Raw genomic sequence first — 142,693 nt, forward strand, 5'->3', positions numbered from 1 at the left:
ATACCAGTTACATGAATGAATGCTTATATCTGAGTGAGGTAACTAGAGGAAGAATCTGGTCAGGGGAGTTCATCTGTCTGGGAAGATGGGGTCTTTGAGAGGAAGAAATAGGAGGATCTGCTCTGGCCTGTTATCCTAAGACTGGTCCTTAAGGAGCTGATATTGAGGAGAGAATTACTCATTCAGGGTCCTGGGGCTTGATGAGTGAGATCTTCTAGGTGTTTTTATATTTGTTTGTTTCTCAAAAACCATCCTCCTGCTCAACCCCCAGACTCTTCTCTTTTATTGTTTCTACTTCCTCATACTAACTTCCCAACACTGAGGAAGGAGCCACCCAAATGCACAACCCAGAGAGCTCAGGGTCTGGGGGGAGGTGGGGAGGGGGGAGACTGAGGTTGTTGGTGAGACAGCTGAACTTGGATGACCCCAATACAAGGACTAACTAAAACACCTGGACTTCACAGAGTTTGGAAGTCTAGAATCTTGGGTGTTGGAGGTCATCTAATCCCATACACCCCACCAAAATTATGAATCCCTCCTGAGGCATCCCTGTTATTGAACTCCATTAGGAGACCCTTGATTTGGCAGTATTACAGTTAGAGAAATCCACTTGTGTCTAAGGTCTAATGATGCCCCTGTCAGTAAACAAAGGAAAGGAAAGAGGAGTAAGAACCCATGTGTGTCGGCCCCAAGCCCAGAAGCCAAACAAAGAGCCCAGAATGTCCTTAGGGACACTGACCCACAAATTATCTCAAGACAGCATTAAAATTTAGCCCTTGGGGCTTGCCTGGTGGCGCAGTGGTTGAGAATCTGCCTGCCAATGCAGGGGACACGGGTTCGAGCCCTGGTCTGGGAAGATCCCACGTGCCATGGAGCAACTAGGCCTGTGCGCCACAACTCCTGAGCCTGCGCGTCTGGAGCCTGTGCTCCGCAACAAGAGAGGCCGTGACAGTGAGAGGCCCGCGCACCGCGATGAAGAGTGGCCCCCGCTCACCGCAACTAGAGAAAGCCCTCGCACAGAAACGAAGACCCAACACAGCCAAAAATAAATAAATTAATTTTAAAGAATTAGCCCTAATGGAGGGTCTGGAGAGTTTTGTTAAAATCTTTGTCCTTTTCCTAAAGGCTCCAGGAGCAGACCCTGCATCCCAGGCTACATCAGCTACCCTAGGGCTCACCTGCCTGGCCCAGGAGGGGTCCAGCAGGACAGAGGCATTCTGGAACCAATGTCTTCAGAAGATGGATTACACTGGGATTTGGTACCCCTAAGTGGACTACTGTAAGCAGAGAGAGCAGGAGAGACCTGCAGGAATGCCCTGGGCTGGGCTTGGGAGAATGGACCCTCAAAGCAGACCATAAGCTGTTGGAGCACACAGTCAGGAGTGAAGATGTGTCATTGTCCTGTGCCCTCAAAGCTTCTGACCTACTACAATAAGAAAGCAGAACCACCATCTGTCACCTGTTCTGGAAGGAGGCAAATACCATAGATCATTTGTGTAAGCATATGCTTCTCTGGGTGTGTCTGTCACTTCCTCTGTGAGTGGACTGGAGGTGTCAGAAATATCCTTGACATATCTGTTTACCTGTTTCCCAGTTCTCCTTCTTTACCCTTAAATGTCATGACCCCCAGGGCTTGGTCTGGTCCCTCTTCTCTACTCCCTCAAGACCTCCCTGGATAACTGCATCCATATAGCCTTCAGAATGGCTACGGCTTCCAAATCTATACCCTCTCTTCACCTTGGTCCTGAGCTCCAGATGTGTATCCAGCTCCTCCCAAACGCCTCCACTTGGCACACACATTCAGCTCACTTCTAATGACTCACCAACTCACTCCCCCTGCATTGCTATCAGAACATCTAAACCTGTCACACCCTCCTTAGTATTTATTCACCATTGTCTGATTTTCCTCCCCAGATCTCCAAGTGGGGCAGGGGTGGGATGGGGTGGTGTGGCCCTGAGGGCTGGTTAGAAGTGTTCTGGGGATCTGGAACAGACATGTAGAAATTAGCTGAGATTCAGCAGCAGGTCAGGAATCAGGTAAACAACGGATTACGATGCCAAGTGGGGCAAACCAAGTGAGCAGAATATATCCCAGGGCAAAATCACAGCGGTCAGAGGAAGCAGGCTACTGGTGAGAAAAAGCCCCACAAGAGGAAGCAAGGCAAGCCCAGAATGATGGTTGGTCACCATTTCTGTGTATCCTCCATGTGTCTGGTGTGTAAGAACTGAAAACAATCAGAGAAACTGCTTTTTTTTTTTTTAAGGAACAGAAGGCAACTGGCTTCCAGTCATCTACTATGTTAAGTCCAAACTCCCTAGCAGAACATTCAGATCCTTTCTGACCTGGCACATTCTTACGTCTCCAGGTTCACCTTTTTCACCCCCCAGGTCACTCCAGTACTACAGGCATTTCCCTGTATTCAGTGTGTCTCTTGTGCTTCTATGTACATACGCAATTCCCTCCGGCCTATGCTGACTGAAAAAAAAAGCACAATGTGAGAGTTGTGAGCTGAGTTATATGTGGGGAAAATGAGGAATATAGCCTGGGAGACAGCGTCTCAGATAGCTCTGAGGAACTGCTCCGAAGATATTGGGGGGGGGGTCAGTATTATATATGATTTTAGTGAAGGGACATACGTGGATTCAAGCACACGTTTGGGCAGAGGGTGTCTGCGAGTCACGAGAAAGTTGTTGCTAGTCACAAGGAGTAGATGTCTCTGTTAATGATTCTAGTGCTTTTCTAGATATGAGGGATGCAAGAAATTGGGCTCATAAAATCTTCTGAAAATATCTAACTATCTGAAGGCCTGTTCTGCCAGTTTTTCCCAGAGCACAGAGGGCCTCATTCCTGATCTCCACCCTGACCTCCTTTCACGGTGTGTTGAAGGTCAGTGACTGCAGTGGCTAGTGACTTTGTAGAGGCAGAAGGCAAGTGACAATTTTTAGTTGGCACCTAGAACATCATTTTCATTAGTGTCTACTCAGTGAAGATGAACTCATCTTTGTAGATTTAGCCCCAGCTTTCTCAGCTCCTCCAGGCATGCTGAATGATTCTGACATCTTTTTGATGTCACAGGAGACATATCTTCATGCCTCAATTATTTCAATTGCCACACTCCATAATTACTGTTTACTTGCCTGCCTGAACTGAACTCTGTGAGGACAGAACCTACGTATATTTTTTTCTTTTGGCTGCACCACGCGGCCTGTGGGATCTTAGTTCCCTGAGCTAAGCCTGAACTTGGCCACTGTCTGAGAAGTATCTCTTAGGTGACATTAAAGGGTTTGGCTAGAAAACGGACACATTTGCACATATCTTCTTGCCCAATTCCTCCATCTTACTGATGAAAAAACTGAGGCTCCGAAAATGGAGTGATGTGCGCAGTTATATATAGCTAGTAAGTCACAGAGGAGGAAGGACTAGTACTAAATACAGTATTTTAACTTTTAATCCAGTGTTCTTTCCAGGCAGCACACTTTGTAGGAGTGTGTGTGTGTGTGTGTGTGTGTGTGTGTGACAAAGCACTTGGGGCAGCAATTCTAGTCTCCCATTCTGGTAAGGTGAATCTCCCCACAGTAGAACACGCATAGTTCAACCTTGGCCACTGGGACTCTGTGTAGGAAGAGCCTGGAGGGGATGAGGGAAGGCTGGGGGTGAGCCTCAGTCCCAAGCCTTGGCTCTCACCCTTATTGCTCCTGGCTCTGAATCTCTGTTTTTCAATTCTGTCACTAGAAGAGGGCTGCTCCCTCTTCTGAGAGGGTGTCAGGTGGACAACACAGGCTTTAGGGAAAGTAGGCAGGGTCCAAAAGAAAAAAGAAGAGGCCCATTGTGGGAGGGCCTCACAGGGGATCTCAGTCTGCGGGCTTCTCCCCAGCCAGCACAAGGAGGGGTCCAGCACTAGGGTCTCAGTGCCATCATGGTGCTAAAATTCCTTTATGGCTGCTAATTAGAACTAAGTAGGGCTGGTTACTCCACCCCAATTCCCAAAGCCTGACACACAGCTACTTCCCTCCTATGGCAGATCAAAGGCCACCGGGCCATCCTTTAAGATGTATCTGAAATCTCCATCTCCAGGAAGACCCCTCTAGACTTAAATTCCCTGAAAGCAGCAGCCCTTGCCCTTTCCAATCCTACACATGTTGGGCTTGGGAGGAACCTTGGAAAACATCCACTCATCTTATATATGAAGAAATCAAGGCCAGAGAGGGGAAGCATGGAAGTGGCAAACCTGGGACGAAGTCCCAGTCTATTGGACTGCCTACCATTTCTCTCATGTAATTCCCATGATTCTGAACATGCTTGGTTCCAAATGTGCCTGTGTACTCTTAGTCTGTGTGACATCAACATTAATCTGCTGAAGTTGCATTTTTGGTGGAGTTAGTTCACACTCCTTTGGGTCCTTGAGTATGCTCGGGTCTGCCTGTCTATCATTCCTGGTGTGTTCTTGTGTGTGTTACAGCTGTCTCTGAGTTGTGAGAAGTGTGTGCCTAAAGGCAATTGAGTAACTGGGTTTATCGTGGGTCTATAGGATGCTGCATGCCTATATATGTGTCTCTTTTTCCCTTGAAGGATGTGTGTCCATCTGTGGTTGTTCGTTTTGTGTCCATGTGCTTGTTTGATGCCTAAGAGTAATTGTGATCCTGTGTGTGTTTGTGCATATGTATGGGTCTATGGGCTGCTACATGTCTCTTTTCATGTTGAAAGTTGTACGTCTGCTGACCATCGTGGGTCCATTTGAATGTGGGTTTGTACACAGTGAAGGCTGTGGGTCTAATTGTAACTGTCCGTGCGGAGTGCATGTTTAAAGGCTGAAGGGAACCTGTCTTTGCCTTTTATCCCCGGGTTATGAGAAAAATGTGTGTAGCCGTGTGACCAGAGCAAGAATGTGTTTGTCTCTCGGCCAATCTCCGTCGTCACCCAGGGCCTGCGGTCACGGTTACTTTCCAGGATGCCTTGGCACTGATTCCCAGACGGGCGGGACCTGCAGGGCCCCGCCTCCAGCCACCAGGGATAGGCAAGCCTCTCTACTCTGGGCAGTAGCGGCCGGGTGTGTGGCTGTGAGGGTGTGGGAGTGTGGGTGGGTGGTGGGCGGGGTCTAGCCCGCAGCACCAGCCACCCTCACTCCTCCCGCCCCCCACCCCCGCAGCCGACTCCAGCCTGCTCATTGGCCGTGTCTGCAGTGACGTCGTGGGGATCGCAGACAGAACCCTCAGCGCCCGGCGCGCGGGAGGTGTTGGCCATCACTGGGGCTTTGTTACGTCGTCGCCTCCTCACCTGGCTGCGGGCGCGTCCTGGCAGCTGCAGCCTGGAGCCGGGTGCCAGCTGCTGCGGCCGCCGCCTCCGCCATGGTGTCCCCGGTCACTGTGGTGAGTGTGTGAGCGAGCGAGCCAGTGTCCGGCGCGGCCACAGCCCACCGGCCTGGGGACTGGGCTGCGGGAGGCCAAGCAGCCGGGGGCTGAGGAAGGGCAGGGATCCCGCGGCGGCCCGCGTCCCCAGGCGGGAGTCGGCGCTGTCACGGTCCGCCGCATCCCAAACCTCTGCACCCTTCCTCCGCGCGCCCCCCGCCGGTCGGAGGGAGGGAGGAAAACAGTGGGCACGTGACTCGGAAGCGTGACTTTGTTGATCGCTGTGTGTCTGGCGCGGGTCGGCTGGGTCGCTGCCTGGGAGAGGAAGGGGACGGTAGCGGACCGCAGGCTTCTGCGTGGGCAGACCAGAGCGAGGCGTGGGAGAGGGCGGGGGAGAGCAGGAGGGTGACTGGGACCTCCTGGGAATCCTGTTCCAAATTTGTTTCCTCCCTTTCCTCATCTTATAGAGAAGTCTGGGGCGGTGCAGGGCACGCCTCTGAGTTTGATAACGCGCTGGAGGAAAAGAGGTCGTTCTCTATTGACACCCCTTGTTCAGACTTTCTCACCTGAACCTTTGTCTCTCCCCCGCCCCCCTCCTCCTTCTAGTGCTGGGTTCTCTGTGACTATCAACACCTCCCCAGCTGCTACTGCTGTTTCCTCCTTCTAGGAAACATGGGGCTGGGGGAGGGGTGTGGAGTAGATGCTTCCAAGGGCTGGCAGGTGGAGGCTGGGGAGATCTGGGGACTGTGAAGATAAGCCGTCCCCTCCTCTGCCCATGTCCCTGCCCTGACCAGCCTGCATGGGGGAATCTCCATAGGAAGGAACTTAGTCATCTCTTCTCACTGCTCTCACCCCTGGCAGAGCCAGGGCAGCCTTAGACCCTGGACCCACCATCTGCCTCTTCCCAACCTCCTTCATCACAGCCTGTTCAGTCCCAGGTAACCAGGGACTGAAGGTCTGAGAGTCTGAGTGTGTACCCAGAGCCCTGGGCTAGGCGGTTCACCCAGCCAGAGGCCTGTCACTTTGGGCAGAGCATGAGTATACCGGAAACCTCAGCTGCTCTGAATCACTCTCAGAGCCCCAGTATCAGAGGCCCAAGAAAAGGAGCTTCAGGGGATCACAGATTCAGAATATCTGCAGCAGCCCCCTGGTGCCTGCATGGCCTTAGACACAACCTTTCTTTAGCTGCCCTCCCCCCTAATCCGGCTGAGACCAAGTCAGCTGCTCTAACTTCCCCCTCTCAGTTCCTCATCTCCTCCCAGCCTGACTGCTGGCTTCTGATCAAAAGCTGGGAAGAGAACCTCTCCTTCCCCTTCCTAACCCTCTTTCTGATGGGCCTTGAGTTGCTGTTATTCTCTGGGAAATGAGGCTGACTGACACCCTCTCCAACCCCCCAATTCCTGAGATTGCTGGTATTTCAGGGACAGTTTTCTTGCTCCTAACTCATGGGTGCATTTATCTAGGCAGCATCCCTGTCTCCTCTCCTTGCCCTTGATGGTACCTTGAGGCTGGGGCAGCTGGAGTGGAGGCTGAGTTTGCAGACTGGCCAGGGAGAGAGCCTGTGGGGGCTGAGATGGTTGACGGTGCCCACCCTCACACATTCCTGGCGCTCACCTGGTGTCGCTGGGCCTGTGTCCTGGCCCTACTGCTGAGGATCACGAGTTGGCCAGTTGTGGCGTCTCTGTGATTTCCTGCTGACTCCACTTTATTCCAGACAGCTGGGGGCTGATGCTGGCAGAGAGAGGCCAAAGGGGCTTTGGGGAAGGAGAGGGAGGGGGCGGGAAGGGAGAAGCATTGGACTGCAGGACGGGACACTATTGCCAAGTCTGTTTTCTGCGCAGTGAGTGACTATTCTGGTCCTGCCTGGGGGGCCAAGAATGGATGCAACTAGCAGAGACAGGGGAGCCCTTTCTCTTCCTAATCAATTAAGCCTCGGGGTAATTATGGGCTTGTTCACATTCTGCTGGCTGCTTGGGGCAGAGGCCAAACTGGGATTCTGTGTGTCAATCCTCTCTGCTTGGGCTGTGGGCCTGTCTTTGGGGTGGATGCCTGGGCTGAGGGTGCTGGCTCTGAGCCCCGCTTTGGGCTTCTGAGCTCCCACGCTCTGAGTGCTGCCCTTGTCCTATGTCCTCCAGGTGAAGAGTGAGGGACCCAAGCTAGTGCCCTTCTTCAAAGCCACTTGTGTGTATTTTGTGCTCTGGCTGCCCTCGTCCAGCCCGTCGTGGGTCAGCGCCCTCGTCAAGTGCCTGCCCATCTTCTGCCTCTGGCTCTTCCTTCTGGCCCACGGCCTGGGATTCCTGCTGGCCCACCCCAGTGCCACCCGCATCTTTGTGGGGCTCATCTTCTCTGCTCTAGGTGATGCCTTCCTCATCTGGCAGGACCAGGGCTACTTTGTGCACGGTCAGTCATCACAGTAGCTACCTGGGTGGAATCCTGGGGTTGGGGGCTAGAGGACCCTGGGGGGCCAAGGATTTGGGAAAGGGAGGTTTTTTTTAAAACAAGAATATGGGGGATTTGAGGGGTTCTGTGGCCAAAGACTGTTGGGTTCCCTGTCGGAGGATGACCCTGCCGGTGATATGGTGATCGGTTCTGGAGTGCCACAGGAGAGTCGGGGAGGGTATCTTTGCCTTCATGGATTTCTTCCCACCCCTGTTACTCTCAGAAGAAAGCTCCTGGGTTATCCCAAGCACTCTACTCCTACCCCCGCCTCCCGTCACTCATTATTCACCTGAGCTTGCCTTCAACATCCCATCATCCCCTCTCACTTTTAGGTCTGCTGATGTTTGCTGTGACCCACATGTTCTATGCCTCGGCCTTTGGCATGCGGCCACTGGCTCTTCGGACAGGTCTGGTGATGGCAGTACTGTCGGGCCTGTGCTATGCCCTCCTCTACCCATGCCTCACAGGTGCCTTCACCTACCTGGTGGGGGTCTATATGGCCCTTATCAGCTTCATGGGCTGGCGAGCTGTGGCAGGGCTACAGCTGGTTGGGACTGCCTGGCGCTGGACTGAGCTGGCGGCGGGCAGCGGTGCACTGCTCTTTATCGTCTCAGACCTGACCATCGCCCTCAACAAGTTCTGCTTTCCTGTGCCCTACTCGCGGGCCCTCATCATGTCCACCTACTACGCCGCCCAGATGCTCATCGCCCTGTCAGCTGTCGAGAGCCGGGAGCCAGTGGAAGACTACAGACTGAGCAAGGCCAAATGAGGGGCCAGGTTCTCGTCACCCTTCCTCTCTTCTCCTGGCGCTGGGGTCCAGAACCTGGGAACCTGCAAGAGCTGGATCAGGATGGCTGAAGTACCAGCCTGGGGCAGCAGGTACCATCTGTGAAATGCACAAGTTTGAGGGGATAAGCAGCAAAAGGATCTTTCTAGCAAAGCTAGTGGTCCAGGACAATGCTGAGAACTAAAAAGAGCCAGCTTGATGCTCCTTGCTGGAGCCAGAAGAAGATATCTCCCCACCTGTACCCCATCCAGACTGTCAGAGCCCCTCTGGAGGGCCATGGTGCTCATCCTTTCAACCTCCCCTACTTCTACTAGGTGGAAGAGTCTAACTCACCCACTTCCAGTCTTTCTGATTTGCACAGAGTTGAGGGAGGAGGGGAGGAGTCTGTGCTGAGATGACCCACGTTCAGGGCTTGAAGCCCCTTTCACAGGCCGCTAGTTGGGAAGATGGGATGGGGTGGAGTCTCCCTTTCCCACATCTATCCTTGTTACTTGAACAATCTTAATCTCTAAGTGTTGGGTGGGAAGGTGAAGGGGTGTCTATCCAGGTAGACAAGACTGGGGACTACTTTAGCCTGGGAGTTTGGGGTACCAAGGGTTCAAGTTGGTCCCATCTCTCAAAGGCCGTCCCAGAACTCAGGCCCCACACCACCACTCTCAGACCCTATCCCCAGGGCTAGGGTGAACCACGCCAAAGGAAGGGGCCAGCCTGTGTGTGCGTCTGTATGTGAGTGTTTTGTGTGTAGTCTGTCTCCCAGCCTATCTATATTTTACTCTGCCAGCTGTCTCTGACCTGCTGTGTGTCAAAGTCTTTTAGGGAGAGGGACTCAGGGAGCTGCTGAGGGGTTGCTGAGCCTGGCTCAGAGAGCTGGGACGCCCCCCACATACACACCCACTCTCAGGTCTTTCCTCCTTGCCCCTTCTGCACTGGGAGTGAGAGGAGGGGGCTCCAGTGACACTCTAGGGTCATAAGACCCGAGGCACATTCAATGCAAGGGGAACAAGGATGGGACAACTCCATCCTATTGCTTGTGTGAAAAAAAATAAAAAATACCCAAGGGCCATTGGCTGCTCTGCTTGTCTGCCTGTGTGGCACGTGCCTGTCTTGCAGAGGTGGGGGTGTGGGGCATGGCGCCAGGGGCCCTGGATGTCCTCACAGCCTGGGTCACAGTCCTGGCCGGTGCATCTTGGCGCCAGGCTGGCTCCCTGGCTCTGTTGACACTGCTGGTTGGAGCTTGTCTCACTTGCTGGTCACGTGTGTGGGTGAGGATGTAGATCAAGAGGATGGGGGTTGGGTAGTATTTGCCACTGTCCAAACTTGACCTTGATGCACTCCCCTGTGCACAGGTGCCCAGCACCTTTGGTGACTCCTAGTTACCCAGTGTCCTCTACTGCTACCCAACTCCTCCCCTCCCCACCCCAGACCTGCCAGCTGCTCCAAAATGATCCAGATTCCCTTCAAGCATCTCCTTTCTTCCTGGACTCTGGGCTCGGTTGAACAGCTGGGAGGAATGAGATTAGATCGTCTGGTTCATACTTTAGATGTGAAGCCCTGCCAGAATAATGTGTAACCCCACTCCAGGGGCATTTGCATCTTAATGGGCAGTGCCCTGACCCAGAAGTAAGAAGGGAAGCCTTGGGTGGTGGTGAATACGCCATCAGTAGAGGCGTTGTACAGTTGTGGGGACGTGATAAAGAGACTCAAGCCCCATATAGGTGTTGAATGAATCAGTGATTTTCAAACTAGGGTTTTTACAGAGATCCCTGCTAGCGGGAGCTAGCAAAAGAATAAAGTAGAGGAGGGAGGCTCAAAGACCCCCTATCCTTGTTTCAAGTCCAGTAGGTTCTTAAGAATTTTTTTTTTAAAGGAAGGGTTTTCTGCTGCAAAACATAAGTTTGAAAGCCGGCAAGCAGGATGACCAATCCGTTCTAGCTTTCAGATGCTCTAATTCTCAAATAGTGGGAACCCCAGGCACTAAAGAGGCAAGGTCCTGATCCCTTCCAACCCCTGAACTCTGAAGACACACCTACCTGGAGTGAAGAAATGGGAAGGGCAGGATGGGGAGAAAGATGCAGACTTTGCCCTCTATGCCCAGAGGGAGGGCAGGGTGCAGTGTGGCTGTGGAGGAGGGGAAGGCAAGGCGAGGCCCAGTCAGAAGGGGGCTGGTCGTTCCCCATGTGGGTGGGTTTGGACCGAGCTCTCAGGGGTCGCAGTTCTATGTATCCCCATCCTACGCCCACGTCTATCTCCTTGGTCCCTGCTGCACACCATGGTTAGGAACAGGCACAGGCGCACTCACTCAGTTTATTGTCCCATGCCTTCACTGAATGTTTACATTGACAAGCACCACAGAGGGAACCAGGTCTCTCGCTGGGACCACACAGAGGATGGGCCAAGAAGCCCCACCCACATCACAGCATCCTCCTGATGCCTGGTCTGGGCTGGAGCTCACATAAGGTACTTTGATTTCTTCTGCAGACTCTCAGTGACGGAGGCTAGAATTGCCTTGTCATCTTTGTCTGAAAGAGCAAAGCAAGTATTTGTTAGTATGAATGATGCTGGGGTAAGGGAAACTCCAAATTGCCGGACTTGCAGTCGCTATGCAGGAACCAGGGGCTGGACCCTGCCCGGGATCCTCAGTCCTTGCCAGCTCCAGTCTCCCAAGGTCAGCTGGGTGTGTGGGGCCAAGAGCTGCCAGTTATTTGGCATTTCGTATTTGCCACGCATTGTGCCAGGCACTTCTGTGCACTATCTCATTTAATCCTCATGACAGCCCTAAGCAGTACATGGGGAAACAAGCTCAGAGTGGCTTGCCAAGGTCACATGGCTGGTGAGTGTTGGAGCCAGGGCCCTGTGCCCATGTGCTTACAACCAGAATTAAGTTGTCAGGGATCTCTCTAGCTGTGGAATGAGAGCTGGATGACTCCCACAGGGCCTTCCCTGGCCTAGTTCTGTTACACAGTTCAGCAGCCACTGTGGAGGCGTCATCTCAATGCCAGACACTTAGCTGAGTACTTGAGAGACAGAGCAACAGGACCAGGTCCTTTCCCCAGAGAAAGGCATCTATAACAGGATGGAAAAAAAGGCATCTGTAACCATGGAAACCATGGACACCAATAGTGTGCCATGGGGACTTCAGAGAGTGGCAGAGGATGAGGCTGTAGAGGTAGATGGTGGCGGGGGGGCTTGTTGATTGTGATTTTTATCTAAAGGATCATGGGAAAGCTAGGAGGGAGTTTAAACAAAGAGGAGCAAAACAGGTCATCTTTGCATTTAGACAGTTCATGCAACTGGCTGTTTAGCTGTGAAGACAGTAGAGTGTGTAGGAAGAAACAGAATATTTCCCCTATATGTGCACCCATGAGCAGAAACATAGCACACGTATGTGCAGAGGGAGGGCCTCCCTCCACTAGGTTCCCTTCAGTGCCTCCCATCTATCCTTATCTCAGACCAGTAGTCTTCAATTTTGGTTGCGCATCAGAATGACTTGCAAAATTTGTAAACATAAAGATTCCTTCCAGAACCCTGCCAGGGAGATTGTGATTGGTAAGTCTGGTTTAGGCCTGATCACTGGCGTCTTTTTCAAATGCAAGTCTAGGCCCACCAAGGGTTGCAAACTACAGACTACTGAGGGATTGCAGACTCCCAAGTCTGCAGGGGCCAGGCACATAACATGACATCGAGAAGATGGGACAGTGGTACGAACTATGGCCAGTTGGAGAATGTTTACACCACCCCATGTCAGATTAAATAAAACCCTGCGCCAGCCATAGGAAAAGAGCTGATCAACGGCTCAGGAGGCCGCCATTTTGCGCCTCCGCCCCACGTGGGACACAGCCAGGCACCCTCACCGTCCCGGGCCGGCCGGCGCTGCACCCTCACCGTAGACGGCGAGCGTGCAGCTGCTGCGGTCCTTGCCCAGCTCGTTCTCCACCACTACGCTGTACTCTCCGCTGTCCATGAGTGTGCAGGTGGGGATGACGATGGTGCACACGCCGCTGGTGGAGTTGTACCAGAACTTGGAGTTGGCCGTGATGTTGACGTCGCCCTTGTAGAGGGTCACGGTGGGCCGTGGGTTCCCAAGGAAGGCGCAGGTCATGGTGCAGTCCTGGCCGCGCAGCACGGTGTGCGGCTTGAGCGGGGTCAGGAAGCGCGGCGCGTGGCGCCAGTCTTTCTGCTGGTACGGCTTCAGCTTGGCGCTCCGGTCCTCGACTGCGCGGATGGGACACGAAGGGCGGTGAGCGCACCCCAAGGCCCCCATCCATCGCGCGCCGGCTTAGTGCTCCTAAGACGCCCTGGAGACCCAGCTCACGGAACCCCGAGGACCTGGGTTAGATTCCCACGCGCTATCAACTCTGGGGCCCCGACTTTATACTGGTTCCTAAGGTTCCCCTTCCGCCACCCCCCCCCACACCCCCATGGGTTCCAAGACCTAAACCAGGTCCGCGGGGTTTTACGCTTTTCCAGACCCGGGTGTCCTAGACTTCTTTCCAGCCGCCAGCCTGCGGACCCGAGCTGTTATCTGGCCTTAAACTCCCCATCCAAGCTTTCCCCAATGCCCACGCAGCCTCCACGGTCTCTGCTTTCTCCAATTTAGGCCCTCATTTCAAGATTCCCGCAGCTATCCTTACCCTTAATGCCCTCCCTCGAGGGTTTCTGGATGTCATCCCTGCTCCTTGGACTCTCCCTGAGTCCTCAGTCAGGACCTCAGTCAGCCTCTCAGCTCCACAAGCCCTCCTCACCCTCCGGCCCCCAACTGTCATCCCCGCCCCCAAGGTGACCTCCCCACCCCACCTCCGCGTTAGTCCCACCCCTCAGTGTACCCCGAAGGAATCTCCTCCCCTAGGCTTCCAGACCTCTGCTTTTCTCCCCAGGGTCCCTGATGTTAATTAACCCTTTCACCTCAGTGCTCCTCAGATTTTACCTCAAATCTTGGGTACCCCTTGCAACCCTTATTTCATCCCCACCATCAGGGATTCCAGACGTTACCTGAACCCCCAAGTCCCCAGACTCACTCTTGTCCTTGTTGACGAGCCAGGTATCCCTGGAGTCCAGCGGGTCGCTGTCACCGATTTCGTTCCGGGCCAGCACCCGGAAGTAGTACTTCCTGCCGGGGAGCAGCCCGGTCACCGTGTACTTGTTGCTGAAGACGTGCTCGGCCACAGTGAACCAGGTGGCGGTGCTGGCATCCCGCTTCATGATGACGTAGTGGGCCTCGCTGTCCTCCTGCACGTCGGGGCTGTGGTTCCAGGTCAGAGTCACCGTGTTGGGGACCTCCTCGAACAGCTGCAGGTTTGTGGGTGGCTGCGGAAAATCTGGAAGGGCCCGAAGGTCCATCAGCCACCCTGGGGGGCTGAAATATCGTGCCCCCACCCCTGATGCCTGCCAAGCCCTAAGGAGGATGGGATGGGGCACCTTACCTTCTTCTAACTCTCAGGCAGCTGGGGGTCTTGGAGTCAGAAAGAACTATTTATGAAGTGTAGCTCTGCCATTTATTAGCCCTGTGAACTTTGGCAAGTTACTTATCTTTTCTGAGACCCATTTCCTCATTTGCAAAATGAGGCTAACGATAACTATCATGGAAATGTTGTGTAAAGTGCCTGGCATGTAGGATCTGTTCAATAAAAGTTCACCCGTTCTTCTCTTGGGGGTTTAGGGCTTTATTATAAAGCTTCCAGCCGTCTCTAAGAGGCCACCCAATTTGGGGGGGCTGTTATGATTTTAATGGAGAGAGGTACAAAATGCATCAATGCAAAAGAACGTGTCACATACTCTTTGGCATAGTGATTGATGTAAATTTAATAATACACAATGTGTTAAACCTCAAAACCTACAAAGTTTCCTGCAACCTAAGATAATGAAAAGGCTCTTTCCAAAGTTTTTACTCACCACCTTTATTATTAAAGTTCTAAATATCTGGGGGGACTGAAAAATAATAGAAGGCTCATTTCAGCTGTGGTTCAAGAATTCTAATGAAGCCGTATGGCAATGACGCTGTGGGACTGTGAAGCTTCCCCCAAAAGGCTTTCTCGGTGACCACATCACAAACTTTAAAAGTATTTCCAATAACATATAGGCAAATTACCCCAAGTTTTAATGGATTCCTCTCTATCTGTCCCTCCTGCCTCTTACCCATTCTCTGCTCTCTCTATGCTCACAGACCCTACTCTGCATACGCCCCGAAGCTCTCCACATATGACTAAGACTGAAACAAGGGCTGGGTCCTAGTTCAATGCCCCTGGGGCTTCAAGACACTGAGAAAAAGTGAAAACAACCCTCCGCATTAAGGCAAAGGCTGATAAAGTCTTGCTCTATGGTGCCAAAGAAGACTTGACTACCCTAAGGCGTGACTTTACAGTGGTAGGGACTCAAGCAGCACTAGGGAGTGTGTGCAGCGATGCCTCCCCAGGCCTCTACCTGTCGTCATACCTGCCACACGCACGTGGATGTCATGGTATGCCTCTCCAAACTCATTCTGGAGCAAGATACGGTACACCCCTGAGTCGGAGCGCTTGGTGCCGCTGATGAGGAACTGGGAGTGGTTTTTGCTCTTGGTGATGGCTTCCCTGCCCTTGGTGGGCACGCCATCCTTCAGCCAGATCACGTTGGGTGGTGGTGAGCCCTGGGTGGTGACAGGAGATGGCACCAGGGGTCACCTGGGTGGAATTTGGGGGCAGGCCCTATCCCACCGTCCAGGAGTCTCCTGCCAGGCTCTGAGGCCAGGGGTCTGGCGAGGGGCAGAGGCAGAGGCAGAGACTATGATAGCTGTAGCAGCCAACTTGGTTAAGTGGTGGGCGTCTGGGGGCCAGGGTAGGACTCACAGAGAAGGCGGCCTGGATGCAGAGGGCTGTCCCAGCGCGAACCACCATGCGACTTTTCAGCCGGGCACTGAGGTCAAACTTGGGAGCAGCTGAGATGGAGGAGACAGAGATAGGAGCATGGAACACTCTTTCCAGAAGACTTAGCTTTAAGCCTCCCCTCCAAAGCTTTTCCCAACCTCTTCTCCTTCATGCTCTCACTACAGGCCATACAGACACCTAGCAACCCTGCAATGCTGTGAAACATTTATTTATTTTTTCCTCATCTGTCTCCCTCTATTATTATATAAGACTCTTTAGGGCAGGTCCTGTGTTTTATTTTTTTCTAAATCCCTAACACCTCCCTTGGCACACAGTAGATACTATTCGGCACACAATGAGTGGGGTTTTTGGTTTTTGTTATGTTTGTTTGTTTGTTTGTTTTTGGCAGGGAAGGCCCTGGGGTTATCCCTAGCTCTGTCCAGGCACAAGCCTGGACGACTCTTTCCTGATCACAGCATTGCCCAGTTTTCTCCTGTGGGATGAGGTCCCAGAGAGGAAGGTGTGGAGCTAGGATGTTGGGGCCTACACTCCAGCCCTGTCTGCATCCCTCACCTGGTGGTGGCATGGCACGGACCCCATTGTCCAGCTCCACAGGCTCCCCACACCCAGCCTCGTTCACAGCCCGAATTCGGAAGAAGTATTTCTGCCTCTCGGTGAGGCCTCCTACTGTGTAGCAGGTGCCCGAGATGGGGATCTTTGTGCACTTGGACCACTCCTTGGTGTCTTCAGCCCGCATCTCAAGGATGTAGCCAGAGGGTGGGTCTCCCTCGGCAGGCTCCAGCCAGGCCAGGGAGATGCTGGAGTTGGAGGAATCCGACACATGCAGGCCCTGCACCAGGCCCGGGGGTTCTGCGTGACACAGACAGCTAGTCAGCCCCCAGATTCTTCTCCACGCAACGCCATGCCCAATTCCTGCACTCAGTACCCCTGAAACGTAACTTTCAACACCTCTACCTTCAACACTCACAGTTAAAACGCTCAATACCCAGGCTTTCACCTTCAACAACCTCTAAATTTAATTCTCTCAGTCTCAATACTTTCACCCTTGAAGTAAAAACCCTCCATATTCAATACACACTATACACTCAACCCCTCTGTATTCAAAACTCCAGCCTTTAGCTCAGCCCTCTGCACCACACCCATTCATGCGTGATATCCCCATCTCACCCACCCAACCACTTCCCCAACACCCTTGCTCAATCCTCAGACATGCTTCTACTACCTCACCTAACCAGACATACTCAACATTTGATAAAAACTTTTTTCCACCCACCTCCTCGCTGTCCCTGACTCTCAATCTTTATTTGCTGGCTTTCTCTTGTGTGTGAATCTTGTCCCTCTATCAGGCTGGCAGCTCCCAGAGAGTGGAGACTGTGTGATCCCCTCCTGTTAGACTTTCCCGGGAAGAAATCCTCTTTCTACCTCCAGTGGCTAATTCCACTGTGTGTTGGGAACTGGCAGCACCATACTCACTGACAGGGTCCTTGGCTACCACTGAGCTGGATGGCATACTAGGCTGTCCGGGGCCTGCCTTATTCACAGCTACAACTCGGAATTCATATTCTGTGTCCTCCAGGAGACCATCCACAGTGTACTTGGTGCCTGAAATGGGAAGTTGAGGGGTAATGAGGCCAGGGGTGGTCCACGTGGTAGGAGACCATAGAGTGAGTAGATGTGGAAGAGGGGGTCATGAGATGCTATGAAAACCCACAAAGGAGTTGGAGGAGGGAGTATGTTCAGAGCAGCACGGGTACGTGGGTCCACCCAACAAAGTCTCCCTTGGTCCCTCCTGGGCCTTTGTCCCTCGACCTCACCCTGGATGGGGTCCTTGTTGACTGGCACCCACAGGTTACTGCCTTTCTTCCTCCGCTCCACAATGTAGCCGAGCACTGGGGCTCCCCCATCTTGGGCGGGGGCGTTCCATGTGATGGTCACAGCCTCTTTGGTCACGTCAGTCACTTGGGGCTGGGAGGTAAGACCAGGGGGCTCTGTGGGAGAGAGAGAGAGGGCAGAGATTAGGTGGGGGAGCATGTAGACAGTTGCCTACCCCATGCTGAGCTCTGGTTCCTTCCTTAAAAAACTTAAGCCAATGATTAACTCTGGTTGCACATTAATGTCATGTGGAAAGTAAAAAAAAAACCCCAAAACACCACCAAAAACTAGTGTCTGGGTCCTGTGTCCTGATATTCTAATTCAGCTGGCCTAGGGTGGAGACCAGGAATCAGCATTTTTTAAGAGACCTCAAGTGATTCTAATGTGTAGCCAAGATAGAGAGCCGCCAACTTGAATTTTCCAACCTGTGGCATCCCCAGTGGCACAGTTTTTAATGTACTGTCTTGACACACAGAAACATGGAGATCAGTTGGGAGGAGTGTAGCAAGTAATTAACTAGTGATCATAATTAAAATGCCAATGTTGTCAAGGGTTTTCTTTGGAAAAAAAATTAGAGTGGCTTCAAGGCTATCCCTAAAGTAACATTACTCTCCCTTGGATATGGGATGATTTCTGGAATGGAGAAACAAGTGGAGTTATCTCCCTGGAATTGTGCACAGTTCTGGATGTACACATGCGAGCGTGCTGTGCATGTGATCTGACTGGAAAAAGTTGACAATTCCCGTCCAAAAGGATCTTCTGCTCTTACTCTAGAAGCCATCTGTCTCGTGGGGCAGCTAGAGATGACCCTGCGGAATCGCCCACAAACCAGCACTCCTCACCGGCTGAAGGTCCCCACGGTGGCCCCTGAGGTCCCCACTGAGCACGGGGCTATCTCACTGACCAATAGGATTTCCTGCAAACACTTCCTCTGTCTCCAGCGGGTCGCTCACTCCTTCCGAATTGACGGCCAGGATACGAAACTGGTAGGCCTTCCCTTCTTCCACCTTGTTGGTGGAGAATTTGGTGACTTTGCTGTCCACCTCACCAATCTTAATCCAGGACTTCTTGCCGACTGCCTTCCGTTCCACTATGAACTGTGTTATAGGCCGCCCGCCGTTGTCCTTCGGGGCCTTCCACTTCATGTGCACACAATTACCCGAGAGCTCCAGGAACTCCACCCGGCCTTGGGGAGGCTTGGGACGGTCTAAGGACAGAAGAGAGCATCAGAATGTGTCTTTGGAGCAGAGGGCCAGAAGGGCTTCATCCCACTGGTTGGAGGTCCACCAGACTGAGACATAGCTAGATTCTGAGCTTTTTTTTTTTTTTTGGCAGTATGCGGGCCTCTCACTGTTGTGGCCTCTCCCATTGCAGGGCACAGGCTCCGGAAGCACAGGCTCAGCAGCCATGGCTCACGGGCCCAACCGCTCCATGGCATGTGGGATCTTCCCGGACTGGGGCACGAACCCGTGTCCCCTGCACCGGCAGGCGGACTCTCAACCACTGCGCCACCAGGGAAGCCCAGATTCTGAGCTTTGTGGATCCCTTGTCCTTCCCTCTGTCACTGTTTTCCTAAGACTTGCCCAAATGTCTTGATCCCTGCCCCCCCCCGAGATTCCTGTCCGCCTAGGAATGAGTGAACTGGAGACCTGAGGGACCCCCGCCTCAGCTAATTCCCACTTACCTCTTCCAGACAAGGTCTCCCCTCCTCTCAGCTTCCAGAACTCCAGTACTTTCTTTTATTACAGTTTATTTTATAATTACATGTCTGCCGGTTTTTATCCCTTTTGGGTTGAGGGACTGCAGGGGATAACTCATCCCTGTGTCCTCAGTACTGAGAACACAGAGGAGGTGCTCAGTCATACTGCCGAACTGAATTGAAACCCAATCCATCCAAACCCACAGCTTGATGGAGATGGAGGTGGAGGAGGTGATGCTGGTGTGTGTGTGTGTGGGTGTGTGTGTTGCATGTTGAATATGAGTTCACTAAGGCCAGCTCCTCATGTCTTTCCTTAACTTTATGTTCAGACCCATCCCAAATACCATTTCCACCCCCATTCCATCTTTCTCTCCAATTTCATTCTATCCTCAACCCTATGTCACCTCCCCTCACTCCATTTCACTTCCAACTCCAATATTCTTCGCAATGAACCTCACTTTCATCCTAAATTCCACCTTACTTCCAACCACAGCCTCATCTCCAAGTCAGTTACAATACTTCAGCAACATTGGAAGGTCAAGTACGTGCTCTGCACTCTACTATAGTCTTATATTCACTTGAAATAGGCACTTTAAAAAACCACCCTGTCGCAGATGAGAAGCTGAGGCTCAGGAAAGTTAATGGACTTGCCCAAGGAAGGCCACCTAGTTAGGAAGTTAGGAAATGGGCTTCTTCTGGCTGCAAAGCCAGCACTACATTCCCATTCTCAACCCGAACTCCAGCTCTCTCCTCAGCCTGCGTGGTGCCCCCAGCCCAGCCAAGCCAGGGTCTTGGCCTCACCCAGCACGCTGAGGTGCAGAGTGGCTGCGGCGGAGCCATGGTCATTCTTGAGCTTGAGCGTAATGATGCCACTGTCCTCCCGCGCGCAGTTTGAAATGGTGAGCAGCGCCTGGTCTTCGCCACGCTCCATCGACACGCGTTCCTCCTCCGTCACCTCCATGCCGTCCTTGTACCACATCACTTTGGGCAGCGGCTTTGCCCGGAAGGGCACCTTGATGTTCGCGGTGTGGCCCACCTTCACGGTCACCGGGTGTGCGGCCAGTGCCTCCAGTACCGATGGGTGGATGGTTGGAGGATCTGTAGGGAGGGGCGGCAGGGAAGGCTCGAAGAGCAGGGATGCGGGAGGAGCCGAGGGGTGGAGGAGGAGCCCATGGGGGATGGGGGAGGAGCTAGGAGTAGGTGGGCGGGCCAGGCGTGGTCTAGCTTTGTCCATAGTGGGCGGCGACCTTACCTGCAATAAATACCGAGGCTTCGCTCTCTGCACCCTTGGCCCTGAATGTGTACTTGCCCTCGTGCTCTGGCCCCATATTGGGGAAGATGAGCTTGTGTACCGCACCCTGTTTCACGATCTGCGCGCCGGTCAAGTCCGTGATCTGCGGGGCGAGGGGCGGTCATGAGTGCGAGTGTATGCCCGGTCGACCCCTTCGTCCTTCATTCCCTTCCCTGGCCCCTGCCTCGGACCTCCTCGGCATCCTTCAGCCACACGCCATCCACCTTTTCGTCGTTCAGCACTACGCACAGCTCAGCCGGGCTCCCGGTGGCCGCGTGCACGTCGGACATCCCGCTCTTCACGGTGGCCAGCCGCTCTCGAGAGAAAGGGGGCAGGGGTTGGGTTAGGGTATCGGGGTGGAAGGGACTTACGGGAAAAGGGCTGGTGGCGTCTATCAAAATCATTTATGATGAGCAAGGTGTTTGGAAATGGGCAAGTGGGTGATGGTCGGTGGGGGCATTAGAGCAGGTAGGTGGGGGGCAGTTGGGGAAAAGTCAGTGGCATTGGGAAATGGCAACTGGGAATTCTGGGAGATGGCTAATGGGGGGCTGATCATCGGAGGATGGTCAGTGGGGACTTAGGATGCTCAGGTTAAGAAGGGGACTAGATGGTGGGATGCAGGTGGTTAGTGGAGTTGGGATATTTAGCAGGTTATGCTGGTCTGTGGGATGCCCAGCGTTTATTGTGAGTTGAGAGTGGTCAATCAGTGGGGAGTGGTCAGCGATAGTGAGTAGGGGCTGGTCAGGGTCTAGGGGTGTGGGGTGACCAGGTTTGCTGGGGATGGTCAGAGTCTGCAAGTAAAGGATGGATGAAGTCAAGGGATTTGGGATAGAGTTCAAAAGATGAGGGATGGTCAGCATCTAGGAGGTAGAGATGGTCAGAATTTGGGAGATGGGGGTGGTCAGAGTGGGGAGGTAGAATTAGATCATGGTCTGGAGGAGGATTGAAGTCAGTCAGGGGACTGATAGGTGTCCACAGTAGGAAACTGTTAGGGCTGGGGGGTTGGTCAGTGGGGACTGACAGGGTGGGCGTATACCTTCCACAGTGACTACAGCAGTACTGCAGTATTCCGCGGGGTCCCCATCCTGCATGGCCACCACAGTGTACTCGCCACTGTCACTGAGCTGTGCATCCTCGATGACCAGCTCCGCTCGCTTGCCCTCATGGTTCATGCTGTATTTGGAGCTACGCGCCAGCAGCTGTCCATCCTTCTTCCAGCGCAGGGTCACGTTCTTGGATGTCAGCTCACACTCAAGGCATGCACAGCTCCTCTCTTTCACACGCACGTTCTTGAGGGTGCTCACAAACTTTATAGGGATGCCTATGGACAGACAAACAAACACTTGGTCCTGCTCCCAACCTCGTTCTCTGCAGCTAGATGCTGCCCTGCTCCTCTTTTTGACCCTAGAAACCACAGGGCCTTGTGACATGAAGTGTGTACCCAACTCACAGAGGGACCCGGCAGGGAGGGTCCCAGCTCTGCCTCTTCCTTGCCAGCTGACTGTATGCAGTGCATTCACTCCCTAAGTCTCATTTTCCTCATATGTAGAACGGGACAACAGCTTTTACCTCCTCACGGCACTGCAGGCAATATCTCTAATGTCCCCTTGGAGCTCCAGCCATAATTGCATTGTCTCTCTGGTGTCTGGGCCTTTACACATGCTATTCCCTCTCCTGAGAATGTCCTCTTCTCTTGCCCCTTTTCTGAAAACTGAATTCCTTTTTGTTTTACTTGGTAAAGCTTTGCCGTCATCTCATCATATCCTTTTTGACATTGCCAGGTGGTACCTCTTCTTTGGGTTCTCACAGCCTCCATGTCTCCCTCAATCACAGCAATGATTGTTCCATGTCACTTGTGTCAAGAGTGGTTCACATGTATGACCCACCATCATGTGCAACTCTCCAAACTAGGTATAAGAATGTAAGAAGTCAAGAGTGATATGCTGTAATATATGATATTAGAGCCATAAAGGCTAATAATTTCTTGGCCCATGATCTCCCAGCCGATAGTAAGATCCTAGAGTATCTTGACTCCTTGCTTAAGAACTTTTGTTATAATTCCATTTCCACACCTGCTTCTCCCACTAGACTAGGAATTAGCAGAGAGAACTCTCTATCTTTCTAGTAGCCATCAAAGGGCCTTGCAAGGAGGAGATGGACAGATACGTGGATGGATGGATGGATGGATGGATGGATAGATGCTCACATGGAGGTTGCTGTGGCATGAAGCCCACCCCTCAAGCTCTGGCCCAAACACTCACGGTCAATAGTGAGCTGGGCCTTCTGAACCAGGTCCCCCACCTCGGCGGAGAACTCGCCACTGTCACTGAGTCTGGCATCCTTAATCTTAAGCGTGTGGGTCAAACCATCCTCAGACACAGTGATTTCATACTTTTCATCCCTCTTCAGCTCCTTTCCATTGAACTTCCACACAAAGTTGGGCACTTTCTTGGAGAGGTGGATCTCAAGTACAGCTGTCTGGCGCTCCATCACCTTCACTGGCTTCATCTCTCCCAAGAACTTCAGAGGCTCATCTGCAGCGAAGAGCAGGAGGGGCATTCATTGGGCTGTATCCCTGGTCCCTCCTGAGGGGTAGGATGGTGAAGGGGGGGCATAAAGACTCAGGTGTCATTGGCGTCCTGTAGCCCACAGTTGGGGAAAGCATCCTTCTTTCCTTCTGCTTGTGAATCCTAGAGTCTCCTCCCATGATGTTCATATGGTCTCCTCCCCAGTAATGTTAACAGCAATTTTAGAAAGAATATTTCTCTCTGTGATTTTAGATATGCACCAGGCACTATTCTAGCCATTTTGCACATATTAAAGCATTCAGGTAGACTCTACCATTATTTCCCATTTTACAGATGGGAAAACTGAGGCAAAGAGAAGTTAAATCGCTCGCCCCAAATACACAGCTCATAAGTGACAGAAGCTGGGATTTGAACTCCAGTAGTTCAACTCCAGAAGCTGTACTCTTAACCACTATGCTACACTGCCCCACAGCACTTTATCTCATAGTCCTCTCCCTTATACCCCATGTCCCTCTCCGCCATTAACTCCCATTCCCGTGCAATCTGTGCACAGCCCCATGGTCCTTCCTCCCATGTCCCCATGGACCCCATCCTTGGATATTCCTCTGCCCTGACCCTGACTGTGTCCTCCTTGTGCTGCCTGGTGCCCACACTCTTACCCAGCACTGTAAGCTTTGCACTTATCCTCTTGTTGTCCACGGACAGGCTGTAGGTGCCTGCATCGTTCATGTTCACGTTGGTAATGACCAGCATGTACTTGGTGCCCACCTGCTTCACGTCATACTTGCCCAGGGAGTACTGGATCCTCAGTGGCTCATTATCCTGCCTCATGGAATAGGTAGAAAAGCTGATGAAGGGGTTTAGGAGGAGATTTCTGGAGGTCTCCATTCCCCAAAGCCAGCCTGAGCTGGAAGGTGCCATATCTACCTCTCTAAGATCCTCAAACACACTCAGAGGCCCCTAAGATCTCTCTAGCCTCATCATCTGGCTCGGTGGGATCCAGGGTCTCTGCCTCTCCCAAGGCCCGAACTCTTAATATGCATGAGTTCACTAGATACTTTCTCTTAGAGGCCCATCTTCAGTGACCTGCAGGACTATCTAATCCAGCCTTTTCAGATGGGTAGACTGAGGTATAGAGAAAGGGAAACTGTCTCAAATCAAACAGCAAACTGGTGGAACATCTAAGAATAAAGCCCAGCTCTCATTCAGTTTCAACCATCCCGGATGGCATCCTTTTGATGGGATGGAGGAGAGGAAAGGGCTTATGGGTAATGAGAGGGTCTTGGAAGGAAAGGGGTGCAGAGAAAAAATGATATTCCAGGGTGGGCCCTTCCTAGGTGCTCTCCCCACCTTGATCCATGTCATTTTGACATTGGGGTCCTTCAGCTCCATTATGCAGTCAAAGACCACCGTGGTATCCACCTTGGTCTCTCTGTCTTCCAGGGGCTTCAGAATCTGGATGGTCTGAGAGATTGTGGTAACAAAAAGGCAGGTGTCAGAGGCATCTGGAATCTGGAATCTGCCCAGACTGTGTCTCCAGTGCTGGAGAAGCCCCCTGAAGGTCTGGGGAGAAATGACTAGACTGATTAGATAACTGTGCTCCCCGCCACCCCCCTCCCCCTACAACGAACAACTTGAAGATTTAGGGGGAAACGGGTACGATAAGGGAAGAGAAAGGAACCACCATTTGCGGAATAGTCACTATGTACCTGTACATAGGCCTTCTAATTCCAGTGTAGATGCTTAACAGTTATGAGTTGTTGAGTGACTAAATGAGAACACCACCACAAAAACAAATGAAAAAGGAAAGCATAATTTTGATTTTGCAGATGAAGACCCCCAAGTTCACTCAGTTAATAAGGCAGTAGAACTGGACTTTGAACCCAGGTCTGTCTGACTCCAAAGTCCATGCAAATACATTAGGGAGCAGTGAAGAGAAAAGAGGTAGAAGGAGGGTGACCTGAGTTCCTTGCCTGTCCTTGCAGTAGAGAATGCCCTTGAGTACGCACGTGCATGGTGGGGAGAGGCCTGCAGCTCCCTGCTCCCTGATGGGCACTGACCTCTACCTCCACTTTCTTCATCCCTTTGAGCTTCTTGAGCAGCCCCCTGAAGTCTGTGAAACCATACTCCATGCAGGCCTTCTCAAAGTCCTTCTTGGGCACCTGGGACAAAATCTCCAGCATCTCTTTCTCATCCGTCACCTTCTTCTGCTGCTTCTTGGGAGGAGGGGGTCCCCTGGAAGGAAGTGCCAAGCTTGGACTTAGTGCCTTTCTCTGAAGACAGAGGGGGCCTCTCCCAACCATGAGATGCTCCTCCCTACTCCATGGATTCTTGGAGAGGGCTGTTGAAAGGCCTTCCAGAAGCTCTAGCCTGGAGGGTGGGGGGACCACACCCTAGGCAGAGGAGCCTCCCAGCCTCACCTCTTCCTCAACATCTTTTTGAAATCCAATTTTTCTTCACCTGAGGACAGAGAGAGGGACAGGGTCAGACAGAGGGAGTTTGGTCCCTAAGAGGAAAGGCCAGGAGAACGGGGCTGGCTCACCCTCGGTCACAAGCAAAGACACGGTGTAGATGGCGTCTGCATGGTCATTGCTTGCAATGCACTTGTAGTTGTCAGAGTCATCCGAGGTCAGTGGCTCCAGCTGGATCAGAGTCAGGCCATTAGCAGGGGAGGTGGGGAGGGAACCACAGGGGGACTCTCTGTGAGATGGGAAAGGAGGGTGTTTCTTTGGGGCTGGGGGAGGGGCTGAGTGCTGGATGTGTGTGTGGAGGACTGACCAGCCTCTGTGATTAGGAGGTGCCAGGTAGCGGTCAGCGTGCGTGCGTGTGTCTGTTTGGAGCCTGATTCGGCATTGGATTCTCCGCCTTGGCTCTGAGCTCCTGGATGACAGGGACTTCCTCTGATTTGCAGCTTTATCTGCAGTTTCTGACGCTGGGCTGAGTACGCCTTTATTTAACACGGATTTACTCCTCTGTACCAGGTATTGGCCTGAGCCCCTGAGGAAATGGGGGTGAACAAGGCTGCCCTGGCACCTGTAGAAAGACACTTAGGTACCAGTGGGTTCCTGGAAAGTGCTTGCCGAATGAATGACCTTGTGTAAGGAGTGGCCAGTTGGTGGGGGCGGGGGGGCTCTGGGGCAGCTTGTGTGTGCTGTAGGGGCTAAGGGTCCTAGAATGCGCCTTCGGGAGGAGAAGGAAGCAACCAGCGTCTGTGGGGAGAAGAGAGGCTCTTTGCCTTTCACAGTGGGAAATCTGGGCAGGATGAGGAACAGGAGTAATTATAGGTCTAGGTCTCCCAGGGACCCATCCCTCCCTCTCCTCAGAGGGTCTGGAGCCAGAGGCTGCATGCAGAAGACAGCTAGACCCTAGGATGATCGGCCCTTGGCATTGCTCTTCTGGAAGGTTCCCCTGAAGAGCCCAGGAACCCTCACCCTCACCTACACTCTAGGACCAGCCCCTCCCTCCGTGCCGGTCCCGCTCCAGCTCAGCCTGGCTCCGCCCACCGTGGTCTTAGCCCCTTCTAGCCACGCCCATAGCTTTGGTTTCACGTTCCTTCTGGGCTCACTCACATTCTGGAACCTCTCTTTCTCTTGCATTTGGTCTTGCCCCCTCCTTGTTCTAGCATTGTCCTAGCTCTGCCTTACCCCGCCCCTAATTTTGGTCCCCTGCTCACTCTGGCAACCCCCCAGCTCCTGACACGGTTTCTCTTATCCTGCCCCTCCTCTAGGGCAATGACAGCCCCTTTTCCCATCTCCCAGTTCTTGGGTCTCCATTGTGGATCTCTTGTTTGCGACAGGACCTGCAGCCCATGCCAGGGGTCCCCGCCTCCGACCTTATGGGTAACTGGACCTCGCACCTTCAGCACGTGCTCCTTGTTAACGCTGTCGTAGAATATCTTGGCGGACTCCTTGATGGGGGTGCCGCTTTCTCTCTTCCAGGAGATGTTGGGTTTGGGGTTCCCCTGCACCCGGACTCGGAACATGGCTTTATCCCCTGCAGTGGGCACAGGACCTATTTTTTTCCTCTGAGCCTCCAAGGTGCACCTTCTACCTGCTCCCAGCCCTGGGCAGGGCAGGGACCCTCGGCCCGACCCAGCCAGTGATTGTGTATTGAGAGGACAATGGTGGTGGTGGTGGCGGCTGGGGCACTGGGGAGGAAAGGGAAGCACCCAGGGGCCTGGGGAGACGCGGGGAGGGACGCACCCTCGGGCGCGGTGACCGGCTGAGGCTTATCCACGAACTCCGGGATGCTCTCGCCAGCAGGGATGTTGGAACTCCGGGTCACCAAGCTGAAGAACTCTGTGGTGCTGGAGGACTTCCTCGTCACGATTTCCTCTGTGGCGGCGGGCGAGAGGTCAGAATGGGCCACAGGCGGAGCTTAGCCTGGGATTGGAGGGCTGACCTTTTCTTGAGGGGACGGTGGAGCATTTTAGGTTAGCGGGGGGGCAGGACCAGCACTGGCCGAGAAACAAGGACCTTAAAGAGTCGGTGGGTCATTGTGTTATGGCAAATGTCAACCACTAGGGGAGCCAACGCCTCATCCATCCCCTGGTCAATCTTTATTGGGTCAAAGCCTTGAGTTCTACTTTTTTCTCTCTTAGACGGAAACTTGTCTTTGGGATTTTATGGGTCTCTTGGGCTTCTCTTCTGGAAGTTCTGGTCCCCCAGTAGCATTAAATAGTGACCAGAGTTCTAAAGGCTGCACCTGGTCTACACATGGTTTTTTATTTGACCTTTACAATGTTTAAACAAAAAATAGCCCTACATCTAAAAACTGAGATTTCACATAAAAATGCAGATTTCTGGATCCTCAGCACTGGACTCACATTCCCATATGGTAACAGAACAGTCAGTGGGAGGGAGGTGAAGAGTGACTGTCCCTTTAGATGGACTACATCCTGTCCAGTTCACCTCAGTCTTTTTTCTGCATTTATGTTCCCTGCCTGGACACTATGGGCCAGTGGTTTTCAACACTGGCTGCACGTCAGAATCCCCGGAGATCTTAAAAAAACAAAAAACAAAAACCCACCAGATTTAACCCTCTGACTCACATATCGCTGTTTTTTTTCACTCCCCTCTCCCCCCACTCCTACACTAAGGTGACCCTGGTGCGCAGTCAGGGCTGAGAATCGCTACTATAGTCAATTGAGTTTGCAACTTCTGGTCTTGAGTCCCGGCTGTTCCACTAGCTCTGCCTCACTGGCCAGGAGGAATTGGTGTAAAGTGTTTATCTGGTCTTCACCTCTGTGCACAGAGGACTCTGAAGGAGGGGGCAATGACTGGGAGGACAGGAATTCAATATCCTGGTCCCTGGCCATCTTTTAATCACTTTCCTCTAGAGACATGACTAAAACAGTCTGTTCTGCTCTGAGACTGTTTCTCAGCTTTCCCTTGGATCTGCCCTCCCCCAAGTCTGGTCCCCAAGGGCTGAGTGCCTGGAAGCTCAAGTCAGTTGTTTTTGTGTTCATCTTCTCTCCACTGGCAGCTCCAGGTCTTCTCGAGGCAGGGCCAGCATTATTATTCATAGGTAGATAAGGTTGCTACCTCCCTAACTTCCTCCATGCCTGGAATTCTACCATCAGAGATGGTATTTGCCTATGGCTCTGACCTTAAGCAACTGAGAGTTCATCAATCACTCACACACATCCATGTGACTTTTTTTCTGGAGGTTGGATCTGTGGGTGAGCAACTGGCTGGCTAAGCTTTATCAAAGCACAGATTAGAAACACAGGTTGGGAAGGGTTGCTGGTGGTATCTTGGGCTCTCGAGGGGCCCAGCAGTCGCAAATACTGGAGGAAGAAGAAAGGCTGCCCCTACCTGATTACTGACCCCCTCCTCCAGCCATCCCATTCTACTTGCCTCCCACGATCTTGGTTGTCTGGGAGAAGGTCTGCATGTGGGTGGTGGAACTGGAGAACTCCATGGACACGTGCTCCTGAAGCATCTCCTTGTGGTGAATGGTCGTCATGGTGACAGCAGGCGTGGGCACTCACCTGGGAGGACCAGGGAGAGGATGAGGCCATGAAGGACAAGGAAGGGAGCAAGAGGGAGATTCAGAGATGTTCTTATGTGTGTGTGTGGGGGGGGGAAGGGATGGGACAGGTGGACACAGGGGGAAATGGCTGTGCACAGGAGAAGGTGAGGAGAGGTTGGGCAGCAAGGCTCTTCTCTCTGGCCTCTCTTCTCTTCCCTTAGTGTCTCCCTTTCCCTGGTTGGCTACAAGGACCAATGGGCCTGTCCCCCACTGACTAGTGCCAAACTATTCCAAGTACTTGGAGGGAGAGGAGGTAGGATTTAGACTTACCCAGCACACCCAGTAAGGCCCAGAGGGAGTTGAGGATAACTACTGATAGCTACATGGAACTAGGGGGGCACTGCTGGAGGTTTTATCAGGAGAGAATGAAGTCAGACCTGAGAAGGAACTTCCTGACTAAGCCACACTGGAGCAGGCCTTGAAAGGAAACTGCGGATCTTCTTGCTGGGCCCTGGGGAGCCCTGGCATTGGGGGAATGCTAAGACAGATGACAAAGCATTGCTACAGCTCTGCTTTCGTCTGCGACATGGTAAGGACACAGATTGAGTTTTATTTCTTATACTTTTTTTTTTGAATTGGTAATTCAATCATATAGTTAAAATTAAAACAATATAAACATCTATGTGAAGAGGCTCCCTCCGGCTCCCAAGCCCCTCCGTCTCCCAGCCCTCCCCAGCAGGTAACCACTTGTGGTCTCTGGGCTCCTTCTGGAGCTCCTTCATGCAAATACGCAAATATGAATATGTTTTTGTCTCTACCCTTTTTTAACACATAAGGTAGCCTATTCAGCCCTCTTTTCACTTTCTACATCTTTCAGATCTTTCCATCCCAGTTCGTAAAGTTTCCCCATCCTCGTTAACAGCTACACAGTATTCCAACGAATGGGTATACTTACCATCTTTTATTTAACCAGAGTGGTGGTTTTTAAACCTCTATTTTGTTTATGAGAAACTGATGTCAGAGAAATAACCTGTCCAAGGTCACCCGGACTAGAATCCTGGCCTCTTGACTCCCAGTCCAGTGTCCTTCCAGGGGACCCCAAAGCCTTCTTCCAAATTAGAAGGTTTGGGGCTAAAGTTAACCCCCTCATCCCATGATCTCTCTCTGCCTGGCCTGCTTCTCCCTCCGGGTTCTGAGACCACTCCCCTGTCCCAGCTCCTGCTGTCCCCCTCTGGGCTCAGAAGTTAGCAGATTCTGCCCCTTCCCTGAGGGAAGATGCCAGCCTTACCTTCGTGTCACCAATCCCTTGTAACCCTCGAATGCTGTGTCCACCCGCAGCTTTGGAGGTGCAGCTGGTGCCTGGGCTGTAGACTGACCAGTCTCCTTCTTCCTTTGCCGCAGCAATGGGGCCACCAGGAGTCACTGGTTCCTTAAGTATCTGGCCCCCTGGGGGCGATCCCTTACTCAGGCTCTGCAGCTGTCCCAGCGAGCTGGCACACTGCTTTGGGGGGTGGGGGGACTGAGGCCAGGGCTGGAGGAAATGTGGGGCATGGGGCAGGCAGGTGGCTGAGGGTGGTGGTCCCGGGGTACTTTTTCTGTTCCCTTGTGCAGAGCTTTTTGTTCTCACTGCTGCCGGGTGGGACCTTCTGAGCTGCATGGCAGTGTGTGTGTGTGTGTGTGTGTGTGTGTGTGTGTGTGTGGCCAACAGGGCTTGGGGAACAAAGCGACAGGTCTGTGTTTTCCAGGGACCAGGAGGGGGTGAGTTAGGGAGAGTCTGGCAGGTCTGTCATTTTGCACAAATCCAGGGGGCACCGTTCATGTTGTGCTCTACATGTGGTGCCTGCAGAGGCCGAGTGGCCTCACAGGGCCACCCCAGGAGAAGAGGGGGAATTGTTAGCTCTTTTCCCCGCTCCCGTTTCTACCGCCCAACCCCCCTATTCTGGGCAGAAGGGTAGGAGAGCCCACCCTCTTGTTGCAGGGTGGCTGGAGAGCAGGCCCCCCTACTCTGGGCCCTCCGTCCCAGCTGCCCAAGCACTCCCTGTTCTTTCCTCATTGTCTGTAGTATACCCTCAACCAGCCCACTCAAGGCTACCTTGTAAGGACCTGCTGGTTAGCAGCCCTGCCCTGGACTCCCTCCTGCCCTGGGTTGACCCACACCTGTCATCAAGGGCGTGACAACTACTTTTGCTGCATCCCTGGGGGCTGGGATAAGAATAGAGCAGGAATGTCTAGGAGGCACAGCGTCTTTGCCTAGGGGCAGATTCCCCAGGCTCCTTGGGTGGGGCTTCCTCTCAGCCCAGGCCTTACAGGGGAAATTGCTGGCTTGCAGCTGCTCTTGGGACCTGCCGGGCTAACAAGGGATAAGTGGGCTGGCCAACAGGGAGGGGCCTGAGTGAGCTGAAGGTCTCCCTGCTCCAGCCTTGGCCCATCTGTCGAAGCTGGTGGCCTGCCAGACACTTTTCCTTCTCTGGAAACCTCCAACACCTGTCCCTGTGGCTCCCCATGGCCCCTGGCTCCTGGCTGGGTGAGACGGTGGGGGTATGTGAGGATCCTGCTCGATGGACTTTGGCTTTTCAAATCTGGATTCAAGCCACACTCCCAGCATCCACAAGGGGGTCCCATGGATCTTGAGGGCCAGGGTGTGTGTGTGTGTGTGTGTGTGTGTGTGTGTGTGTGTGTGTGTATACAAAGACGGAGATACAGGGAGTGGAGGGGAGAGGCAATCACACAGACCCAGTTTTGCTCAAAATGCTCCATTTATTGCTCTATTCAATGACCATGAGCAAATTATAAAAAGACACCAAATGTCTCTGTCTGCCGTGGAATAAGTACTTAAAGTCAGCAATAAAAACACGTGGCTCCAAGATAACACATGTTGCCAAAGAGTCATGCATGCCCTGCTGACGGGCTCTCAACACACGCATGGACATGGGACACACGCAGAGCTACACGCGGTGAGACTTCTGGGAGGGATTTCCCACAGTGACACCGAAAAATGTTTCACACATATCTGGGGCCGAGTCCCCACCCCACGCTCGGAGCTCCCCCTCTCCCATCGTGGCCCAGGTCCTCTAGGTTCACTGTCCCCATCTGTCCCCTTCCTCCCTGATGCCTTGCGGGTTGCTCACTGCCTCCTGCGGGCATCTGACACCCAGAGGCCACCCTGGCTGCGATACTCCTCCCACCACCACCACCCAGAGACCTCTCCCCCAGCTGAGATCTTTCTGCCACCCCCTCAGGAGCTCCCTGTGCCTGACCTCCAGGTCCTCAGGCCCCCCGTCCTTATCCTGGTCCCAGTAACTAGGGGCAAAGTGCAATCTGCCTGTTGGGAGAAGTGGGGCTGGGGGCTGGGGGCCGGGGGCAGGCACCTCTGCCGGGGCCACTTGGGGGCTGGAGCTCATTACCCTTCTCCCGGGCTGAGGAGACACAGTGTCCGGTACAGACGGCAGAGATGGATGGACAGACAGAACACGCTGCAGCAGGACACATGGAGTGCGGCACGGAAATGTTTTGGATCAAGTAGCAATGGAACCATCATTAAAAACTGAGGCCCCAGGTCGCGCAGCGGGTCAGGCCCTGGGGCCCCGGGCCTGGCCTGGCACACCCCTCCCCCCCCCACTCCCCAATATGTACAGTAGGAAGAGCTACATTGTGGGGGGAGGCAGGGGCCAGGCCCAGGCTGGGGAGCAGACTGAGGAGAAGGAAGCGGGAGGGACAGGGGGCAGGCTGGACCCGAGGCAGGGCTCTGGGTGTGGCCGGGATGAGGGCCCAGACTCAGGCTGGGTGGTACCCAGAGGACCTCGGGGAGGAGTGTGGTCACTCGGGGGACTGGCGGGACAGCTGCTTCTCGTAGAGGCTCATGACGTGGTGCACGAACTGGTACTGCTCACACGTCTGGATCATGCCGCCCCTGCCCGGCAGACGCACAGTGGGGACGGGGTCACGGAGGGACCTGCCCCCAGATCCACAGCGTGCCAGTCATCTGAGGCACATCGGGGACTCTGTGCAGCTTAGAGAAGCCAACCCTGGCCAGCCACTCCCCCTGCCCTTTCCTGTCCCTCCCAGCTCTGGCACAGACAGCAGGGACACAGGTGACATGTCCCCCCCCACACTCAGCCCCTGCCCCTCTGTCCACCAGCTCTGTTTCTCTCCCCTCTTCATCCAGCCACCAACTGCCTGGATCCGGTTCCTTCACCCATCTGTCCTCCCTACTTCCTGTCTGCTGGTCAGTCGCCACGGAGTGTGTCCCCCTAACCCTCACCCTATGCACACGTCAGCCTCTCTCTGCTGCCCCCAGGGCTCTAGCTCACCACGTGCTCAGACCCTGCCCACGGGCTGACCTGTCCTGACGGAGCTGGCACGTGGTCTTCAGGATGTCCACCACGCCCTGGTGCCGCAGCTGCCGACAGCAGATGCTAGTGGCGATGAAGCAGCCCGTCCTCCCAATCCCTGCACTGAGGGCCGAGGGCGTGGGTGGGTGAGGGGCAGGGCAGCCTAGGGCTGGGGGAAGCCGCCCTGCCCTCGTGGGTGTCTGGGAGGACCCACCTGCAGTGGACGACGATGGGGGCGCAGCGGGGCCCCTCCTGCTGGGCTGCCTCCTCCACCTCCTGCACCAGGTGCAGGAGTGGGGGGGCCCGGTCTGGGGTCTTCTGGTCAGGCCAGGATGTGAACCAGTAATGCTTCAGGCCTCGCTCTTCTGTGCCACTCTGTCCAGGACACAGAGGCCCACCCCAGATACACGTGAACTCTATGAGCCCACAGATCAGCCCAGAGATGGAGATGGAGGGAAGGAGGAAACACACAGGAGGGAGGCCACAGGGAGTGGGGCCTCGGGCCTCTGCCAGCTATACCACATCACCCAGCGGCACCAGACAGAGACCCGAAGCCAGGCGGGCAGCAGGGGCTGGTCAGCAGCGTCAGCACTGGTCTTCACGTGGGTTCTGCCCCAGCAACTCCAAGATCATCCAAGAGAGGCAAAAAGTCCCTTCTCCAATTCACTCCTGTCTCCTGGTCACCCCTTAACAGCCCAGTCACCCCGCAAGAGCCCTGGGACCCTTCCTCTTGCCTCAGTATACTTCCGTGCCCACCTCCAACCCCAGCAAGTGTTCCCCCCTCCGTGCTATCCTCTCCACCACCACCGCCTCCACTTCGGTCTTTATCATCTCTCGACTGTGTGAGACCCTCCCATCTCCTCCCTGACAGCCTCAGCTCCACCGTGGTCAAAACGGTCTGTCTACAGCACAGGCTGCTCTGCTGCTCAGAACTCTTTGATGGCTGTCATCGCTCTTAGAATCAAACCCACCGTCCCCAGTCTTCAGCCAGGCAGTTAAGACACATGGTTCAGTATCTACCCTCCAGGCCCAACTCCTGCTCCTGTGAGCCTGCGCTTGATTCTCTTGCACTCCAAATGGCTTGCAGATCAAACCTCTGTCTGCTTCCCCCACCTCCTCCACGTATACACACATAGAGCTCTTCTATCTTCCACGCCCTTACTTTTACTTTCTCTCTGCCTGGAATGCTCTCTCCACTTCTTTGCTCCCTAGCCAACTCTTACTCATCCTTCAGAACCCCATTCAGCACCACCATTTCCAGGAAGCCCTCCCTAAGCACCCTAGCTGACAAAGGGTCCTTCTTCTGTGCTCTTACCTATTTCTATGTCAGTACTTACCATTTTATAGGTGCTCCTTGAGGAGAGAGTCCAGGCTTTGGACAGCTCTGTGTTCCCAGTACCCAACCCAGAACCAGGCTCAGAGCAGGTGCTTGTAAAGGTTTATGGACAGAAGTAAATACCCGCAAGCCCCAAGTTGTCCCAATTCTTCCCTAACCAGTCCGGCAGCACTGAGAAGATGAGACAGCCCCAGCATATCTTTTGGGGGGAAAAAGGAAGCTGGTTCCTTGCACCCCTGTGTTATCAGGCTGTGGCAGCTACCATGGCCTCTGCCCTCTACCTCCTGGCCCTTTCCGCCCACAAGCAAGCCTGTATCTTGGAGATGCTTAATTGGCACCAGTCCTCCAGGGGCTGAGCTCTCCTTGACACCCCCTCTTTCACCTGCTCCAGTGGGAGGGGGCAGCTCAGAGGAACAAGTCTCAGGCCCTTGACATCCTATCCAGGCCCTGTGGCTGCCAGCATCAGTGGACCTCCTAGGCTGTTTCTGGATAGGATGTCAGCTTACCGGCATCCAGCTCACCTTCCAGACTTTGGGTTATTACAGTGGCACCACTTCCCCCAAACATGGGTCATAAGATTTCTCTAAAACAGAACGCACTGGTTCTCCTGACTCCAAAGGAACAATCTCCTCTTATGCTGAGCCTGGAAGAGGCACAACCTCAGGGCGGGAGGATGCCTCCCCCCACTCTTTTGGGCTGTTCTGTAATTGTTCATTTTTCGTATGTCTTCTTCTCTCTTTTTTTTTTTTTCTTCCTTTTTCTGTGCAACCACAACCTCCCTGTGCAGCCCAAATGCAGCAAGGAGTGCCTGCCCTCTGGTGGACGGTGTCATACTACAGGCTGGAAGCTCAGCTAAAGGGATGTTTCTAGGCAGGATCTCAAAGCTCAGTTACAAGGACAGTGCCGGAAGCTGCTGAAGCCCCCTTTTCCAGACAGTCCTGGCCTTGGGTACATTTCAAGCAGAGCTGGAAGACATTATGAATGACAGTGTGGATGGAGAGAACCTAACGATATGAAATGCACTGAGGGTTTGGTCCTTCTTCTGGCCTCCAAGTCTATTCACCACACTCTCCCTCGTCCCTGCTTATCAGTAAATCCTGGGAGTGACACACGCCTTAATTTCAGCTATCATGGCCTCTGGGACCCTGTTGGCTGTGGAGTCCCCCATCTGCCCAGCCCAGTCCAACCCCAGGCCTCACCCTGAGAGCAATGAGTCGGAGCCGGTAATCCTCAGTGTGGATGACTTTCTGCACAGTGATCTCCACGCCGTCGTACACCACCTGCTCCTCCGGCCAATACTCAGTGCACTTCTGCAGGGGCCCAGATAAGGCTGTGATACTCCCAGCACCCCAGACATACTCTCCCCAATACCACCCCCCCCAGGCCAGCGGGAAGAGAGGTAACAGGGCAGTAGGTTTGCAGTTAGAGAGTTCAAATCTCAGCTTCATAACCTGTAAGTTACTTCCCTTTTCTGAGCCTGAGTTTCCTTATCTGGAACATGGACATAATACCCATTTTGAAGGACTTCTATGGGAGTTCAATTAAATGGGCCGTGACGAGTACAGAAGTAGCCAGCATCAGCCCTGGCAGGCTGAGTGGCAGCAGAGCATCGTGTTTAAGATCCTGAGCCCTGGAGGTGGAGAGGCCACAGCTCCAGGCTCTGCCTCTGACTCTGTGCGGCTCTGAGCAACTGACTTAACTTCGCTGAGCCTCACGTTTCCTCCCCTTGGCAGGCAGTGAGGTGAACATACCAACCTCACAAAACTGCTGTAAGGATTAATACAGAAACAAGACGCTTAGCTCAGGGCACAAAGCAGCAGACACCTGGTAAGGTACAGGGGTGCCTACCTCGTTCATCTCCTCGATGTTGGTGATCATGACAATGATGGGCGTGTGCTCCTGCCACACCATGCGCCAGAAGTCGCCAACTGTGCTGACGATGGGTCCCTGAGTGGCGATATACACCTTCTCTTCCCCACCATAGCCCTGCGGCCAGCCAAGGCCAGGCCATCAGGGTCAGAGGCCGTGCTCCTGGGGCCCAGTCCCCACACTCAGGCTCTTCTGGGGGGCTGGCAGGAGCCACCTGGGCTTAGGGACGAGCCTAGAGGATGGATCCCATTGACTCGGGCCTCCCTTTCAGGGAGAGGCCATCGGGATGGGGCTACATACCCGGATGTAGTTGGCGTTGATGTAGGAACTCAGAGGGTCGTCAGGGTCTGGTGAGGTCAGACACACTCTGCTGTGAGGGTCTGGGGTGAGGGAGACAGGTGAGGTTGGGATTTAACATATGCAGTCCCCCTGGTGCAGAGCCCACTTTGCCCCATTTCAGGGCACCCACATTTCTTCTGGAACTTAAAGTTCCTTCTTCCCTTGCCCAGAAGCAAAACACTGACCCATCCCTGTGGCCCGCTCAGGCAGGTGAGGCCCAGGTCGAAGAGGACAGTACAGAGAGAGGCCTTAGGTCTCTCCCTCTGTAGGATCCATGCCGCCCCTTGCCATGTGTCCCTTAAGCTTCCCTGTCCTCACTGTGCCTCACGTTCTGGGGAGGAGAAAGCTAAATCAGTAAGGAATTCCCTAGAGGATGAATCCTGGACAGCAGGGCTGAGTTCGAGTATACACTGTCCCCAACGTGCCGTGTAAGCTTGTAAAGCACATGGCCTTTCTAAGCCTCAGTTTTCTGATCTGTAATATGGGGGTAAAGATGCCTACTTCCTAGGATTGTCGGGAAGATAAATAAGAAAACAGACGGGAAAGTGCAATGTTAAACTGTAAAGCACTTTATAGCTAAGATTTGGGTAGGACGCTGAGGGAGAATATTACTATGAAAGGAGTAAAGTCTTCCACGTCTGAGATGAGATGGCACACACGTGCACAAGGGTTCCTCCCTACCCCCATCTATTCACACGTCAAATCCCACAGCAGCAGATTCTCACAACGTCCTGCTCTTCTTCCTGGGTTTGTTTTGTTCCAGCTACAGCCTCCCTGTATTGACTAGTCTGCCCTGTGAGCCTGCAGAAGCTGGGCTTGAGCTGGCAGATTGTGGGGTGGGCAGGAAGCTGGGGCCTGGGGCCCGGGGCTCTGGTCTGGCTTTGTCACCAATTGGCTGTCTTCTCCCTTCTCTGGCCCCAGGGTCTCTTCTGTGGAGGGAGGGCTGGACTAAAGGCCCTGCCAGTGTGCCCCATACGGGGCTCTCAAAGGCCGTGTGAGGAGCGGTCAGGAGCCTACACCACTGACCAGTAAGGCTGGTTCAAGTCCTGGCAGTGTCAGTGTAGGCCATTTACTTAGTCCCCCTGTGCCTTCTCTGTAAACTAGGGACATTCCTTCCATCACAACCTCACTCATCTTGTAAACGTTCAAGAGTAGATGTTAATGAGTCCTCAGACCCGTAACTTGGCCCAGCATATGGTGAACACTATAGGGCACGTATCTGCTGTTATTACTGCCATCATTACCAGTTCCACTATAAGCTAACAGGTTAAAAGAAGGATCCCACGAAGTGAGAGAGCGGCATGGACATATATACACTACCAAATGTAAAATAGCTAGCTAGTGGGAAGCAGCCGCATAGCACGGGGAGATCAGCTCAGTGCTCTGTGACCACCTAGAGGGGTGGGATAGGGAGGGTGCGAGGGAGACGCAAGAGGAAGGGGATATGGGGACATATGTATACGTATAGCTGATTCACTTTGTTATACAGCAGAAACTAACACACCATTGTAAAGCAATTATACTCCAATAAAGACATTAAAAAAAAAAAAAAGAAGGATCCCAAACCCAGTAGATGAAATGGGACATGACACCCACAAAGCCTCCCCTCTCTGGCCCTTTCATACCCTGGCCCCAGTGCTTGAGGTTTGGGCAGGTGATGGGGGCGGGGGGGAGGTGGGGACAGGGCAGCTCCTGTGGAGGGAGTGGAGGGGCGTCAGGTATGGGGAAGAGCGAGGGTAAATGGAAGGAGGCTTGGGGTGACCAGCGGGAGAGAGGAGAGGCAGCACTGTGTGGGCCACCTCCCTCCTCCTCGTGGTGCCTGCCCAGATTACGACTCAGAAGTGGGCACTAGACCCCCTGGCTAGACACCAGGGCCTTTGATATTAAAGAACCACCGTGAGAATGGTGATGGTTCTACTGACCCTACCGAGCGTGGACTCTGAGCCTGACACTGCCTGAGCACGGGGGCTCCTAGATCATCCAGGCCCGGTGTCTGTCCCCTACTGCTGGGCAGGCGGTCGAGCAGTGTATGGCCTGTGAGCACTGGGGACGAGGGAACAGAGGGGACTTGACTTGGCTCAGATGGAAGAGGGGGCACCTGGGTTGGGTTTGAAGGACCAGTAGAAAGCAGAGTAGGGAGCACTGCTCTGTCCAATTTAAGTGTACAGGGCCAGGTGGGAGTTGGGGAGAGATGAGGCTGGAGAGGAACCAGCTGACAAAGGGTCCAATAAACCATGCTCATAAGGCTGGACCTCAACCCAAGGATTACGGGGTAACAGTGACAGTGTTTAAAGAGGAGAATGACATGATTAGTTTTCTGTTTTGTGTCATTTTGGTGACAATGGTAGGAGATGGACAGAAGGAGAGAATGTGGGACTCAGGAGACTAGTTAGATTACTGTAATGATCCACATAAGAAGTGTCAGGGTCAGAGGGCTGCCCTGCCCTGCACAACTCCAGGGGGCACTATGTCAATGCAGTCCATGTAAATGGCACCCCTGGAATTGTGCAACATGCAAGTCCGACCCCCCAAAATCACTGGGCAACATGGAAGCCCTCACCCCAAAAAAAGTAATTTGGCAGTGAAGTTGGAGAGGGGGAGCTAGATTTGAGGGGTATTCATTCATTCATTCATATAGGTGCAGCTCCCCTGTATCTTGTCCTCAATGCTGCCTGCTGGGTCACTCTGTACTGGAACTGTCCATGGATCTCTCTCTCACTAGACTGCGAGCTCCCTGTGCACAGAGTCTGTGTCTCATTCATGTCTGAATTCTCAGGCCCTGGGCATGGTGTAGAATGAATGAGAAAGCAAACCTTTGGGTGTCCCGGATCTGAGAGGGGGCTTTGCCATACACCCTAGCCTGGTCTCTGAAGGCACAGGGTCAATTCTTGTTGGCCACAGAGAAGGTCTCTGTTGGGCTCGGGGACCTGGAGGCTCAGGGCATGGCTGGAGGCTGGAGTCTTCTCAGGAATCCAGTGGGGACCAAATGGAGTGATGGCCTGGCTCCCATATTCCCCCAGTGGCTATTCTGAGTGGCCAGCAAAGCCCTAGGTTGTGGGGTACCCGAACCCCTCCCTCCAGGTTGGGCTGGGTGGGTGGAGGGCGGCAAGAGGAGGGAAGAGGTGAGCAGCCCTGAATATTGCATCCTGGCCTTAAATGGTGCTTTGTTTAACCGGAACTACCTAGACACTGTGTAACCATAGCAACCACAAGTCGATATTTTAAAAGTTAAAAATAAGTCATGACATCTTACATGTTGTTGGAGTTGCTAATGGCAAAACTGCTTTTTTAAAGCCTCGTTACTCCATAAACTGAGTGGAGTAGGTTTGTGGATTTGCTTTCAATATATCACCCTCTAAGCTAGCCCTGGGGCCAGGGGCCAGAACTTGGCAGGGGTGACAGGCAGATAGGGACTTGATGAAAATTACCTGAAAATGACACTCCGGGGCTAAAAGAGGAATATCAGGTCGCCTGGTCTAACTGCCTCCAAAGGGGGAAAATCCCTATCAGACCTTCCAGGGGACTGCTCACGCAGTCTAGCTTGAATACCCTGACTGATGGGGAGCTTACTACTGGACAGGCAGCTCGTTCCCTTATGGGGTGGCTCTGCCTGTTAGAGGACTCACAATCTGGCCAAACTGAACTCAAGGTGGACAAAAGAGCCCAATTCTGGGGTCACAGGCCCGGTTTGAAACTCAGTTCTGTATGTCTTAGCTGTGTGACAGTCGATGAGCCACTTATCCTCTCTGAGCCTTAATGTCCTCTCTTTAAAATCTGCCCATTCTGAAGAGACCAAGGATGTGATAAGACTTTTCAGCCACCACGAACTGTCTAGGAGCTGCTGTTATTGTTCCTCTTTCTCTCTGGGCTTCCACAGGGCAAGGGTCTGGAAAGTGCTGTGTGAAGGAACAAGGAGCCCTCTACCCTCTAAAGGGGGTGTTTCCCTTCACTGGGTACCTGCACCCTCCGTCCCCTCTCCTCGTGACTGTGGAGGCCCACTCTGGGGTTAAGGCCTTCCTCAGGGTGAAGTGGCACCCAGGTGAGGGGGAGCCTGCCCCCACCCCCTGGGGCAGTGAGTACTCACTGGGAAGGATGGTTTTGTACCGGTTCTTCCGCACCAGCCCAGGGATGTTATACTCTTTCGGATCCACAAAGTTCATGGGAATTTCCTGCAGGAGGAGGATGTGGGGGTGTGAGGAGAGGTGGGTTGACTTAAGTGCATGCATTCATTCAACAAACACTGACTATTAAATGAGTTAGTGCACATAAAAAGTATCTAGAACAGACCTGGCACACGCTGAGTGCATAATAAATGTTATTATCACCATTGTTTATTGGGGGCCAGCCTGGCACATAGTAGACACTCAAAGAAGAACAGAAGAAAAAGTGACCTGGCAAATCACTGCCTTCTTCTGCACCCTGTCCTGCAGCCACACTGAGTGGTTTTACTGACCCGTGTTCCTACCCTGGGTGTCTCTACCTCAGGACCCTGGATAGTGCTGCTGACTCTGTAGTAACATCCACCCCATCCTCATCTTCTCATGTCCTCCTGTCCATCATAAAGCCACCTCCTCCAAGAAGCCTTCCCTGATTCTCCAGCAGGAAAGGAGCCTCCTTCTGGGCCTCCCAGAGTTGTGTTTGCACCTCCCAATCACTCTCTATGTCAAGAGTTCCAAGTTGGAACTTCTCTGCCTGGAATGTGAGGTCTTTTCCGATCTGGCCTTTCTTCACCACCAGCTGCTCTGAAGAGACCCACCCTCCAGTTGTGCCCATCTCTTCCTGTGGCTAATTTGTCAGTATCCAGCTAGCCTCCAGGTCTGAGCTCACGGCACACAGCTTGTGGGGAGCACCGGTCCCACCCCTCTTCATCACCCCAAATCCTTCCCAGCCTTTAAGGTTCACCTCTTCCCCCCGACCTATGTTCTCTGGGATGACTCCTCAGTGTCTGTCTTCTCTTCACGCCCCTTCCCTCTGTCCACACGCTTTAGCACCTGACTTCACATGGTTTACAGTGTTCATTGTTTGTGGACACACTAAGTATGTGCTTTGTACGATGAGGATCATAATACTTACCTTCTAGGGTGGTTGTGAGACTCAAAATAAAAAGCGTGTGCAGAGCGCCCATGGAGTGGATGTGTGGGCACCCCCTCTTTCTTACTCTCTGAGCAGAACTGACAATGATCTACTGAACTGGAGATGACAAGGGGATGCAAGCCCTTTCCTCAAGGGGAGGTGTGGCTGTGGGAATGGCAGCTGAGGCTGAGTGGTCGAGGAAGGCTTCCTAGGGGACTCCAGGGTGGGGGATGATGACAGGGAAGGCACCGGGGTGGGGGCGTGGTGCGGGGCCCAGTTTGAAGTGGACAGTCCCTGCAGGGATGGGGATATAAGTCCGGAAAAGGAGTCTGGTGCTCGTTGAACTCAGGTAAGGCAGGCTGTGCCACATTCTAGAGAATCTGGAGCAACGGGTCAGAGGGTGATGAAGGGCTTCTCAGAGGGGAAAGCCATCGGGTCCAGGTAGGGAGCAGGGTGGCCTAGGGCGAGGGGAGCTGTGAGGGAGGCACACGGGTTCTCCATCCCTCTGGCTTCTCCCAAGAGGGACTCTCCCCAAATGCTCATGGCCTCTTGCCCGTTCCTACCCACAGAGGTGGGCAAGTTACCCAATGAGTGTGTTTGATTAAGGAACCGGGCTTTTGGGCCCCAGCCCCTTCCTTCCTCCTTCTTTCCCGGCCCTCCTGCCAAGAAAGAATTATAGGGCTCCCCTATGAGGTGCCAGCACCGCCCGGGGTGGGTGGAAAGTTTGTTCACTCTGGTGGTTGGTATTAGGAAGTTCCCTACTGCTACATACCTAATCCTCATGTTAAACCTAGCCTTTATCAGCAAAAATAAAGGTGGTTTTGTGATTTTCCATGTGTTGGCTCCTAACTGGTTGAGTGCTCAGGCAGGTAAAACAGGGGTGTCATTTATGGGCCCCTCAAAGTCCAACAGGAGGCAGCTGTTGGAGGACAAACAATGTTAGGTGATGTCGGGCAGGGGGAGGGTGGGAAAACGGGAGAGTCAGAAGAGAAGGCTTTCAGGAATTCCCTGGCAGTCCAGTGGTTAGGAGTCAGTGCTTTCACTGCTGGGGCCCAGGTTCAATACCTGGTGCCTCGCGGCGCGGCCAAAGAAGAAAAAAAGAAGAGAAAGCTTTCTAAGTCTTTCTCAGGCTTTCAGAGCACAGTCCTGGATGATAAAGACTTGGGAATGCCACAAACACCAATCACCCCATGGGTGCTTTGCACACGTTCTGCACCTCTTGAATCCTTGCAATACCCCTGTTATTTTTACTCCCATTTTCCGGATGAGAAACTGAGGCCCAGAGAGAAAACAAGACAGTAGGAGAGGTGAGAATGAAATGATGTTCATCTATCAGATGCTGAGTTTGGGGTACCCCGCTCCAAAGCCTTGCTGGGGGGATGAACATGTGCAGAACGGGCTGCCCCCTGCTGGGGAGCCGGCTCAAGGGGACTCACAAAGAATTCTGCCTGAAGCAGGAAGGGGTCCAGGGCCTTCTCGTGAAGCTCTTTGGCCTGGAGGACACGGGAGGCGCTGAGCAGGTACTCGCGGGCCGACTCCTCGCGTGGGGACATGAGATAGCCGAACCCCTCCTCATTGCAGCCCGGGGTGCACATGTCCAGGGTCAGGGAGACGTTGGAGCCCCTCCTGGAAGGACCGGGTAAGGAGGGGTGAGTATCAGGGTCAGGGACGGCCATCAGCTGGGGGCCTTGGAGCAGGACAATGAGGGAGGGAGAGATGGGGGTGGGAACCAGCTGGGCTCCAGAGAGAGGAGTGGGTGTGACATCACCCCTGACACAGGGAGCGTACGGCTCAGCCCCGAGGCTTAGGCTGCCTGTGGTGGAGTAGCCGAGTGTGGCCTCAGCCCGGTTCCCAAGGTTCAATGCAAGGGCCCTGAGCGCTCTCCTCTGCCAGTGCTGGAGGTAGTTCCCAGCCCTGTGGCCCCAGGAAGCTCACAGAGAGGGTGCCTGCCTGGAGCAGAGAAGCAGGGCTCGACCTTCTATATACCAGCCCCGGACTGGCAGTCTGCAAGGACGCAGAATCCAGGAGAGGCCTGGGAAAGATGGGGTCCCAGGGGCAGCACAGCGGCAGCGAGGATGAGCAGATGCAACAACCCTACTGTGTTCAGGGCACAGAACGGGAAAGCCCTCGTTACACGGAAAGGGGATCTGAGTGCCACAGCGGGGACAAGAATGGCCCAAGCACACAGCGAGGGGGTGGCAGAGCTGAAACAAAAAGCTAGGCTTTCCGAGTCCTCGTCCAGTGCTCTTTCCATGACATCATGTGGGCAACTCAACCTTGGTGTGATCTGGCTTACCCAGCCAGGCCCCCAAAAGAGAGTGCTGACACCTCCCAACGTGTGCTCTGTGGAACACTATGAGACACTATAAGAGAGAGCTAGTGGGAACCTGTATAGCACAGGGAGCTCAGCTCAGTGCTCTGTGAGGACCAAGATGGGTGGGATGGGGGTGGGGGTGGGGGTGGGAGGGAGGTCCAAGAGGGAGGGGATAGATGTATACATATAGCTGATTCACTTCACTGTACAGTAGAAACTAACACAACATTGTAAAGCAACTATACTCCAATAAAAAATAAAAATAAAATTGAGTTCAAACCAAAAAAAAAAAGTAGGGTTCTGTGGTCAGATGGCTTTGAGGAATGCCACACACTCCCCTTAGTCAGTCTACAATGACTACAAGCACGTTAAAGGTCCTGACAAGTCCTGCAGTAAAGAAACCTATCCAAACCACAAGTGTATGTGCGAGCGTGCACGTATGTACACTTGTGTATGCCCATGTGTTTGTGTGTAGTAACAGCATTTCTTAGCATTCACCTTGGGGCATCCTGATCTATGTGAATCAGACCTGAAGAGGATGTGTCTCCACTGGTGGGCTTACGAGCTCAGCTCTTCCCTGGGCACTGGGAGGCAGAGTCAGGCATCTGCCCTTCCGATCGGGAGCTGAGAGCTCCAGGGCCCACAGGGCCCACCTCTCCACTGAACCCACCTCTCCTGCAGACCCATGGCCTTGACAGTCAGTGAGGCAGGGTCGGCTTCAAGCTTGATGTCCATCACGCAGTCAAACACAGGTGTCTCAGGGACAGGGTCCAGGTCCAGGAAGTCATCCTCGACCTTCTCCTCCATCCACTCAGAGTAGGTGAAAGAGGGCTGACGGCTCACCGACTGGCGCCTGTCCTCGGGGGGCAGCGGGCTGGGTGGCTCTGCGGGAGTTCTCAGGAGGTGCCACACCTAGTTCGGGGCATATGGCATCATGGACCGAGGGCCATTCTGGCAGCCCCCCTGGGTGAGGGGGTGCCCATGGAGCTGAGCCCCCTGCTCCTCCATGTGTCTGGAGCAGCCCTACTCTCCTGGGAGCTGTCTGCATTGCACCATCCCTCACCTAGATGGGAGGCTCCACCCCTGTCATGTCCTCCCAGCCCCCTCCATCTCCAACCCTCAGGTTCTTGTGGATTGAAGCCTTCTTCGTGGGGTGGGGGTAGGGTTCCTTCTCCAGTCTTCTCCCTGCCTCAGCCCCTTTCCCCAGCCAAGAACGCTGCAAACCAATTTTGAGAAAGACGGCACCTCTCCCCCCAGGCTGGGCGCATTGGTGGAAGGAGACGGGTACCCCATCCTCAGCCCTACCCAGAAGGTCTAGTCTGTAGGTCAAATGGGAGAAGGTGGGGATCGGGCCTCAGGGTCACGGAAGAGGAGCACGGAGGCTGGTTCAGGAGGAGTCTTACCAAGGTGGTGACGAGGACCACGGACAGAGAGACCAGCAGCAGATTAGGGACGTCCCAGGTCCCAACAGCCAGCCAGGCCTGGAGAACATCAGACAAACAGGTCAGGGTGATGGGGGGGCGGGGCAGAGTTCTCATGTTTCAACAGGGATAAAATCAAGGCTCTGAAAACTTTGGACCCGGTCCGGGTGGGGGACAGGGAGAAACACTTCAGGGGCCAGTAAATATCTCCTGAACTCAGAGAAGCCCTAGGCAGGGGTTGGTGGGACTGGAGGTCCCCGAGCATTCCCTCCTACCCTGGGGCTCCCTGGAGCGTACTCACCGAGGGTCCCAGCTGCTCCAGGAGCGTGAGCACGGAGGAAATGAGGTCTGTGGCATTTTGCGACCAGATGGGGCCGTAGCCGCTGAGCCAGAGCATCCCGCAGGCGAGCTGGGGCGGCCGGGGGCAGCACGCTGAGCCCGGAGCCTGGGCTCCTTGCTCCCATATACTCCCATCTCCCCACCCTCGAGAGCTCCCCTTCAGCCTCAACCTGGCCCCCCAAGGCCCAGACTGCGCAGCTGGGGCAAGGGCCTGGGACCTCTCCCTGGAGAAGAGCTGACTCAAGGGAGCAAGAGAAAGCCCTTCCCAGAGGGGACCCTCCCCCCCCACCAGGTACACATAACAAGGAGAGTCTCCCAGAGATGCCTCCAGAGACAGGAAGTCCTCAGAAGAACCGCTGCGGGGCCAGGGGGTTGGGAGTGGGCCTGTGTTCCTACTTCTGAGGTCAGGGCGTGAGGGGTTTATCCATCAAGGCTGTGGCTCAGAACTCCAGCCTTCTCCTCACACCAGCCCGAGGGCTGGAGTCACGAGGGACGCCACGGAGGCCCCTCATCCTTCTGTGTCCCCAGGCGGCCATCTCGGGGAGGAAGTGGAGGCCGTCCCTCAACCCGCCCTCCCTCCAGGCCCCACAAGGCCTGTGATGTCCTTACCAGGAACTGGGAGGCAGCCAGCAGGCACAGGCTGCTCCTGACACCGAGGGAGGGGCTCCTGGCGTCTCGAGGTGGTGGCTTCTGAGCTGTCTCTGAAGGCGGTGAAGGAGGCGGGGGCAGTGGCATCTCTCTCTGCAAGGCCGTGGGCCCCTCGGCCTGGTCCAGCGCGTGCATCCCTACCGGCTGGGGGACACCTGCGGAAGGCAGACACACGGCCGGTGATCCGGGCCCTGCCGACCCCGGCGGACCGCTCCTTCTGGGACTGCCGTGGCTTCCTCTCAATCCGGGATCAGTCAGCCTGGCTCCGCTTCCAGCAGTCACCCTCGATTAGCAAAGCAATACTCACCTACCTTCGTCAGAAAGAGCTAAGTGTGGGTGGACAAATTATTTTTCTTTGATTTCTCCAGTAACAGAGTTAAAATGGCAGGAGGTTTTTCAGGGAGTTAACATCGTGGTGTTTACACAGCTTCATTCTTTTCCCATTCCTTAAGGAAACGAAAAACCACCACCTCAAACTCAACTAAAAGAGAGGGAAAAAAAGGTACGGTACGGCATGACCAGGCTGTGACCCTGAACAGCCCACCCATGCCTGCCCTCTGGGTTTTCGTCTCTCATGCTCTGCGCCCTGACTCAGTATGTGTGCCGGGGGGGAGACGCTGGACACTTGACAAGGTCACAGCCCCGTGCCCCTTCCCCACCTCAAGACCCCACACTGAGGGGGGATGGGGGTGGTCAGGATGGTGTGGAGGAAAATCTCGGTGCAGCAGAATTGATGTCAAACTGCTAAGATCCAGTTCTGGGTCTATCCCTGGTTGTGTGACCTTGGGAAAGTCACCCCCTCCTTTCTGGACCTCAATTTCCACACCTCGAAAATGGGGGTTGGGGGTCCTCCCTTGGTTTTCTTTTTTAAAGTTGTTGTTTTTGATGTGGACCATTTTAAAAATCTTTATTGAATTTTTTACAATATTGTTTCTGTTTTACGTTTTGGTTTTTTGGGCACAAGGCATGTGGGATCTTGCTTCCCGACTAGGGATCGAACCCACGGCCCCTGCATTGGAAGGCGAAGTCTTAACCACTGGACAGCCAGGGAAGTCCTCTGGTTTTCTAACTGTGCTTTAAGGAGCCCTGGTGTTTTCTCAGGTGCACCAGCTACGACCAAGTGTTCTGGGTCCCTGTGCCTGGGCCTCAGCCGTGGGAGCTGTTCCGTTCCATATACTGGGTTTCCTCTAAGATGATTTCAACACAAGGTTCCACTACTAAACAAGTCTGAACAGCACTGGCTTGGATCTGATGCCCTGGTGGAGTGTGGAGATTCCAGCAGCACCACCACAGTGAGCCCCAGAGGTTGGGGCTCCCCATTTAAACCCACACCATCCAATCTATTGCCAAGAAGAAAGGCACCAGCAAGACGGACGTGTACGGCTTGATGGTGGGGATGGGACGGTCCACATATCACTGTGTATATATATGGGACAATGGACTCCTTTTCTGGTTGGGAGACAACAGAACACCCACAGCCAAGACCACGTGAGGCCAACATAGTTGTCTGCATGCTCGCTTGGTTACGTGACAAGTATTTGCTGAGCATCTCGCATGGCCTGGATCAACAATGTGGTGATCCTGGGGATACCTGTATTTCTCTCCCAGGCTCCTCCTACCCAGACCTGACCCTGTATAGCTCCCTACCTGCTGTGGTCCAGCCACACTCTTTGGCAGTTCCTCGGGTGAGCCCACACCCCATGTTTTGCATATCCTGTCCCCTTTGCCAGGAACATTCCCCCAACATCCTGCTCCCCTCAACTGTCCCCAAAACACTTTGCCAAGTTGACTCCTAATCATCTTGTAGAACTCAATCAGCTGCCTCCTAAAGTAGGGGCTCCCCTACCACACACACCCAGCAACCCACACCTCTCCTTCATACGACCAGCAGCAACAATACACCTGGCGAGCACACAGCCCTGCTTTGAGTGCTCTGCACATGTTAATCTATTCACTCTTCATGGTACCCTATGAAGTTGGCACTACTATTATCCTCATTTTACAGAAGAGAAAGATGAGGTGCAGAGAGGCTAATAAGTGGTTGAGGTGGGTTTGAAGTGAGGCACTTGGACAGGCTCTGAGCTACAGTACACTCACTCCAGTCTGTCAAAATTATTTGTTGAATATAATCTCCCCCAGTCTCTGTAAGTTCCACGAGGGCAAGAGCAGTATTGGTTTTGCTCATCCTGACTGTCCACAACATGTAGCGCTAGTCCTGGCACATAAGTCTACAATCAATATTTCCTAAATGAGTGAACGATGATGGGTAAGTGATAAACAAGGATGATAATACATTCTTTGAAAAGCTGCGATGAAGACGGTAGATCCTATAGATGAAACATCCAACTTGGCACCTGGCATCTAGTAGTTGCTCAAGAAACATCAGATTATAATAATGACAACACGTAACTCCTGCCTTCAAAAGGCTCAAGTCAGCTGGGTAAAACAGACCCGCGGATGAGTGTTTACAATACAGTGCATTACGTGAAAAATCGAAGTGCTGGTAGAGCCTGAGGGCCTCTACCTTTGCCAGGGAGGCTACAGTTACTAACCACAGGAGCAGATATCTCAGATCCAGCCGCTGCTAAGAGATGGATCACGTGGGAAGCCAGGAGTTTCCACTATTGATAAGCAGAGGGTTGATTACCCGAGTGGCAAGTTCTCCACCCACACCTTCAGAAAGAGCAGTCGATGTGTGACGGCAAATACGGACAGGTAGGAGGGGTACAGCTCAGGGGCCACCTGGCTTGGCTCGTAACACACACTGTGGACTTTGGGCAATCCTTCCTCCCCCCTGGGTCTCAGTTTCCTTATCTGTAAGAAGAGGGAGAACACAGTGCTTCTTAGATGTTTCTCCCATCCTTAGAGCAGAGGGGACATGGGTCTTTGGGGAAAAACAGCAAGTCACATGATCCTGGATTTTGCTGCCTTGTTTGAAAATTCATGGGTGTTCTTTGTTCTATTCTATGGCATATCTGTGCTTGTTTTGATCTTAAAATAATGTTTTCTTTTTTCCTCCCAAAGCTTGGAATCAAATTTGTGCTTCAGGAAAATGTTCTACATTTATCCTGTAGCTTTGCCCTCAGGGGTACATGCACCCCGGTCTGAGAAGCCTGGAACCCGCCTGCAATAAAGCGTCATCACGCTGCCGTTCGTAATGACTCTGTAGATAAATATTTAATAATGGGGAAAGAAATTTCGATGGTGTGGAGCGAGAAAGGCAAGGTTACAAAACAGTCTGCTCTCCTTGGCCTTAAAAATTAAGAAAGCATATAAAAAGGTGGAGAATCCCCGATGAAAGACGAGAGGCTAACTCAAGTGGTGCTTGGAAAGCATGTGGCACACTGGACGCCGGGCACACAGGCAGTGTTTAATGAACATCATACACGGTAAATGGGAAGAACAGAAGACAGGTAGTAGTAACAATAGTTCTTTGGAGGAGGGTGAGAGTAGAGTGATTTTTTTCATTGTTTACATATTCTTTATTTTTATTTTTGGCTGTGTTAGGTCTTCATTGCTGTGCACAGGCTTTATCTAGTTGAGGCGAGCGGGGCTACTCTTTGTTGCCATGCACGGGCTTCTCATTGCAGTGGCTTCTCTTGTTGAGAAGCACGGGCTCTAGGCACGCGGGCTTCAGTAGTTGTGGTGCGCAGGCTCAGTAGTTGTGGCTCGCAGGCTCTAGAGCGCAGGTGCAGTAGTTGGGGCGCACGGGCTTAGCTGCTCCACGGCATGTGGGATCTTCCCGGACCAGGGATCGAACCTATGTCCCCTGCATTGGCAGGCGGATTCTTAACCACTGCACCACCAGAGAAGTCCCTGTTTATAGATTCTAAATTTCCTCCAATAAGTAAATAGGCACATACGTATAGAGATAAATATATATGTATATACATATATTTATCTGTAGTGAGGAAAAATATTTTTAAAAAGAGGGCACTGTTCTGAGTTCAGATATTACGAGGCCTGCTTAATATTCCCAGGTTCAGGACCCCGACTTTCACCTGTCCCACCTAAATGGCATGTGGGGGAACTGGGAGAGATTGAGAGTGAGTGCAAGTCTCTGTGAGACCCACCCAGCCAGAGAGCAGCCACTCAGAAGACAGGCCCCCTGACATCACTTTTGCATATGAAAGATGGCAGGTTAACAGCCTGGCACCTTAAGGGGGCAGAAGAAAAACTGCAGGCTGGCGGGGCCCTGTATGCACCTCTCAGAGACAAGGGTGGAAGCTGTTTTTTGTTTTTAAACCCACAGGGTGTCCGGCAGCCCTGGAGGCTGGATGAGTCCAACTGAGTGCCTGGTAGATGCCTACCTTTCAGAGCAGGGTTTATTTAAAAGCTTTTCTGGGCAGAAATCTAACATTTCTTTACTCAGGAAGATCCTTCTTCTCACACACACTATATTCTGCCTGTAATTCTGGAGGGGATCCACGGACCTCAGGTTAAGAACCCGTGATCTCAGGGGTGGGGAGCAGAGGTCTGTGATCAGGTGGTAGAAGTGGGGAGGTGGAGAACTGGGCTGATTTTAGTCTCTGCTCATTCATGTGTGAGCCCGACACATTTATTGAGCACCGATTATATATCAATACTTTGCCAAGCACCAGGCTAGGCTCTGTGGATACAGCAGTGAACAACACAGTGCCCGCCCTCACGGACCACAGAGGTCCTGGGCTCCTTTGTCCTTTGTCCTCTAGGTCCTGCTCCTAGAGATCACGCCAGCCCTTCTCCTCACCCTGCCCACCCTTCCACTCACTGTCTTGCTCCAGAATGAGAATGCCAGATCTCTTGGGTAGGCCCTGTGCAGCTCCCAAAGCGCTTGTGCGCACGCAGTTCCTTTTGCTTCTCTGTGAGGTAGACATTGGCATCATCAGCCCCGTTTTGCCGGTGAGAGGCGGCTGCTTGTGTCAAGGACTGGCTTTTCAATAGTTCACAGCAAGGTAGCTGCTTTGCCGTGCACGAAGCCCTGACTCAGAGGCAGCTTGCTGACAGTGACAGAACACTGGGCTCCTCTCAGGCCTGCTTCCTGCATGGGGTGAAAGGGATTTTCCAGGCATGGAAATCGGGCTGAGCGAGGTTCAGTGGCTTGCCCAAGTACGTGCAGACCCGAGATGCAAACCCAGGCCTTCCTGACGCCAAGTGGTCTTTCCGCTTTGCCAAACTGCTTCTCAGGAGAGGTCACTGCAGCAAAGGCAGGGAGATGATGAGAACCTGGGAGGGAGGGAGTCCCTGTGTCTGGGGATCCTTGAACCCTAACCAGCTGCATGGGGGTGGCGGTGCAGCTTTTGTGCCAGATCCCGGCTCCTCAAAGGCCGTATCTTATGAAAGGAAGGAACACTGGAAGGCAGGAGCTCTGCATCCTGGGCCAGAGCTCTAGGGGCCCTGGGTAAGGTGCGCAGGCAAGTGGCCTTGAGGGTTTACCTTGGGCATGTGGAAACACCACGATCCCTCTCCCGTCACCTGGCACCCAAATCCCACCATTAAACTCTGCAGCCATGGTGTGCCCCGGGGCCGGCCCCGCCTGAGCCCGAGAACATGGCTGTTCCTGTTGGTGACTCATCCTTGGAGCTGCCAGCCGCGGAACTGGAACCGCAAGGCTGGCCCGCTTCTCTTTACATGAGGAGGGAGCTCTTGTCCCATTCAGCTTTTCTTCTCTTCCCAAATGTGGCCAGGAGGGACCTCCCCACCATGCCCACGTAGCCATGGGGGCGCTGACCAACAGAACATCACACTCAGCCCTGCCTGGGCTTCTAGAACCACTGATGGGCAGAGTCAGACCAGCCTTGAGGGGCATCTGGTCTAGTCTGCTGGTTTCTCAGATGGGGAAACTGAGGCCGAGAGGGAAAGTGGCTTGCTGTAGGTCAACAGTCAATCAAACGTAGAGCCAGGACCACTGAGGGCTAACACGTACTGAGCACTCACTAAGTGCTTCACGTATATTAACCCATTTAATCCTGACAACAATGCTAGAAGGTACTGCTCTTACTCCCATTTTACAGATGAAGTAACTGAGGCACACGGGCGTTAAGTCACTTGGCCAAGTCAGCTAACAATAGGCGGAAGCTAAGACTAGAACCCGGGAAGCCTGCGGCCAGAGCCCATACCATTAACCAACCCACCAGATGAGACTAGCTCAGGTGATCAGCTCTCCACACCACAGCATCTTGAAGAAATCTCCAACACTCCTGACCCTCCATGTGTTCACAAGTACAGCGTCATCTCTGTGGGAGATGGTGCTGGGCTCCACAGCCCATCACTGTGTCTGAAACCCCACCCTTAGACACGGACACTTGTTTATAGGATTACTGCTCTTACCTCACTGTGGGGATGGAGGGGAGTGGAGGCGGTGGGGGGCCTGTCTGCAGACACCTGAGGGGGCTGTGCTAGGGAAGGGGGCACGTCAAGAGCTGAGAATGGGACCAGTGTGTGGATGCTCGTGGGTGGCAGATTTCCAAGTACATCAGAGACACTACTGGTTTGGTTCCAGGCCGCTGCAATAAAGCAAATACCGCAATAAAGCAAGTCACACGAAATTTTCGGTTTCCCAGTCCATACAAAAGTTACGTCTGTACTCTACTGTAGTCTATTAAGTATGCAGTAGCATTATGTCTAAAAGAACAATGTACACACCTGCATTTAAAAAAACACTATTGGGGCTTCCCTGGTGGCGCAGTGGTTGGGAATCTGCCTGCCAATGCAGGGGATGCGAGTTCGAGCCCTGGTCTGGGAAGATCCCACATGCCGCGGAGCAACTGGGCCCGTGAGCCACAATTACTGAGCCTGCGCGTCTGGAGCCTGTGCTCCGCAACAAGAGAGGCTGCGATAGTGAGACGTCCGCGCACCGCGATGAAGAGTGGCCCCCACTTGCCACAACTAGAGAAAGCCCTCGCACAGAAACAAAGACCCAACACAGCCATAAATAAATTAATTAATTAATTAAAAAAAAAACACTATTGGAAAAATGGTGCCGACAGACTTGCTCAACGCAGGGTTGCCACAAACCTTCAGTTTATGAAAACCGCAGTACCTGTGAAGCGCAATCAAGCGAAGCGCAATAAAAGGAGGTACATCTGTGACAAGAACGATCTCCAGGACCTGGCCCTATCCAGTCAGCACTGCAGCTCTTGCTGTCCCTACAAGTGCCTTGTTTCTGGGGAGGAAGCTCCGTGGGGGGGCTCCTAGCCAAAGCTCTGGAGTCACCCAGACTTAGCTTTGAAGCCCGACTGTGCCATTTACTACCTGTGTGACTCAATCTCTCCTCTGGACAACAGATCCACTAAGCCTCGCTGGCTGGGGTCTGAGGATGCCATAAGGTAAAAAATGCCCACTGCTTAGCCTGGTGCCTGGCGCACGGTGAACGCTCAGTAAGCAGCAGCAGAATTGAGAGAGGAGGGGGAAGAGGGGAGGGGAGGGGAGCATGAGGGACAGGCAACGGGACCAGGTCCCTTTCATCTGCCAGGTGAGCCCCTCAGGAGGACAGTGGGTGCCCTGCCCCCACGTGGGCGAGGGCTTTGAGGCTGCCGACTGGCACCTGGGGTCAGTGGATGGAGTGGGCATGGGCCGGGGGTGGAGGAAGTGGGGCAGCTTTGCTCTCTCAGTTAATTAAATCTGAAATGCTAACAAGCTTTCAAAACAAAAGGCAACTCAAGTACTCTTTGGATGGGATATAATAAAATGGTTCTATCTGAAATTGCAAACAGCTTTGTTGCTGCAAACAAAGGCTCAGTTCTTTGTGCCTCTCTGGAGCGGAGGCCCAGAAGTACAAGGGTGAAAAGGGTCAATGAAACTCTGAGGGTGCAGCTACCCCCTCCCCCCAGCCCACGGTGAGAACTAAAATAACCAACGGAGAGGCCCTGGGCAGTGGGTACCAGAGGTCCCTAGTGCCTGAGACTTAAGCCCAAACATGTGGGGAGGGAGGGACAGAATTGGGAGAGCCTCTTGCTCCACCCTCCCATTTTACAGATGAGGAAACTGAGGTCCAGAGAGCAAGAGGCAGAATCAGGATTGGCACACATGTCTTTAACCCTCTGGTTCAGTTTTCACTCATTAAGCCAGCATGGGATGTTTCACAGGGGCTGCCTGTGGGTATCTGAACGTCTGAGGCCTCCCTCCCTGACAGCAGAAGGCTGGGTCCTGGTTTGGGGTTGCTTGGTGGGTCCTGGTAAATGCTCTCAGAGGTCTAGGAAAGTCCAGGGGATAGGAGGTGAGCAAGAGCCAACCAAGACCCCCCAGGACAGATGTGCTGACAAATTCCAACCCTGCAGGGGCTGTTGCCCTCAGTAACTGGGGAGGCTCACAACACTGGCAGCGTCAAGAGGCCTGGGTAGCAGTTCTAGCTCTGTGAGGAGTGGGCTGTGTGACCCTGGGCATCTCACTGCCTTTATGGGCCTCAGAGGCCTTCTGTAAATTCAGAGTGTGCCTAGGGGTCTTTAAGGGCCCTTCTAAGGCTAAAGATCCACAGTTGCCTTTTTTAAAAAAACAAATCTGAGCCCCTGCTTTAGTTTCGTTCAATGGCTTCCCCTTGTTCTTAGAATAAAGGCCAAAATCCCTGCCATGGCCATCAATAAAGGCCCAGCATGCTCTGTCCCCTGTGTATCTCCCTACCACCCACACCATTTCCTCCTGGTTCTCTGTGTTCCAGATCCTCTGTTGGAACGAATCTGGGACGTAGAAAACTCTGGAAATGCGTGCTTCTGCTCCAAAACATTCTTACCTAGTCCTAGGAAACACATAAGCTGTAAGCCGAAGCTCCCTCCTGTGCTATCTGCGGTGGGGTGGGAGGAGTGGGGCACCTACATTCCCATCACTTGGGGAAGCTGGTAGGCCGTGTCCAGGGACATACTGGGGAATACTTTGCAGCCCTTAGAAGCAAAGGATCAGAGGACATATGGCACCATGGAAGGACCTCAGAAACACGGCTGAGCGAAAAGAATGAGACCGAACACAACACAATAGACACAAATTTTAAAAATATATACACACGACATATTGCCACTCATTCTGCAAGAGCACACAGAAACGCACAAAATACGCCTTAAACACGTTAGAACACACTAACTGTGGAGAGAAGGGACCTGGCGGTGGGAGACAAAAGAGAAAAAATCAGTGAATGAAACCAGAGAGGGGCACTGCGGGGACCCGTGAAGAAAGCAAGGCCACAGAGGAGTATGACTGACAGCTCTGAACCTACCACCAGTCACTACCCCCTCCTCCCCCAGGTAAAAACAAAACCAGTTGAGTTGGAGGGGGGGCCAAGGTCCAATGGGGAAAGAATGAACGAAAGCAGAGGGCCCTCCATCCCGTCTGTGTCCTGGAACTGGGAGAATTACAGAGCGAGAACTTGTTCCTCCTGCCCTGGGAACGGACACCCACTGAAGGACTCATGGACTTAGTGAAACAGAGCTGCCTGTCAAGGACCCCTGAGTCTCCCCTTCTCTGAACTGGTTCACCAACATGACATGACATGAGTCATTTCGTTGGCTTTCTATGGGGTGGGGGGAGGGATTCCATGCCTTGGTGACTGTCTCCACCGATGCCCCCAAAGGATTAACCAGCCCCCATTAAGATCCCTGGGGTTGGGTCAGCCCCCGACTCTGTGCCTGCGCTGCTGAGCAACCCAACCTGGAGGGAGGTGACTCACCCCAGGGGGCCCCCATGATCCCCAGCTACCACTCTTGCCTGGCGAGGATTAATAAATATTGGCCACGCCGCGCAGCATGCAGGATCTTAGTTCCCCGACCAGGGATCGAACCCACACCCCTGCAGTGGAGGTGCGGGGTCTTAACCACCAGATCGCCAGGGAAGTCCCAGATGGCCAATCTTTTAAAAATGATTTTGGAAAATATGAGGGAAAAAACCCCATAAAAGCATAAATGAACCCCAAGTCATCCATGATCCTACCACACTGAGAAAGGCACTGGTTTCCTTTAGGTATATTTTCTGGTGTTTTTTTCTCTCTCTGTGGGTGGATTTTTCCCCCCACCATTCTGTATACAGTTGGCTCTCTGTATCTGCGGCTTCCACAGCTGTGGATACGGAGGGACAACTGTACAGGCATATCCTGAGAATATGCCTTTTCGAATTTCAAGGATGTAACTCTTAAGCAGTATGGTAGACAGCCTCCAGGGTGCCCTAGTGATCCCCCTTTCCTGGTATTCACACCAAGGTGCCAGACATGTAAGAAAAGCTTTCTTGGACCTTCTATTCCAGCCCAGCACCAGGTGAATACAGCTGAGTGAATGACCTCAGTTGAAGCCATAGGGAACAGAAGAACCCCCCAGCTGAGCCCCTCATGGCCCTCTGAATCATAAACAAATAAAATGGTGGTTGTTTTAAGTCAGTAAGTTTTGAGACGGTTAGGCAGCAATAGATAAACAAAGCACATGCTGAGACTTGAAAAGAAGAAATGAGCTTAAATGGAAGGAAAGAGGTTGTTGTTTTTGTTTGTTTGTTTTTAAGGTATAAAGAAGTTCCTGGGAGTTGGGGTATTTAGTCCCCGGGCCAGGTCAAGGAGAAAGGTGACAGCATCTGTCACTGCATATCTTATACAATGATGCCCATTTGTCTGAAAGGGCTTGGGCATCAACCTGGGTGGAGGCACGGGACTGAACCAGATGGCCTCTTTTTCCAGTTGCACACTCTCTTTGTAGTTTCATCATACATCCAGGCAACTCCCAGGAATGTCAGAACTGTTTCTATACAGGAAAATGGATGATTGGCCTCTCCAGCAAGTCTGGCTCCTCTTCCCACCTGACTTTGCAAGTAAACAACACTCCTCTATGTGTCTGTGGCGGCATGTGGTGGGGAGTCATGGAAGATCCACAGACCCATATTATCCACTCCACGTCTGAAGGTCTGGCCTGGGACTTGATGCCTGGGCCCTTGATGCCTGGGAACATGCACAGGTTTTTTTGGTTGTTGTTTATACTCCACATCCTGGCAAAATCATCACCATCATTATTAGCTACCATTTATGGAGCACTGTGTAGTAAGCATTTCACACACATCAGCTTATTTAAACCTCCCAAAATGTCTGTGAAGATCCTATTATCACCCTCATTTTGCAGTGAAGAATTTGGAGCTCAAAGTGATCAGACTATTTACCCGAGATCAAGCTGCTGGTCAGCAGCAGAGCTGAGATTGGAACCCAGGTCTGACTGCCCCTCCAGGACCCCAAGACCCAGCTAGATGGGCTCCTGCCTCCATATCTGTCCTGGTGTCTGAGGACAGTTAACCGCTACCATCGCTGATCAGTGAGTACCTGAGTTGGTACATTTCTTCTCAATACAGTGGTATCGTTACGAACTACTCTCTAAATTAGGGTTCTCAGCACATCTGGATGATGTTGTTTGCCTTTCTTTAATTTCTATCCGAAAGTCTCAAAGACAATTCATAGTGCCATTGGCCACATAAACACCCCTCAATGCATTAAAAGTCCCGAATGAAAACAGAGCCATCAATTAAAGAACAAAAAGTCAACAGCACCTAAGCTGCTGAGTGTTGAGGGGCACAAGTGACATCTCAGTAATGATACTGTTTCCAAGTCTGTCTTCTCTACGTTTGTCCATCTGGGCTCCTGCACCTGGTCCCAGACCATCTGAACCAGTACCAGGCGCCAGATCAGGGGGCTCTGTGAGAACAAGCATTAGCAGGTGGGGGATAAGGCCCATTCTGAGGTTAACCTGTTCCTTAAGATGCTTTGATAGCTGGTTCCTCAAGACATGAGCCAGGACCCTACTCATCCTTCACAGTTTAAAGGCCACTTCTTCCAGGAAGCCTTCCCTGACTGCGCCCCCCCAGCCGAACCCGCCCAAGATAACGTAATGTTATTGTTGCACACTTCCATGGTACCCTGTCCTCCTGAGAGCAGGGACCAGGTCTCTCCTGCTATTCGCTGTATCATCAGTAGCTGGTACAGCACTGGGCACAAAGTGGATGTTCAATAAACGCCTGCTGAATCAATAACAGTGTCAGGCTGCCTTTTCAATCAGCCTTCGTTGGCTTCTGGCGAAGACCTCATCCATGTCATGGTGGGATGGCTGTGAAAGTTATGGCCTGACTCTCCCTGATGACCAGGGGTAGTCACTGCATGATTAGGATAACAAAGGTTTCCTCAATACAGGCCTTCCCTTTACTTTATAAAAGACCACCCCGGATGGACAGTGGTCTCTTGCTGAGACCTAGACTTTGACCTCCTCAGAGGAGGGTCCATCTGATATCCATGATGGTACAGAGCCTAGGGCCGGGCTGGGGGTAGCCTTCAAAGCACCAGGACTTAAGGTGTGGAGAAGTCAGCTGTTCCCACCAAAGGGGCAATGACCTACTCAGGCCTTCAGTGGCTACTCACAGCCTTGCATAGACCCAGCTGATCGTAACACACTTAAATCTCAGGGTGGCGGGGACTGCCATGGCTCCAACCAGCTGCCGGCTGTAGGAGGCCTTTGGGAGCACCTTATTCCCCAAAGCAGTGTGGTCCTTAGATCTGGCCCCTGGGCTCCCTCTCCTCTGGCCATGCCACTCCCCATGGAGCAAGAGGCCCCCAGGGCGCAGGAGGTGTGCCCACGCCCCGCTTTCCAGGCCATGCTCTGGTTACGAGGACTCCAGAACTCTCTGCCCGAATGGCCTGAAGCCTTCATGAATGCACGTACACGCTTCTGAGCAGGGACATGGTCTTCCCCGGGGGTATATTTAGGTCTGAGGGGTGGCCAAGTGTCAGCTAGCAGGGTGGAGTGTGAACCATACTTGCACGCACAGACTGACGTGCCCCCACGCATTCAGACGAGGGCCCTCCCAGTGCAGGACTGAGCAGGGGGTGGTGCCCCACGAGGGGCCCCAACGGCAGTCTGACCTTGGTCCCTGCAAACATTAGGAGCAGGCCTGCTCATGAACCTGCCCGCTGGAGACGCTGTGAGCAACGTGGTGACATCATGCCATCACCAGCACCTACTGCTGCCTTATTCACCTCCTTCCCCTGCCCTGTATCCCTGAGGAAGCTGCTGGTCCCAGGCTAGGCCTGCACTGGTGCTATTCGGGCAGGAGCAGAGGTCCCAGCATCAGCAGGGTTGCCTGCTTTCTCGCAAATGTGAACACCTACACACAGAAGGGGAGAGAGTGTGAGTTTGAATGTTTAAATGTGTTTGGGTGACTGTGAGCAAGAAAATGAGGGAGGAAGCGAGCAAGTGAGGGGGAGTGCAAGAGCAAAGGAGGGTGAGCACGTGAAAAAGCGCGTGCGCACGCGAGAGGAGAAACCTGTGTATGCCCGTGCACGGACCTGGAGATACACCGTGCCCACCACAGTACCTAGGAACTGCGTGCAGTGAGGGAGGGCAGGAATGTGCCTGCTTATCTGCATGTGCAGGAGAAGGGGGCGTCGTTGCAGGAAAGAATGAGACCTAAAGAGGAAACAGAGAACAAGCGTGTCCATCTCTAAGAAGCATCTCTAGTGGAAAGGGGTGGATGACAGGGTGATGGAGTTAAGAGGTCCTGGGTGTGCAAGAGGAAGAAGACTCATAGGTGCGGGAGCTGCACGTGCTCAGGGGACTGCGTGTGGGTGTGTGCACATGCATACGTGAGCACGAGGCCGTGACAAGTGACAGCACACATGAGTGTGTGTGCGCCTGTGTGGAACGCCTCCGGGCGTGCGAGTGAGCATGCCTGCCCCGGGGGCAGCTGTGGGCTGCCTGATGCCTGAGGATGTTTTCACCCAGAAATCTCAGTCTGGGAGGACTGGATGACGCTGGCTAGGGTCTGGGTGACCGTGGCCCCGGGAGTGTTGGCCATGTCGCCCCCCGCCTGGCAGCTCCTGTGGGAATGAGTGAGTCACCCAGGCATGGCTGGTCCTCACTCTGCCTTGCCTCTTAGTCTCGCCCAGTGGGGAAGACAGCTGGGAGGGGGAGAGATTACTCGAGGGCTGTATTTTTACATCATCATTATGCAACTGCTTGCAGTGTCCACGGGCTCATTCTAAAGGCCCAACGCCCCAGGTCTCTGGGCCTGTATGCCTCCATCTCCTTTTATGTCCAAGGTGCAGCTTAGGTTGGTGGTTTTGGCTGATGAGCACCGTGGAAGTCTACTCCTTACCAGGTTCCAGGACCACCCTATTTACAATGCCAACCATCCCCCTGCCCCCCGCCCCCGGCCACCCAGTCCTGGTCCTTTCCCACCTCCCCCTTTTTGGCTTTAATTTTCTCCACAGCACTTATCACCATCTGCTATACTATATATTTTACTTATTTATTGCCTATCTTTCCCTTAATAGCAAATGCCTATGTCACTTGCCACATTCCAGGCATTGTTCTGAGCTCCATTTAATCCTCCAACAACTGTACATGGTAGTGAATGTTATTCTTGCCATTTTGTAAATGGAAGGCAGAGAGGTTAAGCAGCTTGCCCAGGATCACCCCAACGGTAAATGGTGGAGCTACGCCTGGGTCCAGGATGCCTGCTCTTAACTAGGGCACAATACTGTCCTGTAAGGGTGGGAAATTTTCTCAGGTTGCTTCATTGTTGAAACTCCAGTGCTTACAGAGTGCCCAACACATGGAAGTGGTCAGTGAATACTGAGTAAATGGATGAAGAAATGAGTGAATGAATGTTGCCATGGAGGATGGAATAGAGAGGTAGTTGCCTTCAAAGAGCTCACGGTCCCATGGAGGAAACAGACAAAAAGTTATTTCAGTATCATATGAAGACAGCGTCATGGGTGCCTAGAAGGGCATATAACTTGCCTGGCCCCTGGCAGGCGGGCTTTCCAGAGGAAGGACACAGATAGGGACAGGCACAGTGACATCGGCCAGCTCCTCCAAACTCCTCCCTGGGGACAGACATACCTTAGTTCTTCCTGCCTCAGTCCACAGGGTGCCAGAAGATCATAATGGCTCAATGGCGACAAGGAAGGCAGAATGGGGTAGCGGCCAGGAGCCTGGGCTCTGGAAGGAAACTGCCTGGAGGGACTCCTCACTCTGCTGAACACTGGATGAACCCGGACAGACCCTCCAACCTCCCTGGACCTTGGTCCTTTCTTCTATGAGATGGTGATAGCAAATAATACCGACTTCCTAGGGTAGCAGAGAGGACTGCATGAGATATAGGTTGTGATATTATGATTTATCAGAAATATATAATTCATCATTCAGATGACCAAAATATATATCTCTCATATATATTTGGTCTTCAGCCACAGTTCCTAACTCACAGCTCCCAAAGTCTTTGGAATTTCCTGAGCTACTAGAGCAGTGGGATCATATTTGGTCTCTTGTCCTTAGTTCCTGAAAATGTTTCAGGGAAGGTGACTTTTGGATCCCACCCAAGGGTGGGGGCTGGTTGCCAGGAGAACCAACCATGTGATTAGAGCACTGGAACTCTCCAGTCCCAGATCCGACCTCCAGGGAGAGGGGCTGGGGGTTGAATCATTCGCCAATGGCCAATGATTTAATCCACGATGTTTATGTAATAAAGCCTCCAGAAACATCCCAAAGGACGGGACCTGGAGAGCTTCCGGGTGAGCGCATGGAGAGGTGGGGAGAGTGGTGCTGGGAGAGGGTATGGGGGCTCTGCGCCCCTTGCCTTGCCTTATGCATCTCTTCCAACTGGATGGTCATCTATATCCTTTAATAGCCTTTTAAAATAAACCAGTAATCTAGTAACTAAAATGTTTCTCTGAGTTTTGTGAGCCTTTCTAGCACATTAATTGAACCTGAGGAGAGGGTTGTGGGAACCTCTGATATATAGCCAGTCGGTCAGAACTGCAGGTAACAACCTGGGCTTGCAACTGGCGTCTGAAGTAGAGGGCAGACTTGTGGGATTGAGCCCTTTACCTGTGGAATCTGATGCTATCTCCTGGGAGACAGTATCAGAAATGAGCTGAATTCTCAGATAACCTGCTGGTGCTACTGCACCTTTGCATACATGTGAAAGCATTTAGCACAGTGCCTGGCACAAGGTAGGCAATGTGCCAGGTCCAGCGGAGATGACCAATACTCCTCTTTGATTCTATTCTGGTTGTTGGCTTTTGGGGAGGAATGGGAGAGAAGGTTGGAATTAAACAAATCACGCTTATTACTGTAGCCTCTCTGCGGTGGCTTCATCCCATTTTCCAGAAGCAGCTCAAAGCAGGGCAGGGACCTTGTCTGTCATACTCACCACTATATCCCTAGCACCTAGTACAGCACCTGACACATAGTACATGCTCAATAAGCATTTGTTGAATGAATGCTTGTGTGATTACATTTATTTTCCTTGTGAGGATAAATGTTCATACTGTTGCTGTTTCCATTTGCAAATAAAGGACTGCAGGACCAGCGGGTTACATGACTTGTCCATAAACACACAGCCTGTGTGCAGAACAGCCAGACTCCAAGACCAGACCCCATGCTCTTTCCTCCACACCATGCTACTCTCTGGACTCCTATACACGGTGTCCTATTTTCTGTGGATTTTTTTCTAGCCACTGGGGCCATCCCTGGTTGTAGAATCATCTCTGAATTCTATGACTCATATCTGAATCACAGAACTGTTTAATAGCTGAAAGGGACTTGCGCTGTCACCTCGACCTCCCACCCACTGTGGAAATTTCCTCTCCAGTGTCTATCCAGACAATACTTGAATACCTCCAGTGATGGAACACTCATTTTCTCCTGCATTATCAAGTTCAATGACTGGACTATTTTTAGAGTCAAAAAGAAAGTTCTGCATCCCGTGGGCCAACAGGCCTCTTTTAAATTTCTATGTATTGGATTTATGCCCTCTTCATAAGACACACACAGAATGAATATGCCGTCCCCTTCACAAGACAGCCTTTCAGATGTTTGCAGACAGCTCTTACATCCCTTTGGAGAAGCCTAGTCCTCAAGCTAGCTGTTTTGGGTCCCACAACGACACTGGTGCAGTGGCATCCATCCTAGCCCATCTCAACAGGCCGTCCTAAGTGTTTTGAGCAATGGCACCCCCTACTGGATAAGGTGAGAATTATACTGAAGGGCTCAATGCTCAGTGGGAGACTGGAGGAACTTCATCCGTAGCTGGGGCAACTGCTCATGGGGTGAAAATACAACCACTTATTAAAGAGTCATGGCTTTAGAGTCACACCGAGTTGTTTTCCATGTCTGTCTTAAAGAGGGTCACTGAAGACTCGACACTCTAAGGTTCCTTGCCAATCATGAGGTTTCTGACAAGCTACAGGTTTGAGAGTTCAAAATTAGAATTCAGAATTGGTTATTTCTTAACAAAAAGGTTTGGAAAGGGAGATGTGAAAATGTGTGTAGTGTTACAGGATTATGGTGATTTTTCTTTTTCTCTTGTCTTTATTTTCTAATATTTCTACAATGGGTATTTGTTATAAGGAGGAAAAAAAAAAACAATAAAAACTTTTATAAAAGGAAAAAACACAAAAAAGTTTCCCGCACCTTCCTTCCTTCATTCCTTCCAAGGCTGTTAATCATGACTTGGGTATTTGGTCTACAACTGGACACGCTGCTTCTCCATGGGCAGGAGTGCCTTGGTAATGTTTCTGTGGCAAGAGCAATGGCCCGTGGTTCAAGTGTGGTCAACCAGACTCAAGCAGCACAATCTGACATTCACAGCCAGGCTTCTCCTCAGGGCTGTCAGGGATTTTCTCCACTTTGTCCACCCCACCCTTGGCTCATGCCACGGTCAGGCTGTGTTTCCTAATCTTACCTTTCGAAATCTGCCCAGCACACCACCGGCCAGTGGTCATGTCCTGATCAAGCCTGGACTCCCCAGCTCTTCACCCTTCTCTCCACCCTCCCCGCACACCCTCAGCTGCCTCTTCTTCCCTCCAGATGAGTCTACAGCAGCTCCAAATGATAACAGGTCAGAAAGACATCAGGGATTAGAAAAACAAATCCTCATTGAAACGAAGACCTACAGACCAGCTGAGTCACTCCTCTAAAGCAAATTCACAGCCACCCAGGCTTTCCTCCAGCCCCAGTGCCATCCGGAGCTCTCCTCCTCCATTTGCTGCTCTGGGGGACCTGGTGCTGGGAAGACTCACCCGGCAGCCTCTCGCTGCAGCACATGTCCAGGGCCCCTCCCTTGGAGTCATCAGCAGTGTGGTTCTCTCTCTCTCTCACTCCTGCAGCAGAATGAAAAATGTGAGATGAGGCTGTTGAGCTGGGATCAAGACAAAACCCTGAGCAAAGGGAAAAAGCCTTTCTTTCTTGCACTGTGTCCCTTGGAATAACCCTGCCCCATTAGGGGGACCGGAGGAAAAGACCAACCTACAGAGGGGTCAAGCTGCAGAGGCAGAAGCAGAATTTTACAGGTGTCTTCCAGGTGGAATAACCACCAGCAACATCTCTAAAACCACCATCAGCACCATCATCTCTGCCACAGAAGGAGGGCTTACTACGTTCAAAGCACTTTACAAACTTTATCACACTGAATCTTCATCAGGGCCCCATGAATTAGGGATCATTCCACTGGCTCAGAGAAGTCAAGTAACCTGCCTCAGGTCACACAGCTCATTAAGGTAGAGCTGGGTACGAAATTACGTCTAGGACTCCAGGCTCACACTTTCACTGCTGTGCCATTCTGCCTCCTAGTTCCTGTGGGTTTGAACCATGGGTGAGCAAGAGGGATCTGGGTAACATACAGTGTGTCCAGCTCCCCACATCTGCACATTCCCTGTGCCTCAGGCAGTAAAAAGTGGTATGCAAAACTCTTCTCTGGAAATAGCTAGAAAAAGTAGCTGTATATGTATATGCATTTTCTAAACGTTCTATTTCTTTTTGAACTCAGAAAACCCTCTTTCTAGCTCATCAGGACACCTTCCAGGACTATGCTGGGGACTAGTTTTTCTCCTTTACCCAGTAAGCTGGGAAAAAGGTTGCTGGAGATTAGTCAGATCCCAGACAGTGTCTGCACTTTGACATATCCTGAGGGTAATTGCGTTGCTCTCAGGGCTTCCCTGCTTTGGGAATAGCCTGCCGTGCAGGTGTGGGCTCCAGTGGCTCTGCCTGCCCTTCGTGTCTGACCCCTGGCAGTAGCTGACTGATCCAGGGCTGGACAAACCAACTAGGCTGGGCCAATCAGATCCTCTCCTCTGCACTTTTAAAATGCATTCTGGGGGCTGAATCACGGTAGCCACATTGTCATGGAGAGAAGGTCCCAAAAACATCTGCTGCCAAGGGTCTTGGAGCTACTTCATTCCGGCCCATCTTGAGTCTTGATTGGGCAAAATTTCTGTTAAGGCCATAAGATGCCCCAGTATCCTTCCAATAAATTCCAACATTTTAGCTCAAACCAACAGCATCTGATTTCTGAAATTGGCAACCAGAAGAAACTTTAACACAGCCTTGCTAGCATAATACTTCCAAGAAGTTCAAGAGGTCAGCTGCCTCTCCACCCACTAGTCCTGCAATCCTGCCTCTCGGACTGGTCCTGAGGCTGATTTCAGGCCCAGCTGCAGATTGGAATCAATGAAGGGCAGACAGGCCGGGTTAAGGATGGTGACCATTTTCATTCTGACATCTTCTGCTCTCAATTGGCAATTGTTTTATTTCTTTCCTCACTCCAATTGGCAGGGTCTCTGAGAATCCCAAATCCCAGGGCCCAGCTCTCCTATGGAGAGAGGGCTGCTATCTTCAAGGTCCTTTAAATGTCTCCTGAGTCTTTCCACTTTTCTCCCTCTTCACTACCTACATCTTGACCCAGGGCAGCATCTCTTGCCTAGATTACTGTGGCAGGCTTTTAACTGGTCTCTGGCATCCACTCAGCCTGGTCTCCAAAACATTCTCCATATGGCTCCAATACATACGGCTTCATAGGTTGGACACTTTACAACCTGTACACCTGGATGGGGCAGGCCTGAGCTAGAACTTTTTCACAACTCGTTTATCATATAACTTTCCTTAAAAAAATACTTGAATGGCATCCTATTACACTTGGAACAAAGGCAATGGCAACCTTTGACATGGTTTATCAGATCTTGAATGGTCTAACCCTTGTTCATCCCTCCAACTTTATTTCATGCCCCTTTCCCCTTTAACCTCTGCACTCTAGCTACACTGGGACAGGCTCCTTCCTTCATGATGCCTTTGCACGTGTTTTTCTCCCTGCCTGGAGAGCCCCCCACCGCTCCAGGAGCTCTACTTCCCAGTACTTTTGTTTTTTTTAAACATCTTTATTGAAGTATAATTGCTTTACAATGGTGTGTTAGTTTCTGCTTTATAACAAAGTGAGTCAGCTATACATATACATCTATCCCCATATCTCCTCCCTCTTGCGTCTCCCTCCCACCCTCCCTATCCCACCCCTCTAGGTGGTCACAAAACACCCAGCTGATCTCCCTGTGCTATGCGGCTGCTTCCCACTAGCTATTTTCTTCCCAGTACTTTTTACTCACAGCACTTGACAGAGTTTGAAATTTCATTTTAACTCAGGCCATTATCTGACTAACATTAGATTATAAGCGACACGAGGGCAGGGACCACCATTTGTTTCATTTACCATTGTATCTTGAAAGCCTCGAGTAGTGCCTGGTTCACAGCAGGTGTTCAATAGATAAACAAACACTTGTTGAATAACTGAATGTTGCCCTGACCTTCTTGGAAAAACATCAGGAACCTCAAACATGGCCATCATCTGAGCTGCCCTTGTGAAGGCAGTTTTTTTTGTTTTTTTGGGTTTTTTTGTGGTACGCAGGCCTCTCACTGCTGTGGCCTCTCCCGTTGCGGAGCACAGGCTCCGGACGCACAGGCTAAGCGGCCATGGCTCACGGGCCCAGCTGCTTCACGGCATGTGGGATCTTTCCGGACCGGGGCACGAACCCGTGTCCCCTGCATCGGCAGGCGGACTCTCGACCACTGCGCCACCAGGGAAGCCCTGAAGGCAGTCTGTGTGAAGTCACCTGGAACCTTCCTCCACAGCTACTGTCCACAGCAGGCCCAGAATCACACATCGGGAAGGCCTCTCATTTAGCAGAGGAGGAAACGGAGGCACAGAACAGAGGTCTGACTTGCCCCAGGTGATATATCGCGTGGGTGGCCAAGTGGATTGGGATGGAGAACACCTACCCCCTTACCTCCCGATCTGAAGCTTTTTCTTTATCTTGAAGAGCGCCCCAGCTGGAGGGCAGCCCCAAAGGCCTGGCCCCTAGCTCAGTGCAAAAAGGTAACTGAGGTATCCAGATACCTCTGGAGGGGGACCCATGTGTGACTCACAGCTGCTTTCACACCTTAAGCCTCCCAGGCCCCAAGCCGTGTTCAGAATAGCTCAGCACTGCATGTGTGCAGCGGACTCTATAAATAAGCTTCCTAGAAAATGACTAATTTCATAATCAGGAAAGCAGAAAGAGTAGCACCTCTCGTCTGTAGAGGAAAATGGAGCTAGAGCCTGCTCTCGGCCCTGCAGTTGAAGGACTCCAGGCAACCTCGCCAAAACCTGCATGTCTAGGCTGTTCAGGGGAGGGTTTTAATTAGATTTCCAAAGAGAAGAGCTCGTCCATTCAGGCTGAATGGAGAAGCCCAGTCTCTGGGAACTGCCCTCCTTCCTCCCTGCCAAGAGCAGAAATAGCTGCTTGCAGTGGATTACTGCAGGCTCCTTCTCTCCTCTTCTCCACTTCTACCAGCCGGGCAACAGGAGCAGAAAACTGGCCTGTGACAACAGGCAGCAACTTGCTGCGCTGGCCCCTCACTGCTGCTCTTAGAACCAGAGAACCCCAGACATAAAGGGACTTGGAGATCACCCTGCCTGTCCCTCCCTCACCGATGGAGAATATCTGGGAGGGAGGAGAACTTTTCCAAAGCCATTGCCCCATTCAACAAGCGTTTACTGAGCACCTCCTGTGAGTAAGGCACCAGGGCTATCCTAGGAACACAGTGGTGAACAAGCCAGGCCCTTCCCCCCCGCGAAGCTCCCAGTCTTCCAAGGGAGACACACAGACACACATGATCATTCCCACACCTGCTTTAATAGGCTGCATGCACGTGATACCTTGGGGAGCTTAGCTTGGCTCGTGGTGAGGGGGCGGAGGGTGGATGTCTTCTGCAAGGGAAGATAGGACCTGGTTCTTAAAGGATGTTTCTAGGTGGATGAGAGGGTCACAAAGGAAAGAACTTCCTTCATAGTGCAAACAGCAAGAGCAAGAGCTGAGCATCTCGGAGGCCTGAGATGTACGGAATATTTGGCATTAACTGGAAGCAGGTTGGTCAGTGGGATGGGGAAGTGATGGAGGCCGGGCACCAGCAGAGGCACCTGAGCAGGAATCCTGTCCTCTTCCAGTTGACCATGGGGCTTCCTCTGAACCAAGATGTGCCACAGGCTCCCCCATCCCTGGGCTGAGGAGGTCTGTCATAGGAAGGGCGATCAGTGGCATGTGTTTGAGGAATAAACATTAGGCCCAGCTGGTGGCATCTGATCTGGTCCCAATCTACTCCTTTTTTGAAACTGGGGTGAAATTCACATAACCTAAAATTCACCATTTTAAAACATATAATACATTCACAACGCCGTGTAACCACCACCATTATTACCTGGTTCCAGAAGAGTTTCATCACCCCGAAAGGAAACCCTGTACCCATTAAGAAGTCACTCCCATTCTCCCCTCCCTCAGCCTCTGGCAACCACTAATCTGCTTCCTGTCTCTCATAGATTTGCCTATTCTGCATATTTCATATAAATGGAATCATGCAAAAGGAGCCTTTTGGGTCTGGCTCCGTTCACTTAGCTTAACATTTTCTAGGTTCATCCCAGTTGTAGCACGTATCAGTACTTAATTCTTTTTAATGGCTGGAAAATATTCTACTCCATGGATGAACTATATTTCACCTATTCACCAGCTGATGGACACCTGGGTTGTTCCCACCTTTTGGCTACTGTGAGTAGTACTGCTATGAACCAAACTTCTCTTTGGTTCTCTTTTGGTTCTCAGTCCTCTCTCACCCTGGGCCCCTGAGGCCTCATCTATAAAGTCAGGTGGTAAGATCCTCCTTGAAGCTTGAACGTCGTCACCGTCATTTGTCCATTCGTGTGCGAAGGGAATGTGTACCTGGCTGGGTACTGGAGACCTGGCCTGGACCAGCCCACCTACCTTCCTGGAGCTCATGGCTGGTGGGGGAGACAGGACAGCTAACGCTGTGGCCTGGGAGAAGCGTGCTAACAGAGGCCTGTCGGGGATGGGCTGGGAGCCCCTCACCTCTGCCTGGGTGGTGGAATGGTGGATGGGTGGGTGCTGTCAGGAGGCATCCCGGAGTGGATGCCAGCTTTGCCCAGGTCGTATGCAGAGAAACAGCTGACAGGTTTGGGGAGGGGGGCAGAGGAGCTTGCACCCTCTTCCCAGGTGGGTGAGGGGTGAGGAGGAACTGGGATGCTGAAGCCAGATTCCTGGGTGGGAGGCTGAGCCCCCAGGAACCTCCTGACCCAACCCCAGGCAGACATGCCCTCTACCTTGGGCTTCATGCTCCTGGGGCTCCCGGGGCCCTCTAGACACCCCGAACTGTCAACTCAGAGCCTCTGCCACCCTCCTGAAGCTCCGATCCCACCAGACATCCCTATTCTCTGAATTCAAACCTGTACACTCCCGCTTCTAGGCCTTTGTTTGTGCTGTTACCTCAGCCTGATGTTTCCTTTCCTCCTCCTGCCAAATCTTACTCATTTGCAGCGTTACCTCTTCCGTGAAGCACCCCCTGATCGCTCTCCCATCCCTGGGCCACGCCCCCGCACCCCTGGCTCACACTCCTCTCTGCCTCTGACTTTGTTCTGCTGCTTAGTTAGCTGTCTGTGCACCTGTCTCCCCCACCAGGCAGCCAGTGACTTAGGAGCACTCCCACCCCCTCAGCCACCCCCTGCATCCCAGGTGTTCAGGGCCCGAGCCTGTTGATGTACACGTTAAAGGTCAAATGGAGGGCAGTGGCAGGGTCTCAGGGTTAATGGTTTTGGGGTTCTGGGAGGGCAGAATCTAGCCAGGAGCTTCCCAACCTCGAGAAGATGGCCAGACCATGGCCGGAAAGAGACCCATAATGCCATCCAGATTTTCATCAGCACGTTCAGCGTAGAGGGGCAGAGGACATTCTGGCTTCACGGAAAACCAGCTGACCACCTCATGCAAATGAGTCACGTGTCCCAAAGCAGGCAGGTGGAGAGGCCTCGCCCCTCCTCCCTGGGGCTGCGGCAGGGAAGCACACACATGCTTGCTCACCGCGCTCACTCATCATCATCCCTACGGTGTCTGGATGGGGAAAGGCACCATCTGGGGCCAGGGCAGGAAGCCTTCTCAGCACAAAGCACATGGGAGATGCGAATGGAGGAGAGAGGCTGGCTTTAGAACATCCAAATAGGGAAACTGAGGCAAGAGAGGTTAAGTGACTTGCCTCAGGTCACACAAGGTGTGAACAATTGTTTTCAGGTAGTTAAAAATCCAGATTCCCTTTTGGGAGTTACCTCTCTCTTCCCTAGGTGCTCTGCTTGTCCCTTGCTACAGGGAGGGTCCAAGACCAGAGGTCATTCTGTGTCACACCCCAAAGCCTCTATCACGCAGCCTTCCTAAGTTACTCAGTCAGTTTCTGTTGCTGGCAACCACAGAGCTCAGACTGATGCATGCCGCAAACTAGTGGAACAAACAGGCTCCGAGCCCAGGACTCCCAATGCTTAGTTCACTGCTATTTCCATCCTGCCAAGCTGCCTACCCTCCCTGCCCAGCTGTCCACTGTCCAGCCATCTGTCCCCACGTCTGAGCAGACTGCAAACTCAGAGTGTTCTGGATCCCAAACACAGGGTCTGAGTGTTCTCCGCTTGGGATGTGCCCAGATGAATGATGACTTCTCCAACTTGCTCTGTTGGTGGGAGACTGGGGCGTGGGCCTGGCAGGCACCCCAGGGAAGGGAAGACGGACGGGTGCTGGAGAGGCCCAGCTTGCAAAGGGGTGGGGGTGGTTCGGCAACAGAGTTTTCCATCTTTCTTGTGAGTCCGATTCAGGGACTGGAACATTTATGTGTTCAGCTAGTGTTTACCAAACACCTACTATGTGCAGGCCACGGGGTGAGGCCCTGGGGATACAATGAAGTACACGCTCTCACGGCACAGTGGGGCAGTGCAGGTAAGCAAAAGGCAATGGAACACAGGTGGCCCATTTGATGGGAGAAATGCAGGGTGCTGTGGGGATGCTGGTGAGGCCCCCAGTGAGGCAGAGGAGTCAGGGAAGATTCCCAGGAAGGGATCTCTGATGAGACATGAAGGAGGAGTGGCGGTCAGAAGCTGTGGAGTGAGAGAGGAGCAGCTGGGGTGCGCCAGGCAGAAGGAGGGCCCATGAATGGGCCTGGAGTTGAGAGGAAGCAGGGCACACTCAAGGAATGGAAAGAAATTCAGTCTGACAAGGGCATGTGGGAAGGCAGTACGGACAGGGAGATTTACCGAGGTGCTCACTTGTGATGTTATTTCTTCGTGTTTCCTCCTCCCTCCCCTTTTCCCCAGAGACATAAGGCAGACCTTAATTCTCACAACAGCCCTAGAAGGAACATACTATCATTACCTGTAGTTTCTAGATGAGAAAATAGAGATCCAGAGAAGTGCAGTGACCTGCCCAAGGCCACAACGTTAGTAATGACAGATCTGCTTCTCGCCACCCATATTCCTCAGCTCTTCTCTTCTGGCTTTCAGCCTTCGTTGTTAACAACACTCTGAAAATAGGAAGAGAGTGAACACGAACGTAACAGCAGACTACAGCAGTTGCGTTATAGATGTTCTTTGAAAAATCCTCACCATAGGTCTTTGGGGCATCATCCCATTTTACAGATGAAGAAACTGAGGCTCAGGGGGTGAAGTGACTGTGCTAGACTCTCACAGTGGGTGAGTCAGTGAAGGAGCCTGAGGGAGACTCCAGTCCCCAGGGCTCTGAAGGAGCTCACTGCTGCAGGGCCATTACCTTGTGTGTCCTCCCCAGGAACAGAACGACAGGAAGTGCTGCCCTGGACCCCGACCTCAGGTTTCTCCACCTGAAGCAGCGGCCCCGGAAGCCCTCCTTGGGAGACTGGCTGGAGTGGAGAGTGTGCATGATGGTGGCAGCTGTGCTCCATTACTGGAGGAACAAATGTCCTCCATGGCCAAGGACCCAGTAGCCCTAGGCTCTCTAGTCCTAGGCCACTGTAGGACCTTGATCCAGTCATTTCCTCTAATCTGAGTGTCAGTAGCCACAAATGAAAATCAAAGGAATTGAATTTAATGACTTTTAAGGGCCTTTCCTTAAGGTCAAGTTTCAATTCTTGGGCTATCAAGGTTTGATGAGGCGGAGGTGGTGGAGTCGCAGCGAAGCAGCAGAGGGCGCTCCCAGCACCAGGGAAACAAGCCCTTGGTCCATGCAGCCTGGGGCAGAGGCTGCCCACCCCTCAAGTGGGGAAGGTGTTCCCACCCCAGCCAGTTACTCATGGAGGCCCAGCTCAGCTGTGTGGATCAGTATGTACTGAGGACAGTCCTACCCGTGCGGTGGACAGGAGCCCAGAGATGATCAATCAAACAGCGGGATTTCAGAGTTCAGAGGTCATCTGGTTTAACCATCTCCTCTGCAAGATTCTGAAAACATTCCCCTTCTGCTCCCTCTTTCTACACTCCCCATACTCCAGGTATACAGTTTAATTTACAAGGAGGAAACAATTACAAATGTGAAGGCGTGATCACACCTCTCAGGAGGGGGCGGTTCTGGTATTTCCATTCTGTTAGATGCTTTCTCCTACTTATGATACCTTGGAAAGCACTTTTCCCTTCAGGGAAAAGCCCCCTTTTCCCTTCTCTGCTTGGAAAACTCTTTAAGACCCTTTCAAGACCCTGTTCAAACGTGACCCCTTCAGCAGAACCCTCCCTTAGGAAGAACTGGGTACCTGCCTTCTGTTCTCACACTCTATTCGGTGATCATCTATTGTTTTAAAAACTTATTTTATTTTTTCATTTTATTTTTGGCCATGCCACGTGGCATGCGGGATCTTAGTTCCCCGACCCGGGATCGAACCCGTGTCCCCTGCCATGGAAGTGCAGAGTCTTAACCACTGGACTGCCAGGGAAGTCCCTCAGTGATTATCTTTGATGCCTGTATCACCACCTCACATGGAGCTACCGGAACACAAACCTGTGGATTATAATCACGGCAGCCTCCTTTTACTGAGTGCTGGATACCTTGCCAAGTGCTGTACATGTATTACATCACTCATCCTTCACCAAAACCCTATGAACTAAAACACCGTTAGCGCCCTCCTACACACGTGGAGATAAGGACTTGGAGAGACTGAGTCACTGGCTCAAGGTCACCCAGTTGGTAGGCTGGAGAAGCAGGCTTCAAACTCCATTTGCCTCAACCCCAGGCCCAGGCTTTACTGAAACCACTAGGTGTGTGGCCTCTGATGTGGACGTTCCTGTTTCCTGTATTTAATACCCTATCTGGCAGCAGAGAGATATTCAAGACCTATTCTTGAAAAAATAAATGAAAAGTAAGCTAGGGTTTGAGCATTTATAAATGGCTCATTAAAAACGCCACAAAGCGCAGGCTTTGGGATTGGGCTGCCCGAGTCTGAATCAAGGCTCCCTCACTGGCTGCCTGATCCTGGACAAGATACTTGACTTCTTCGTGCCTCAGCTTCCTCATCTGTGAAATGAGGAAAGCAGTGTCTATACTTCAGAGGGTTCTTATGGAGATTAAATGAATTTTGATCCTCACATGAAGTTTTTACATGAGATGCATGCAAAATGCTTAGACAGGGCCCAGTAAGCTCCTAAAAATGCTGTCGTCTAGTGTGTCAGGCGTTGCCTGCTTCTCAGTTAATACAGGACTTCTCTCCCATAGGTGAGGTCCACGGAGGCTCTGGGATGAGTCTGGTGGTGTGCTAGTAAACTGGTTCTCAGACAAAAGAATCTTTTAAAATAAATAAAAAATTAAAAAGCCATGATTTGTGGCATTTGCTGATTTCCCGGGTGTAAATGCTCCCACCATGGCTGATTTCAAGCTATGAACGTGAAGGGTCATGCTGCCAGTCTTGGAGGAGATGAGGAGTTTTGCTCAAACTCTCTGTGCCTCAGTTTTCTCATCTGTAAAATGGACCTAACTCAAAATATTATAGGTACACAGTAGTAGTACCTAACTCAAAATATTATTGCGATGAGAAAACATAAAACTCTTATAATAAGAGCTCCTAGCACAGAGCGTACCATGTAAGTGGTAACTAATATTACTGTTAAGAGTTTTCACAACACTCAGTCTCACTGCTGCTTGTCTGGCTCAGACACTGGCCCCATCCCAGCCCCTGGCTTTCTGCCTGATGCTCTGGCAGGCAGAGTCTCTGTCTTGGTCATCTGCCTTCTAGGACTGAGGCCTTGTCCACTCTTACAGCTCTGCCCCCTCCACTTGGGAGGGGGCACTGCTGGTTATACACCCACCCTGATCACAAATGATCTTGTGCTTCTGGTCTCTACCTGTCTCTGGTTTTAGCCCTAGACGTCCCTGATGCCAACCCTGGGCCTCGATGCCAGGGCTGCCTGTGCCTTGGTCTGGATCGTCCATGAAGATCCTGTCTGGCATCTGCTCTGCTCTTCGTCGCTTACAAAACCACTTCTCATAGGGCTTGTATGCACTTACAGAGGGGAGAGCTGGGGTACAGAGCTAGGTCTGCTCCCACCTGCAGCTAGGGAAACCTCTAGCTCCTGCCATACCTCCCTGGGGGGTCTAGTCCTCTATCAGGGCCCTCACACTCAGCCTCTGATTTAACCCTTCTGTGCCCTGGGGGGGTCTAGTCCTCTATCAGGGCCTCACACTCAGCCTCTGATTTAACCCTTCTGTGCTCAGGTTGGGAAGATCCTGGCACTTCAGGGTTTGGTAAAAGAATCAGGCAAACAGAGGCAGGGCCTGGGAGGCAGAGGCTGTTTGGAAACTTTAGCTAGGTCTGAGGCACCTTTGCCAGGAGACAGAACAGAGTGTGAGCCAGGAAGCTGAATGGAATGGGAAAGAGGAAAAAAAAAAAAAGCAGGGGGACCAGGAATCAAGGTTGAAAAGGGTCTGGAAACCTGGGGCCTGGGGTGGGCTGTCAACAGACTCTTCCGTCATTGGAGGAATGCCTCGAAACACAACAGACTGGCCATTCTGAGGCTGCATACCTTAAGGCAGCCACGGTCCTCTGCAAAAAAGCATGGATTTGGAGGCCAAGAGACACGGCTGAAACGCTGTGCTCTGCCACCCTCTCCCCACGGGGCCCTGGACCAGTGTCCTAACTTCTCTGAGCCTCGGTTTCTTCCTCTGGGCCATGGAAGCAATAGGAGCTGCTGGCCGCAGGGTTGTGGTAATGACCGAGGAAGTGACTGAAGCGCACAAAGTATGAGGCGACCCAGGGCTGACATCCTCCTCGTCACCACAGCTGACCTGGCTTAAAGCTGCATCTCCTGGTGCCCTCTAAGTCAACCCGGCACGGGAGCCAGGCAGTGTGCCATCAGCTCCAAAGCTCTGTCTCCTTTTTCCTCAGACTCTGCCAGGTGTTCCGGAGCTAATGAGAACGACGCAGGAGAGACTAGCTTGAGGATGAGCAGGGACTCTCCGGGAGAACCATCCCCTCCCCTCTGGAGAGCCCCAGGCTGTTTCCAGGTCCCCAGGGTCAGACCCAGAGCCCTCAGGAAGGTGGGGTGCCAAGAACTGAAACCTGATGGTAGGATTCCCCAAATCCTCCTCCGCCATGTGTATTGCCCAGCCTCCCAGCCACGCCCACTCTTGCTTCTCAGCTCTTGTTTCCCCCATTCCTCCTTCCTGGACAGGGCTCCCTGCTCTTCTCCTCCGAGATGTGGCCCCTGCTCCTCCAGGGCCTGCCTCAGCTCATGCCGCCTCCAGGAAGCCTCCCCGGGGAGTCTAGTGCACGTTGACCTCTCTTCTGGCTGAATTCTTCCCCCACCGTTTTGATTTGTAACTCGGCACCTCAAAATGGACCACACTCCACCCTGGGCTGCACCCTCCCTCTCCTGTCCATAAACTTGGCTTCTGTGAGCTGCCCAGGCTGGGAGGGGGCAAGGGATGAGCCTCCTTCTATAACCCCCAAGACAGGGAGTCCAGTGCAGAGAAGGAGGGATGGAAGGCCAGGCAATGTACATCCAGCTCTTTCTGCACATTCAAGTTTGGAAGGAAGATGGGAAGGAGCGACTAAACAGAAGAAAAGAAGGTAGGAAGAAGTGAGTTAAAAGGAGTGAAAGGGGAGGGAAGGGCAGCTACGTGAGACTCAGGACCACAGTCACAAGAGGACAGATCAGGCCATGATCCAGGCTGCCTTGGATCATGCTTTAAGGCTCTCTATATATTTCCCGATTATGTAACTCTCTGGCTCAACAGACTCCTCTTTGAAAAACCCTTGGAACTCACCTCCTCCAGGCGGCCTCCTATGACTAACTCTACTCTTTTGCCCATCCCCTTGGCTCCCTGAGCTGTACTGCTTTGCACTCATCAATGCCCATCCATTTCCCATGATGCCAGGTCCTCTGGGGGAAGGGCTGGAGGTCTCTGCCTCACTGGCAGTGAGTTTAACGCTACATTTATCATCTGTAGTCAAAGATTACACTGTCTTTTCTCATCACCTTTCTTTGAACAATTTCAGACAGTATTTTGGGGATATATTTTGCACAGTTATTTTAGACCCAATCTGCCTCTAAGTAACCTTGAGACAAGACCTGCTGTAATCTTAGATCCATGTCTTTACTATCAGGCTCGGTGTGTTGGGCCTGCGAGGATCCCCAGATGACTAAGTCGTAGTCCCTGCCCTCAACCAGCTTGCCGTCTTGTGAGCAGAGTCAAATTTGTGCTAACTGTCAACAGAGGCTGTGTAACGCGAGCGCCTGGGAGGGTAAAAGGGAGAGTCTGGGAAGCTGGACAGGGAGGTGATGTTTGAGCATCTCAAGGAGAAGCAGAGTTCACCAGACAGTGGGGAGGATGTTCCAGGCAGAGAACACTGCAGGGGCAAAGGCCAGGAGAAGTGAGAGGGCAAGGCGAGCTGGGAGAAGGCGGGTACCTCAGTGTGACTGGACAGCGGGCAGGTGAGGGGCCTCACATCACACGGCAGAGGGCTTCGCGCATCTGGCGAACACACACTGACTTTAACTCACAGCCCGCTTTTCCTTAGTTAGATTAAGGCAGGGACCGTCCTTCTAGTTGGCGTCTAGAGATCTGTGTGTGTGTCAGGGAGGGTGAGGTTGCAACAACACAGATGAATCTCAAAAACTACTTTATGACACAAAAGACCGCATGCCATGAGTCAGACAGAAACAGCGACAACGGTTACCTCTGAGGGCAGGTACTGACTGGGAAGGAGAAAGAAGGAACTTTGCGGGATGATGGACGTGTTCCACATCTCAAGCCCGGTGATGGTTATTCAACTTCATACAATCGTTGAAACTCACTGAATGGAACGCTGAAGGTCTGTACGTCTTCTCATTCGTAAAACAGACCTTAAAAATGCGTGTGAGCGTTCTTGCTTGTCACAATGACCGAAGGGTCCTCCTGGGAAATATTCAGGGGAGTGGCCAGGGATGCTGTCATAACAAAGAACTCCCCCACCCAAAGGCCAGCAGGGTCCCTGTTGAGAAACATTGCTGTAGGCCACGGGGAGCTACAAGGGGTTCAAAGAGCAGAAAGAACTGGCTATATCTGGGTTCTGGGAAGACGGGGCTTTTGAGGCGGTGGGAGCCCACAAGGTCCAGGTATCTTGGGTGTGAAGTGACACAGAGGTGGACATATGATCTCCACTGCCACTCCTGGGCCTTATATTTGGCCAACTCCAGCCCACTGGCCCAAAGCTGCCCAGGCCCAGGAGGTGCCCTGGGATGTCCCTCTAAGGCATCCCAGAAGGAGGCCAGCTAAGGAAGTCAGAGGCGGCAAATGTAAGAGGGAAAAGGACACATCCTACCTCTGGCCTCCCTGCCTCACGATAAGCACCAGGGATGCTGACTGTGATCGCCTTCCTCTGAAATGCACCCTCAAGGAGGCGGGGCGCCCTGGGAGACCGGAGTCACGGGAAGCAGGGCTGGATATTGCTGCTGCTGCTGCTGCTACCAAAAGCCATGCTCTGAAATCATGGGCAAAAGAAGAACACAGCCAACTTACACTAAAACGCTTGCCTGACCCCTTCCTTCAGGAAGACTTCCCTGACCACCACGCTGGGCAGGTGCCTCTGCTGTGTCCCCACAGCCCTCAGCTCATCACCAAAGCACAATTACTACCTAGGTGTGAATTCTGGCTCTGCCACTTACTTGCTGTGTGCTCCTGGCAAGTTACTTAAGCTCTCTGAGTCTATTTCCTTATTGATAAGCTGAGGATAATAAAAACCTTGTGCAATGAACTGTGATAAAGATTAGGTGAGATAACGTAGTAAGCACTCAGAAAAGTTAGTATTTCAGATTACTGTAGCGAGCATCAGTACAGACCACTGTTGCCTGGTTACTCTCTGGTGCCCCCAACGGACACACACAAGCTGCTTGTGGGCAAGTTCCTCATGGCGTGTGGATTTCCTGAACAGTGAATACCTGCATGCACGAATGAATTCCATCCCTAAGATCTCTCCTGAGAGCTTTCTTTTCCCAGTCACGATGCCTCTAAATCACAATAATTCTTCAGAAATGGAGGGTGGATTCATTTGTATTCTGTTCCCTTGTCTGTCTTCTCCCTCATGCCATGCAGAAACCTACACAAAATTTACTTAAAAAAATGAATGGGTTCTTCCTGGACCCTCCAGTCCTAAGACTTCACTTAGTGGTCTTTTTTGATGAGTACACAAAAATCCTTAATAAAAAGCACCCCGTGGTTCCTCACAAAATTAAATACACATTTACCATTTGATCCAGCAATTCCACTTCTAGGTATATACCCCAAATAACTGGAAGCAGGGGCTCAAGCAGATACCTGTATATCAACGTTCATAACAGCATTATTCCATCATTCACAATAGTCAAAAGGTGGAAGCAACCCAAGTGTCCATCAACAGATGAACGGATAAGCAAATGTGTTATATACGTACAAAGGACGTATACAACAGCCTTAAAAAGGAAGGAAATTCTGACACACACTACAACACGGATGAAGCTTGAAAACACTATGCTAAGTGAAATAAGCTAGACACAAAAGGACAAATGGTATATGATTCCACTTACATGAGGTACCTAGAACATGTGAATTCATAGACAGAAAGTAGAAGAGAGGTTACAATTGGCTGGGGGGAGGGGAGAATGAAGGAGTTATTGTTTAATGGGTACAGAGTTTCAGTTCTGCAAGATGAGAAGAGCTCTGTGGGTAGATGCTGATGACGGTCACACAACAATGTGAATGTATTTAGTGCTACAGAACTATATACTTAAAACGGTTAAAATAGTAAATTTTATGTATTGCACCATAAGTTTTAAAAGGCACACCAAAACAAATCAATAAAATGTTGGAGGGACTCCATCTGAAATCTGACACCCCTCCATCACACCCTCAGCGCTCTGTGACTTTGGCCTCCTGGCCCATAATGTCCCTCTCCAACCTCTCCATGGCTCCAGCTCTGGTGTCCGTTGTTTTCTTTCTACCCCAGGACCCAGGATCACGTCATTTGTACCGATGAAATCAACCTGCATCTGTCCACAGACGACATGTACTTTATTTAACCTTGTGCTCTTTTTTTCCCCCTCCCCCGGGTCCTGTCATACCCTATTGGGGATGCTTAAATCAGATGCCTTGAGGATCTGAGATGGAAAAGCTGTGTGCTTGAAGATGTTCACTGCTATGTCCACCAATTAAGAAATGATTAAGTAAAGTATGGAAGCCATTGAGGATAGAAGAAGGTCATGTATGAGTACAGAAGTTACAGGGAAAATGTTAAGTGAAAAATGTTGGGTACAAAACTAGATGTGGACTCATTTCAACTATAAAAGATACAGATCTATAGAAGAAACAGAATGGGACATATAAAATCATGGTTCACCTTACAGTTGTTCTATAGTAGGTTGTGTAATTTTACAGTGTAATTTATTTTTCAAAGGCTGGGTCACACTCTTAGGCAGATAATGAAATATACACTCTTTGGAGTCCACTTCAGACGGCCACATGCCACCCACCACTGAAGTCCACTGAATCGCTCCTGAGTGGCTTCCAGAGAGTTGGGGGAGAAAGGGAACATTTCCACTCTTAAGAAAGACATATCAAAGCTTGGTATGTCTCTCTAATGACATCAACCAACCACCTCACCATGCAAAGGAAGGGCAATTTAGGGTCTGTATTCTGCTATCACAGTAACAGTAACCAGACTTGGCCAAGAACAGCTTATCCCCTACATTAGCTCAAAGTTAGGAATTCTCACCAAGATGCTTGCTCGCTTACAAATTGTGGATCCCCTGCATCTAGCTCGAGGAGATCCCTTCCCAACTCAGCACGCCGCACCCCAGGTATGGAAACTTGCGTCAAGGCTGCTTCAAGGGGGACACAGGAAGGAGGGTGGCTTTTATTCTATGTGCCGCAGCTGAGTGGGAAAAGCTTTCTTCTGTCTAAGAGTCTGGGGAATTCTGGAGCTTTGCCAGATATTGGTGGCCAAGGTGCTTGTCTCACGTCTCACCAGATGCAAAAAAGATGGGGATGATATTGAAGAATGGGGGAAGACCTTATTGTCCGTAATGCCATGGTTTAAGGTAAGGAAGAGCTTTTTGGTGATGGTACTGTTCAAAAACTAAAAGGGTTTTTAGTTTTTTTCTTCAGCTGACCTGAGTTTCCAGTTCCTAGAGGTGAAAAAACATGCAGAATCAGATGGAATTTGGACCAGGGCACCTAAAGAGACTATGATTCTAAGAAGACTTAGACTACCTGTGAACTTGCCCTCTCAGAAGGTCCAGCCTAGTATCTGGCTCTGTCTGCTTGATGGAAGCATCCCATCTCCTCTGTGACAGGACCGCCTGTCTACCTCCCATCCACCAAATCGTCTGAGTGCCACAGGGAGCCACAGGCCCACACTGTGACAGTGGTCACTGTCCTCCAGGAAGACAACAGTGTGGGCCTACAGATATCACAGACCATAGTGCTTAGTGCCATAGGGGCCCTAGAAGCCCAAGCCCTACCTCCTAGACATGGGGAAACAGTTTGGGAGAGGGGAAGGACCTTGCCTCAGGTCACTTAATCATGAGTAAACTTCGGATTGAACACAGGTACTTACACACAGATAGCTGCGCTGACCCACACCGGTAAGAACATATTTCCTGGTGTGTGAGTTAAAATTTTTGGTAAAGGGTGCCGTACATTTTGAAATGTTTACACATACCCTGTGTTCAACTGAACGCAGAGAAAAAGCTTTAAACGATTAACCATCTTCTGGAGTTTTTCCAGTCGCATTTATAGATCCATTTAAACAATTAATTGGGTGCTTAAAGAATTTATACTTCTATAAATAGTTTCTTTTTCCCCACTGCCCTCTCTGCCATTTTTGGGAATCTGTCAAGTTACTGAAGATGATAATTCCCTGTCCTGCAAATATGGGCCTTTGTGCTAGAGATGAGTTTCTTTAAAATCTCTACAAGGGAAATGGCTGAGGGCATAAGAGTTGCACAAGGGAAAATTTGAAATGAAGCCAGAAGGTTGTATATTTGCACTGGAAAGGGGATGAGGGAAGACCAAAAAATGTTACCATTTTAATTGTTTTACAGTCATTTCGGGTATGTTTTACTATTTCGCCTTATCAACAGCCATACTGAACATACAGACGTGACTCAAATTTTCATCCTTGATGACATCACAGATATTCAAATCATCTGAGCTTCATCATTTTGATCATACATAGCTTACTTATGCCCTTACTATGCTACATCTTTATTTAGTCCAAGATAGGAGGCTTTGTACATAAATGGTGGTTTCCAACATTCATTCATTAGACAACGATTTAGTGAGCCACTGCTGAGCGTCGGGCTTGGTTTTCTAGGCGTGACGAACACAAGGAGAACAGGACTCCAGTTCTCTTGTACTCATTAACATCATACGATCTCTTATTCTTCAGGCCTGTAAGCACCTATGTGATCTGGGCCTGCCCCTCTCTCCTACCGTTTTCCTTTCCACCCTCCCTCTTGACCTATGTTTTACAGCCACACTTGCTGTTCCCTGAAAACACCAAGCTATTCTTACCCCCAGGGCCTTCGCACTTGCGGTCTCCTTTTCCCAGAATGCTCTTCCCCAAGGTCACTTCCTCACTTCATTCAGGTCTTTGTTCAAATACCGCTTCCTTGAAGACAATTCTTTTTAAAGGTAAATCTCTTCCCCCACAGTCAACACTCATCCTGCTTTATCTGGCTCCAGAGCATTGCTCACCTCTTGAAATGTTATAGTTTGCTTACATTTTCTTTTGTCTCCCTTGGTAGAGCTCGGACAGGAAGTTCATCTTTTTCAGCAATGTATCCCTAGAGCCTAGAACAACCTCACATGTAACAGATGTTTCTATGTATTTGGATAATAAGTGAATGAATGAAGGAGGAAGGAAGCAACTGGCTCTGGACACTTTGGGGTGCTCGGTGAGCCAGCTTTGCAGGAGTCATTCTGGTACCCTGTCAGATCATGGCCCTCACTCCTGAGCCTCCCTTTCCCCCTCCTGCTGGGCTCTGTCTGGGAATGGATGCCCAGCCACTCAGGCTCCAAACCTTGCCGTCACTTCTCATTCCTCCCTCCCTCCACTCCCACATCCAATCCGCTGCCAGTTCTGGTGACACTGTGGCCTCCTGCTTCAACTCCTCTTTCTCTTCATTCTTACAACCCCTCGCCCCCCATCTCCCCTATCCAAACCCTCCTTAACTCTTACCTATACCGCTGTCATTGTTTCCTACCTGGGCTCCCTGCCAGCAGGCTCTCCCCCTCCAATCTGTTCTCCATGGGGCAGCCAGAGTGAGTTTCCTAATGGCCATGTTTGATCATGTCTCTCCCCCACTCAAAAACTAAAGGCCGATGATCACATGGCTTGGCACTCAAGGCTCCCAGCAACTGCCTCCACCTTCCTACCCAGGCTTCCTTCTCATGGCTCCTCTTTTATCCTTTTTGCCCAGTTGGAATGAATTGCTTTCCAGTTTCTACACACGTCCTAGAAGCCCCCACCGCCGGCTCTCTGCTCATGCTGTTTCCACTACTTATAATATTTTCCTCGTTCCTTCCGTTGTACAAATCGTTTAGACCCAGCTCAAATGCTACCTCGCTTCTCCAAAAAGCCATTCCTCGCCTTCCAGAAGAATAAACCCCTCCTTCTCGCTTCTATCCAAGGGGTCATCTGTCTCTCTTTTCGGACAGGTTTCAGGAAAGGACAGGCAACGTGACATAGAAGAAAGAGTTCAGAATCTGGGGTCAAAAGCTCTGAGCTGGAGACACAGCTCTCTGGCTCTGAGACTTTTACAGTACAAATCCTTAGATAAGTTAAACTCTGAGTCTTAACTTCCGCATCTATAAAATGGGAATAATAATGCTATTGATATCATAGGTGTGTTATGAGGATTAAATATAAGTGACAGTGTGTAAGAAAAGCTTTGACTGTATATAAACTATCAAATTCAATCATCCTTAGGTGAGAAATAACTGATAAACAAAAGTGACTTCTCCCAGGGAACTTCATGGATGTCCTATGCTGGTTGAGCCCTAAGTCCAGGAATAGATCAGTGGAGGAGAGATTTTTTGAGGGAGAGGGACTTTCAGGATTCACAATCTCATGTCCTTTGGCAATCTGAAGAAGGGAAGAAGTGGAGGGTGGACTTCCCTGGTGGTACAGTGGTTAAGAACCTGCCTGCCAATGCAGGGAACACGGGTTCCAGCCCTGGTCTGGGAAGATCCCACATGCCACGGAGCAACTAAGCCCGTGCGCCACAACTACTGGGCCTGCGCTCTAGAGCCTGCAAGCCACAACTATTGAGCCCATGTGCCACAACTACTGAGCCCGCGTGCCACAACTACTGAGCCCGCGTGCCACAACTACTGAGCCTGTGCTCTGCAACAAGAGAAGCCACCGCAATGAGAAGCCCATGCACCATAACGAAGAGTTGCCCCCGCTTGCCATGACTAGAGAAAGCCCGTGCAGCAACGGAGACCCAACACAGCCAAAATAATACGTAAATAAATAAATATAAATTTAAAAAAAAAAGAAGTGGAAGGTATATTCATAAGGCTGGGGCCTTAATGATATTAACAGCTACCTATTCGGAGCTTTTTCTATGCCTCAGGCCCTGTGCTAAGTACCCTACATAAATGATTTCATCACAGAGTAATAGAAGAGGAAAACTATAAGTGCTCCCCCCCTTCCCCAGCCCCCCCCACAACAGTTCAGACCTGAAAGATATCCTGACACCAATCCAATGATCTTATTTTTTGGAGAGATTGAGACCCAGAAAGATTATAAGCATTCACTGCAACTGTCCAGCCAGATCTCTTCACTCTGAGGGTGAGACCCATGGCACTGCAATAACCCACGGGCCACTGCTCATTATGAAGTCTATGTAAATGGTGCTTCTGGAGCACAACGCCATTTACAGGCACAAAAATGTGAGTGGTGGCCCCTGGAGTTATGCCAGCTGGTCACCCTGTCTCTGCTCCATGCCAGGTTGCTCACCCAAGAAGGAAGCTCTTGAGACAAGAGCCTCAGGCCCCTAGAGACTGAACACTGTCCTCCTTGCCAACTCCCCCATCCAACAGAGTCTTCTCAAAGATGACTGACTTTATCCATTCACCATCCAGCTTGCACTCCATCAACATACCTCTCGGGGCACCCTCTCTGCACCAGGCATCGGGTTCAGCTCTGGGGATACCCAGCTGCCTTTGAGGGAGCCTTGCCTGAGCCATCACCCGAGCCTGGTGAGGCTGTAACTCAAGCTTCCCCTGCAGCTCTGTCAGCAACACCAAGAGGCCGCACTCAACAAACATCAAGGAGGGAGAGGTGGCCGGACAGGAAAGACTCAGAGACCTCTACAAAGGGATGATGAAGGGAGCCTGGTTGGATTAGAAGACCTAGGCCCTTAAGGAGGGGGGTAGAGTGAGGGGGAAGGCACACAGTCAGGTCAAGGTGGGGGGAAAGGGGGATGACTCCTTGACCATGACATTACCTGGTCCAACTAAGGACACTGGTTCAGTGACTCCTGGGAGAACCAGGACTAACACCCTGGAATCTGATCTCCTGTCCAGGACTGCTTCATTCTCCCAAACTAAATCTCAAGATCTCCTTTGAGGCTGAAAGAGGCAAATTAAAGGCCAGCCTTTTTTTTTTTTTTTTAAACAGTAAGTATGGTAGGAAATGAATGGCACCTGATGCTCCAAAAGGGGGCAGGGCTGGAATTACAAAGACTTTCCTGACACACTCCGGTAAATTTTTGGGATCTGGGGTTTCAACAAGGATAAGGATGGAATTGTATAGGAGAGGACATGAGTATGAAAGCCAGGGATGCTAGATTCTAATGCAGGCTTTGCCAGTAACTCTCCCGTGACCTTGGTCAAGCCACCTCACTGGGTCTCAGTTTCTCCGTCTGTAGAATGAGGGCGTTGAATGAGTTCCCAAGATTCACCTGGTCTCGACCCTCTAAGGTACATGATCCTTGGTAAGGTAAACCCCTCAGAAGTCTGACCCGAGCAATCTCCACGTTTTGCAGGAGCCTGGGCCTCATCCAGGAAAAAGGGGCATGCTGGGGGAGGGGAATACGCTGGGCTTTTATTTTGGGGGCGGGTGAGGAACTGGTGGTTTAAGCTACACGGTCCGGGGGAGGAGAAGCGAAGCGAAGGCTGGGAGCCCCGGTTTACAGGCCAGCAGGCTAGCGGCGATCTCCAACCTTCCTCCGGAGCTTCAGACCCTGGAGAGGTAGGTAATGCAGCCAAGAGCCGCGCACCAGCCACGGCAGCAGAGAGGCTCGCACCCCGGACCACCATCCCGATCCCTCCCCTCCCGCTCCGGAACCGCGCACGAGCTTCGTGGGGAGTGGCCGCTGCTCTCTCCCCTCTACCCAGCGCCGGGTCCCCTCCCAGGCGTGGGGGACCCCTCCCCCAGTCCCGGGGCGTCGGGAGCCCCATGGGGGCGTGGCGGGGGCGGGCGCTGGCTTCTGCGCCTGAGGGTCTGGAGGAGGTCTCAGTTGCCGGGGCTCCCTGGGAGGGACCCCGCGCCCTCCACCTTCCAGCTCCCCACACAAAGGCGCCGACGGAGGCGCCGCACTTACCGGCCAGAGCGGACTCCGGGCGCCGACGAGCGGGCGGGTAGGCTGGCGGGAGGATGTGCGCGCGCGAGTGTGTGTGTGTCCCTGTGTGTGTCTGCGCGAGTGTGTGTGTGTGTGTGTGACGGGGACCTCGCCGAGCTCCGTGCGTCTGCGTGTGCGGGGGCGTCCGTCCGTCGGTCCGTCTGCCCGGCGCTCAGTCCCGCGCTCCGTGCGCGCTCCCTCTTCAGATCACCTCACCAAATGCGCTTCGGCTGCGGAGTCTCGGGCGCAGCCGCCAGGTCGGCTCCTCGCCCTTAGTCCCGGCTCCGCCCCGCCCCCGGGCGGGCTTGCGCCGCTTCTCGGGAATTGCGCAGGGCCTGAGGGGCTGGCTAGCGCGGGGGCGGGGAGCTCCTGCGGCGCCCAGGGCCCAGGTGGGGCCGGGTCGCGGACCCTTATTCCCCGACCCGGATCTCGGGCGCCCCCACCCCGCAGCTCCGCTCAGAGTCCCCTCAGGCGCCGCCCCCACGCCGAGGTTGCCTGGACCAGGAGGGCGGGGGAGCGGGAGCACCGCATCTATTTCATTCATGATTTTCTCCTCTCGGGAGCCCCAGGCCCAGGTTGCGCTGCTACGGCGGCCGCCAGAGGGACACCGGCGGGGCCGTGCGCGCCGAACCCGGTGCAGGACCGCCAGGCAGACAGCTGGGGGTAGGGAAAAGTGAGACAAAGGGGTCATAGCCGGGGGGTGGGGGGGAATTGCATGGAGGGGGTGCTGTGGCGCTCCCCGCATGATGTCCGCACGACGCCGTTGCCGCACCTGCACAAACAGAGTAGTTGCATACAGCGGCGCGCACAGTGCCGGATACCCAGGACCCGCTCCAGGACTCGGGAGAGGCACTCGCCTTCCCACCCTTCCCTGTTCAGTCTCTGAGGAGCAAGACCTTCCTCCGCCAGGTCTCACCCTCCTGACGCGCATCACGGGGCGTGTACCTGTCTAGGCTTTCTCGTGGGCACCGGCGGCCTGGACGCGCAAGGAGCTGCCCACGCGCCCCAGAGTCCCACTTTTCCCAGGCTGGCACCCCGCTGGCCGGAGGTTCCTGGCATTCCATCCCGATGGGGGCTTTTTGAGACGTTGGGAGGCATACAGGGCCGGCATCCTAAGCTTCGTTTTCACATGGGGAAACCGAGGCGCACCATCACAGGGCTACCACCCTGGTTCCAGCCGCCGTCCTCTTTCGCCTGGATCTCTGCAATAGCCTCCTTACTGGTCTCCCCGTTGCCACCCTTGGCCCCCTGCAGTTGATTCTCTACGAAGCAGTCAAAGCTATCCTTTTAAAACGTAAGTCAGATCGCGCTGCTCCTTTACGGGAAATCCTACAATGGCTCTCCATTCGTTCAAGTGAAAGCTAAAGCCCCTGTAATGGCTTGCAAGGCCTCTCATGAGCTGGCTCCCTTTTATTTAACTCTGTAACCTCACTTCCTACCACTCCAGTCACACGGGCCTTTTTCAATGCGTCACCAACATGGCAGCCACCCTGTGGCCTCAGGACCTTTGCACTGCTATTTTCTCTGCCTGGAAACTTCCCCCAGATAGTCAGATGGCTTGCTCCTTTACTTCTTAAGTGTGTCACTTCAAAGAGACCTTCTGTGACCACCCTATTTTAAATGCAGACCCACTCCCCCCATTTTCTCCATGGTAGTCATGACCTTTATTTTGTGTTCCTTGCCTGTAGGGTTCACTGGCCCTTCACTTCCAGCTCTCACCTTAGTCCTTTGGCATCCTAGTTCTCCAGCCTTACCACACTACTCTGTTCTCTAAACAAACTGCATTTTCCCATTTCTAGCCTTTGTTCATGCTGTGCTTTCAGCCTGGGATACCATCCCCTGCCATGTCTTACCTAATTTTTAAGTTCCAGTTCAAATACCTCTTTCTCCATGGAGGCTTCTCTCATATTCCCAAAGACACTCAGCCCTCATTCCTTTCTGTTTGCTATAGTAACGGTTCCTTGTCTTTTACCCCAAGTGCCCTATGAAGTCCTGAGTCTCCTCTCTCTCCAGTTCCCAGCACAGAAGGGACCATCAGTCCATGTTGGTGGATCAAGGGCAGTGAATGAGAGGCCCTGGGCTAGGCCTTGATTCATCTTTTTTTTTTTTTTCCTAGGAGGGGCACAGAGCCCAGCTGGGTCTTGTTATCCTCAAGTTGTTTCTTGTGGAACAAGGGGAAGGGTCAAATGTCAGATAATGGGGAAAGTGTGGGTAGATGTGTCAGCCAGTGCTCAAGGGCCCACTCTCCCTCCCTGAAAGTATCATCTCCGTCATTCAGCACAAGGCTGATTTTCCCCAGACAGTGTCAGTGTAACAATAGCAGCTACCATAAATGAGCGTTTGGTATGTGCCAGGCCCTGTTTTGTATGTTTTCAATGCTCTATTTAATCTTCATGGCAATTTTGCGAGGCAGGCATTTTGATGTCACCATTTTCAGAAGAGGAACCAGAAAGAAGTGACTTATTTACGACCCTACAGTTGATATGCGAGGGGTATGTGTTTCAAATTAAGATCTAGCTAATTCCAAAGCCCAAGCTCATAGGGCAGAGACCCTGGTGACTGATGAAGTGAGGGAGCCTCAGCAAGGTCACCCTGGCCCAGATTTTTTTTTTTAATTTATTTATTTTTGGCCGTGTTCGGTCCTCGTTGTTGCATGTGGGCTCTTCCTAGTTGTGGCGAGCGGGGGCTACTCTTCGTTGTGGTATGCAGGCTTCTCATTGCGGTGGCTTCTCTTGTTGCGGAGCACGGCTAGGCGCACGGGCTTCAGTAGTTGTGGCTCGTGGGCTCTAGAGCGCAGGCTCAGTAGTTGTGGCGCACGGGCTTAGTTGCTCCGCGGCACGTGACGTCTTTCCAGCCCAGGGCTCAAACCTGTGTCGCCTGCGTTGGCAGTCGGATTCTTAACCACTGCGCCACCAGGGAAGCCCTGGCCCAGATTTTTGCTGAAGCCAGCTTGGGAGTCACAAGGGCGTGGCTCTCCAGGGAGGGTGGGAGTTGGCAGATTTCTGTCAGTGGTGCCTGTGATATCCTATGGTGGAGGCTAGTTGCTGTCCTTCGTAAAGTCAACTTTGGAAGGCCAGCACTGCCTCCTAAGCATTCCTACCTGTGTGCTCTGGGTTCAAAGCCCAGCCCCAGCTGTCAGGTGTGGATACCAATGCCCATCTCAAAGGGTTATGGTGAGGAAGGAGAATGATAATATACCTAGAAAATAGTAGGGGATCAAAAATGATCTTTCTCCTTTGCTTCTTGTAGGGAGTTTCTATCACATAGAGATATACCCAAACTTGTCTTCTCATCCCGTGTCTGCCCTGTACACCCTCTTATTTAAATGTTCCAGATTCCTATAGTCCATTGAGTGTTGCCCTCGGGTACAGATAAGGAAAGAAAGTCTGACATTTATTGAGGGCTTTACAAATAAGCTATTCACGTTGCTTCCATGGACTCTCTTCTTTCTTCTTCACAAGCCCCTTAAAAGGGAGGTTCTGTTATTACTGATGAGAAAAACTGAGGCACAGAGAGGGCAAGGGACTTCCCTACGGCCACAGCGCTCACTAATTAATAGCAGTAATGAGATTCTAACCTACGTCTGACTCTGCACTCAGCAAGCACCCCTCTTCCTTAACCCCATCACCATGGAAAGCAGCCCCATCGATTTCCTTTCTCTTCTCTGATGGAGAAGAAGGAGTGTTCTGTGAGGTCCACGGCAGTGAAGTAATTGTGAGGTTGGGAGGATTTAGACTTCTTGAGTCATTTTGTGTGACTCATTTACCCGCTCTTGATGAGGGGAGGAAGAGGGCTCTGGGAGAGAGAAAGATGGTCTGAGTAACCAGAGAGTGGCTTGCTGGTGGTTTCTGATGCACTGTTGGAGTCAATATTTCTAGCTTATGACCTCACTTGCAATTCACTCTGTCAGTAATGAAATGTTTTGCTTCAGTGAAAATGTCCCCCATCCAGATTTTTATTTATTTACTTACTTATTTATAACCCACCCCAATCAACAAAGGATTTGAGGTTGCTTACCACAGGAGTAGAAACCATAAAACAATGTTAAAATATCAATAAAGGTAGAGAATCAGGACCAAGGAAAATGTAAATAAACTTTGAGAGACAAGGCTTAATCATTACAGCCGGTGTTTATTGAGTTCTTCCGGCATGCAAAGGAATTTGTGTATATTATTTCATTTAATCCTTAAAAGAGTCCTACGAGGTGAGTGCTATTATTATCTTTATTTCGGCATATAGGGAACCAAGGCTCAGAGAGATTAAATACGATGCCCAAAGTCATGTAACTAGTCAGTGGTAGAGCCAGTATTTAAATCTAGTTTGATTTTGGAACTCATGCCCTTAACCACTGTCCCATCCTACCTCTCCAGGGGACAAAAGACCACACATTTGCAGACCACAGGGGCCTCTAGAGTACTGGGTTTGAGTCTCAAATTCGGTTCTAATTTTCTTGGATATCAAAAAGGAAGGCCACAGCAAGTTACATAGAACTAATGCCCTCACATCCTTCAGGTCTTTGCTCCATGTCACTTTCTCAATGAGACCTACCCTGACCACTTTTCTTAACTGATACTGGAGCCTGCCTGCCTCTTCAGCAGTTCCAATCTCCCTTTGTCTTTGCTTTTAGGATGGCACATTTTACCTTCCGAAGTACTGGACGATTTATAAGCTATGTTATATATTTCAAATATGTTATATGCTTTATATAGCACATAAGAGGTTCTATTATATATTTTATAGTAATAAATATACTTACGCATTACAAATTAGATTACTTTATCTGTTTAGTATGTTCACTATTTTGTTGTCTGTCTTCTTCCACTAGAATGCCAGGCTGCTTGGGGGAGCATCACTGTCTCTTTGGATTGCTGTTGGATCCCAGGTGTCACGGACAATGCCTGATATATAGCAGGTATTCAGTACCTTTTTGCTGAATAGTTGAATTATAATTTCAGAGAGGAGGGACAGAACAATATACCTAAAGTGGCAAAGTAGGTCATGTTGCTTTGCTAGCTCATGTTTTCCTTTCCTTCCCACTTTCTCTTCTCCTTTTCTTTTTCTCATTTCCTTGATGAATTTAGGCAGCTCTAGCACTTACCTCTCAGAGCAAGTCTTCTGAGGCTTTTCTGATGGTAGACCCTGAGGGTCCCTGTGGCCAGTGACCTTTGTGTCATTGTTACAGCAAATGCATAAATGGGATTCATGGTGCTGATTTTGGTGGAGTCTCTCAGTGAAAGCCCGACATTATCCCCACACTTAAATTGGCAAAGGTAATCCTTTTAGTGGTCTAAGAATAGTGTCCAAGTACCATTCCCAACGATTTGAGTTTTATGGCAGATGCTATGGGGAGGGAGACGGGAAAACAAAAAAGCAGAGCTTTTGTGTGAAACAATTGATTTAAAGGGAGGACATCCTTGTGTTCCGAAGAGCTCACCTCCCCAGTTGTGTTTCCTGGCAAAAGCCAAGGTCGTTAGCGAGGTTTATCAGAGGAGAACCTGAGCTGAGACCAATTGCTGGGGTGGGTGTGGGTGTGGGTGTGATGTAAGCTTGCTTGGGAGCTGCCCACAGATCCTGGCTGAGCCTCCGGGAACCGCAGACACCAGCCTGTCAGCTCAAGGTGAAGGCCAAGGGCACAAGGCTGCCAATCCCAGGAAGAAACATCAGAAACACTTGTGTCAGGAGGAGTGGGAGTCAGAACTTTGTCTCTCCCGTGGTCACTGCTCTGGGCTCCTGCAAAGCAGATTTATTCAACGAATATTTTATGGAGCACCTACTCTGAGTTAGCCATTGTTCCAGAGGCTGAGTACATGTTAGAGAATAGGATAGTCAGCTTCTCTGCTCTCACGGAACTTACAGTCTAGTGGGAACACACTGCCAATGAACTGGGTGAAAACAATGAATAAAAGGATCATTTCAGACAGTGGTAAGTGCAATGAAGAAAAAGAAAAGAGAGTGTGGGTGATGGGGAGTGTAGGTGGAGAGGAGACACTTTGGATTGAGGGTTCAGGGAAGGCCTCTCAGAGGAGATAACATTTGAACAGGACTTGAGTTACAAGAAGGAGCTGATCTCAGGCGGCCTCAGCCTGCAGTGGCTTGAAGCAGGATTTTGGTTCCCGTGGCCAGAGATTGAAGTCAGGCTGCGGCAGTGAGTGTGCTGAATCCTAGCCACTAGACCATCAGGGCCAGTGGCCAGTGACAAGGCGCTGGCCCATCAACTTTGTAGAAGTGAATTTCCACAAAGAGACAGAAAGTAGTGAAACAAGTAAAGTGTTTATTAGGAGGAAAAAGGGTACACGTGGCTAGACACACGGGCGGACTCCGAGAGAGAGTCGTGCCCTCGTGGTAGTTTGAATCACTTATATGGGGCATTTCTTCCAGGTTTCTCTTGGCCAATCATCTTGCTTTGCCTGGTTCTGAGTCCAGATTTGGTTTATCTCAGGGTCCTTCCCTGTGTGCACGTGCATCTCTTAGCAAGATGGATTCTGGCGAAGAGGCCTATGGGTAGGTTGACATCACTTACTATGGAGTGACGCCCCCTCCCTTTTGACCTCCAAGGAGCCTTTCTGCGCATGTGTAGTCGGGAAGGTCTCCTTGACCTTGAGAATGAGAAATATGTGGTCTCTTATCTGGGCGGGGCTCAGCGCCTCTCTCGCTCCTGCTATTTTGGAGTTTCTGTCCACAGGGGACAAACTCCAGCTGCTCAGCCTGGGGCCCATCTATCTTCTGCCTCAGAGCCAGCTGAGCAGAGTAGGGGAAGAGCTTCCCGAGCAGAACTTTCTCTTCTGGGCACAGCAGGAAGGCCAGAGAGAGAGATGAGGTGGGAGAGGAGGGCAGGAGCCAGGCTGCAGGGGGTCTTGAAGGCTGTGGGAGGAGTTTGGGTTTTATTCTGATGTGCCAGGAAGCTACGGGAGGTTTCTAAGTGGGGAGATTGATGAGACCTGGATCTGAACTGTGAGTGTCTGAGACATCACAGAAGCACCAAGAATCGCAGCCCTTCTGCTCTCAGAGGGCTCTCAGAGGCTGTGTGGCCCCGTGCTTCCCAAGCTGGCTGTGTCTCAGAATCATTTGGGGGAACTGCTTAAAAAATATGGATTCTCAGGCCTCCCCCTGGAAAATCTGGTTCAGTAGGATGGAGGTGAGGCTCAGTCTTAAGGAAGTTCCCCCAAATGATTCTGCTAATTGGCCAGGGTTAGGAGCAACCAGCCTGGTCAAGGCCCCCATGTTAGGAGGGGGGTACTGAGGTCCAGGGAGGAGAAATGCCTTGCCTGAGGGAACATAGTGAGTTAATGGCCAACTAGTGTCCTGACCCCAGAGCAGTGCGTAGCCAGGGGTCTCTGGAAACAAGTCACAGAAGTGACCGTTGGCTAACCAAACAAAGAGGAATTGATTGGAAGGCCATGGGGAAGCTCATTGGTGGAAGGGAAGACTGAAGGACCATGCTTAGAAAGGTGGGGTTCAGGAAGCTCCAGAAGTTTTCAGGGTTGGGAACATCTCCACAGTCACACCTAGGTGTCACCACAAGGATACATGAGCACCTTTCCTGCCACTCGAAGTCCTGGGAGAGTGAGAGTCCGATTGGCTGAGTTCTGGTTGTGGGCTCACCCCACTGGCTAGGGGAGGGCACACCTTGATTGACAGTCCCATCATACCTCGCCCAAGATTTCATCCAAAAGGAAATCAGAAGGCTGTTACCACAAGAGCAGCCCAAAATGTCCTCTACATCTGGCATCTCAGAGGGCTGTAAAGATCTGTCGTCATTGTCATCATTGCCATGATCATAGTAATACTTATTTGTCTACTACTTACAATGTGCCAGGTACTATTCAAAGCATGCTACATCTATTAACTCATTTAACTCATACTTTAAGGCTATGGGGAGGATACTGAGATAGATACTGAGCAAGGAAACTGGAGCAGAGCAGGTATGTAGCAACTAACACCTAGATCCTGCTTTTATAGGTTCCAAAGCCCATTTATACCTGTTGTCTAATTTCCTCCTCATGACAACCTATAAGGACAGGCACTTTTACAGATGGAGAAAGTGTGTGCACATGTTCTAGAGTCACACAGCTACTAAGTGGTGGAGTCTTTGGGTTCATATATTCACTCATTCATTCATTCCCACACTCATTCGTCCAATAGCAAGTGGCTGTCAGGCGTCAGGACTGTGCTGGGTTCTGGGAGCTCACTAGTTAGCAGCTGTAGTTTCTTCTCTGCAGAAGTTCGCCAACTCCAGGGGCAGGGGCAAGAGAAAAGGTTTCAGCGTGTGTGTGGGTCAGGAACCAAACCAAACCCAACCAAAGCAGGGGCCTCATGTTAAAGAGTTTGGACTTCATCTTGAGGGCAACCGCGGAAGGATTTTAAACCGGGAGTTTGTGTTTTATGAAGACAACTCTGACTGCAGTATGAAGAATGGACTGGAGGGGGGTAAGAATAAAGGTAGGGAGATAGTTAGGGGGCTGATGCAGTGATTCAGGTGAAAAAATCATGGTTGCCTGGATTAGCATGGTGGCCCTTGAGGTGGAAGGAAGTGAACAGAGTCGAGAGAGAAGTGGAATTGACAGGACTTGCTGATTGGATGAGGGTGGAGGGGGAGGGAGGGGCTTAAGATGAAGGCAAGGTTTTTGACCTGGGCAACTAGGTGAGGAGTGGTGCCATATACTGTGAGTAAAGGCTAGCTGAGGGGCCATTTGGGTAGGGAGATGATACGCTCAGTTTTGGACAAGTGGTGTTGGAAGTTCCAGGGGACAAGGACATGGAGAGACAGGAGTTTGTGGGCCTTTGGCCTCCAGTTCCTATGCTCTACCCACAGTGCCTTGCTAATTTAGAATCTCGATCTGTCAAGAACACTCAGAGACCACAGACTGTCAGATCTAACTTGAGAGATCCCCTCACATTTCAGATGAGAAAAGAGACGCTAGAGAAAAGTGGTTTCTGGAAGGTCACAAAGTGAGTAGATGTCTGAGCTGAAGGCCCTCTCCCTACCACCCCCAGTACCCTGGTCCCGAGGGTGCACACAGGAAACTTGCAGCTCAGTCTAGACTCCAGAAGGGCTCTGTTTGGTCTACAACTAATTCAAATTAGTTGCCATCGTTAAAAAAAATCAGGACATTGCAAGTACAAATCCATATAAAAATAACAGAAGATCTGGTAAGTTCAGGCTCACATGCCTACGTGACAGCGACCAATGAATCTGGGTAGCAGTTGCTTCCTTGAGGCAGACCGTGTCCAGTTTGCCATGGTCTCCACTCTTACCGTCTTTACTGAGGGCCTGTGTTATTTGCCATTTGTCAGGATGCTTGCTCTGTTGTTTTTCTTAAAGGGGAAAGTCATATATTTCCTGGAACCCATCTAAGAGACCTCTTATCTGACCCCAGCTTGCTTTCCCTGGTCTCTGTAAGCATTTGAATTATGACCCTATCGCTTCCCCTCTGTGAACCACACATTCCTCATTTGTAAAGTGAGGTATTTGAATATGATGATTCCAAGATCCTTTCTAGTTCTGGCTTGCAAAGGCTCTCCAAGTCTGCACTTCAGAAATGAGTTGTGCTATTGGCAATGCTTAATTGTTCTGCAGATGGTTTTTGAGGGATTGCTCACCCTTGACTCTTTTGTCCTTGAATTATGGTTTATCTAAGCCCTTGGAAGAAAAATGCCTTTTGTTTTGGGAGTTTATCCTTCATCTTTTGATTTTGGAAAAAAAAAAAAAAAGAGTGCTTCAAACAATGCAGCATAGCTGCAGTTGCTAGGAAGGGCAAGCAGCCACAGAGGCTGCCTGGAGACAAGGCCATCAGAAAACTCTTGTCTCCCTTCCCTCTTTCCCTTCTCTTCCTTCCCTCCCTCCCTCCTTCATTTTCTCTCTCTCTCTCTTTCTCTTTTGAGCAAAGATATCATAATCAATAACCTCTTCTAAAAAGACCAATCTTAATCACCAATAGAGTTTAGGTTGTCCTGAATCCAAAGGGTAATTCCTAAAGACCGCCCCCCCAACAGCCAAACTATTAAGTACTCAGTGAAATGACCTCCGGGGTTTTAATTCTGGTTCCACCACTCGATTGTCATTTGACCTTGGACAAATAATTTTTTTCTCGGGGCCCCAGTTCCTCCTCTGTAAAACAGGTTGGAGGAAATGCTTGGATGCTCTTGTAGTTCCTTCTAGCCCTAATATTTTAGAAGGAGACTGCCAGGGATTTAGAGAACAAGGTAGCACCAGCAGGTAATGTCTCTACGACTCTCCTTCCAGGTCAGCAAGGCTCTGGGACCCCTTCACCTTGAAGCCATAATATTCAGCTGTAGGTCTTTGGCTTTCTCTCCTCTGGCTATTTAATCAATGGTAAAGGGAGGATTTCTATCCACCCTTCTCGGTAGATGTGACGTGCCCCGGCTATCAGCATTTTAGCATCGTTCCTTTATTATAGGAAGGGCCAGTGACAGGATCTAAATGTCTCTGGTTAATTATTTTTCAAGTCCAGGGTCGCCCTTCAGACTCTGCCGGTCTCCAGCTGCAGGGATGATTAAGTGACGATTTAAGCAACAGGTGCGCCCCCTGGTGACCTATGTAAAAATTGCAGAAAGCCTCAGCCATTCAACAAATACTGAACTTAAATCCTGCCTCTGCCTAACCTTCAAGGCAGGATTAAAAAAATGGACACATATGTCCTGTAAAGTAATATATAGTTTACAGATGGGAAGGTTATATATGTGAAGCTTGTATTTACACTCGCAGAACCAACTCTTGCCCATTTGGCGTGTCCACCCTTCTGTAATTGGGGTAGAGGATATGTTGAGTTTGACACGGCCATCCTTTAGTTACACCTGTCTCTCGGTGAAACAATGGAATCAATTATTCCAGAAGATAATGAGCTTTCTGATGTTGGAGATGTAGAAGCAGATGTTGCAGGCATCCTTCTTGGGAATGTTAGAAAAGGTTAGGTATAAGTTTAGATTCACTGATTCAAATGAGCGAATATTTATTGAGTACCTACTATATCTCAGAAACTTCCTAAAAGACAGGATGTACAAGTTGTGAACAAAACAAAGTCCTTGTTTTATGAGCTTACATATTATTGGGGGAAATAACCTCCAATGTTATTTTCTAATCAGAGATTCTCAGATTCAGCAGTTCCAAGTAATGGTAGTCTTGCTTGGCAAACATTGGTAACAGATTTTGGCCAGGGGCTCAGGGCCCTAAGGAGATTTTGTATATCAGAGTGAGAGCAGGTGAGACCTCTGGACATCACCCTGACAGACAGGAGCCCAACCACTAGGTGCTGTTCTGAGTTCTGAAAGTGGAGAGGCTGGTTCAAGGCTTTTGTTCTCCAAGGTACAATTAGTCCTAGCTGTAGCCTGTGGATGGGAGGAGAGGAGAAAGAGGAACATGTATAGGCATCAGGAGTTGCATATATTCTCAAGTCACCAGAGCTGGAAGACATCTTCGAGATGATCTCTTCAAACATCCTCATTTTATTTATTTTATTTTATTTTTTTATTTTTAAAATTGACGTATAGTTGATTTACAGTGTTGTGTTAATTTATGTTTTTAAAATATTCCTTTCCATTATGGTTTATCATAGGATATTGAATATAGTTCTCTGTGCTATATAGTAAGACCTTGTTGTTTATCCATTCTATATATAAAGGCTTACATCTGCTAACCCCAGCCTCCCACTCCATCCCTCCCCCAGCCCCCTCCCCCTTGGCAACCACCAGTCTGTTCTCTATGTCCGTGATTCTGTTTCTGTTTCGCAGATAGGTTCATTTGTGTCATATTTTTGATTCCACATACAAGTGATATCATATGGTATTTGTCTTTCTCTTCCTGACTTACTTCACTTAATATGATAATCTCTAGTTGCATCCATGTCACTGCAAATGGCATTATTTCATTCTTTTTAATGGCTGAGTAGTATTCCATCATATATATATATATATATATATATATATGTATATATATATGTATATATATACCACACCTTTTTATCCATTCATCTGTTGATGGGCATTTAGGTTATTTCCATATCTTGGATATTGTGAATAGTGCTGCTATGAACATAAGGGTGCATGTACCTTTTTGAATTATAGTTTTGTCTGGATATATGCCCAGGAGTGGGACTGCTGGATTTTATGGTAATTCTATTCTTAGTTTTCTGAGGAACCTCCGTATTGTTTTCCACAGTGGCTGCACCAACTTACATTCCTACCAACAGTGTAGGAGGGATCCCTTTTCTCCACACCCTCTCCAGCATTTGTTATTTGTAGACTTTTTAATGATGGCAATTCTGACCAGTGTGAGTGCTACCTCATTGTAGTTTTGATTTGCATTTCTCAAAACTCTGAGGTCCCTCTCAATACCACATGTCTGTGATTCAGCTAACCATTCATTACAAACCAGTATCCTTTAACTGACAAAAAAAAAAGTGATCTTGATTTTAAATCAATCTTAGTATGAATTAGCAATAGGTGAATTAGCGATAACACCCTCATTTTAGAGGCAGAGTAACTGAGACCCAGAGAGAAATGCCTTTCCTGAAATCACAATCAATGATCATTAGCAAATGGGAATTAAAAATTGAATTTGTATGTATTGATAGGAGAAAAAACATATTATAAATTAGTGTGAATGATGTGATTCTAATTTTGATTAGAAGTCATATGTGACTATCTTTTGGAGATGAGATTGCAAGGGTTTTAACTTTTCTTTGGTACGCATTGATGTATTTAAAAATATTCTACAGTGAGGATGCATAATTGTAAAAAGAAACCCCATTATTCAAAAGAACTTGTGTTTTCAGTGACTCAAAGGAGATAAACCAAAACCCAATAGCAGTGATAGAACACACACACACACACACACACACACACACATTTTTTTTCCCCACTTTTGTGAATCTTCCACATTTAAAAAATAACTGTTGTAGGGATTGCTAGTCTTCCCTGTATGCAGTTCTATCCTCTGGGCATGCAACAAGCAGGATTACCCTTCCTTTGCTCTTGCACTTATTGTAGGATCATATGACTAATTCTGGCCAATAAGTGGTGGCCCATGTGATCAGAGGAAATGGCCAGGATTGCCTCAGGGCCACCGCATTTAATTTCCAGTGCGAGTCTTTCTAGCACCAGAGAATTCCAAGTCATGTACTGAGATTGAGGCGTCTTAAGATGGAAGCTTCCTGCACCACTGAGCGGTGGACCAGGAGGACAGCTGCCCTGAAGAGGTGCTCAGACATGCTGTGGACTTTGTATTAAATGGAAATAAACTTTTCTGGGTTATGCCACTGAGATTTTGGTGGTGTTTGTTGCCCCAGCATTACCTAGTCTATTCCGACTAATACAATAACACGTATAACTTATATACTATATATAACTTATATATTAAAAAGAAGTATTACCATTTCATGAAATATAATCAAACCTGTACCATAATCAGAAATGTTTATGTCCAATTTTATATTAAATTATATTTTAAAGACTAATCAACTAAGATTGATTTAAAATCAAGATCACTTTTTTTTTTCAGTTAAGGGGTATTGGTTTGTAATGCATGGTTAGCTGAATCACAGACATGTGGTGTTGGGAGGGACCTCAAAGTTTTATCTTGCACATTTCACAAGTTCATATATAGAGAGGTATATAGCAACCATCCAATACAAGTTAAGTTGTCTAAACCAGGGGTCCCCAACCCCCGGGCCTCGGACGGGTAGTGGTCTGCGGCCTGTTAGGAACCAGGCGGCACAGCAGGAGGTGAGCGGCCAGTGAGTGAGTGAAGCTTCATCTGCCACTTTGCATCCCCCCCATCGGTCGTATTACCGCCTGAACCACTGGTCGCATTACTGCCTGAACTAACCCTCCATCCCACCCCCCGTGGAAAAATTGTCTTCCACAAAACTGGTCCCTGGTACCAAAAAGGTGGGGGACCGCTGGTCTAAACCAATGGGTTCCAAAACTTCGATGAGCTGAAATACCAGGAGAACTTTAAAAAAAATTGAGACTCCTAAGTCACACTTCTGGAGTTTTGGTTAAGGAGGTCCAGGATAGGACCTAGAAATGGCATTTTAAGAAATCTGCCATGTGATTTCAGTCACAGGTCTGGGAATAGCTGGTCTAGAGGATGACTTTCAAATTGAATTTGTCATTACTTAAAATTAAGCTTCGTTTAAATTTTGTATTCACATGAAAACTGAAACCACTTTTGTAAATTCAGGTCAGGTTCTTTAAAAGCAGAATCCAAGATGGGGATTCATGTGCCTGTGATTTATTAAGGTGTGCTCTCAGGAGACGCCTGTAAGGGAATGGGGAAAGCCAGGAGGGGGCGGGGAAGAAGCTGCGCAAGAACATGATTTCGGCCAAGTCTAGCCTCGGCATGATTTTGCAGATTGCTTGGAAGTGCAGGTTGTATCACAGAGCTTGCCCCACTTGGGGTCAAGGAAGCTGGGCTTCTGCATAGCCCCCGCACTGGGCAGTCATTGGCTAGGGGCAGCCTGGGTTGGGGGAAATGTAAACTGTGAGGTGCCTGCAATCACCCAAAGACAATTTTTGGGCGGAGGTTGGTAAGCTCTTAGTAGGAATTCAGTTGGTAGCTGGGGCATAAGGGTACCGAACTGGAAAAGAAGATCTCAGGGATACCAAGAACATCTGCTATAGTCTACCAAAGAGACATCCAGTGGCAAACATGTTCCTCCCTGCCCCCACTCTTGTGGCAGCATCCCTACCTTCTTATGGTGGCAAGGGTCAATCACTGCTGGAAGTAAGGTGAGGCCTTGCTTGGTCTGGTGGTATACTGGCACAAGGAACACAAAGTGTCCAGGAGGCAGCCATACTTTTAAGTTCAATGAGACTCTTATTTTGTTCCCTGCTGTAAGCAAGCTCCCTCTGGGGACCAGGACCTGTAGACGCCCAGAGTCCAGAGTTGCAGGCATGGGAAGCACAAATTCCCTATGGGGGTCACAGGGAATAAAGGTGAGCGGGGGCCTCTCCTATTTCCATCTCTTGGTTCCTAGATGGAAAATTCTACCCCTGGAGGACATTCCACTTATACTGGCCATTGGTTTAAGGATACCTGGCACCTTGCATGCATCTTGAAGAGGTCATTTAACCAGTATCAGATTAGCCTCTTTTGGACGATGTGGTATGGGATAAGACCACTGGATTCCATGTGCCCACTGCTTTCTTCTTTGGCCATTGATAGGGTCCCTTGGTCCAAGGCAAAATTGTCTATGGCTTCATGACGGTAAATCAGATACTCCGCAGGAATGGGACTAGAGTGAGGAAAGTGAGGTGCCTAGGGTGCAGACCTTAAGGTGAGTACCTTAAGTGTACAAAACTCACTCTTTTGTACTCTTTTGTACTGCTTCACCTTGGCGCAGGCCCTGACTCTGTGAGCCTTCAAGTGATGGTGTTAGTGGAGACACTCCAGGCAGGAAGGGCAAATGATATGCCCAGAATATGTGCCAATCCAATCAAGATGAATTGCTACCATTTCCAGGATGGATGCTTCCAGCTATGGCCCACATGGCCGTAGGTGGCTGGTTGGCCTCCTTGAAGGATGATACCATACTGGGGGCCTGAGTGTTGGTCTCTGTTGCTGACAGGTTGGGTAGCAGCAGCAGCAGTAGCCAGATCAACCTTGGGGAGAGAGAGATGGTGCTGTAGGGCCTGTGCATAACCTCCATCTCTGTCACCATGGCTGTTCCACTCATGATCCCATTTCACCAACGCTAGGGTGGCCAAGGACAGAGGCTGGCTAACATCTACTGGATCCTGTCCACTTGGTTTTTGCATGCCTTTCCTGCAGTAGAAGCCCTCTGGTGGGCATTAATGTGTGATACAAAGTGTACAATTCATCAGAAAGACGCATGCACCCCAATGTTCATTGCAGCACTATTTACGATAGCCAGGACATGGAAAAAACCTAAATGTCCATCGACAGAGGAATGGATAAAGAAGATGTGGTACATATATACAGTGGAATAATACTCAGCCATAAAAGGAACGAAATTGGGTCATTTGTAGAGACGTGGATGGACCTAGAGACTGTCACACAGAGTGAAGTAAGTCAGAAAGAGAAAAACAAATATTGTACATTAATGCATATATGTGGAATCTGAAAAAATTGGTATAGATGATCTTATTTACAAAGCAGAAATAGAGACACAGACATAGAGAACAAATGTATGGATACCAAGGGGAAAGGGGTGGGTGGGATGAATTGGAAGACTGGGATTGACATATATATACTATTGATACTATGTCTAAAATAGATAACTAATGAGAACCTACTGTATAGCACAGGGAACTCTACTCAATGCTCTGTGGTGACCTAAATGGGAAGGAAATCTGAAAAAGAGGGGATATATGTATACATATAGCTGATTCACCTTGCTGTACAGTAGAAACTAAAACAACATTGTAAAGAAACTCTACTCCAATAAAAATTAAAAAAAATAAAGTAAAAACAAAACACCAAAGTGTACAATTCATCAGTTTTTAGTATATTCACAGAGTTGTGCAAATCTTAGTACATTTAATTACCCCAAAAAGAAACCCTGTACCCTGTAGCAGTTATCCCCCATTCTTGCTTCTCTCCCCTTCTCCCTGCCCCAGCCCCAAGCAACCACTAATCTACTTTCTTTCTCTATGGATTTGTCTCTTCTGGGCATTTCACATAAATGGAATCATATATAATATGTTGTCTTTTGTGTCTGGCTTCTTTCACTGAACATGTTTTCGAGGTTCATCTATGTTATAGCATGTATCAGTACTTCCTAATGTTTTATTGCCAAACATTGGCCATTGTATGAATATACATTTTGTTTATCCATTCATCGATTGATGTACATTTAGGTTGTTTCCACTTTTTGGATATTATGAATAATGCTGCTATGAACATTGGTGCACAAGTTTTTGAGTGGACATATTTTTTCATTTCTCTTGGGTTGCTGGGTCAGATGGTAGCTCTATGTTTAGCATTTTGAGGAAATGCCAAACTTTTCCACAGGGACTGCACCATTTACATTCCTGCCAGCAATGTATGAGGGCTCCTCTTTTCCTACCACAGATACCTCCAGTACCATGGGATCTGTGGGTCATATGGCCTGTGTGACAGGGTTGCTTGTGATGCAGGCTGAACTTGCTGCAGAATCCTTTTTTGCTTCGAGTTCCTCTCAAAACTGACATCCTTCCACGTCCTCAATAAATAGGTCAGAGCAGTATCCCCCAGCGTGGTATATGCTGCTTCCAACCCCCAAAAGGCTTACCAAGGCTCTTTCTTGGTAGCAGTAGGCATAAGGTACAATACCATGTATTTTACTTTGAAGGGGATGTCCTGGCAAACCACTGAACCCCTGAAAACTTCACTGATGGGGCAAGCAGGCCCCTGAATTTCTGTAATATTTATCTCCTGGATATCCAGAGTAGTTGCCACTTCATGGTTACCAGGTCAAATTAATATGCTGTCATCAATATAGTGGACCAGTACGGTATTTTCTGGAATGTCCACATGGCCCCCAAGTCTCTTCAGGATATTTTGCGACAGAGGGTGTAATTGTTGTATACGCTCGTCCATCCCACCTGAAGCAAACTCCTTCCAATCCTCCTTCCTGATAGGTATTAAAAATAATGCCAGGGCTTCCCTGGTGGCGCAGTGGCTGAGAGTCCGCCTGCTGATGCAGGGGATGCGGGTTCGTGCCCCAGTCCGGGAGGATCCCACATGCCGCGGAGTGGCTGGGCCCGTGAGCCATGGCTGCTGAGCCTGCGCGTCTGGAGCCTGGGCTCCGCAACGGGAGAGGCCACAACAGTGAGAGGCCCACATACCGCAAAAAAAAAAATAATAATAATAATGCCAGATCAAAAGCAACACTGTGTACCAGAGGCCATGTTACTGTGTTCTAGTAAAGATGCTAAATGTAGCAAAGCAACTATACTTGGTCCTAATTCTTGGTAGATGTGAGTAGTCCACTGTCATCTGACATATTCATTTGCTTCTTAGAAGGGCCAGACTAGAGAATCAAATGGACATATGGTGGAGACAGTGACCTCTGCATCATTTACATCTTTGAGGGTAGTACCAATCTCTGCTGTTCCCCCAGGAATGCAATGTTGTTTTTTATTTATTATTTTATCTAGAAGAGGGTATAGTTTCAGGGACTTCCATTTGATCTTTCATACTACAGTAGCTTTTACTCCATAGGTCAAAGATGAATATGGGCTTTCGCTAACTGCTAGGTAAGACCATTTCAAATATATATTTAAGAGCTGGGGAGATGGCTACCAGTTGGTCTGTGGACTCAGTGGATTCACTGTGAGATGGACTTGGTCCAGGACTCTGTTTATTACTTGACCTTAATCTGCCACTTCTCTAAAAGGAGACAATGATGGCCCTTTGGGTCCCTGGGTTTCTGTGTCAGCTCAGACTCTGTAAATTACAGCCGTCAAAAGATCTAGGTATTTCTTTTTACCCCACCATTGGCACTACAGTTATCCAAATACTTTGAGGAAGGACTGGAGGTATCACTACTATACACACTTATTGCGGTGTTTCAGGGCACTTCCCCCAAGGGGACTCAGCCTTCCTTTCTTTAAAAAAAAAATAAAGTATAGGTTTTTTTTTTAAAGGTTTTATTTTGAAACAATTTCAAACTTACAGAAAAGTTGGAAGACTAGTACAAAGAAATTTTGCATGCTTTCTCGCAAAAGCCCTATTCAGGTTTCATCAAGAATGTCCTGGGTCTTCCCTGGTGGTACAGTGGTTAAGAATCCGCCTGCCTATGCAGGGGACACTGGTTCAATCCCTGGTCCGGGAAGATCCCACATGCCGCGGAGCAACTAAGCCCGTGTGCCACAACTACTGAGCCTGCGCTCTAGAGTCTGAGAGCCACAACTACTGAAGCCCGCGTGCCTATAGCCCATACTCTGCAACAAGAGAAGCCACTGCAATGAGAAACCCATGCACCTCAACAAAGAGTAGACCCCGCTCGCCGCAACTAGAGAAAGCCCGTGTGCAGCAACGAAGACCCAACGCAGCCAAAGAAAAAAAGTAAATAAATAAACATCCACCTGTAGCTACTAACTCCCCCAAAACAAAACAGAACAAACAAACAAACAAAAAAAGAATTGTCCTTTATAGCGACTTGTCCAGGATCATGTGTTGCATTCACATATCAGGTCTCTGTGGTCTCCTCCAATCTGCAACAGCTCCCCCGTCTTCCCTTAACTTTCATGACTTACATGTTTTGAAGGCCAGTCATTTTGTAAAAGGTCCCTCAAAATGGTTTTGTTTAATATTCATATATGATTAGACCTAGGCTATACATTTTGGCCAGAACATTGCAGAAGTGATGCTGTATTTTTCTGATTGCAACCCTACATGATGTGGATTTGTCCCATTACTGGTGGTATTAATTTGATCACTTGATCAAGATGGTATCTACCATATTTCTCCACTATAGTTACTTTTCTCCCTTTTGTAAATAGTAAGAATTTTGCTGGGAAATACTTTGAAGCTGTAGTAAATCTCATTCCTCATCCCATTTTAGCACACTAATTTTAGCATCCAATGCTATTTCTTGCCTTAATTATTCCTTCAGTGGTTGCCAATGTTGATTTTCTGATTCCATCAATTTTCAGTTGGCATTCGACTATAAGGAAACACTTTTTCTTCTCCCCATTTATTTCACTCATATATCTGTGTCATTGTGGACTCATTGAATTCTATTATTCAACAAGTTATAATCTGGTAATATCAATTATTTATTTTGATGATCGAATTGTACCGGGTATTTCCAGTGAGAGTTTCTTTGCACTAGTCTCTCTGTTCGTTTTACATATCTCCATCATTCTTTGAACATTTCTTTACTTTCTAGAATAATAAGACTTTTCCCAGGTCACTTTGTTCTTTTCCTGCTCTAGTCCTGGAATCAGCCACTTTTTTTCCCCAAGCGGTCTTACTTTCTTTAAATGGACAATGGTATTTGGAAATGAATATCTATTGGAGTATTGCTGCTTCCAGGCCCCCTCAACTGTCAGAATTAGAATATATACATACATACATACATATATGTGTGTGTGTATATATGTACATATATGTGTGTTTGCGAGCGTGGATGTGTGTGGACTTGTGTGTGGGTGTGGGTGTGTTATGCATATACACACATATAAATATGGATATCTCTATTGGTATATGTTGAAAATCATTAGTTTATACCTATACCTTCAATTCCCATCCAACACCAATCCAACGGGGTTCGTAGCTGTCCCTGTAATTGTTTGTATTTGCTTTTCCCAACCTAGAGAAATATGGCTCCCATTATACTTAATATATTTACTTATTTGCTAAACCTCCTGAATACAACCAATAACCTGACCCCTCTGGGCCAGCACTCTGCTTGGACACCCTCCTCATGGAGGCCTTGATCGCACTGCTCTGCCTCCCCCCCTGCTCTGACGTCCTCCTTGCATGGGCTCATCAGCCTCCCTTTCAGTTGATGGGTTCTGGGGCTGAGGCCTGGCTCAGGTCTGACATTCTATTGAGGTGGCTGACCTCAGCCTTCTGTTCATTCATTCTTGATTTCTTTTGGCTATGTATATTAAGTGATATCTTTTTTTTTTTTTTTTTTTGCGGTACGCGGGCCTCTCACTGTTGTGGCCTCTCCCGTTGCGGAGCACAGGCTCCAGACGCGCAGGCTCAGCGGCCATGGCTCACGGGCCCAGCCGCTCCGCGGCATGTGGGATCTTCCTGGACCAGGGCACGAACCCGTGTCCCCTGCATCGGCAGGCGGACTCTCAACCACTGCACCACCAGGGAAGCCCTAAGTGATATCTTTGATGCCTGAAAATCTTTACTGCCCCAAGGAACACTGCGCTCCATTTTCCATCTCCATAGAGTCCTCCAAGTTCTGACATTGCTGCTCATTGTGGGTAATTAAGGCTATCTTGCCTCTGATGATTAGTGCTGCTCTTTGGTCTCTACTACTCTGGGATCCTACCATCCCTATTGAAAACAGGGAGCCCAGCTCTGTAACGGTATCTCCCACTGCCACCTCTGGCTTCCAGAGGACAGCCACCAAGGAGCTTCTCAGCTGACACCCTCCTCCTCATTCACTCCTTTTCACCTTGGTAGAGGTAGCATCTTCTGGGCTGTTCTGAGGAGCAGAGCCTGAAATGGGGATTCCTGGGATTAGTTAGTGGAGTGTTCTCAGGAGAGACCTGTAAGAGAGTGCGGGAAGCAGAAGAGGGAAGGGGCAGAGCTAAGCATGGAAATGGTTTCAGGTAAAGTCAGGTCTCATCTTGACCTTGAATATAAACTGTAATGTGGAGTCTGTCCCATCTTGAGGCAAGAAAGAAGGGTTTTTGTACTTCCTCCTCAGCCAAGCATCTCAGGGTGAGCTGGCTCCAGCCATTCAAGGACAAGCCTTTGGAGAAGGTTGTAGGTGTGAGCTACTAGCAGTGGCACCTGCACCAGCTGGTGGATGGACAAATGGAACCAAAACCACAAAAGAAGTCTCATAAACATGTCTGGAGAAGGAATCTTACTGAACGGTATCACTTTAAAAATGACCAATGACTTCAACTGAATATTCAGTGCTGCCAGGTAACCATGGTATATTTCTCTAGTCCATTCATCTCTTGTTCTCCTTGAGGACTATTCCATGACTTCCTCTTTCCTTAAGCCTCTGATACCTTCTCCGTCATCCTCACTGTCAGCCAATGACCTTAACTGGGATAACAGAAACAATCAGAAGAGAAATTCCTCAAAGCTCCACCTCTATATCTGTCACCTACCAGTATCTTTAACCATGTGCCTCTCTTCCCTTCTGTTACTACAGGTGAACCTTCTCTTTACTTCCCTTCTTTACTGTAGATGAACTATTACTATCCCTACTAAGGCCAACCCCATGCAGTAGGAGTCGGGGTTGTAGGGTGAAGCCCCACCCAGATGGCACTGCTGGCCCAGCGGGGGCCACTCTTATCCAAGTCTAAGGGCTGTACTACCCAGAGCTGGGAGGGAGCAGGGGAAGACATATTTCAACCTCTCTCTTCTGCTTCCTGATCTCCTCCTGGTGCCTTCCATTGGCTGAACCAAAGAAGCCCATATGTTGTGGTCAATAGAAGGTAGCCTCCTGGGGCACAGAGAAAGGAAGAGAGGGTGGAAAATTGGTTGAGGTGGGAGCAAATGGATAATAACCAGCACATATATGACCTGTATACTAATGATTTCCAAATATATATCTTCCACTGGAACCTCTTAATTCCAGATTTGTATATCTTGTTGCCTGTTGAATTAGTTTACCCATTGCTCCATAAAAAGTTACCATGAACTTAGAGGCTTAAAGCAGCACATATTTATTGTCTCACAGTTTCCACGGGTCAGGAGTCAGGGCATGGCTTAGCTGGGTCCTCTGCTCAGGGTCTCACAAAGCTGCCATCAAGCTACAAGTGATCTTTTGTATGTGATCCTACAAAGCCTCAAGGGTTTCAACTCTGGGCCTGTGTTTTTAAAATGGTGGGAGTTTGCCCAGCCAGTGATCGAGGGACTGTGTTGTTCCCTGGGTGATGGAACAGAGACCATAAAGGGGAAGGGTCTTGGGTGCCAGTTGCTGCTCATTGACAGATACTCTTCAGTCTGGGTTGAATCTGCACACATCAGTCCTGTTATCAGGACTTTTGTGTCCATGACTTTTGGGTAGTTTCAAGTTGTCTTTCCAGGGGAGCACGATTGAAACAAATGACTATATCTCTCTCAAGGCAGGTGTATTGGTGAAAGTTTATAGTGAGGACAGGATTCTGGGCTGTTTTGCCCTGTGCTTATGGAGGCCCCCAGAGAGCTGCAGGGGAGAAGAAGACACCTTCTCATGGTGTGACTGCAGCTGTCATACAATTGTGGGACAAGTACAGTAATTCCTCCCATACACTTGCCGTAATGCTGAACCTCAGACTTTTCCAGAAGGGAGAGCTGAGGGAATAAATCTATGGTGAACAAGAGGAGTACAGTGGTTATGAAAACGGTCCTGATTTTTCACTTTATTTGTTAGAGATGCAGGAATCTCACACAACTGAGTGGACAAGTCCCACAGTTTGGTGTAACCTAAATTAATAGGAAAACATTTTTTTCACCTCTGGCAACTGTAGAAAACAATGACGAATCAACTTTCCATACCCTCTGACATTTAACACTCTGGCATCTACTCACCTTTCCATCTTCGTTTATAACTACTCCTCTCCTGTTTTTCGACATAATCTTCCAAAACCCCACCCATGGAATATATAGTTAATGGATCCCAGAACTTTGTCACACTGAGTCTGGCTGGAGATGGAGAATTCTTCTGCAGACGGTACCCCACAGACTCTACCAGTCAACTGGTGTTAACCTGAGAGGGAGGAAACCTCCCTGTTGTTCAGTGCTCCCTAAGTAGTTTTGGTGCCTTTTTTGAAATTATCTTATGTCTGCTTGCTTTCCCTGTCACAATCTCTTCCTGTCAAAAATTTACTTGTCTTAAATTGAGGCACCTCCTAGGATTGTCATGAGTATCAAAAGACCAGAAAAGATAGCTGTTAGGAACTTGCTTTGTAAATGAAGGGCTGCATAAAGGTAAGAGCTCCTGCCCTGAACTTCCTACCCTTCCCTGAAGATGCCGCTTGTTTGTGGTCCCACCCCACAGAGTCCTAAACAACCTCACCCTCTGTGCTCAGCGAGCTCTGAGATGGTAGTTATTGGTAGCCAACATCCCCTGCCCTCATGAGAACACTCTGTAGTTCTATATCTTGTCCATTTCTACATCTTGGACTTCCAACTTCCAGAAACGTGAGAAAATAAATTTGTGTTATTTAAGCCACCCAGATTATGGTATTTTCTTAAGGCAGTCCACACTGACTGAAACAGGCAAAGATTTCTTACATATGCTACAGAAAAGCATTAATCATAAAAGAAGAATATTGCTAAATTAAAGTTCATCAAAATCTAAGACTTTTGCTCTCTGAAAATCTCCTGTAAGAAAATGAAAATATTTATAATGCATAAAACTGACAAAAGATATGTATTCAGAATATATAGAAAATACAACTCAATAATGAAAAGACAAATTACAAAAATGGTCAAAAGATTTGAACAGACCATTAAATGAAGAAGATATGCAAATGAAAAATATGCACATAAAAATGTTGCACATTCGTATCAGAGATGCAAATGCAAATTAAAATCACCATGTGATACTATTAAAATGGCTAGAATTTAAAAGAAAACACCAGGTGTCAGTGAGAATTCGGAGGAGTTGGAACTCTCACTCGTTGGTGGGGATGTAAAAGGGTACCACTTTAGAAAAATAGGTTGGCACATTTTTATAAAGGTAAACATGTACTTTCCATTTGGCCCTACAATCCTAGGTATTTACCCAACAGAAGTGTATGTGTGTGTGTATATATATATATATATATATATATATATGTCATACATGTGTCATATATATGTCATATATATACACAGATATATATCTTATTCGTGAATGTTCAAAGCAGCTTTATTCACAATTTCCAAAGATTTGAAACAATCCAAATATTCAACAGCAGGTGGCTGGATACACAAATTTTGGTATGTTCGCACAATGGAGTACAACTCAGGAATAAAAAGAATGAAGTACAGATGCATGCCACAAAGAAACAAGACACAAAAGATTACACGATGTAATAGTTCATTCTAAATGGGGAAAAATTATTCTTTAGTAACAGAATACAGATCAGTGGTTGTCTGGGGTAATGGGTAGGGTTGGGAGATTGATTGTAACAAAGCATAAGGGAACTTTTTGGAGTAATAGAAAAGTTCTATATCTTGACTGGTGTGGGTGATTACATAGGTATATATATTTGCCAAAATCCATTGTGACCATACCATTGTATACATAAAATGGGTGCATTTTTAATATGTAAATTTTAGTTCACTGAAGTTGATTACAAAAATATAGACAGGATAAACTCTAAGGATAAAAATTGTCCTTTAAATGGACTAAATACAGTTTTATTGAATAACAAAAGGTAATATTAGCACAGGTATATAACTCATACATTTACATTAGCTCAGAAAGTTGTTGGGGAATTAAATGTGTTCATATATGAGGTGATTAGAACACTGATAGTGATACATAGGTGTTAGCTACTACTACTACTACTATCATCGTCATCATCAAATTACATCTTAGCTTTTTTCTATCTGATGAACAATGGGACAAATCACCATGGACACCAAAACTTATTAAAGTTTATTACACTAATGAATATTCTGTATGAGCTTACTGCACATGTGAATTGATGTGTGAAAACTAGAGGAAAAAAATTGAAAGGAGGGGCTCAGGGGACAGAAGTGACCATGAAAACAAAACCCCAGCATGACTCAGAAATTAAAAGTACAACAAAAGAGTCAAAACACCCCTTAATCAAGATACAGATCTATTCCATCATCACAAAGATCCCTTGTGCTATCCTTATAGTCACAATTCTCCCCTTCTCTTCCCTCTGCCTTATTCTTGGTAACCACAAATCTCTCCTCCACCTATATAATTTTGTCATTTCAAGAACATTATATAGATGGTATCATAAATAGCCATCTGAGATTGGCTTTAAATTTTTTTTAAATTGAAGTATAGTTGATGTACAATATTATATAAGTTACAGGTATAAAATATAGTGATTTACAATTTTTAAAGTTTATACTCCTTTTATAGTTATTATAGAATATTGACTATATTCCCTGTGTTGTACAATATATCCTTGTAGCTTATTTTATACATAATAGTTTGTACCTCTTACTCCCCTACTCCTACATTGCCCTTCCCCCTTCCCTCTCATCACTGGTAACCATAGTTTGTTCTCTATATCTGTGAGTCTGCTTCTTTTTTTCTATATTCATTAGTTTGTTGTATTTCTTAGATTCCACATATAAGTGTTATTGTACAGTATTTGTCTTTCTCTGTCCGACTTGTTTCACTTACCATAATACCCTCCAAGTCCATCCGTGTTGCTGCAAATGGCAAAATTTCATTCTTTTATATGGCTGAGTAGTATTCCATTGCATATATATACCACATCATCTTTATCCATTCTTCTGTTGATGGACACTTAGGTTGCTTCCATATCTTGGCAGTTGTAAATAATGCTGCTATGAACATTGGGGTGCACGTATCTTTTTGAATGAGCGTTTTTGGTTTTTCAGATACATACCCAGGAGTGGAATTGCTGGGTCATACGGTAGTTCTATTTTTAGTTTTTTGAGAAACCTCCATACTGTTTTCCACATTGGCTGCACCAATTTACCTTCCCACCCTCAATGTATGAGGGTTCCCTTTCCTCCACATCCTTGCCAACATTTGTTTTTTGTGTTCTTTTTGAGGATAGCCATTCTGACAGGTGTAAGGTGATATCTCATTGTGGCTTTGATTTGCGTTGCCCTGATGATTGGTGATGTTGAGCATCTTTTCATGTGCCTGTTGGCTGTCTGCATTTCCTCTTTGGAAAAATGTCTATTCAGTTCTCCTGCCCAGTATTAATCAGGTTGTTTGTTTGTTTTTCATGCTGAGTTGTATGAGCTGTTTATATATGTTGGATATTAACCCCTTATTGGTCATATCATTTGAAATATTTTCTCCCATTCTGTGGGTTGTTTCTTTGTTTTGTTTTTGGCTTCCTTTGCTGTGCAAAACCTCATAAGTTTGATTAGGTCCCGTTTGTTTATTTTTGCTTTTATTTCCTTTGCTTTAGGAGACAGAGCCAAAAAAATATTGCTGTGATTTATGTCAAAGAGTGTTCTGCCTATGTTTTCCTCTAGGAGTTTTATGCAATCCCTATCAAAATACCAATGGCATTTTTCACTGAACTAGAACAAATAATTATAAAATTTGTATGGAAACACAAAATACCCTGAATAGCCAAAACAATCTTGAGAAAGAAGAATAGCGCTGGAGGAATCACACTCCCTGACTTCAGACTATACTACAAAGCTACAGTAATCAAAACAATATGGTACAGGCACAAAAACAAACACATAGATCAGTGTAACAGAATAGAGAGCCCAGAAATAAACCCAGGCACTGTAGTCAGTTAATCTATGACAAAGGAGGCAAGAATATACAATGAAAAAAAGACAGTCTCTTCAATAAGTGGTGCTGGGAAAACTGGACAGCTACATGTAAAAGAATGAAATTAGAACATTCCCTAACACCATATACAAAAATAAACTAAAAATGGGTTAAAATCTAAATATAAGACTGGAAACCATAAAACTCCTTGAGATTGCCTTTTTTTACTCAGTATAATCACATTGAGATTCATGCAAATTATTGTGTATATCAGTAGTTCATTCTCTTTATTTCTGAGTATGGATGTACTATAGTTTGTAACTATTCACCCACTGAAGGACATTTGGGTTGTTTCCAGTTTTGGGCAATTATAAATATGTTGTGTACATGTTTTTGTATGGTCATAGCTTTAATTTTTGTAGGATAAGTCCCCAAGAGTGAAATTGCTGGGTTATGTGAAAAAGGTATGCTTCGTTTATTAAGAAACTGCCACACTTTTTTCCTGAGTGTCAATGGGTGAGAGAATGGCATTGTATTTTAATTTTATTTTCCAGTTGTTTGTTGCTAGAATATAGAAATACAATTGATTTTTTTCCTCTTTGGCCATATAGCATGTTATCTTACTAAATTCAATTATTAATTCTTGTGGCCTGTTGGAGTTTTCTTAGGACTTTCTACCTCAATAGCACATTGTCTGTAATAAAGAGAACTTTACTTCTTCCTTTCCATTTGTATACTATTCATTTATTTTTTCCCCTTATTTCACTGGCTAGCATCTCTAGAACATTGTTAATAAAAGTCATGAGAGTGGATATTCTTGTCTTATCTCTGAAATTAGAAGTGAATATTCATTGAGTATATCACCACAAAGTATAATGTTAGCTGTAGATTTTACATAAATGTCCTTTGTCAGATTTAGATGTTATATTCCATTACTGTTTTTATGTTAAAAAATATATAATTATTATTACTATGAACGGGCATTGAATTTTGCCAAATGCTCTTTCTGCATTAAGATGATTATATGATTTTCTCCTCTAATCTGTTAATGTGATAATTATATTGATTAATTTAAAGAGTGATTAAAAATTATAAAAACATGTATTTTACATTTACTTTCATTTTTACCATTTCTAGATCTCTTTAGATCAAAATTTCCATTTAGGGTCATAGAACTGTTATATGAACTCTGGCTAATATGTCTTGTAGTGCAAATCTGCTGGCAATGAATTATTTCGGCTTTCAATTGTTTGAAAAAGTCTTTTATTTTCACTTTCTTCCTTGAAAGATATTTTTATAGGGTGCAGAATTCAGTCCTTTAGAGTGTCACTCCATTGTCTGCTGGTCCTCATAGTTTCTGAGGAGAAGACTTGTAAATTTTACCTTTGGCTTTGTTTCTCTATATATAATCTTTCTGTATTCCCTGGCTGCCTTCAAGATTTTCTCTTTATCTTTGATTTTCAGGATAGTAGGTGTTAAGGTCTGAATTGTGTCCCCCAAATTTATAAGTTGAAGTTCTAACCTCCAAGGGGATTGTATTTGGAGACAGGGCTTTTAGGAGGTAATTCAAGTTCAGTGAGGTCATAAGGGTTGGTGGGGGGGGGTCTTAATCTGATAGTATTGTTGGCCTTATAAGAAGAAGAGAGAGATCTCTGTCTCCATGTGCATGCACCAAGGAAAGGTCATGTGAGGACACAGTGAGAAGGCAGCTATCTGTGAGCCAGGAAGAGAGTTCTCACCAAGAACCAAATCAGGTGGCACCTTGATCTTGGACTTCCCAGCCTCCAGAACTGTGAGAAATAAAGTTCTGTGGTTTGTCACCCAGTTTATGGTATTATGTTATGGTAGCCCACGCTGACTAAGACAGTGTGGTATCTCTAGGTATTTTAAATTTTATTTATCCTCATTGGGGTTCTATGAGCTTCTTGGATCTTAGCTTTGACAACTTTAATCATTTTTGGAAAATTCTCAACCACCATCTCTTCAAATATTTCTTTTGGTTGTTGTCCCTCTCCTTCTAATGAGACTGCAGGTGCATGTATTTAGACTATTTGATATTATCCTCCAGTTCATAGATGTTCTGTTTTAATTTTCACTCTTATCTCTTGGTGTTTCAGTTTGGATAATTTCTATTGACCCATCTTCAAATTCACGGATTCTTTGCTCTGATGTGTCAAGTCTATTGATGAGCCTGTCAAAGGAATTCTTTACCTCTGACATTTATGTTCTATTTCTAGCATTTCCATTTGACCCTTTCATATGATAGTTTCCATCTCCTTGCTGAAATTCTCCATGTGTCCATGCAGGATGTCTTTCTGTCTATATCATTTAATATATTTAAAGTTACTGTCTGTTATTTCCAACATGTGGGTCCTGTTTGAGTCTGCCTGTATAGATATTGGAGTATTTTTATTTGCTTCATTATGCCTTTTATAATTTTTGATTCAATGCTGGACTTCTAGTGTAGAACAGTAGAGACCAAGGTAATAGTATTAAGTGTACTCTTCTTCTGTCTTGTCATTAGCATCTGGGGGTTGAGTCAACGCGGACAGTAGTTAAGTTTCAGTGGTGATGTTTGTAATTGTTACCTTCACTGCATGGTAGGCTTCAAATTTCTGTAATGATGGGCTGCTGTTGCTTTGTGCTTGTATTTAAGGATAGGATCTGGGGGTGCCAGTGGATTTTTTCTCAATGTTCCTGCTACTCCTTTAGCTTTCATATATATATATATATATATATATATATATATATATATATATATATATATAAACTATATGTATATCCATGTTTGTGCTACAGGGAGTGTCACTATGCATGGCCTTGTTCAACCCCTTACTGTTGTTTGCTACTGAGCTCAAGGCTAGTAGTGAAGGCTGGGGTGGTTCTGGGTTGACCTTCTTAAGCTCCGGTCTTAGGCCAACCCTGTATATTGATTGTTTTCTGAATGACGAAACAACCTTGTATCCTTTAAATAAATCACACTCACTGTGATATATCATCCCTTTTATATATAGCTGGATTCTATTTGCTAATATTTTTATTAGGATTTTTGCATCACTTTTCACGAGGGACGTTGGCCTGATATTTCATTCCTGATATTGGTTATTTGTACCTTTATTTTTTTCCGTGATCAGTCATACATTTATCAGTTTTATTGATTTTTTTTAAAAAGAAACAGTTTTTGGTTTAATCAATTATCTCTATTGCTTATCCGTTTTCAACTTCACTGATTTAAATTTCCCTCTGAGCTCTGCTTTTGCTGCATACTGCAATTTTGATATGTGGTTTTCATTTTCATTTAGTTCAGAATATCTTCTACTTCCTTACTTTTTCTTCTTTGACCATAGGTTTTTTAGAACCATGTTAACTTCCAAATATTGGGTATTTCCACATATCTTTTTGTTATTGATTTTTAATTTCATTCTTTTTTGTTCAGAGAAAATACACTGTAAGCTTTCAGTCCTTTTAAACCGATTGGGACTTTTAGTATCGTGAGCCTGGATATGGTCTATTGCAGCGGTCCACAACCTTTTTGGCACCAGGGACTGGTTTCGTGGAAGACAATTTTTCTACAGACCTGGGGTGGGGGGACGGTTTCGGGATGATTCAAGCGCATCACATTTATTGTGCACTTTATTTCTATTATTATTACATTGTAATATATAATGAGATAATTCTACAACTCACCATAATGCAGAATCAATGGGAGCCCTGAGCTTGTTTTCCTGCAACTAGCTGGTCCCATCTGGGGGTGATGGGAGACAGTGACGCCGAAGTGTGTTGGTTTTGTCCAGTCTATTCCGTAATCTCGTTTTGGTTGCTCTCACTGCAGAATACCCTGCTTCACAAAGATAGGATGTTGGAAATGGAAGCAGGCTTTTCCGTGCTTCTGTGGCAATCTCAGGATATTCCATCCTGACTTTAATCCAGAACGTATGGAGATTTGAAGTTGTCTCAAACAGACTTTTAAGGCCACCATCACTTGCGATCTCAAGCAGTTGATCCTCTTCTAGCATGGACAAAGTCAATTCACCTGGCTTATTCACAAATGGGTTGTGGATCCATTCCTTCCCAGTTCGGGGGTCTTCTGTGGTTGGGAAGTAATGCTCAAACTCTTTTGAAATCTGAGATAGGTGATCGTGCACCAGTTGAGAGAAAGAAGGTCCTGGCTCAGTCCCTTTCAAAATCTCTGCTAATGTTTGAAACATGTCAAAAATCCCAATGTTCACTCGTCACCCCCATAATTCCAGCTTGGCTTTGAATGCAGCCAACTTATCTGCCGACTTGAACACAGTTGGCATTCTCCCCTGAAGTGACAGATTGAGTTCGTTGAGCAGGTTGAATATGTCGCACAAGTAAGCAAGTTTTGTGACCCATTCTGTGTCACTGAAATGTGCTGCCAGTGGTGACTGTTTTTCTAAAAGAAATTTCTGGAGCGGCTCTAGTAACTCAGAAACTCTGGCCAGTGATCTACCTCTAGAAGCCATCTCATTTCTGTGTATAAGAGAAGACGTGTGTGCTCTGCGTCCATCTCCTCACAGAGCTGCATGAACAGACGTGAGTTAAGGGCATGTACTTTAATGTGGTTGATAATTTTAACCACATCCTGCAAAAGGTTGTTAAGTTCAGGTGACATTTTTCGGCTAGCCAGCATTTCTCTGTGGATGACTCAGTGCATACACTCACCATTCAGAAGCGACCTCTTTGACCAGAGTAGTGAAACCAGAAAGCTGTCCAGTCATGGCAGCCGCTCCTTCCATGCGTATACCCACACAAAATGACCAATTCAGTTTTCCTGATATGTAATCATTCAAAGACTTGAATAGTTCTGCAGCTGTGGTATTGGTTGGCAACAAAAGTGCACACAACATATCCTCATGCACATCCTCCTGAAAAATATATCGCACAAAAACAAGCATTGTTGCTTTGCTGTCAACATCGGTAGATTTGTCAACCTGGATTACGTACATGGTGACTCATTAATCCTCTCTAACAATTGTGCCTCAATATCCTCTGCTATTTCATCAATTCATCTAGTTATGGTGCTAGCGAAAGAGGAACACGTGCCACCATTTGAACTGCAGCCTCTCCTAAAAGTTCACGACAAATGTCCTTAGAAGCAGGCAGGATCAACTCTTCACTAATAATAAAGGGCTTCTTAGCTTTAGCAATGCGGTTAGCCACTAAGAACGATGCTGTCATTGCAGACACTTTTGATGAAGTGGTGGCCTTCAGTAGTTGCTTCTGTTCTTCGTGTTCACATTTTTTTTCTTTTGAAAAACTCCAAAGGCTTGTCTTTTAATGCAAGGTGCTTGGCAAATCAGTTTTGAAGATTTCATGGCTTCATTGGATAGCCGGTCGCCACATATTATACAAAGCAGGCTTGGAGAATGTGAATCACCTGTTGCAAGGAACCTGTAATTTAAGTAGGACTCTTGGTATTTTCTTTTAAATGCAGGTTTCTTTTTGTTGGCAGTCTTAGAGTCTCCTGCTGTCTTATCATTGGGTCTTTCCCTCTTTTCAAAGAAGCTCTCATTTGCTTCTTTGTTTTTTACTCACTTTGGCTAGGGTTAGCTTGTGAGCTTACCAAAACTGTGACTGAGACAAATGTGCAGTGCAGGAAAGAGGCACGGACAGAAGTGGTAAATAAAATAATGGGTGGGCCATGCATGCATAGACTGAAATAAGTGTTGGATTCTGACTTAAAGCCTGCCACCAGATGCAGCTTAATTGTCACCTGCCACTCACTGATAGGGCTTTTTTTGGGGGTGGGGGGTGTGCTGCATTGGTTCTTCGTTACTGTGCACAGGCTTTCTCTAGTTGCAGCGAGCGGGGGCTACTCTTCATTGTGGTGCGTGGGCTTCTCATTGCGGTGGCTTCTCTTGTTGCGGAGCACAGGCTCTAGGCGCTCAGGCTTCAGTAGTTGTGGCATGTGGGTTCCAGAATGCAGGCTCAGTAGTTGTGGCGCACGGGCTTAGTTGCTCTGCAGCATGTGGGATCTTCCCGGACTAGGGATCGAACCCATGTCCCCTGCATTGGCAGGTGGATTCTTAACCACTCTGCCACCAGGGAAGTCACACTGATAGGGTTTTGATATGAGTCTGCAAGCAACTGATTTGCTATGGTCTCCGTGCAGTCAAACCTTTCCGCTAATGATAATCTGTATTTGCAGCCGCTCCCCAGCACTAGCATCACTGCCTCAGCTCCACCTCACATCATCAGGCATTAGATTCTCATAAGGAGTGCGCAACCTAGATCCCTCACATGTGCAGTTCACAGTAGGGTTCGCGCTCCTGTGAGAATCTAATGCCGCTGCTGATCTGACAGGAGGTGGAGCTCAGGCGGTAATGCGAGCGATGGGGAGCGCCTGTAAATACAGATGAAGCTTTGCTTGCTCGCCTGCCACTCACCTCCTGCTGCGAGGCCCAGTTCCTGGGGGTTGGGGACCCTTGGTCTATTGTGTCAAACTTGACTAAAGTTCTCAAAGTTTGATATATTTAATTATTAAATAAATTTCTAAAAATGACAAGTAGCTTAATTAGGGTGCAACTTGAAGTCCTTAAAGGGAAGACCTAGGACATAAGACTGAAAACGTTTCCTGGCCCTTGACAGACTGAAAATGTAGTGCTGATAAGGATCCTGAGTTGAAAGATGTATGTGCTGCATCCTTTATCTTTTGTAAGAAGAGTCAGTGGATTGCGCTTGATATTGAGAACTGGGAACTTAACTTGTATTATCATTTAAAGTTAGAAAGATAACTACTAAAAATTAAGAATGGAAACTATAAGCAGTGATTCCCCCTGGGGGTTGGAATGGGAGGGCTTTTATCTCTGATTATATGCAATTCTGTGTCATTTTAAGAAAATATTTCAAATCTGTGTGTATGTTACTTCTATGATAAAAAGAAAACAGTCCAAACAAAACAAAGCAAAAGACAGTGTGGGCCAGGCCATGGAGGGCCTTGAATGCCAAGCAAAGGTGACTGCACTTATCCTTTAGTTATAGAACCTCCTGCTACGGGCTCATATCCCTTGGCAGGGCCGCCTAGACTCACTATTTACTGAAGATTCTAGAACAGTGATTCTCTACAAGAAGGGTACTGGGTGGGCGGGGATGGGCAGAGGTAGAAGTTGACTAACATCTTGTGAGGTTTTGTGTGTCCAGCAAATCTGGGCCTCTAGTGACTGGTGGGGCCCTAGGAAGGAAGTTACAGGGGCTACCCTGCATCTTGATAAGCCTTCCTCAGGCACCAGATTCCACTGCAGCTCCTGCATTTGAGACAGGCTGGGACCTGGGACCCTTTTCTGCAGTGCTCACACCTGGACAAATGCCTCCTTGAGCAACGGAATACAAAGAAACTACAAGGGACTGAAAATAACTGCATGCATGTGCAGCTGGGGCAACTTATGAACAACAATATACAAAAAGACCAAAAACCCAACTGCCACTTCTAAGGTGTTGGGATCAAAGGCAGGGTACTGCCCATGATCCCTGCACATAGCACCACCAGGGGGGTGGGCAGACCACCTAAGCCATCCCTCTAGCCTGATTCATGGGTCCACCCCTACCCTCACCCCATTTAAGGGACCAGCTCGCCCCCTTTCAGTGAGTGAGCAAGGGAACCTGTTACTTGTTTTCGATCCCTTGTGCCGTAGCATGAGTCCCAGGACAGCCTTGCCTGAATCTCTTGTCTGGCCTCTTATCAGTTTCTATTGATTAAGGAGTCCAAGAACCCTGGTTGGTAACACAGTTACCCTTTGAGAAGGCAAAGAGCTAACCTCTGAGATTAGCTCTGCCTATCTCAGAAAAGTTCTTCCCTTTCAGCAGGGTCTGCACACCGTCTCTGGTGAAAAGAATAGAGGAAAGGTAAGAATTTGCTTAAGAATGATCTTGCTTTCAAAGCCAGTGGTAGTTTTTGCAATTAGTCCACATCCTTATGGCTCCACCTGGGGGTGGGGTATGTGGGGGTCATGGCACACCCTCAGGAAGAGACAGGAGATAGGAAGCTTCCCCCTGACAGCTTTGGGTGCTGGCAACCTTGACTGTGCCAGATCTGATTAGGGTAACCAGAACATTTCTCTCTTCTGGTCCACCTTTCTATATGGCTTTGTTCCCTCCAAGCATTCAAATCTGTGAAATGGGGACAATAATGGACATTTCATACAGCAGATGACCAACAATTATTTGTGCTCACAGGGACATCAGAATGGTTCTAAGCATATGTACAACACTCTCAGACTGGCTGACCAAATTCACACCATGGACTGTAAGTGAGCAGGCCAGTCCTCTAAGGAATGACCTTGTCTCACCGAAAGGTCTCATTAAGTGCCCTTCATTGTTTCTGCCAACTGTTGGTCCTCAGACTCTGTGATGTTCTTTCCACCCAAGGCCTCCTTCCTGTGACAGTCCTTTGCTGATTGCCTCCATGGCTGCATTTCTAGGGAGAAAAGAGTCCTGGACACTGTTTCCTTTTCCCAATGACTTGCATCCACCTATTTCTAGTTCAAGGCTATTGACCATTCTTCCATGGTGTGTCTGAAATTGACCTTTTGGTCAATTCAACATCCTCCCCCCCACCCCCATGTGCTCACGTACACTCACACACAGACACTCACATAAACACTCAAATACATACACACCACATAATTTTGGTTGTCTATTTTGTTTTATTGTGGACTAGAAATTATAACGTTTTTCCTTTTTGTGTAGCCCAGCTGAAGGACAGTTACGGAAGCAGGAGAGCGTAGTGCTGACTGTTGGGGATTCTGCACATAGGCTGTCTGGGAATAAATCTGGGCTCTAAACTTAAAGCTGTATGATCTCAGGTAATGCTTTGTGCCTAGTTCTTTGTCTAAAAAGAGAGGATGATATTAGCATCCACCTCTTTGGGTAATTGTGGACATGAAATGAGAACAATGTACCTAGTGCCTGGCACATACTGGCTGCACAATCACTGTTATCTATTATCAGCCCAAATGCCAGCTGTGCCCTTGCCCTCTGGCTCCTGGATCTCCCTGTATTCACGATTTTCACTCATACCAACCTGGCAATAGAGCTCAAGGCCTTTTCTAGTTCCCACCACTCATTTCTCAGTGTGATTATGAGGATGAAATGAGATGACACATACGATTCAACTAAATGGTAACTGTTATCATTATTTCCCCCCCAAACAAATGTGTGTTCCATGATCCCCAGAGAACCTGCTTCATTAAAGCAGGGGTTGGCAAATGACAGCCTGGGTGCCAGATCCAGCCCACAAACTGTATTTGTAAATAAAGTTTTATTGGAACACAGCCACACCCCTTTTCTTAGTTATTGTCTATGGCTGCTTTCATGCTGTAGTGGCAGAGTTGAGTAATTTCAGCAGAGACCCTATGACCCACAAAGCCTAAGGTATTTTCTATCTGACCATTTACAGAAAATGTTTGTTGATGCCTGCACTAAAATAAAGGATGAAGACACATTAAATTTAGTTTGACACAGAGGCGAGAGAGGAAGATGAACTATTACAGGTCACAGCTGGCTGAGCTGAGGCACAGATAAAGTGACTGGAGGCTGTGATCACCTGGGAAATTAAGGTCAGGGAAGCTGGGGAAACCAGATGAAGGAGGCTTTTTTTAAAAAAATGTAATTAATTTATTTTTGGATGTGTTGGGTCTCCGTTGCTGTTCACGGGCTTTCTCTAGTTGTGGCGAGCGGGGGCTCCTCTTCGTTGCGGTGCGCGGGCTTCTCATTGCAGTGGCTTCTCTTGTTGCGGAGCACGGGCTCTAGGCGTGCTGGCTTCAGTAATTGTGGTGCACGGGCTCTAGGCGTGCGGGCTTCAATAGTTGTGGCATGCGGGTTCAGTAATTGTAGCTCTCGGGCTCCAGAGGGCAGGCTCAGTAGTTGTGGTGCACGGGCTTAGTTGCTCTGCGGCATGTGGGATCTTCCCAGACCAGGGCTTGAACCCGTGTCCCCTGCATTGGCAGGTGGATTCTTAACCACTGAGCTACCAGGGAAGCCCTGAAGGAGGCTTTCAATGGCGTTCTGAGTGTGCTCCATTTACAATCCAGCTTGAACTCGCAGATAAAACCTAGAACCAGGAGTAGTCACTCAGAAAGATACTCTCAACAACTGGAGAAGTGAGTATATGTGTAAGGAGGGGGCTGCCTTGAAAGGGTGGAGAACAAGTAAGAGGAAATCTGACTCCTTGGATGTCAGGCAAAGGGACAGAAGGTCTAAGCTGCCAACATATTCTAAGATCTGGCTCTCTGCCAGCACTGAAAGTGTAGAACCATCTAATCCCTGAGTGGAAGGTATGTGGAGGCTCTGTCATCTGAGCCGTTTCTTTTATGGAAGGGGATGCTGAAGCCAGAGAGGGGAGGGGTGAACCCAAGTTTACACAAAGGGTTGTTGCATGAGGGGCCAATATTTGATCTTTTTTCCTTTAATTGAAGTATAGTTGATGTACACTATAGCAATTTAATTTGTAAAGGTTTGCTCCATTTATAGTTATTATAAAATATTGGCTATATTCTTTATGTTGTACAATATATCCTTGTAGCTTATTTTATACCTATTAGTTTGTACCTCTTAATCCCCTACCTTTATAGCCAATATTTGATCTTAGCACACTCTCCTCTGAGCTAACCTTGAATCCTGTTCCTACTTCACTTTCCAGATGCTGTCCTGGGGCTGGGCTGAGGCCCTGTCCCCATAATTTAGAGAGAGGGATTCAGTTGTTCCAGCATAAACAGCCAGCTATAGTTCTCCATTGAGAGTGATTTTTTTTTTCTGATTTGTGCTTTTAGTCTGGTGCCAACATTCTAGATTGAGAGCTGTTGTTAGAAGTAACCAATGAGAGACTGTGTAATAAAAATTTGGCTGGCCTTTGTCCCTGGCTCCTGGGAGGTAGCATCTAAATGCTTGGAATTTTCAGAGTGATAGCAGTGTATTTATTATTCATGGTGGGTCTTTTAGACCATACTTGATAGTTTATGGTAATGAGGTGACTCAGGATGGGGGCTGGCCAAGCCAGAAAGACCAGCCATGTGATTACAGGGTTGGGGCTTTGAGTCCTGGGATGGGGGAGTAGCCTGGGATTGAGTTCAACCACATGACCAATGAGTCAGTTAATCCTGCCTATATAATGTAGCTCCAATGACAGCTCTGGATTCTGAAGCTCATGTGAGCGTCCCTAGTTGGCAATACTCTGCATGTTACCACCCATTGGTGTGCCAGGATGGTGACGCATTCTCGAGGGGGATGGAAGCTTCATGTATGGGACTGTCCCAGACCTCCCGTTACATGCTTCTCCTTTTGGCCGATTCTGATTTGTATCCTTTTGCTGTAAAAAAAAATGTAATCATAAGCATAGAACTTTCCTGAGTTTTCTGAGTTATTCTAGAGAATTATTGAAGCTGAGGGGATAGTACAAACCACTGAATTTCTAGCCAGCTGCCCCAAGAGTGATGTTGGCCAGGGGTCCTCTGAACTTGTGGCTGGTGTCCAAAATGAGAGCAGTCTTGTGAGGACGGTGCCCTTCACCTGTGAAGTCTGGCCTAACTCCGGATAGTTGGTGTCAGAAGTCATTGCAGAAGCTCATGCTTGTGTCTTTTCTTAGGATGTGGTTGAGAATGTTGAGTTAGGAGAGTGTCCTGAGGGCAAAGTACATCTGATCTTGGTGCAAAGTACAATTGCAGTTCCCCTGGGAAATGGCCTATTTATGTATCATGAATGTGTGACTGACAAGACTTTGGTCCTCATGTTGGACGGATGGTCCTAAGGGATTTGAATGATCAGCACTTCAGCTTCATTTCTGGTATCACTTTGTCCCCAACTCTGTGTGTCTTTTTCTTTTTCCCCCATGTTTAATTTATACTGCCATGCATGACCCAGGTGTCATCTGGGGTCTTGCATTCTTACATTACCTCTGTCTCCAGGATCTAGTTTATAGTTGGTCTCTTTTTTCTCTAGTGTATCTTCTCATAGGGAGGTTCATCTAACTGGATTTACACACACCCACACACACGTGCGCACACACAGCTCCCCTCTCTACTCACAACCGTACCCACATTTATATTTGTAAGTGTGGTGTAGACGTCATTGAAGATTTGAGGTCATGGAAAGAGGCCATATGTTATATCATATAAACAAATCATCTATATGTAAATATTATACATTTTTGTTCTAAAGTATCCTTTCAGCCCTTCCTCACTAGAGGTTTCTCACTGGTCCTTTATGCTTCCTGGTACCCAGCTAGCCATCTGCCATCTTTCTAGCTCTCCTCATCTTTTTTCTCTTTTTCTTTCCTTCTTTTTCATGAGCAAAAATAAATTCTTCACATTTTCTCAGTTGCCTGATGTGTAGGAGTCACTCAACTCACTTCTGGATTTCTCTCAGAGGGAATTGATCCTCTGTGGGAGGAGCCAAAGTCAGGAGCCTCCTATCCAGTCAGTTTGCTCTCAGTTGTATTCCTATATTCTAGCAATGAACAATCAGAAAAATGAAGTAAAAAATAATGTATATAATAGCATCAGAAAACATAAAATACTAATTTGATAAAAACTATGCAAGACTTGTATGGTAGAAACTACAAAACGTTGCTGAGAAAAATTAAGGAAGATCTGAATAAATAGCAAGATATACCATTTTTATGAATTCAAAGACTTTTAAAAGAAATTTTTTATTTTTGGCTGCATTGGGTCTTCCTTGCTGTGTGCAGGCTTTCTCTAGTTGCGGTGAGCGGGGGCTACTCTTCGTTGCGGTGCGCGGGCTTCTCATTGCAGTGGCTTCTCTTGTTGCAGAGCACAGGCTCTAGGTGCATGGGCTTCAGTAGTTGCAGCACGCAGGCTCAGTAGTTGTGGCTCATGGGCTCTAGAGCACAAGCTCAGTAGTTGCGGCGTACAGGCTTAGTTACTCTGCGGCATGTAGGATCTTCCCAGACCAGGGATCGAACTCATGTCCCCTGCATTGGCAGGTGGATTCTTAACCAGTGCACCACCAGGGAAGTCCCCAAAGACTCTTCATTCTAAGATGTCAATTATACCCAAATTAATTGATTCAGCACAATGAAAATCCCATCAGGACTTTTATAGCAATCGAGAAGTTTCTCTAAAATTTATATGCAAGTGCAAAAGCTAAAATAACCCCCTCCCCCAAGTTAGAGGACATGCACTACCTGATATTAAGTCTTATTACAGGGCTTCCCTGGGACACGGGTTCGAGCCCTGGTCTGGGAAGATCCCACATGCCACAGAGCAACTAAGCCCATGCACCACAACTACTGAGCCTGAGTTCTACAGCCCGTGAGCCACAACTACTGAGCCTGTGTGCCAAAACTACTGAAGCCTGCATGCCTAGAGCCCGTGCTCCACAACAAGAGAAGCCACCGTGAAAAGAAGCCCGCACACTGCAACGAAGTGTAGCCCCTGCTTACCACAAATAGAGAAAGCCTGCACACAGCAACAAAGACCCAATGCAGACAAAAAAATAAAAAAGACTTACTACAAAGCTACAGTCATCAGAACAGTGGGTGTTGGTTTAAAAATAGACCAGAGAAAAGCTATATGTAAATGAATGAAATTAGAACACTCCCTAACACCATACACAAAAATAAACTCAAAATGGATTAAAGACATAAATGTAAGGCCAGACACTATAAAACTCTTAGAGGAAAACATAGGCAGAACACTCCATGACATAAATCACAGCAAGATCCTTTTTGACCCACCTCCTAGAGAAATGGAAGTAGAAACAAAAATAAACAAATGGGACCTAAGGAAACAAAAGCTTTTGCATAGCAAAGGAAACCATAAACAAGATGAAATAAACAAGATGAAAAAACAACCCTCAGAGTGGGAGAAAATATTTGCAAATGAAGCAACTGACAAAGGATTAATCTCCAAAATATATAAGCAGCTCATGCAGCTCAATATCAAAAAAACAAACAACCCAATCCAAAAATAGGCAGAAGACCTAAACAGACATTTCTCCAAAGAAGATACACAGATTGCCAACAAACATGTGAAAGGATGCTCAACATCGCTAATCATTAGAGAAATGCAAATCAAAACTACAGTGAGGTATCACCTCACGCCAGTCAGAATGGCCATCATCAAAAAATCTACAAAGAATAAATGCCGGAGAGGGTGTGGAGAAAAGGGAACCCTCTTGCACTGTTGGTGGGAATGTAAATTGATAGAGCCACTGTGGAGAACAGTATAGAGGTTCCCTAAAAAACTAAAAATAGAACTACCCTATGACCCAGCAATCCCACTACTGGGCATATACCCTGAGAAAACCATAATTCAAAAAGAGTCAGGTACCATAATGTTCACTGAAGAGCTATTTACAATAGCCAGGACATGGAAGCAACCTAAGTGTCCATCGACAGATGAATGGATAAAGAAGATGTGGCACATATATACAATGGAATATTACTCAGCCATAAAAAGAAATGAAATTGAGTTATTTGTAGTGAGGTGGATGGACCTAGAGTCTGTCATACAGAGTGAAGTAGGTCAGAAAGAGAAAAACAAATACCGTATGCTAACATATATATATGGAATCTAAAAAAAAAAAAAAGTTTCTGAAGAACCTAGGGGCAGGACAGGAATAAAAATGCAGTCATAGCGAATGGACTTGAGGACATGGGGAGGGGGAAGGGTAAGCTGGGAGGAAGTGAGAGAGTGGCATGGACGTATATACACTACCAAATATAAGATAGATAGCTAGTGGGAAGCAGCCACATAGCACAGGGAGGTCAGCTCGGTGCTTTGTGACCACCTAGAAGGGTGGGATAGGGAGGGTGGGAGGGAGACGCAAGAGGGAGGGGATATGGGGATATATGTATACATATAGCTGATTGACTTTGTTATACAGCAGAAACTAACACAACAATGTAAAGCAATTATACTCCAATAAAGATATTAAAAAAGAACCTGCTGTATAAAAAATTATAATAAAATAAAATAAAAATAGACCAGAGATCAGCAAACTTATTTTGGAAAGGGCTAGATAGTGAATACTTTAGTCTTTGAGGCCATATAGTCTCTGTCACAAGTACTCAGCGCTGCTGTTTTAGCACAAAAGCAGCCACAGGAAATATGTAAATGAATAGGCATAGTTATGTTCCAATGAAACTTTATTTACAAAACAAAAGGAACTGTCTATTTGGCATATAGATTGTAGTTTGCTGACTCGTGGAGTAGACTAATAGAAAAGATCAGAACATCCAGAAATAGTCCCATACTTACAAGTATAGTTTTTGACAGAGGGGCTAAATAATTAAATGGGGGGGATGTATTTTCAACAAGTAGTATTGGAACAACTGGTTAACTGATGGGAGAAAATGAACCTTGACCCCTGCCTCAAACTCTGCACAGAAGTTAATAAATATAAGAGCAAACATTATAATGCTGTCAGAAGAAACGTATTGAAGAATACCTTTGTTTCCTTGGGAGTAGGCAAAGATTTCTTAGAAAGCATAAAGCACTAAACATAAAACGTGAAAACTGATAACTTAGATTTCATGAAAAACAAAATCCACTGCCCAAAAAAAGATATTTTAAAAATAAATAAGCAAATCCCAGACTGAGGAAAAATATTTCCAATACATAAATTTGACAAAAGATTTTATTTAGAATATATGAAGAACTTGAGCAAATCAATATAAAGAGATAAACAACCCAAAAAAATAGATAGAAAATATACTTCAAAGAAAAAAGAGAAATAAATGGTCAGTAATCCACAAAAAGTTGTATCCTCTTTTGGGGAAAAGGTTAGTATGTTTCAGGTGTTGTGGGACAGGTATGTCATGTTAGGGAGAAGCTTCACTTTGCTTTATTATCTTCATTTAAAATTAACTATGGTTTAGGGAGGTGGTTATGGGTGCCAAGTTGACAGGGATGTACTGTGATGGGTTTGAAAGTGTCAACTTGTCTAGGCTGAACTACATTTGCCAGAACTTCCTTCCATGTATGTTTCCTCTTAGGGTGGGCGTCAAGAGACAGTTTGCATAAGATGTGGTGGCTGGAAAGGAGGCAGCAGCCCTATTGTTTTTATGTGTGGAAGGTCGGTGCTGGGACTCCAGGAAGTTCATGTGCATTGTTGCTTCTCTGTTGGCTCATCTCATTGGCCTAAGGCAGCAGCTGGCCTTGCAGCTGCTCTACCTTCCCCTGGATACTCCTGCAGGTTCTCTGACTCCTGGACCAGGTGTGTGTTTAGCTCCATGATGAAGGGAGCCAACTTCTGCAGACTTCAGTAAAATTGCCGGTGCTGAGAGAGGCTGACACAAGTTCCAGTTGGTTCTCATGGGTTTTAGCTCACGCTACTGGGTTCTAACTTGTCCTGCAGGCTTCAAGCTCTAGCATCAAACAGACAACAGCCTTACAGAGACGGTTTAACCAGAACCTACAACTGCGTAGGGTCAAATATATGTATATTTACACAATTATATAGAGAATCTTCTATAAGTACTACTTCTCTGACTGAACCCTGGTTGATACAGCATCACTACATGAAACCACTTCTGACATCTCCCCGATTTCCTGAGGAAGGCTTTCTCCCCTTTGCTTCACCTCAGTTGTGTCCTCCAGAGCCCTCTGGAGAACCAACTTGAGGGGCAGCCGCCACTGCCTCTGATATCTGAAGGAGCCAACGAAAAAGCCAATGGTGGGGTTGGCACTGCTAGGCAGGATCATCCCTATATTAAAATAATATAAGGACACATTGAAATCCTTCTGAAGCCAGTCTAGCAGAAACTTCTGGGTGCCTGAGAGGAGGCTGCAGAGGAGGAAGACCAGCGCTGTTAGCAGGATGACCACGTAGAGCCTGGTCAGCTGCATCCGCTGGGACTCACAGAGGATCCTGATCCACAGGGCTAGGCTGGAGCTAGCAAGAACCACCAATAAGAAAATCAGCCACCGAGCAATGATGAAATCAAATAGTGGATACCAGTCATCGTCAAAATCCCTAAACAGGTCACAGTAATTCCCTTCTAGGTTGCTCAGCAGGAGGGACACACAAGACAGCTGATGTGTTTGGGGCGGCGGCAGCGGCACCAGTTGGGGTGCAGGGTAGCCAAGTGGCGCTTGGTGCTAATGACACTGAGAAAGCTCCAGCCTGAGAGGTAGGCAAAGATAGGCGCAAGGTTGAGAACGATGGGGTAGGGTTGTGGCAGGAAGTGATGCGTGTCTCCGGGGGACCTGTAATCTGGCCGCTGAGGAAGAGGAAGTTGGCTTTCGCCAGGTTGAAGATGTAGGTGGTGAAGATCTTGCACAGGCGGAAGCCCAGGAGCCACAGCACAACTGAGCTTCTTGCCAGTCCTCCCAGGGCAGAGATGATATTCAGCAAGAGCAGGGTCAGGGTCAGTACGTCACATTTAGAAAGGGCCTGGTCACTGTGATTCATTAGTATGAGTTCGGTCTCCCAGGCTGGGGTGGTTGGATCCAAACTCAGAAACCCTCTGCTGGGGGTTTCTGACACAAAATATCAGCGCCTGCTGTGCGATCACCGATTCTCACGGCCACCCTGCTAGGTGGGAATTACTGTCCCTGTGTTACAGAGGAGGGAACTGGAGCATTGCAGAGATTAAGATACTTACTGACATCCACACAGCCCTGGAGACCTGGAACCTGGATTCAAACCCAGTTCTCTGTGACTCAAATGCCTGGGCTCTCTCTACTGCAACACGGACCCTCTACTGACATAGGAACGTGCTGTAGTCCCCCCACCAGAATGCATTGTCCAGAGGTTATGTCATGTCCCCGGAATTTCCTGAAGAATGAAGGTAAATGGGATAGAATCTGAGAGTCCAGGAGAGGGTGATGGGCCAGAACATTACTTCTGTCCTGGGCCAGAAATTTCCTCTCAGGTGCATGAAATCAGGAAGACACAGATGATAGGGGGCCACCCTCATGACTAAGAGTGACCCATTCACTAAGGAGAAAGAAGACCCAGCTTTAGGGACGTGAGAAGAATGTGATCTCTTGCTAGGACAGGTGTGAGGATGGCCAGGTCAGGTGGGTTAGAAACGGCTCAGTGTGTCAGCTCTGTGAAGACAGGAGCACTTTTTATATCCCCAGTGCCTAGCTCTGTGTGTGGCAGCGTGTCCTCAATAAATATTCATTCAGTGTATGAATGAGTAAATGAGGAGTCTAATGAAGTGGAAGGTTTGGAATAAAAGTTATATATATATATATATATATATATATATATATATATATATAATTAAGGGCATTAGGACACACATGTAACAAGATGAAGAAAATCTCATTCTTTTTGTGGAGAGCTGCGCTTGCATTTGGAAGAATGACGTATTTGTGCCCAAATAACTTACATTGGCCACTGAAGTGCCTTTGAAGTGAGGACTCCACATGGCTTTGGTGAGCACCTAGAATCATTTCGGTGCACAATTTGGGCGTAGGATTTGGGGCGGGGATGCCTACCGGGGAGGAAGAGTAAGTGAGGAGGAGGTCTGAGTGCCAGTGAAAAGAGGAATTTGAAGTTTGGGGATGCCTGTGGGGGACTGTGAAGTGGGGTGCTGGGTGTGTGCAACGTACACCTACTCCATTCTCTCTCCTGGAGGATCGTTCGGAGAGTCTGCTTTGCTGAGTGAGTTTCTGTGTGGGACGAGCCTGTGAGTCTATGAGGGGAAACGGAAAAAGCACAGGGCTTGGAATGCAGAGACGCTTCTGCAGAATTCACCTGGGGATGGAGCACTAGCTCACCTCTGGGGTAGTGAGAGCCGATTGAGAGTTTATCAGTATCCAGTATCGTCTTCTTTAATCCTCTCAAGAGCCCTATGAGGTTAGTACTGTTCTCATTCTACAGAGGATGGAATTGGAGCACAAAAAAGATGAGTGTTTTGCTCCTGGTCTCACACAGTGTTTTGCCTGGTCTCTGAACCTGGCAGGGTCCACGCTTCTGACCAGCCCTCCAAACCCACCACCACTGTGGTGTTGATTACACGTGGATGCAGGGAAAGCAGAGAAGTGATTCGCAAGTTAAATCCAAGATGGCAGTCAGTATTGTGGCTAAAAAACCAAAAACAAAACTAAAAAAAACGAACATAAGCAAACTCCAGAAACACAGAGAGGTAGAGCAGCCAATCATATAAGGAACAAAGAAGGAGGGTAGAAGCCAACGAAAAGCACATAGCAGAATCCAGGAGTCCTTCCCTGGTTCACAAAGGCAGCCATTGCTCTGGAATCCAGAGGCAGGAGGCCTCCAATTGGAAAGAGGGTACGTCCTCTGCTGTGGCCCAGGGAGGAATCAAGGGCAGAATCATCCATCTTTTGCTCTCTCAGAGGAACAAGATCCCACAGCCCTGACTGACCATGAAGTGATATGGGAGGAAAACCAGGACCTCTGCTATCCCCACTGAAAGCACTTAAAAGTTTGTAAATCTGTTTTCTTTGGTGTGACATATATTTTTTCCTCATCAAACTGCAAGCTCCATAAGGACTAAGTCTTGCCTGTTGTTTTTAACTGTTGTATCCCCAGCATCTAGCATGTTCCCTAAAGACCATCTATGGTCATATCGTCATTTAATAGAGGAAGAAAGTGAGACCTAAGGAGTCAAAGGATTTTCGAGATGTCACTGTGAAGAGCAGGCCCAACACCCTGGTCTCCTGCAGTCCTGTCCCAGCCTTTCCTACTATTCTCTGCTCCATCGTTCATTATTTGTGAGGAGCTCCTGGGAAAAAAATCTTCATGTGAGCATAGAATGTGAGAGACAATCAGGGGGTGCACAGGCCGCCCCCAACATCTGTTCTCCTCTTCTGTCACACACTATCTGGGTAACTGCTCCTTCCCTGGTCCTTTTAAGCCTCGGGGTGGAAACAGTGTTTCACTACTGCTTGCCTTAGGGTGCTTCTCCATGCATTGTCACTTTCCCTTACCCCTGCCTGTCTTTGCCATTAGCCCCCCTTCATGAAACACTCCTCACTTATACCAGTTTGGGCTGTTTCCTCCTGGGACTCTGCCAGATCCACAAGAGAAGAGAACTTTGAAAAGCCAGTAAACAATGGAACCTGGGTTACCAGCAGCCCAGCTCTGGGAAGCAATGTCTGCATGCTCCCTTGCTCCCTAAATTAATGTAAGAGGCAACATTCTCTCCAAGACAGCAGATTTGAATGGTTGGAGAAGGGGAGAATGTGGAGAGATGGATCAGAAGGGAGGGAAGTTCTGGTTGACCCCATTTGTATCTCCCACCGTTGGAGCTACCAGCACCCAGAGATGCTAGTAGAGAGCTCCATGTCTCCTGCCTTTTCCTGAAGGAAGCACCATGAACCCCTGCATGTAGCATCCCAAACTGGAAACAGGACGTGGAAACTTAGAGCAAAACCCATAACTGGCTTTGGAAATAAGGTAGTTCTTAGTATATATCCTTACCTTTCTTCCATTCTTCTGGCCAGAGGTGGAGAACTTACCTGTGCTGGACAAGAAGAGCCTTTCAGAGATAGAGCGAGGCCAGAGGACACTTCTCTGTCCTCTAAATTGAGAGATGCCCACAGGAGTGGGAATGAAGGCTGGTGACCAAGCAAGGCTTATCGAGATGCTGGACACACCCTGTAATTTCCTGTGCAGGGCCTGTGGGAACTTCAGAGACCAGGGCTGTTTGAGACATGATCCCTCATCGAGGTGTTTCTCAGCATTTGCCCCACTTCCACTCACCTATCAGCCTCTCCCATCCTACCCAGTCTGGTCTACCTCCCAGTGAGCCACTGCAGTTCTGGAGCCTGTAATTGATAGCTGTGAGCCTGGGTAACAATGTCAAGCAACATGAACTTGCATGGTGAGGCTTTATAACTAAAGAATAAAGTCTATCTTAGGGTGGTTGAAAGTTCACCGTGGCCTGACCCCACTTTTTTGTTTGTTTTCTTTATCACAGCAGTAATGCATTCATATGTGTAATTTCTTAACAAAAGGTAGAGAAATATATACAAAGTGGCAGTTTCCCTGAGTCCCATTCTCCAGAGGCTACCATGTATTCCACTTTCCATTCTTATTTCTTTTATTATTATTGGCCCAGAATAGAAAACTTGTATATCTGTTTTTAATCTATTAGCATTAACAAGTGGATCATTTGACAGGCCTTATAAAATGGAAGGAGTTCAGCACACATAGCATTCTTTATCTTCCTCTCTCCAGTTCATGAAATTCTTATTTATTTATTTTCATTTGGTGTAGGTATTAAAAATTTAAGTCTTTATCTTTATGACTTCCTTTCATACTCCAAGTTAAGCTGCTTGTAATTTTTTTAAATGTTTGAATTAGGAACTGTTCCCAATACTCAGAAAAGTTCTTCAGTGGATTCATTTAGCAAATATTTAATAAGGATATTGTTATGGGCTGAATTGTGTCCTTCCAAATTCATATGCTGAAGTCCTAACTCCTAGTATCTCCCAGGATATAACTGCATTTGGAGATAGGGTTTATAAAGAAGTAGTTTAGTTAACATGAAGTCATTAAGGTGAGCAATCCAATATGACTGGCATCCTTATAAGAAGAGGAGATTAGGACACAGACATACAGAGGGAAGACCATGTGAAGATGCAAGGAGAAGATACCATCTACAAGCCAAGAAGAGAGGCCTCAGAAGATACCAACCCTCCCAACACCTTGATCTCAGACTTCTAGTCTCTAGAATTGTGAGAAAATATGTTTCGGTTGTTTAAACCACCCAGTCAGTGGTACTGTGTTATGGCAGCCCTAGCAGACTAATATAGACCTACTGTGTCCCAGGCATGATTTCAGGCAATGGAGTTTCAGTGTGAACAACAGCTATAAACTAGATCATGGGGCTTCCCTGGTGGCACAGTGGTTAAGAATCCGCCTGCCAACACGGGGGACATGGGTTCGAGCCCTGGTCCGGGAAGATCCCACATGCTGCGGAGCAACTAAGCCCGTGCGCCACAACTACTGAGCCTGCGCTCTAGAGCCCACAAGCCACAACTACTGAGCTCTCGTGCCACAACTACTGAAGCCTGCTCAACTAGAGCCTGTGCTCTGCAACAAGAGAAGCCACCTCAATGAGAAGCCCGCGCAATGCAATGAAGAGTAGACCCCTCTCTCGCTGCAACTAGAGAAAGCCCGCGTGCAGCAACGAAGACCCAACACAGCCAAAAATAAATAAATAAAATAAATAAAATAAAAAAATAAACAAAACTAGATCGTGACCTTTTGGAGCTTATCCTCAAAAGGGCAGATGAGCTTCTTCAGAAAGTAAATACAGATTGAAAAGAGAAGAGGTCTGAAGGGTCTCCATCCATTAGACATCTGGAAGAGGCGTTGGATGCAGCAAAGCATGTGTAGGGAGGCTGATCAATGGAACAAAAGTCTCAGAATTAGACACAAATGCATATGGGAACTTAGTGTGTGACAAAAGTTGCTTTCAAAGTAAAACGTGAGAAGGAGCAGGTGTTGGGGAAGGAGGAAAACTAGGAAAGTGTAGTGTTCCAGAATGCCAAGTGATGGAGTTATTGGTCAGTAAGTAGTGTCAGCAGCAGCTAGGTAGTAAGAAACTGACCTTGGATTAACAGATTGGAGTTCTTGCCCGTCTCACCAAGGTGGTTGTAGTGGAAGAGTGGCCTGAAGGACTAAGTGGAGGGAGTGTAAGAGAGAAGAGCAGGTGTGGGATGGGACTCCTGGACCCCCCAGACACCAATTGAAATACCACCACAGACAAGGGGAGTGTTGGGACAGGTGGACGAGCCACATATTGTTGTTTAAACAATCAGCTGTGTTTCTCTGTGCAAAAATAAGCAGTTAGAAGAAATAACAGAATGTAAACCCCATTTACATCTTCTGAAAGAGAAGAGTACTGAGGATGATTGAAACATAGCATAAAGCCTGAATGAGTACAATATTGCAGTACTGATCCATACATAGAACAACTTATAAGTGGAGAAGTCTCAGAATTAGACGCAAATGCATATGGAAATTTATGACAAATGGTGTATGTTAAAGTAGTGGGTAAAACATGAACTATTCAATGAATGGGATTGAGGCAACTGATGGTCACGTAAAATAAAATAAAGTTGAAACATATATGATTTTTGGTTAAGTCCAAATATACTAAATACTTAAAAATAAATAATGAAAATATGATAGTACTTGGATAAGCCTTAGGAAAATTCTTTTTAAATCCAAGCGGGGAAGACTTTCAAAGTATGGCACAAAGTTCAGAAGACATTAAGGAAAGGATTAATAAAGACAAGAACATAATAAAAATTTTTGCCGTGACATGAACCATCATAATTAAAAGATACGTAACAAGTTGGGAAAATATTGGTAACTCATATCAAAAATGAGTTCCTCGGGGGCTTCCCTGGTGGCGCAGTGGTTGAGAGTCCGCCTGCCGATGCAGGGGACACGGGTTCGTGCCCCGGTCCGGGAAGATCCCACATGCCGCGGAGTGGCTGGGCCTGTGAGCCATGGCTGCTGAGCCTGCGCGTCTGGAGCCTGTGCTCCGCAACGGGAGAGGCCACAACAGTGAGAGGCCCGCGTACCGCAAAAAAAAAAAAAAAAGTTCCTCGGGACTTCCCTGGTGGTGCAGTCGTTAAGAATCCGCCTGCCAATGCAGGGGACATGGGTTCAGGCCCTGGTCCGGGAAGATCCCATATGCCGCAGAGCAACTAAGCCCGTGTGCCACAACTACTGAGCCCACGTGCCACAATTACTGAAGCCCGCATGCCTAGAGCCCCGTGCTCTACAACAAGAGAAGCTACTGCAATGAGAAGCCCGTGCCAACGAAGAGTAGCCGCTGCTCGCTGCAACTAGAGAAAGCCCAGGTGCAACAACGAAGACCCCACGCAGCCAATAAATAAAGAAATAAATGAATAAAAATTATAAAAAAAAGAGTTCCTCCTATTTGTAAAAGTTCCTGTAAAATGATAATTCTGAATCCAGTGAACCAATAAGAAAATGACTATAGGTTACAAATTCACAGTTTCTAGAAAATAAAAATGGCTCAAACCTACAGAAAAATGAGAAACCACACATATAATAAGAGAGATGCAAATTAAAATTACACAGGGTTATCTTTTACTCATTGAAATATGAAAGACCCAGTAGTTTGGTAGTGTACTGTGTGTATAGTCTGGGGACAAGGCACTCTCACATTTCTGGTGGGAATGAAGATTGATATAGCTTCCAGGAGGGCAACTTGCAACATATATAAACATATATAAAGTGTCATAATTTTTCTACCTGTAGTTCCTCATCAAGGAATTTAATTTTAGGATTATAGTTGTACATATGCAAGATACATATGTACAAAGTTCATAAATGCAGAATTATTTGCAATAAAAAGGATTAGTAACAGCCAAAATGGCTATCAATACTGTGTAAATTATGGGCAATCCATACAATGGAATACTGTATAGCTGTATAAAAGAGCAACAAACCTGATATGGAAGGACCTCCAAGATATAGCAAGTTAAAAAAAGAACATAGAACAATAAGTATATGTATGAATATATACATATATTCATATGTATGAATAATTCTAAATATTACACATACATATATGTATAATATATAAGTGTTACATATACTATTCCTTCTCATACAAATATATTGATACACACTTGTTTTAGATTAAACATCTCTGGAAAGGTTTAAAAAAAACTAATAACCAGAATAACTATATTTGTCTTTGTGGGGAAGGCATAGATGCCTGAAGGCCTGGAATGGAATGACCATTTTCAATGTATGCATTAAACAATTTTTTTTAAACTATGAATGTATTGCTATTTCAAAAATAAAATTTTGCAACAAGGAAAATAAATTTAATGATATAACCAAGAGGAGACAGATATAAAAAGACGAGAGAGAGAAAGAGGGAGTTGAGGGAAGAGGAGAAGGAGGAGGAGAGAGATGTAGAAATAGATTGAGAGAGAAAAGAGATTTGCTATAAAGGCAAGCAGAGGAATCAGGCTGTGGATGGAGGAGAATGGAGACCTGGGTGGTCTTTAAGCCAGGAGATAGAATACCATGTTTGTATGTTGCAGGGATGATCCAATAGAGAAGGATCACTGAAGATGCAGGTGGGAGAGAGAATCATTGTCTAAGGTGTTTCTGTGTAGGAGCAGGGTGGGAACCGGCACACAGGTAGAAAGGATGGCTTAGGATAGGAGTGTGCAGAACTGTTCCCTGGCATGACAGGAAAGGCAGAGAAATGAGCTCAGAGGCAGATTGGCTGATAGATTTGGTGTCAGGAGATGGAGAAATTTTCAGCAGAGCATCGTCTGAGAGTGATAAAAGAGTGAAGAGGAGATTTCAGGGGAGAGATGGTGAGAAACATTTCCCTTGGACCGAGGGTAATTATAGAAACATTACATAATCACTCAGCAGAGCCAAGTGGATACCTGAGGTGTGTGGACATACATTGAAATTGAAACCGCTGGGCATAGTTGGATGTTGTTTTTCACCCATTCTCAGCTCCCTGGCAACAGGCATGGAGTTAGTGGGAGTCCGATTCAGCCAGGGTAAAAGACTTGATGGGCACATCAAGTGAAGATGCTTACGTGGGTGGCAAATAAACACGTGAAAAGATGTTCGGCATTCCTCACCATTAGGGAAGTACAAATTTAAACCACAATGACACTACACACTTCCTAGAATGGCTAAAATAAAAAAATACTGATAGTTTCAAATATTGATAAGGATTTGAGAAACTGGATCTTTCATATCATATGTTGCTGGTGGGAATGTAAGGTAGTACAGCCACACTGGAAAACCCTTTTGCATTTTCTTAAAAAATTGTACATACACTTACCATACAACCCCGCAATCTATTCCTGGCATTTATCCTAGAGAATGGAAAATTTTTGTTCACATAAAAACCTATGTACAAATGTTCATGACAGGTTTATTTATAATAGCCAAACTGAAAACAAACTAGATATTCTTCCACTGGTGAATATTGAAACCAAATGTAGTATATCTATACCATGGAATACTACTCAACAATTTAAAAAAATCAGCAACAAACTGTTGAAACATACAATCACTTGGGTGTCTCCTGAGGATATTATGCTCAATGAAAAAATCCAAAATCAAAAGGTTTGATAGTGTATTATTCCATTTATATAACATTTCTGAAATGGCAAAATTATCGAGATGGGGAACATATCAGTGGTTGCTAGGGGTTTGGGAAGGGGAATGGGGTCGGTGTGACTATAAATACATAGCTGAAGGGAGTTTTTTTGTGGTGAAGAAACAGTCTCATATCTTGAAAGTGGTGGTGGTTATACAATATAATGCATGTGATAAAATGCTCTAGAATTAAACATAGTGGCATAAAAAATGAGTCATGCAAAAATGGGTGAAATCTAAGATCTGTAGTGTAGATAATTTTATTGTACCAAGGGAAGTTTTGATAATGTACTTTATTTATGAGGATTTCACCATTGGTAGAGGCTTGGTTATTGGTACACAGGACTCTCTGTACTATTTTTGCAACGCATTCGTCTATAATTAATTCAGAATGAAAAGTTAAAAAAAACTGAAAGGTTAGTTTGTTGGATTGACTACCTACATGGATACTGAAGACACAGAATGAGGACAGGGTTATGCTGGAGAGAAATCTATAAACCGAGTGCACTGCCAGAATATAATGTAATAAGCATTCACATACTCACCATTAAAATTAAGCATATACAAAAATTTTGTCATATTTGTTTCCAATTTCTCCTTAAAAGTGAATAACTAAAATGTTACAGATTCATCTGGAGGCCCAAACCTGCATCTCTTCTGTCATTGGTCTCTTCAGAACTTCTGAAGATGACATGCATTATTCTCTCATGTGTGTAACAGGATATTAAAACAGGAGTTTTGCTCTAAATATCAAGATACTATAGACATTACATTTTGAAAAAGGTACAAGTGACATGCAGAATTTAAGTAGGAGATTTCTGATAATTGGTTACCAACTCTTACACCATCATCCATATCAAAGTTATTAAAACTTTGAGTTCAATTTTTATATGAGGAATAAAACATCAAATTCAATTTAAAGATGAACCATCTCCCCTGCTCCCAATTTGACCTTTGCAGGCAAAAAGTCTGCAGCAGAGAAGAAGGTACATTCTGTTGCTTCTCTCTTTTGCTCCCCACATTTCTCCTTGTCCCACCTTCCTACTGTTTCTAGCTGTGATTTCTGACCCCGGAGGGTTGGACATATTCCAGGGAGGAAGGTCAGGAGAGCAGGACTTGCTTTTTTGGCTTGTCCTGCTGGGGTAACTTTGCTGCCTCTCTCTGGACTTGACAATATTGTAGAATTGACTCCAACTAATTTTGCAAAACTTATGCCAACCTCTGTCACTTCCAGGCCATGAGAGACGTTGCTCATTGCTTACAGCACTCCAGTCTTGTGACCCTTCTTAAAAGGGATCTAGCAACCATGACCAAATACTTGGGGTGTCACAGGGAATAAAACTTATTTACATACTGATCACCATTTTCTAACAACCTCTGTGCTTTTACTAGCAATGCCACTATGAATTGCTTTTTCTCACATTTCCATCTGTCCAGATCCTGTTTATCTTTCCTTGCCTGCCTCAAAAGGTTGGTGTGGCTGGCAAAAGGGGCACAGGTTACTTGCTTGGTAAACTGTAGAATCATTGATTCAAACTCCAGGTATTTCAAGAAGCCTTCCTGATCCACTTGCCACCACGTACATACTTATTAACGAGGCCTTCTCCCTCTCTGCTCCCCATCTCTGTGATTGTATCCTGGAAGAATTCAGAGCCAATTATAACAATATGTTAGGTGTGCATAAGATCCCTTCTTCCCTATTCTACTATAAGCTCCTGGAGAACAAGAAGCAAATCTCATCTATTTTTACAGCCAGCATTGATACATTGACAATATTGGTGTCTAATATATACCTTACTATCATACAGAGAGAGCATTAAGCAACCTTCCTGAATTCCAGATAGCTGCCAAATATACCTTCACATGAGAAGAGCATATGCTCGTGATTATAGTCAGAGTGTAGAGACATGAACTTATGAGGCTGCCTGACTTACAACTGAAGTTACCTTCAGTCCATGTGCACGGTGAAGTCAAACCCTACTGCCTTATTCTGAAGACAGGTACCCAACCACAAATGTCATAAAACTCAGACTGGTGCAATCCTATTACCTCAATATCTGCTTGGGTTGCCTAGGATGGGCTTGTGACCCAAGTTGCTCATGGATTTAGCATGAGAATCCAGGTTCCCTGACTCCAGGTCTAGTGTTCTTCCCAGTCTAGCACTTGCAGATTCTATATTCCTGCCTATCCCAGGATATTTGGATGCTGAGGTGGACTTGGCTTGAGGCAAGGGCTTCCTCTGCTGGAATATAGGGTAATGGGAATAAGTGGAGGTGTCATGCCTGTGGCCTTAGCACCTGCAGGGACTCTACTTGAAAAATGTTTTCATGCATTGTGCACTGGTATGATGTCAGAGTGTGGACTGAAGGCTGTTAGAAGATTCAGCACAGTGAGTCTTAATGATTTCATCAACTGTAAACCTTTTGCTGAGGATGTTGTCCATCATGGGGGCCACCTGTATCCATACTGCCATGCTTTACCTGGGCAGTTGGGTGTGACATCCTTCTTCAGGATGGAAGCAATTTAGGATTTTTAAATGACCCCTCTTCTGAGCACCCTTGACTCCCAAACAACTCTATGATAGCATGGATCACATTGTATGGCAGCCTGTCCCACACTAGGCTCCTTCCTTCCACCGACTGTGAGTTCCTTGAAGATGAATATGTTGTCTTTGAACCTCTAGTGCCTGGCACAGGGGCTGGAACATTGAAGATCTTCAGTTATTATTTATAAAGAGAACAGAAGAATGACTGAGTGAGTCTGCTATGAGAAGCCTGCTTAATGATATCTTCAAGAGTAGCAGTAGATAGGTTAATTGCAATGGTCCGTTAAAGGGCAATTATTTAAAAAAGGATACATTTGTAATAGGAATATTTTATTTTAACCTAGAATTCATTCACCAAAATAAGGGAGAGAGAAGGATTTTCCTTTAATTATGGATCATAAG

The 142,693-nt window shown here is 48.6% G+C and overlaps 3 protein-coding genes across 4 annotated transcripts; 1 reads left to right on the forward strand and 2 right to left on the reverse strand.

The window, feature by feature from the left end:
- Nucleotides 1–5,123: 5,123 nt before the first annotated feature.
- Nucleotides 5,124–9,653, forward strand: TMEM86A (transmembrane protein 86A). Of its 2 annotated transcripts, XM_032641699.1 has the most exons (4): nt 5,124–5,367; nt 7,188–7,283; nt 7,482–7,746; nt 8,118–9,653. In XM_032641699.1, exons 2-4 carry the CDS (start codon nt 7,224–7,226, stop codon nt 8,552–8,554), a joined length of 762 nt encoding a protein of 253 aa, XP_032497590.1. In that variant the 5' UTR covers nt 5,124–5,367; nt 7,188–7,223; the 3' UTR covers nt 8,555–9,653. The 2 variants fall into 2 exon arrangements, with proteins under 2 accessions (XP_032497590.1, XP_032497591.1); XM_032641700.1 differs by lacking the exon at nt 7,188–7,283 and having other exon boundaries at nt 5,129–5,367.
- Nucleotides 9,654–11,020: 1,367 nt separating this feature from the next.
- On the reverse strand, nt 11,021–28,789 carry IGSF22 (immunoglobulin superfamily member 22). The gene is made up of 22 exons (XM_032641698.1): nt 28,681–28,789; nt 27,025–27,156; nt 26,679–26,815; nt 25,365–25,464; nt 25,243–25,282; nt 24,883–25,057; nt 24,173–24,286; nt 23,482–23,644; nt 22,556–22,828; nt 21,331–21,615; nt 20,486–20,610; nt 20,256–20,397; nt 19,805–20,101; nt 18,209–18,511; nt 17,247–17,420; nt 16,906–17,034; nt 15,985–16,281; nt 15,394–15,482; nt 15,002–15,194; nt 13,588–13,887; nt 12,455–12,784; nt 11,021–11,091 (listed from the first exon to the last, which is right to left on the reverse strand). Exons 1-22 carry the CDS (start codon nt 28,787–28,789, stop codon nt 11,021–11,023), a joined length of 3,978 nt encoding a protein of 1,325 aa, XP_032497589.1.
- Nucleotides 28,790–32,611: 3,822 nt separating this feature from the next.
- Nucleotides 32,612–86,632, reverse strand: PTPN5 (protein tyrosine phosphatase non-receptor type 5). The gene is made up of 14 exons (XM_032640519.1): nt 86,591–86,632; nt 64,470–64,550; nt 46,427–46,620; nt 45,780–45,887; nt 45,461–45,538; nt 44,728–44,969; nt 43,180–43,369; nt 40,755–40,839; nt 36,632–36,711; nt 36,311–36,448; nt 35,662–35,772; nt 33,341–33,501; nt 33,136–33,249; nt 32,612–32,705 (listed from the first exon to the last, which is right to left on the reverse strand). The coding sequence occupies exons 2-14, from the start codon at nt 64,492–64,494 to the stop codon at nt 32,612–32,614; spliced, it is 1,620 nt and encodes a 539-aa protein (XP_032496410.1). The 5' UTR covers nt 64,495–64,550; nt 86,591–86,632.
- Between the last annotated feature and the right edge of the window lie 56,061 nt (nt 86,633–142,693).

This window comes from Phocoena sinus, chromosome 8 (genome assembly GCF_008692025.1).
Source record: "Phocoena sinus isolate mPhoSin1 chromosome 8, mPhoSin1.pri, whole genome shotgun sequence".
Classification (NCBI taxonomy): domain Eukaryota; kingdom Metazoa; phylum Chordata; class Mammalia; order Artiodactyla; family Phocoenidae; genus Phocoena; species Phocoena sinus.

What these genes read in the sequence shown, in the direction of transcription:
- TMEM86A (XM_032641699.1), top strand. Translation starts at nt 7,224, where the DNA reads ATGGATGCAACTAGCAGAGACAGGGGAGCCCTTTCTCTTCCTAATCAA. An exon ending in CTAATCAATTAAGCCTCGGG is followed by an intron (nt 7,284 to 7,481) that starts GTAATTATGGGC and finishes TATGTCCTCCAG; the next exon opens with GTGAAGAGTGAGGGACCCAA. An exon ending in CCAGGGCTACTTTGTGCACG is followed by an intron (nt 7,747 to 8,117) that starts GTCAGTCATCAC and finishes TCTCACTTTTAG; the next exon opens with GTCTGCTGATGTTTGCTGTG.
- IGSF22 (XM_032641698.1), bottom strand. Translation starts at nt 28,789, where the DNA reads ATGACGACCATTCACCACAAGGAGATGCTTCAGGAGCACGTGTCCATG. An exon ending in GACAACCAAGATCGTGGGAG is followed by an intron (nt 27,157 to 28,680) that starts GCAAGTAGAATG and finishes CCGCCGCCACAG; the next exon opens with AGGAAATCGTGACGAGGAAG. An exon ending in GCATCCAGGCCGCCTTCTCT is followed by an intron (nt 15,195 to 15,393) that starts GTGAGTCCTACC and finishes GTCACCACCCAG; the next exon opens with GGCTCACCACCACCCAACGT.
- PTPN5 (XM_032640519.1), bottom strand. Translation starts at nt 64,494, where the DNA reads ATGTGCTGCAGCGAGAGGCTGCCGG. An exon ending in TCCGACTCATTGCTCTCAGG is followed by an intron (nt 33,502 to 35,661) that starts GTGAGGCCTGGG and finishes TGTCCTGGACAG; the next exon opens with AGTGGCACAGAAGAGCGAGG. An exon ending in TGCCAGCTCCGTCAGGACAG is followed by an intron (nt 32,706 to 33,135) that starts GTCAGCCCGTGG and finishes TCTGCCGGGCAG; the next exon opens with GGGCGGCATGATCCAGACGT.